Raw genomic sequence first — 117,582 nt, forward strand, 5'->3', positions numbered from 1 at the left:
AAGAGCCTAAGAGCTATCCTTGTTCCACTACACAGATTTACATTTGGAGTACTTATGCTAAATCCAAAGAAACTCTGGTGAGATCAATAATCACAAATCTAACCACTACCTACATAGAGTAAGGCACATTTGGCAGAGCCAAGATTAAGAATGTCTTTGTCATTCACTAGCTGTATTCTCTCCTTCCTCTAAACAGAGTGAAAATAGCTTCTATAACCTCCCTCTCCCACCATATCCTGAAACTAGATGAAGAGTAATAACCTGAGCTCCTTCTCCATCTTGCTCCTTCTCCTTTAGAATGATCTTTGTTTGATGTGCAGTGTCTTGAAGATATGAAAATGAGTTTTCCTGATCCAGGGCATCCCATAGCACCTTAATAATTCATTGTCCCAAGGGGCAGCTAGGTGGCGCAGTGGATAAAGCACCGGCCCTGGAGTCAGGAGTACCTGAGTTCAAATCCGGCCTCAGACACTTAACACTTACTAGCTGTGTGACCCTGGGCAAGTCACTTAACCCCAATTGCCTCACTAAAAAAAAAAAAAAAAAATTCATTGTCCCAACTACCACAAAGGGGAATGCAGAGGCAAACTGCTATGGCCTTGTCCCCCAACCAAGCCACTATCAGTTTGGGAAGGACAAAAAGAATATTCCCAGAAGAGAAGGATGGACAATTTGGATTTGACTAATAGATAGAATTAAATAGGATTGAACAAAAGAACTCTGTGCTTATATAAACTTGATCAAAATAGACTTTGATTCTTATTTTGCTTAATTTTAATTTTAATTTCTTACCATTTGGGGGAATAATTTTTTTTTTTTGCAGGGCAATGAGGGTTAAGTGACTTGACCAGGGTCACACAGCTAGTTAAGTGTCAAGTGTCAGAGGCTGGATTTGAACTCAGGTTGTCCTGAATCCAAGGCCAGTGCTTTATCCACTGCGCCACCTAGCTGCCCCAGGAATACAATTTTTAAGCTTACTGTGTCTAACTTGGAATAACATAAGATTCATTTGTGTTCCCTATCAAGAGTTCCCTATCAAGAGTTAAGGGAATACAAGTACCTTGGGGGCTAGAAAATTACTGGGTTCAGACAGCAAAGACAAAGGAGCCATCAGTCCAGAATATATGGGATATGGATCTATCAGATGGTAAAGATAAAAATCAATCAGCAAGTACTTATTAGTTTCATACTATCTTCCAGGAACCGTACTAGGTGTTGGGGATACAAGTAAAAGAATGAAATGATCCCTATTCATAATGAGCTTACGTTCTAATTCAGGAAGACAACAAATACACATAAAATATGTACAGAATAACTATAAGGATAATTAACATGCACAAATGTATAAACAAAGTAGTTAAATATAAGTTATTATGGGAAGGATGGCACTAGCAGTTGGGGGATCAAGAAAGACTTCATGCTGAAGATGGCACCTGAGTTATATCTTCAAGGGTGAGAGGTAGAGTTAAAGAAGGGATACATTCCAGTCATGTCTGGAAGCAAACTCACAAAATATACACGTGGGTCCACCAGACCTGCTTCCAGGACTAGGTTCCCATTGTCCAATCCCTGTTATATTTGTAATGGGAAAATACCCTACATAGGGGCAACTGTTTTACATGAGAACAAATAGATGTGGCTGGATAGCCAAATATGTTTCTGGTTAAGTCAGCAGATGGCACTTCAGGCCCTGAGCTACCAGCTTGAATAACTGCATAGGAGTGGACCATAACTAGTGGACTTTTGTCCCTCTCTGCTCTTTCTGAGGCCCTTTGCCTATGTGGACAGGATCTATTTGGTCTCTTTTCCCCAGATTTTCTCTTATAGTATCAGCCTATGCTTCTGTCTAAAGTTATGAATATTCCTTACAATAATTCAGAAGATCAAATGCCCCTAACTGCCATTTCTATAGGCTCTTAATTTCTTTCCATATCAGCTTGAGCCTAAAAAAATAATTCAGGGGCAGCTAGGTGGCACAGTGGATGAAGCACTGGCCTTAGATTCAGGATGACCTGAGTTCAAATCCAGCCTCAGACACTTGACACTTACTAGCTGTGTGACCCTGGGCAAGTCACTTAACCCTCATTGCCTCACCAAAAAAAAAAAAAGAAGAAGAAGAAGATAATTCACTCACATATAGTTCAAAGTGTATTTACTGAATTGAAATTGAAAGCAAAAGAGTTTGAATTCCAGAATGGTGGGGCTGCTCCCAAATCACTGTCTGAAGTCTTAGCTTCTCTAGCAATTCCTAGAAGGATTCATGGGTAGGGGTAAAAGGGGTGGGGTTAGCTGAGGTAGGGAGAGTCCTTAAAGGCAACATGGGATGAGAAAGATGTGAATTCTCTTGGCTAACCCCATTGGTTTCCTATAGTACACTACTCCTTTGGTGATTTTCTTCTCTACTTATATATCAACTTCTTTCTCATCATTTTCTCCCAGTTTCTGCCACCTATATCACATTTAGCTCTGACCCTCCCTTTCCCCAGATGTGTCAAAAGCAAAAATCCTTGTTAGAAAGGAAGGATGGGGGCGGCTAGGTGGCGCAGTGGATAAAGCACTGGCCCTGGAGTCAGGAGTACCTGAGTTCAAATCCGGCCTCAGACACTTAACACTTACTAGCTGTGTGACCCTGGGCAAGTCACTTAACCCCAATTGCCTCACTAAAAAAAAAAAAAGAAAGAAAGAAAGAAAGGAAGGATGTACCAATAGGTGAAGAGTATTGCATTGTCCCTTTAAAAGTTATTTTCATTGTCTACTTTTACTATGATTCTCTGAAGCTTCTCAGTCTCATACTTCTTTTCTCTTTGGTGCCTCAAGATACAGATAATGTGTGGCCACATATGTCCTGGTCAAAGTGAAGGAGGCCATCAACACAAATGTTACATAGATGCTTTTTTCCCACTCTTTTCTTTGGATAGGGAGGAAAGGAATGAAGATAAGGGTTAGATGCCTTTTAAAGTTTTAAGATACTTAATGCTTTTTAAACATTAATTGTCTTAAAAAGTTAGAAATATGGAAATGACCTCATAAACAAATGCTACTGTTCTTCCCTGAAAAGACATATACCAGCTATACATTTTGTTCATTCATTCTATTTTCATGTTTTTGAAAATGGTTATAAAGTGTCCTTACCAAGACATTTTCTTTTTTCCTTTGATTAGGTTTTTAAATGTTCTTATAAAAAATGAAGTATTAAAGTGTTAAATTGCTAGCATTTTATTTTTTCATTATATTTTTATTTTGTAATATAGTTCCTGTTATGGGGTTGGAAATTTGGAACTATTAAAGTTTAAACTGGCCAGCTAAAATAAAGGACATTGGTCTGGGGTAGCTCTCCTTGAGAAGCTAAACTGAAGGATGAACACACCTTGAGAAGCAAGTTAGATAAGGCCATTAGACATGGCTGCTACCTGAGTAGTGCCAGTGGGATGGAGATGGCTCCAGAGATCATAGCAGCTGCCCCTCACCTGACTTCTCCCAGCCTGCTCCCAATAAGGACTCAGATGATCACCCCCATCCTACCATCTATAAAAGCTATGGCCTTTCTCCTGTTTGGGGAGATAGGTATCTCAGAGAATGTCTCTGAACCATCTCCCCTTGAGAGAAGTACTCTTCTCTAGCACCTAAATAAAAGATTATTTTATTCTAATTGGATTTGGGTGAAAGAAGGTATAATTCTTTAAAAAGAAATGCCTAAGGACCCCCATCACCACCTATTTCCCCTGTGACAGTTCCCAATTACAGGTAGAACAAATTTTAACATTTATTTTCAACATTTTGAGTTCCAAGTTCTCTCCCTCCCTCTCACTCCTCCCCTTTCCTTGAGAAGGCAAGAAATTTGATATTGCTTATACATATGAAATCATGCACAACATATTTTCTTATTACCCATATTGCAAAATAAATTACAAACAAAAATGGAGAAAGTTTTTTTTTTAAAGTATGCTTCATTTGGAATTATGCCCAAAGGGCGAAAAAGCTGTGCATACCCTTTGACCCAGCAATACCACTTTTGGGTCTTTTTCCCAAAGAAATAATGGAAAGGGGAAAGGGACCCACATGTACAAAAATATTTATAGCTGTTCTTTATGTGGTGGCAAGGAATTGGAAGTTGAGGGGGTGCCCATCAATTGGGGAATGGCTGGACAAATTGTGGTATATGAATACAATGGAATACTATTGTGCTGTAAGAAATGATGAGCAGGAGGAGTTCAGAGAAACCTGGAGGGTCTTGCATGAGCTGATGATGAGTGAGATGAGCAGAACCAGAAGAACATTGTACACAGTATCATCAACATTGAGTGTTGATCTACTGTGATGGACTATATTCTTCTCACCAATGCAATGGCACAGAAGAGTTCCAGGGAACTCGTGATGGAAGAGGATCTCCAAATCCAGGAAAAAAAAAAAAAAAAGAACTGCGGAGTATAGATGCTGAATGAACCATACTATTTCTTCTGTTTTTGATGCTGTTGGTTTTTTTTCTATTTTGAGGTTTTTCATCATTGCTCTGATTTTTTCTCTTATAACATGACTAATGCAGAAATAGGATTAATGTTATTATGTGTATATATATATATATATATATATATATATATATATATATATATATATATATATAACCTATATCAGATTACCTGCTGTCTAGGGAAGGGGGGAGGGAGGGGAGGGAGGGAAAAAAAATCTGAAATTGTAAAGCTTGTATAAACAAAAGTTGAGAACTATCTTTACATGTAACAGAAAAAAATAAAATATTTTATTAATTAAAAAAATAAAAAATAAAAGTATGCTTCAATTTGCATACAGAGTTCATCAGTTTTCTCTCTGGAGGTGGATAGTATTTTTCATCATGGGTCCTTGGGAATTGTCTTGGATCAATGTCTTGATTAGAGTAGCTAAGTCTTTCACAGTTGGTTGCTGTTATTGTGTGTTCCTCTGGTTCTACTCACTTCACTTTCCATGAGTCCAAAAAAGTTTTTCCAGGTTTTTTTTTTAAACTATCCTATTCACCATTTCTTAGTACACAACAGTATTTAATCACAATTATATATTACTTGTTCAGCCATTCCCCAATGGATGATCATCCCCTGGATTTCCAATTCTTTACCACCATGAAAAGAATTGCAATAAATATTCCTTGAACAAATAAATCCTTTTCCATTTTCTTTTGTCTTTGATATTCAGATCGAGTAGTGGTATTACTGAATCAAAGTGTTTGCATAATTTTATAGTCTTTTGGGCATATTTCCAAATTGGTCTCCAGAATACTTGGACTAGTTCACAATTCCACAAATGGTACATCTGTGTCCAAATTTTTTGACATCCCCTCCAGCATTTGTCATTTTCTTTTTCTGTCATGTTAACGAATCCAATAGGTGTGAGGTAGTATCACAGAATTGATTTAATTTGCATTTTTCTAATCATTAGTGATTTAGAGAATTGTTTCATAAATGTGACTATTAATAGCTTTGATTTCTTACTCTGAAAACTGCCTGCTTGTATCATTTGACCACTTATCAACTGGGTAATGGTTCTTATTGTTATAAATTTGGCTAAATTACCTATATATTTCAGAAATGAGGTTTTTATTGGAGACACTTGCTGTAAAGTTTTTCCCTGGTTTCCTACTTTTCTTTTAATTTCGGCTGCATCTGTTTTGTTTGTGCAAAACCTTTTTAATTTCATGTAATCAAAATTTTCCATTTTACTTCCCATGATCCTTTGTATTTTTTATTTTATTATAACTATGTCTCATCCCTAGATCAGACAGGTAAAATTTTCCATGTTCCCTAATTTACTTATGATATCTACCTTTGTGTCTAAATTATTTATCTGTTTTGACCTTATCTTGGTATTTGATGTAAGATGTTGGTCTATGTATTAGAGTTTGAAATCTGGTATTGCTAGGCCTCCTTTTGTTCTTTCAGATGAATTTTGTTACTATTTTTTCTAGTTCTATATAATTCTTTGATAGCTTGAATAAGTAAATTAGCTTGGTTATAATTATCATTTTTGTTACATTAACTCGGCCTATGCATGAGCAATTAATGTTTCTCCAGTTGCTTAGATTTGTCTTTGGAGTTGGCTAGGTAGAGCAGTGGATTGAGCACTGGCCCTGAAGCTGAGAGAACCTGAGTTCAAATTTTACCTCAGACACTTACTAGCTGTGTGACCCTGGGCAAGTCACTTAACTCCAGTTGCCTTAAACATCCGGGGTCATCTCCAGTCATCCTGATAACATACCTTATCGCTGGGCCCAGATGGCTCCAGAGGAGAAAGTGAAGTTGGTGACATTGCACAGCCCTTCCTCACTTAAATCGAACTGAGTACAAATCATGACATCTGTCATGGTCTTCTTCAAGAAAGAAGGAACAACAACAAGATCTGTCTTTATTTGTATGGAAAGTGTTTTGTAATTGGGTTTATACAGTTCCTGGTTTTGTCTTGGCATGTAGACTCCCAAGTATTTATACTGTCTGTAGTTATTTCAAATGGAATTTCTCTTTCTATCTCTTGCTCCTAGGTTTTGTTGGTAGCATATATAAATGCTGATGATTTATGTAGGTTTATTTTATATCCTGAAACTTTGCTAAAGTTGCTAATTGTTTCAACTAGGTTTTTATTTCATCTAGTGTTTTTGAATGGGACTTGAGAAATGACAGTTTGAAGAAGGACTCTTTTAACTTTCAGCCAAAAGCTGAACTTTTTCTTATTAGTATTGTCAGACCAAATAGAACAGTTAGTACATGTTTTACAATCTACAATTATATATCAGAGACTAGAGGGTTTTTTTTTTTCCTTTTGAGGTTACTGGTACTTAAAATTTATTGAGTTCCATTCTCTTCTTGTGGGAGGAGATCAAGCAGTCATAAACTCCTTTGGGAGTTTGCATAGAGTTTGCATGGAAGCCAGAAATGTATGAGCATATCTGGAGAGAATATGTGGAAGCTAATATCCTCATTCCTTATTTATAATTTAAGACGCCAAATCTCTCTTTTCTATAAACTGCTTTTCAGCATATAGGTTTTTTGTTCAGATTCTATGTGGTCAGAATAATTCAAGTGTTTCTTCTGTTATGGAAAAAAAAAAGTGCCCCCAAGTATATCCATGCTTCTGCATGCTTTTATCTGTTCTGTGGTCATGATGTTCTCTACTCTGGGAGAAGTGTCTCTTATAGTGCTTTTCAGAGCTACCCCTTCTTTAACTTGTGTTCTCTCAGACCCCCTACTTCTTCCTCCAAGTCCTTGCTCCACTAACTAGCTTTATTTTCCTGTAGCTTCAAAATCTCCCACTCCTTCTCCTCTGTCCAAATATATATTGATACCTATGTTTATTGTTTTTGTTTTGTTTTTTGTTTTTTGCAGGCAGTGGAGATTAAGTAACTTTCCCAGGGTCACACAGCTAGTAAGTGTCAAGTGTCTGAGGCGGGATTTGAATCCAGGGCCGGTGCTTTAACCACTGCGCCATCTAGCTGCTCCTGATACCTATGTTTATTATATATGTATCTATGTGTGTATGTGTATGTATGTATGTATGTATGCATACATAGCTTTCTATCACTTTTCTTTATTGTAAAACTAGAAAGATACTGTAGACCCTATTAATATCTCTTGCCTCTTTACAGAACAAGTTTTTTTGACAATGTAGCTTATGCCTGATGCCTCCACTTCCTCCCTTACTCCTTTAGCCTCAAACCTTTGCCATCTGACTTCCACCTCCCTGCCCCCTACCACTGTACTGAAACAAGGCTCAAATGTCACAAAAGTCCATCCCCAGTCCTCAGTCTTCCTTTTTTGCATTTGACATTGGTTATTCCTTTCCTTGAAACTCTCCTACTGAATTCTTGACTAAAAAAGATGTGGAGAAAATCATAGGAGTTAGGAGTGTTTTTGAAGTGTTTTTGCATAAACTTTAATGCAGTTACAATTAAAAGGGAAAGAGTTAGATAGGAAAAATATTTGTAGCAAATTTATTTGATAAATATCTGATGTCCAAGATATATAAAGAACTGATATAAATATATGATGGTTGTTATAAGTATACATATGTATTCATAATAACAATTGTCATTCTCTAGTAAATAAATGGTGGAAATCTATGAAAAGAGTATCTCCAATGAAAAATACAATCAATAACAACATGAAAAAGTTCCAAGACATTGTAAGAGAAATGCAAATTCAGACAATTATGGAATATCATACCTATCAAATTGTCAAAAAATGACCCAAAAAAGAGAATATGGCAGTTGTTGGAAGACTTACAAAAATACAGGCACTCTAATGCACTGCTGTTCCAGCTGTGACTTGGCCCAAGCATTCTGGAAAGAAATTTGGAACTACACTCCAAAAGCCATTAAATTGTGCAAATACTTTGATCCAATGATAGCAATACTAGTTACATAGCCCAGAGATCAAAGACAGAGTGAAAGAATCTGTATGTACCAAAATATTTGTAGCAGAATCTTTTTTATTTTATCAAAGAACTGGAAACAACATGAGTATGCCCATCAACTAAGGAATGGCTGGACAAATTATTGTATAAGAATGTAATGGAATATTATTGTACTGTAAGAAACAATGGAAAGGACAGATTCAGAGAAAAGTGGAAAGATATTCATGAAATAAAAGAGCAGCACCAGGAAAAACAATTTATACAATAGCTTCAGTATTTTAAAGGAAAACAACTTTGAAAGACTTAAGAACTCTGATCATTTAATGACTAATCACAACTTAAGAAGGTTCATGATGAAGCATGTTTTCTACCTCTTGGCAGAAAAGTGATGGACTGAAAGTGCAGAAGGAGACTTAAGATTTTCAGACATGGCCAATATATGAATTTGTTTTGGTTGGCTACACTTTTTTGTTACAAGAGAGGGCTTTCTTTTGTTTTCTTGTTTTCTTTTTTCTTTTTTGGAAGGGAGAAAAGTTTAAGCAGAAGAATTGGTGATTATTGATAGCAATACCAAAAGAAAAGGAAGTAAAAAAAAATTTAAAGCATTAATTAAACATTTTAAAAACATACAGAGGGGACCAGAAGGAAGTTTAATAGGAGAAACAGACAAGTAGGGGAAAGTAGGTAGTGCTGTATTAAATTTAGTATATACAACATGTCTCAAAAATCTTAGTTCTGATGTTTAAATTAGCCTGACCCAGAATACTGGGGTGAAGGGACAGAGGCCAAATAATCATAGCTCATATTTACATAGCACTTTAAATTTTAAAAAGTACTTTGCTCATTGTAGCTTTGTGAGTTGTGTAGTATAATAGTTTGTTTTTGTTTGTTTTTGTTTTTTTGGTGAGGCAATTGGGGTTAAGTGACTTGCCCAGGGTCACACAGCTAGTAAGTGTTAAGTGTCTGAGGCCGGATTTGAACTCAGGTCCTCCTGAATCCAGGGCTGGTGCTCTATCTACTGAGCTACCTAGCTGCCCCTATAATAATTTTACAGATGATGAAAAAGACTTGGAAAGTTTAAGTGACATGCCTTTTGTTCAGTCGTGTCCAACTTTCCATAAGCCCATTTGGGGTTTTCTTCAAGAGATATTGGAGTGGTTTGCCATTTCCTTCTCTGGCTCATTTTACAGATGAACTGAGGCAAACAGGGTGAACTGACTTGCCCAGGATCACACAGGTACTAAGTGTCTTAAGGCAAGTCTTCCTGACTCCAGGCCCAGAACTCTATCCACACCACTGCCTAGCTGCCCCAGTGACATGCCTAGGGTCATATAAATGTTAAAGTCAGAATTCAAACTCAGATCCTGACTCCAATCTAGTGTTTTGTTTTGCTTTGCTTTTTTCTAATATATCAGGAACATCTTTCTATTTCCTTGGCGGAAAAAGGAGTTAAAAAAAAGAAAAAGCTTTACTTAGGTAAAACGTACAAGCTGGGTGGAGCTAGAAAGAGAATACAAACTTTTCATTTAGTCAAGAATAGACTGGACTCTGGTGCCCAATTAGAACTATATCAAATTTAGGCAATTCTAAGTAAGACATCTCCAAAGCTGGGCAAATCTAGACTTTGTGTCTACTCTATTTACTTAATAGTGTATCTATAAATACTTTGTCCCATTAAGAATCTTCATGATTCTATTAATACTTTTTTCTATTTATTGTTGCTGCTAGCTGGCAGGGTGGATAGAGCACTGGGCTTGGAGTCAGGAAGACCTGAGTCGTACTTCACTGTACTTCACTGGGATGAACCTCAGTGAAGGACTGTTGGGATCAAACCACACCTAGATAATGGACTTTTCTTTAAGCAACTTGAGGGAGGGTCATCGGTAGAGTTCATTTTAATGTGAACCACCTTCAAATCATGTCAATCAATGGAATTGAATGATGCTAATCAATTAGCTTTGATCAATGTATAATGACCCACCTCTATTGAAAGAGGATAAAAATCCTGGGAAGAAGCCAGGAGCTCTCTTGGCTCTTGGATCTCTGACTTGTAGGTCTTCTGAACTCTCTTGCATCTCCTTGAGACCATGTGCTGTCCCTCTGGGAGACAACATGGGTCTTTGGGGGCTTTTCTCCTGTTTGTACTGTCATGCTGAAGCCCTCTCCCTGCTTTCTCTATCATGCAGCCTGAGACCATGAGAAGTTAGGGAAGCTTGTGGTCAATCTCCTTTTTTCCTGTCCTCTTATTGCTCTCAAAACAAAAGTTGTAGAAGCATTACCCTTGAAGACAAGAAGTAAGGAATGTCTACATTTCTGAAGACTAATCACAGGAAGGAGTCCCAATCCATTGGGTGGTGGCAACAAAGGCAGGAAACAAGAGAGTCTAACACTCATCACTGCTGGTATAGCCAACTGCAAACCAAAACTGCCACGAAGATTCCTGAATGGGTCATAGGGAAGATAATATTTCTTCCCTCTAAAGTTTGTAGGGAAGAAGGGGAAAATGGGTTGCTGAACATGAGAGTCAAAAGAGGAAAAATAGTCACATAGAGAGCAAAATACTAGGTACAGGTTAAAACATGCCTTGGGGGGGGGCAGCTAGGTGGCACAGTGGATAAAGCACCGGTCCTGAATTCAGGAGGATCTGAGTTCAAATCCAGCCTTAGACACTTGACACTTACTAGCTGTGTGACCCTGCGCAAGTCACTTAACCCTCATAGCCCCACCAAAACCAAAAAAACCCAAAAAAAACATGACTTGGACATTCAGTTGTCACTCCAAATTGTAAATAGAGTGAAAAATAGAAAGAAGAAAGGAAGGAAGGAAGGAAGGAAGGAAGGAAGGAAGGAAGGAAGGAAGGAAGGAAGGAAGGAAGGAAGGAAGGAAAGAAGGAAGGGTCAGACTGCTTCAATTCCTGCTCTTAAAAATTATTTTTCCATTCATTTGAATAACTGATTATAAATAGAATTGGAAGAGAAACAACACAGATAAACAGAATTAGGGTCAGTAGAATGTCAGTTTAAGTCTTACCTTTGGTAAATAATAATCATGTGACTTTAAGCAAGTCCTATAACCTCTAAATCTCCCCAAGCAACCATCTAAAACTGGAAATTACAGATGAGTTGGCACTCTGCATTATCATGCTCAATGGAAGAAGTTTTCCACAATAATGAAACTGCAAGTAAAGACTATTTCCTATTCCTAAAAAATGAAATAAGTTAACAATGTTAAGATTTCCTTTTTCATGTCATGCATTTCAGTCTAGCAAATCTCTGCATTCAATTTTAATTTATGTATTATGAAGTATTGGATCATCACTATTTTCATTTAGTTTCTAAATGTTATCTTTTTGCACCCCTCTCATTTTTAAAAACATCTTTTTGGTTAACTTTAATATTCTTAAGCAATCACCTAACATCTGCAGGCCTTGCTTTCTTCATGTGTAAAATGAACTTATTGGACTAGAAGACCTGTAATGTCTCTTCTAGCTCTGAATTTGTGATCTGTTTGTTGGAAAAAAATCTGAACTGGAGTATGAGAGAGAATGATACTGTTTGCTTATTCTATACATATGGATTCATTTATGGTGCTGATTGTTGAGCTTTGGGAAAAAAAACATAATTGAAGGAAAGTAATATGAACATGGACTACAGTTTACAGAAATGTTTGTGGGTCTTGTTAAATTCATTAAAGTAATCGACAGTACATTTTCTTGAATGTAAACAATATTGGTTTTCCAATGTCAACTGTTGCTCTGACTTAGTCATCATACGCATTCAAAGGGAGTTAGTTAGCCCTTCTGATCCAGCACCATTGTGCAATGTTGTTCTGAACTAAGGATCATGCTACAATCTCCAACAGATGTTTTCTCATTATTTCTTTTCATTAAAGATTACATTTCAAAAGACTTTTAAGACAAGTTTGAATTTTGGTGGGGGGGGCAGCCCATTTTTATTTTAGCTTATTGCAGGCACTTGACATTTTGTAACTCTCTGATGTTAACCCAATGGCTATAAATAAATATACATACATACATATACATATATTACAGGGATACACACATATATGCACATGTATCCTTGCAATACTTAGATGATTTTGTAGGTAAAATTTATATAATTTTTAAATCTGTTTTATTAAAGGTGTTTTTTTTCTGTTCAATCCAAGTTTTGTAGCAACTAATATTAATTTTTCACCCCAAAATGAAGGAAAACATTTAGGATTTATGACCAGAAAAGGACAATTTAGATCACCATTCAAGTTTTCAAGCTGTGTTCTTAGAAGGAAAGAAAAGATCACTTCATGTTTAAAAGTAAACTTTATACCAACTACTCTAATAAATTTGTTCTCTTTATCCTGAGCAAGCTCAGTTCTTTAAACTACCTTGGTCTCTGGGAAAAATGGGCTCGGACTTAAGAGGGTTGCTATATACCATTTTTCACACAAAGCTCATGTTCAAATTTGGCATTGTAGTTAGAATCATCCTCTCTCAGCTACCATTGGGTTGGGTCCCAAAAGTCAAAGATCACTCTTTACTCCTCAGGATAGAGATGCTAAATTTGCTGCAAAATCCCTCAGGAGGTTGACTTTCAGATTCCCAGATATTCAGGCCTCTGGTAGCTCATACTCCTGACCTTTTGAACTTACTAGGTCATGCCCTCCAGCTGAATTCCCTCAATTTAAAATAGAAAAATAAATTGTGAGACAGACAGAGACCTATGTACCTGAGTCCCATGTCAACCTTGAAGGGGATAGGAACCAAGACTTCTCTTATTACATTGTCTCTCACTGGATGCCATCAATGGAGTCAAACTAAGAAAATATGTCTGACCAAGAAAAGAAGTCAAGACTAAGACTTTTTGAAGATGACTCTCCAAAAAATACAATACAATAAAATAAAAGGTTTCTCGTTTGGTATGCATCCAGGGCTATGAGGCACTCCATCTAGACAGGGAGTTAACAAAATACTGCAAAATGTCCTAAGTTAAGTCTATGTTTTAGATTTCTTTTGTCTAGTGCTGATTCAAGGTGCATGAACTTTGTGATTTGGGGTTAGAAAATTCCTTGGAATCCCTTTAAATTCCTCTTTCCTTTCATCTGTCACTTGCCCATCCTAGCTTCCTTTAAATCCCAAATAAAATCTCACTATGTACAAATTCATTCCTAGTCTTGCCTAATCATAGCGCTTTCCCTCTCTTGATTATTCTCATATGTATTTTGTTTACAAGTTATTTCCCTAATTAGATGATCAACTCCTAAAAATTAGGGATTGGTTTGCTTCTTGTTTTTGTTTTGTTTTTGCTTTTCTTTGTATCCCCAACAGTTAGCATAATTTCTGGCACATAGTAGTCATTTAATATATGGTTTTTCATTGACTGACTAACTCCATCCCCAAAACGTAGTTCAAGCACTCTACCTAGAAAACACTCATAATATCTGAGTGGAGCCTAGAATACAGAGGCTTTGCTATATCAAGCTACTCTTTGACAGTTTTGCAAATGAAGTTAAGTGAAGCTGGGTGCATATTCCTACCTGAAATATGTTTATCTACCAGAAACAAAGCCTCTATTTGGGTATAGTGCTTTGAGCAGCCCCAAACCTGGCCAATCTCCATATTATCTTGGTTGCCTTGTTTGGTCTTTCAAATACATTTTCATAAACATGTCAACTACAGCTTTCAGCTCTTCAAAATATGGCAAATGAGCTTCTTAAGAACAACACTAAAGATTTTGGAAAATAGAAAAAGCAGACAATGACATTTTTTTTCTTTTGGAGAGCCCTTAAAGGTAACACCCAATATCAGGTTTGGAAAATATAGTTACCATTCAGTTTTAAACCAAAACTATTAGATGGATGGATGGATGGATAGATATGTGAGATTTAAAATTGGATATTAGATCATAAATCTCCCCTACTTAACCTTTCCCTTAATTTATCTCCCAGACTAGTAAATGGAAGAAGCTTCTTGCTAACTGGAGTTCGACTCGGCCCAGCTCTCAGTTAACAGCACGCGCTTGACTCAGTCTCTCTCTCTCTCCCCAAAGGTGGCCTTGGGTTTTGGTGAGTTTTATACGGAATATAGACCAAGCTTAGACTTAAGACGATTTGCTTTGTATTTCTACTTTCCTATCCTTCTAATCAACATCACCTTGTGACTACCATACAATAAAAGCTCTAACTAGAAAACCAGAAGCTTCTTCCATTTACTAGTCTGGGAGATAAATTAAGGGAAAGGTTAAGTAGGGGAGATTTATGATCTAATATCCAATTTTAAATCTCACAGTTTACACTGTAATTTCACAGTTAAGGACTATATTTAATATATATCAACCCACTTGGGCTGATGTTACTTGCCTTATGGAAACTTTACTGTCCCATCTGGGTCGCCAAAGAGAGAGAGAGAGAGAGAGAGAGAGAGAGAGAGAGAGAGAGAGAGAGAGAGAGGAGAGAATGCATTATATATTATCATATGTAAGGAGGATGACAAGGGTTTTTTTGTTTTGCATATCTCTTTAAAAAAAAAAAAAGCACAAGGCCAAATTGAGTTTTTAATTTGAGTTTTCAAGTCTTCAGATGATTGCTGTCTTGTGCCTGGGGGAGAAAAACATGTCAAGGCATTTGTCATGCCTGGAATGTGATGAAGGTTGTCTTGCTAGTGAAAAACACAAATGTTCTGGCTAGGAACAATGTGTGCAAATAATTTTGTGAGGAAGTTAATATGGAAAGACACCTGAATGCTTTCCTTTGTAGGTAAAGATGATGCTACTAATCTTTCTATAGCAGATCATATGATTTTAATTACTTTTTAAAGGTGATGATGGATTTTTGTCATTTCACCAAAATGCCAAACCCACATCCACATTTGTAAGATGATCAGTTGAGGTTAAGGGTACAAGTGGTCATAAAATCAAGTTAAGCCAACTCTCTCCTCTGAGAATCAACTTGTGAGTTTAGCTTCATGAACACCAAGCTCTAACCAACCAAATTTATTGAATGTATCCTAGAAATTAATTTATTCCTAGTCTCATTTTACTTTCAAAATGTTGATTTCTGTTGTACTGGGGGTGATTTGTCAGGCAGACACCCCCTCCCGCCTAGTTATTCACATATTAAGTTTGATAAAGCATCTAATTCTTTGTGGATTATACCAAAGGCAGAAAAAAAATATTGTGGACGACACAATGATATTTGAAAAAGTATGATTCATGTAAAACCAGGAAGGAAGGATTTATTAAGTTCCTACTATGTGCTAAATACTGTGTTAAATTCTTTACAAGTGTGGTAAAAAGTTTTTAACCGTCGGTTAGCGATAAAGGGTGGTCCTTTAAAAACTGGCGTCTCTCCATTATTGCTAATCGACGGTTAAAAACTTTTTACCACATTACAATAAAAGCTCTAACTAGAGACCAGAGGTTTCTTCCATTTACTAGTCTGAGAGATAAATTAAGGGAAAGGTTAAAGAGGGAAGATTAATGCTCTCGTATCCAATTTTAAATCTCACACAAGGATTATCTCATGTAATCATCACAAGATTTCTAAGAAGTAGGTGAAATTAATATCCTCATTTTACATTTGGGGAAACTGAGACAGATAGCTGTTATGGTATTTTCTCAGGCACAATTTGAACTCAGACCTTCCTGACTCCAGACCAGGCAATGTTATCCACTGAGTCACCTTACTGCCCCTAGAGGGAAACTAAATTTTCTCTTAGCAGGAAAATAACGTTATACATTTAGGTTTAGAGCTGGAAGAGACCTCAAAAGCCAATTGAGTTGACCCTCCATATTTTGCAGATGAGGAAATTGAGGCACTGGGAATTTAAGAAACATACCTAAGGTCACAAAGGTAGTGTTAGAATCAGGACTTGAACCTAGGTCATCTGACTCCAAAACCAGTACTCTTTTGGGGGGGGGGGGCTGGGTGGGTGTTGCAGGGCAATGAGGGTTAAGTGACTTGCCCAGGATCACACAGCTAGTGTCAAGTGTCTGAGGTCATATTTGAACTCAGGTCCTCCTGAATCCAGGGCCAGTGCTTTCTCCACTGTGCCACCTAGCTGCCCCAACCAGTATTCTTTCAATTGTACCATTTGGCTTCCCAGATGATAAGAATATAGGGAATGCCCTCACGTTATTCTGTCAAAAATACAGAATTTTTTTGCGTTGGTTGGTTGGCTGGTTTTTCACTCTTGGGAAGTAATGTGGATAAAAGACACATTAATCAGACTATGTAAAACAGTTAGGCATCCCTTTGAGTAAAATAAAGTATGCATATCTTGCTAAGATGGCGCAGATGGGATACAAAGTTGAGTAGGAGGTTAGGTTGGATTGCATTCAGCAAATTGTGATGCTTTCAATGATCACAAAATATTGCTGCATAAGATCATCTCTTCTACATCAATATTCTTCCAGGGATTGTTGTGAATTTCAAAACATTATGATTTTAGGAGAATCAAAACTGTAATCCAAAGAGAAAAAAGCATGGTAAACTTAAGTAATTTACATTTAGTATAATGTTGGGGGTGTGGCATAAAATGTTATCAGATATACGTGACTAACGAACAATATGAATCCCTCACTTGACAAGAATGAATGAAATAGGTATACAATCTGGATGACATATTGGACCTTCATTTTTTTTTTAACAAGACAAAGGCATTTACATTTTGAGTAGGAGATTTGTGGAAATACAAGAACAAGAATCATAGAGGTTTAGGAGATATTGAGGGGTTGCCATATGCATTAGTGGAGAGAATATTTGAATACCAATTATATCATGGATCTACCCAAATACCATACATTTTTGACATCATACTATTATTTCCATTTTTCCTTAATTAATATTGCATTAAATATTTTTAGTTAATATTTCAACCCCAAATCAAGAGTTTTGTTCTTTCTGTTTAAAAAAAAATGTTTTTCTTTTACAGGAAATATGAACAACTAACTTGGGATTGCTTACACATCAAGAGTTCACAATTTTTCTGCTCAAAATCATCATTGAAAATTTATTAATTAAAAATTGATACTAAATATTGTATAATTTTTATGACCAAGTTTGGTACAAGAGAAGAGATATGAAAATATACCTACTTCCCTTCTTTGAGGAAGTGGGGGACATAACTGTGTAATGTTGTACATATTATTTGACTCAGTTGATGTGTTGGTTAATTTTTTTTTTTTTGGTGAGGCAGATGGGGTCAAGTGACTTGCCCAGGGTCACACAGCTAGTAAGTGTTAAGTGTCTGAGGCCGTATTTGAACTCAGGTCCTCCTGAATCCAGGGCCTGTGCTCTATCCACTGTGCCACCTAGCTGCCCCGATGTGTTGGTTAATTTTGATGAACTATTTTTTCTTCTTTAAATAAATCATTGTTACAAGATATGGCTCCCAATTTGGAACTATACCCAAAGGGCTATACAACTGTGCATACCCTTTGACCCAGAAATACCACTATTGGGTCTATATCCCAAAGACATCGTAAAAAAGGGAAAAGGACTCACATGTACAAAATTATTTATAACTGTTCTTTTTGTGGCAGCAAGGAATTGGAAATTGAGGGGATGCCCATCAGTTGGGGAATGGCTAAACAAGTTGTGGTATATGGATGTAATGGAAAACTATTGTGCTGTAAAAAACAATAAGTAGGTGGATTTTGGAAAAACCTGGAAAGACTTACATGAATTGATGCTGAGTGAAATGAGCAGAGCCAGGAGAAGGAAAAAAATGTTATACATTTAGGTATCAACAACATTGTGTGATGACCAACTATGATGGACATACCTCTTCTCAGCAATACAATGATCCATGATAATTCCAAAGGACTCATGATGGAAAATGCTCTCTATATCCAGAAAAAATAACTTTGGAATCTGGATTCAGATTGAACCATACTGTTTCTACTTTTTGTGTTTTGTTCTTTTTTGAGGTTTTTCCCTTTTGTTCTTATTCTTCTTTTACAACATGACTAATGCAGAAATATGTTTGCTGTGATTGTACTGAAAGAAAGATGGCTGCGCTGGCTCGGTCATGTGCACCGCATGCAAGACAGGCGCATTCCTAAAGACCTACTCTACAGCGAGTTAGCCCCAGGCCAAAGACCGGTTGGACACCCCCAGCTTCGCTATAGAGATGTATGCAAGCAAGACTTGAGGGCTCTGGGAATAGACATCTGCAGCTGGGAGGAGATGGCCGAGGATGGTGCCCGATGGAGTTCAGTACTCAGGAGCAGCATGCACGCAGCTGAGATGGGTCTCCAAGCTCGGGAGGAAGAAAAACGAATGAGATGCAGGAACTGATGGGCAACAGAGAGCGCAATTTTCCGATGTCCTCATTGCAGCAGGAGCTGTGGCTCCCGTATTGGACTGCACAGCCACACTGTGGCCTGTGGCTCTTCAAGGTGCTGATCCATGGTTGTCTTTGACTGGTGGAAGCCTACCTAACTTAGATCAGATTGCTTGCTGTCTTGGGTGGGGGGAGGAAAGAGAGGGAGGGAGAAAAATTTGGAACTAGAAATATTATAAAAACAAATGTTGAAAACTATCTCTACATGTAACTAGAAGATAATAAAATACTTTAACGATTAAAAAAAAGATCTGGCTCCCTGGGTAGGAGAGGGGAAAGGGATTAATTTGGTAATGAAGGTCATATAAAAATAGAATATTCAATAAGACATGGAACTAATTGCAGAAAAAGAGAAAATTAACTTATGTAAACCAATAGAGGAGTATTTTAGTCATTGTTCACTCTAATAATACATCTTTCCCTGGGCTAGCATAACGGCTAAGGTCTCTGGGTCTACTCCTTGCTTTAACTCTCTTTAATCTTCATTCTCTCACCACATCAGAGCAAAGAAGTTCAGAAGTACAAACAGAACATGTCTGGAAGTCAGGAGATTTTTGTTATTCCCTTGATGAATAACCTTGGGGAATATTATTTATTCTCTCTGAACCTCAGTTTCCTCATTGATAATAAAAAGCTTATATTTAATAGCCATTTATGGTTAGAAGGTACTTTTAGAAAATATATTATCTCATTTTATACCCACAACATCCCTTCTAGGTCACAGAGAATAAGCCTTCAAACCAAAACTCCATTTAAATCTTCTGAATGCAAGTCTTCACCTCTTTCCATTACCTAATACTGTCTTCACAAGATAGTAAAGAGACAGACATGGCAGCTCGTACTGAAATGTAGAGGAATAAGGACTGGTGGCATAGTGTATAGAGCACAGGGCCTGAAGTCAGAAAGACCCAAGTTCAAATCTAGCCTCAGACACTTACTAGCTGGTGTAACCCTAGAAAAGTCACTTAATTCTGTTTGCCTTGGATCCTCATCTGTAAAATGAACTGTAGAAGGAAAGGACAAAGCACTCCATTATCTTTGCCAAGAAAACCCTAAATGGGGTCACAAAGTTGGACATGACTGAAATAACTAAACAACAACAAAATCTCTATAAAATGAGATAGCATTTTCTTTCCTAGCTCTGAGGATCTATAGGTCTATGAAACTAGATATTTTATGAAGCCAAAATTCAAAATTATGATTTGGTTAGCACATTTTAACATATCTTGATAAGTAAGAAAAACCACAAATATCAATGTAACTTCCAAATTAAAGAAAGTTAAAGAGAGTTAAAGAAAGAAAATGATGAGCATAGATTGAAATGTTCCACTCTAGTTAGCCTTCTCCATTTTCCATTTATCTTGGAAAATTACAGCCTCCCCCCTCCAAAAAAAAAAAAAAAGCCCAAATCTTACTGGTACAGAAACTAGAAACAGACTCAAAGATTCAGGCTGGTTTCTTTACAGTTACTGACGTACTAAAATGAACAACTCAGTGAGAACAAGAAGTGCGTGTCTGACCTTTCTTTAAAAGATTACACTTCTTAGCTAGGACATATAAATCTAAAGCAACCCTGTCCATTGGTTCAATTTGAATAGTGATTTATTTCTCAATAATCTGACCTTTCACATCATATAGTGCCTTGCTCTGATCCTTCTTTTTTGTGGGGAACATTCTGTCTGCGCATTCTGTTCCTAGGGTTCCTAAAGTCTCTCAGGTTTCATGGGATTTGGAACAAAGCAGTCATAACAGGAGAGAGCAGAGCCCATTGGACTGTCTAAGTCCTACTGCTGCTAGGTACTTCTTACTCTCATCTCACCAATATGTATGCCCTTCCCTCAAACTCTTACCTAGGTCACGTCACTTTTCTGGATCAATCAACCTCGCCCTATTTGGTCTGGTTTTTCAAGAAAACCAGGTGTAAGTTTTTAAATAAAATCAATAATAAAAACTTATCCCTAAGTTTAAAGACCACGGTCACCATCATTACTTCCTACCAGTTTGCTTTTGTGAGATGCACTGTGACTGGAGAAAGGGTGGTGGGGAGAAGGAGGTAAAGGACTAAACATGGAATCAGGACGATCTGGGTTTGAATCCTTCCTATGATCCTTGTTACAGAGTATAGGACCACTGAACTAGAGTTGAATACAGCTTCATTTTACAGATAGGAAAACTCAGACCCAGGAAAGTTAAGTTACTTGTCCAATGTCACACAGGTCATGGGCCTCAGAGATGGGATTTGAACATGGATCCTTTGAATCCAGAAATAGTTCTCATTCCACTGTACCATACTGACCATTACAGCTAGGTGAAGCAATGGATGGAGTCCTGGGCCTGGAGTTAGGAAGACCTGAATTCAAATACAGACTCAGGCACTTACTAGCTGTATGACCGTGAGCAAATCACTTTGCCTCTGTTTTCCTCAGTTTCTTTCCCTTGTAAAATGGGAAGAATAACAGCACTTACCTCAGAGGATAGTTGTGAGCATCAGTGAAAATTTGTAAAGTGCTTAGTACATGCCTGGTACATGGAAGCCACTTGCTGTTTGTCCTTCATTTTTGAAGAGGACCAATGGTATTGCAGGTGATGTCAACTCATGGATGAACTGGATTTAAATGAGCCAGAGTTACACAAAGTCATCAGCCTCACTCTCTCTTCAAGAGTCATCAAAGTCCATCCAGTAGCAGGACAAAAGTCAAGATGACTGGTAATGGGCTGGGATGCAGTGATGACCTTGGCACCTTTGATGTCCGACCAAGCTCTACATGCTCCATGGTGCCTGAATCAGCTGTCTTCATGGCCATTGGAACAAAGTATTTTCATCTGTCCATTCTCCTTGGGAAGTCTTCACATGATTGGGGTAGACATCTTCCAACTCACTAATGGACTTAAGGCCCATTAGTTACCTTGGGATAGCCTGTTTGCTGGGACAGTTTTATTGGGATGTGACTGCTGTGCATGCTATAGCTTCTTGGAACTACATATTAGAGTTGAATGCCAGGTGGACACCAGAGGAGGATGAGAAGCCCTGAAAAGGGCTCAGCAAGTCCTCATTCCAGAGGTGTTAGTCCTCCTGGAATACCCTATACACCTTGGTATCCACATGGTAGCCACTATATGAATGCTTACTCCCCTTCTTCCTCATTCTCCTATGGACAAGTCATTTATCCTCTGTGAGCCTCAGTAGTAAAGGGCAGTTGTGAGGTTCAAATGAAATAATGTGTATGAAACACTCTGGAAACAGAAAAAAATGCCATATAAATAGCATTCATTAATTCAAAATATGCAGGTTTTTATCAATTACTGTATATACATGTCAGTTTTTAAAGTATACAGTAATTTTATCTATTATTGTATTTGTCTGTTATAGGATCTCAGTTAGAAAGGAATTCAAAAGTCATCTAGTTTAGTGTGCACCTAAAAAAGAATCCCCTCTACCACATACCTAACAAGGGATGTTTTTGAAGACCTTAGCAAAAGAGAATCTTCTACCTTCTGAGTTAGCACATTCCACTTGGGATGACTCCAATTCCTAATATCAAGCCTAAATTCATCTCATCACAACTTCTACTCATTAATCCTAATTTTGACTTCTGGAATCATTCAGGACAAGGTTATTCCCTTTTCCTCATGATAGTCATAACATATTTGAAGATGACTATCACATTTCTTCTTCTTTTCTCTAAAGATCACTCATTTCTTCAACCTTCAACCAATGAACTCCAACACCTTAATACCCCTTTATTTCCCTCCTCTGAATACCATCTTCTCAGTTTCTTTTTGTGTTGTCTTCCCTTAATGGATTGTAATCTCCTGGAGGGAAAGGACTGTGGGGTTTTTTATTATTATTATTTGAATCACCAGTATTTAGCACAATGATAGTATGAGGACTCATTGTTAGACAAAAACTGTTTAGAAAATTATATAATAGCATAGAAGAACTTGAAGACAATTCTCTAATCATGAGTTGAAAAAAGTAATCAATGTCTCAAATGATTTAAAAAAGAAATAGGCATACTTAGAATGAAATTGCAAAGAAAAAACTTTTGAATTTGACAGCACAAATCAAACTATTAAATGAACTATACAAAAAATATGTTAGTGATCTCAAAACTTTTTTGATCAAACACTCCATCAATAAAATATTTTCGAGCACATATTCCACACACACACATATATGTATACATTTAGAAATTATACATATGTACTATATTCTACAATATTGTATACATTAGAAAACATACAAAAATAGAATTTCAAAAGGATGAAATAAATCTTAAAACAATGTTTATATATCTAAAAAGGTTATTAATAGTATAAGAAATCTTTTTGCTTTCACTAAAATGCCAATTTTTTTATTGAAAATGATTTTAAATTGAAGTAAGTTGAAATGTAGTTGTGTACATGGAAGTGAGGGTGTAGCTTTGTGTGTGTGTGTGTGTGTGTGTGTGAAAATAAGCAATAAAAAATTTCTACCATGCTTTGAAATATCCAGTGGGCTATTGGTGTCATGATAATGAAGCTTAGGAAAAAAGACTAGCCAATGTAGTCATCTCCACGGATGATAACTGAACTCACTAAGCTTACGAGGTCAATCAATCAGTAAATATTTATTAATCACCTACTTAATAACGGGCAGCAAGGTGGCACAGTAGATTGAGTACTGGATTTGGAATCAGGAAGACTCATCTTGAGTTCAAATCTGGCCTCAGACACTAGTTGTGTGACTCTGGGCAAGTAACTTAACCATCTGTCTCACTTTTCTCGTCTGTAAAATGAGGTGAAGAAGGAAATGGCAAACTTCTTCAGTATCTTTGCCAAGAAAATCCCAAAATGTCATAACAAAGAGTCAGATGTGACAGAAACAACAACAAAGCACCTACTATGTGCCAGGCACTTTTCTAAGTGCTGAAGAGTCAAAAAGAAGCAAAAGACAGTCCCTGCACTCAAGGAATTTACAGTCTAATGGAGGAGACAACATGTAAAGAAATGTATACAGTCAGCTATATACAAGATAAATAGGAAATAATTAACAGAGAGAAGGCACTAGAATTAAGAGAGGTTGGGGAAGATTTTCTGTAGAAGGTGGGATCTTGGGGACAGCTAGGTGGTGCAGTGGATAAAGCACCGGTCCTGGATTCAGGAGGACCCAAGTTCAAATCCAACTTCAGACACGTGATAATTACTAGCTGTGTGACCCTGGACGAGTCACTTAACCCTCACTGCCCCATGCAAAAAAAAAAAAAAAAAAGGAGGTTGGATCTTAGTTGAGACTTAAAGGAAGCCAGGGAGGTCAGTAGTAGGAGAGGAATAGGGAGAGTATTCCAGGCATGGGGGACAGCCAAAAAGAATGCCCAGAGCCAAGAGATGCAATGTCTTATTCTTGAAGGCCAGTGGCAGGGTAAAGGTCAGGAATAACGTATAGGACAGGAAAGGAAGGAGGGGGCTAGGCTATGTTGTGCTTTGAATGCCAAGCAAAGCATTTTGTATTTGCTCCCAGAGGCAATAGGAAGCCACTGGAATTTATTAAGTAGAGCAGTGACATGATTGAACCTGTGTTTTAGGGGAAAAGTCACTTTAGTGACTGAATGGAGGATAGATTAGAGTGGACAGTGACTTGAGGCAGACCCACCCACAAGCAGGCCATTGAAAAAATCAAGGTATGAAGTGATAAGGGCCTGCATTAGATTGGTGGTAGTGTCAGAAGAGAGAAGAGAGCATTTTGAAGAGATTTTGAAAAGGTAAAATCAACAGGCCTTGGCAACAACATAGATGGAGGGTGGAGGAGGGTGAGAGATAGTTGAGGAATGCAGGATGACTCCTAGGCTGTGAGCCTGAGGGACTGGGAGGATGGTGTTCCTCTCTACAATGAGAGAAAAAGTAGGAGGAGGGGAGGATTTAGGCAGAAGGATGATAAGCTCTGTTTTGGACATATTAAGTTTAAGAAATCTATTAGAAGTCCAGTTCAAGATGTCAGAAAGGCAGTTAGACATGCGAGATTGGAGCTCGGCAGACAATGGGGCAGGAAAGCAGATCTGAGAATTGTCAGCATAGACATGGTAACTGAATCCATGGGAGCGAATGAGATCATTAAGTAGTACAGAGCAAGAAGAGGGCTCAGCGGGAGCAGCTAGGTGGTGCAGTGGATAGAGCACCGGCCCTGGATTCAGGAGGACCTGAGTTCAAATCCAGCCTCAGACACTTAACACTTACTAGCTGTGTGACCCTGGGCAAGTCACTTAACCCCAATTGCCTCCCTAAAAAAAAAGAAGAAGAGGGCCCAGCGCAGAGCCCCGAGTTAGCAGTGTCAAGTGCAACAGAGTCACAAAGCTCGAGGATGGACCCTGCTTTCTCCTTTTATTTTTGAATCTTCTTAATTAATTTCAACAAACATTTATTTAAACATCTCCCATGTGCCAGGCAGTCTGCAAGGCTCTGTGAATATGGGAACAAAGAATAGAACAACCCCTGGTCTTGAGAAGCATTCATTCTCCTGGGGCAGAGAGGAACAATATGTATTCAAATAAACAAATACAAAAATACAAACAAAATAAAAGTGTAAAATATACGGAAAATACAAATCGAAGGAGTTTACCATCATGGGTAAAAAGCAGGCCTCAGCATCAGAAGGCCTGGGGTCACCACTGCCTCTGACACAACCTGGCTGGGTCAATCTGGATATGGAACTGAAATGCTCATTGTTCTAGGCAATTCTTTAATCTTACACATTTGGGAGAAGGAGCTAATTTGCTCTGGTGGACAAAGTTCCACATTTAGAAATTCCTGAAGAAATTACAAGTATAGTCCAAAAAGGAAAAAAAAAAACGCATAGTAGTCTTATGGGGAAAAAAAAATTGGGGAAATTAGGAAAAATGTTCTCATAGGCGTTGACATTTGAGCTGAGCCTTGACTGGACCTAGAGATTCCAAGAGGTGTTCTTTGTAACCCCATTGGGGGTTTTCTTGGCAAAGATAATGGACTGGTTTGCTATTCCCTTCTCGAACTCATTTTACCAATCAAGAAACTGAGGCAAAGAGGGTTAAGTGACTTGCCCAGGGTCACACAGCTAGTAAGTGTCTGAGGTCAGATTTGAACTCAGTTCTTCCTGACTCCAGGTCCAGCACTCTATACATTGCACTACCTAGCTGCCCCTATTCCAAGAAGTAGCAGTAAGGCAGTATAGCAGTCTAGGGAGGAGGGGCAGGAGATGGGATGTGATGCATGGGGAAACTACAAGTAGGTCAGTTTGTCTGGAACACAGGGTGGGTGAGGGAGAGTAATGGAATCAGCCTAGAAAGATAGGTTGCTCTTTGATTATGAAGGGCTTTAAATGACAAACAGAAGAATGTATAAGTTTTGTTTTGTTTTGTTTTTTCCTGGAGGCCATGAAGAAGCACTGAAGCAAAGTGAGATGGTCAGACTAGTGCTTTAGGAATATCAATTTAGATAATATCTGGGGATAAAGTATAGGAAGAAAATGATGAAGGTAGACCAATTATGTTTCCCTCACAGTGGTTACACCATTGTTCTTCTTCTTCCTTTTTATGATGAGAGACTTCTTTCTGGAACTAGAAAAAGGTAATACCTTGGATTATTTTGGAGTCCATCTCATTAATGTTCTCTCTCCTCATAAAGAATGAGCCCTTTGTTCTAAAGAAAACAAAGAGAATTATGGGTCATGTTCCTGGCTAAGGAAAAGTTTGTTGCAACATGGGGGATTCTCAAATTACTAAGGAAAAAAAAATTGGGCAGGGACCAGAAAGTGGTTTGAACAAAGTAAAAAGACTACCTCTTATTTAGGATAAGCCAAATCTTAAGTGAAACAAAGATCAATAGAAAAAAATGCCATAATACATATACAATTATCTTAATAAATTTCCATAAATCTCTCACATTGATGAAATATTAGAATAAAGTTAACTTTCATGGAGATCAAGACATTTTAATTTGGCAATGTGAAAATAAATGAGTGGTGGTGATATTGTAAATTCCTTAAAATGATCCATCACTAATCATGGCACCTGGATCTAGCCAGGGAGAAGATGAATTATTCAGCTCTCTGTTGAATTGTATTTTGGTTCTTTAATTCAAGTGTCAATTTTGACAAAAAGTGTGTATTCTGACCTGACAATTCTTAATCTAGGGTCAATCAACTAGTCAAGTCACTTTAAAAATAGTAATTCATATCCTACTCTTCAGTTTGCCTACCCATTTACACTTTCTTTAATATATTTTTCCTTAAGATACATAAGTTGTTTGATGTCCTAACTTGTCTTTACATAGAAAAAGAAATCAGCATTAGTGAGCCTTACTTGTAATTTAAATACTCACTCTTTTAAATTTTTCAGAGATGAGTCATAGGGTTTGGACTGTAAACCCTTAAAAATTTGTACTTAGGGCTGGCCAAAGTGGGAATTACTACCTTAAAGACCCAGTTTAGTGCTAGAAGCTCTCCTTCTAAAACAAATCGAGGTTTTCTTCACATACAGAGTGCACAGGAAATTAGGTTGACTTTCCACCACTTACGTTTGACACAAAAAATGCCTTTCCTACACAAAACCAACAAGAAGCCAACTCTCACTAATTAACCGACCAACCTCTTAAGAGTCTGCCAGGAGCAATGCTGCCTGATTTTTCTTTTTTTAAAAGAAATCACAATGTGTCAATTATTTGTTCTAACGTGTGTGTTGGGTTGGTTTTTTGTTTGTTTGTTTGCTTTGTTTTTTGCTCCTTACCACTAAGATTGTATGAATAGAGCAGTACTGATATGCAGGTATTGCTTGTAGCTGCTATTATAATTGCAAAGTGTGAAAACAGGGTCATTTTTTCCCCCAAAGGTGCAACCAAAAAATTGAATTATGTGTTTTGCATTTGTAAGGGGATAAATGGATACAGTGTTTTATTCTGAGCAAGATTGAATTGCCATTGGCTATCACAAATATTTATTTCATTTTATCTTGCTTAGGCAAAGTGAAAATATATCTATTTATTTTAAGATGTTAGTCAAGGATGGTTAAAATAATCTTAGGCATATTTTGCCAATAACTTATCCCAATTGCTCTGCCTGTACATGTTTGTGCATGTGTTTCAAAATTCAATGCAGCAATGTTATTCCTGGTCTCAATACTTTATCCACCATTCTGAAGACTCTTTCAGTAAACATGGTCCCTAACCACCATTACCCTCCAAGCCTGAGTTCTGGCTACTGCCTCTAGATAGAGCTGTAACTAATGTGGGACAGATGGCTCTTTGCTCATGAGCTCCAACATTTAAGGGGAATCATGTTTTTTTCCCTTGTAGTCACTATAGGGAAAAAAAAAAAAACTACCTTCCCTGTGTCCCCATGCCTTTCCTCACAATTTTCTTCTGTTTGGCACAACTGCTTTCCCACCCTAGAATCCCCTCATGGTGGTACCTCTCTTGAGGCCCACTTTACTGTCTCATTTCCCCTAAGGTGGTAAGGGCTGGACACCCCACCACCACCCATTCCTGGGAGGGACACTACCATTATTCAGATTGTTCTTCACGCCTACTTCCTCAGCTGTTCTTGCCTCAGGTGAAAATATGTTCCAAGTCAGGGACAGCTAGGTGGCGCAGTGGATAAAGCACCTGCCCTGGATTCAGGAGGACCTGAATTCAAATCCAGCCTCCGACACTTGACACTTAGTAGCTGTGTGACCCTGGGCAAGTCACTTAACCCTTATTGCCCCACAAAAAAAAAAAAAGAAAAGAAAAAGAAAGAAAGAAAATACGGTCCCGGTGGTTGGGCCAGTTGTTGCAGCTGGTAGGACCCAGACTTTACATGCAAATGACCATTTTAGGGAGAGTCAGTCAAGACAAGCTAACACCTACATTTTGATTTATTGCATGCAGGAAATTGGGGCAGCTAAGTGGTACTAGCTGTGTGACCTTGGGCAAGTCATTTAACCCCATTTGCCTGAGTTTTCTCATATGAAAAATGAGCTGGAGAGGGAAATGGCAAATCACTCCAGTATCTTTGCCAAGAAAACCCCAAATGGGGTCATGAAGAACCAGAAACAACTGGAAAAAATGAACAACAAATGAAGGCAAATTAAAACTTTTTTCTATTAAGAGATATACAAAGGAAAGATGTTTTCAGCCAAACAAGCCTCAGGTTTCAATGGTTCAAGGCCATGGTTTCCCCTTAGGAAAGGCTTTTGATTCACAGAATTACAGGAACTCAGAATTGGAATGGATCTCAGAGTCCTCATAACCAAACCAATGCATATTTGAACACAATCCCCTCTACATAATTTCCCCAAAATATCACCCCAGCCTTTGTTTTAAAACCTGGGGCGGGGGCGGGGGGGGGGGGTTTGAGGGGCAACCCATTTCCTCCAAAGGCACTTCCATCTACTTTTGTATCACTCCAGTGGTGGGGAAGTTTTTCCTGGCTTCAAGTTTACATTTGCCTCTTTGTAACTTTCACACATAGTTCTTACTTCTGCCCTCAAGACCTCAAGAATAAATCCTATCTTTCTTTAAGATAACAGCCTTTAAATACTTGAAGACTGCTATCATGTCCCACTAAGCCTTCTACTCTCCATGCTAACCCTAAACTCAAAGCATAAATATTTGTCTTAAGTGGAAAATTGAATTTTGATTTGCATCTCCAAGTAAAGAATATATCTTAGTTTGGGCCATATAGCTAAGACACCACCATGGATTTTATCAAAGATAGTATAATTACAAAGTATGGGAAGAACACATTAAGAACAACAACAACAATAAACCTCAAAACTACAGACATGGAAAACACCCTATATGATGAAAAGAACACCACTAAGAGGAAAGAGTGATATACACAAAACAATTATGGAACACAAGACTGTATGTAATTAGTCAAAGTTGGAAGGGCAGAGAATCAAGGCATCTATGTTTTAGGATTTCCCACTTTGTGTATTCAAATCCAGCTTCTAACATTTAATAGCTGTATAAATAGGAGAAAGCCATTTAACTTCCCTGAATTTTCTAATCCATAAAATGAGGATAATATGGCCTGCTTTATAGGGTTGTTGTAAGGTTCAAATGCATGTGAAGTGCTCTGCAAACTTTAAAAAGTTCTCTGTTGGTGACTGTGATCATATGGGTGATTATAGGATTCAGAAATAGAAAAAAGCTTAGAGATCGCCAGCCCAGCCTCTTTATTTCACCAATGAGAAAACGGAGACTCAGAGATTGAAGGTCACCTGGATATTTGCACCGTAGCGATTGGTACAAGAGTACTCAGAGAACTCTGAAACCAAGTACTCAAGGTTTAATAAAGTTGGAGTGGAGGGCAGCTAGGTGGCACAGTGGATAAAGCACTAGCCCTGGATTCAGGAGGACCTGAGTTCAAAGCTGGCCTCAGACACTTGACACGTACTAGCTGTGTGACCCTGGGCAAGTCACCTAATCCTCATTGCCCCACAAAAAAAGAAAAAAGGAAAACATTTCTAAAATGGTAGCTTTTGTTTCAAGGAAAACCTACAGTCATCCAAAAGGAACCCAGCTTGCTCTTCTGTTTGGTTGATTCAGATCATTGTCCACTTGTAGCATAATGATAATTTCTATAGGCTGCACATTGAACTGTGTACCAGTCTAAATAGTTGATATTTGTCATCCACTTGGTTTTTCCCACTTAGATGACTCCCTTAAGGGATTATGCCTTTCATTTAGGAGACTTTTCATGATCTAGGACTATGATCCTCTGATTCCAAAGTAATACTTCCTTCTACATCATGTGATAGTTGTTCTTCCAAGGGATCCTATCCAGGAATAGAACAAATACTTCTAGACCCTTTAGGTATAAAGTGCTGGGGGCATCTTTTCTTATAGTTTAGTTCCAGGAGAAACAGCAAAAGTAGGAGGGGAAAAGGTATAACCTCAATGCAGCAGTAAAGGGAACTATCAAGAAGGGCACCCATATGCAGAGAGTATTTTGTTAATATTTTCTTAAAATTAAAATATTTACTTTAAATATAATTAAAATAAAATGGTTTATAATTTTACATGACATTTTAATTTTGATACTTTTTTATTTATATTACTAAGTTTAAAAAATAATCTGCAAAAGCAATGATGTTATGCTCTTTTTAGCTTCTAATGGTCAAAACTCTAATGATCACAAGTCTGCATGAAAGGAAATAATGTAAAATAATGCTAGAAAGGGTGGTTGGGTCCAGGTTTGAAGTGCAAGAGGGAGCTACTGTAGTTTATTGATTTGGGGAAGGATATATTAAAACTTTTGCATTGGGAAAAATTATTTTGGTGGATGTTCAGAGGCTTGATTAAAGTGGAGAGATTTGAAACAAGGAGACCAATTAGAAGAACATTGCAATAGTTCAAGTGAGAGATGATGAGAATATGAACTAGGGTGGCAGCTGTGTGGGTGGAAATAAAGGGATATATGTTGAAGGAAATTTGGTGGTGCCCTCAAAAGTAATACTGAAGTTCAGACAAGTTTTGAGGGAATAATATTGAGATTTTTTTTTTAGATATGTTGAGTTTGAGGTGCCTATGTAATATCTAATTTATAATGTCTAGTAGGCAGCTGGTGGTAGAGAGGATTAAACTCATTGGAGTTAATGAGGTTACCAAGTGAGATAGCATAGAGATAACCAAAAAGGAATCAAAGTAGAACCCTACAGCTCAGCCATAATTAGGCAGTGCCCTAGGGCTTGCTCTCTATCTCTATCTCTCTGTCTCTCTATATAGATACATATAGATATAGATATATAGATATATACACACATACACACACACACATATAAATCAAAGAAATAAAGGAAGAACAGTCAAATGGCTGAAAGGAGAACCCAGAGAAAGAACATAGAAAGATATGGAAGAAGACAGTGGTCATCAGGATGAATTGTGACCAACATCGTGAACAATGAGAACTGAGGAAAAGGCCTTTGGATTTGGCAATCAAGACATCACTGGTAACTTTGAAGTGAGCACTTTCAGTTGATTGATGAACTCAGAGGTCAGATTACAGAAGGTTGAGAAGGGAGAGGAGGGGAAACAAAACAAAGTATGCAGTTTTTGTTCTAGGACTTTGAGAAAGGAAGGAAACAGAGAGAACACTAGTTTGAGAGGATGGTGAGATTTTTTTTTTTTTTAAGAATGAGAAAGGAAGATTGGTATGTCTGTAGGCATGAGGGAACAAAGAAATGGGAGGGGGGGAATGATTGTGGGAGCATACTGTCGGAGTATATGGGTGTTTATATCAATTAAATGGGGAAAGACAATCATCCATGTTTTCAAATAGAAAAAAGCTATATATAAAACCTCTTCATTCAGAACTCCTCTGATTTAGAAGTTTATCTAGGCTAGGTCTTTGATCTCCTGAGAAGTATTTTCTAAGCAAATTATTGTAAAAAAAATGGGGCAGTTAGGTGGTGCTGTGAATAGAGCACTGGCCCTGGATTCAGGAGGACCCGAGTTCAAATCTGGCTGCAGACATTTAACACTTACTAGCCGTGTGACCCTGGGCAAGTCACTTAATCCCAATTGCCTCACCAAAAAAAAAAAAAAAAAAGAGAGAGAGATAAAAATATTTACCCTAAGAAAAAATTTTTTAAAATAATTTGACAGTATTCATTCAATTCTTGGGAGTATGTGTATATGCGTATAATGTCTAGGTTACTGTGCTAAGTACTGAGAATACAAAGTTTAAAAGAAAAAGCTTCTGACTTCAAAGAGCTTAGAGTAGGAATATACATATATGTATTCATACACATGATAAACCCATATATACATATATGTATAAGTATTCCTAGTCTAAGAAAATAATTTCAACCTGTGTAGAAAGTAGCAGTCTATTCCAAGCGTGGGAGGGAATTTGTACAAATATATAGGACTGAAAGAGAGCTAGAGGAGACTGGAAATGACAAAGAGTCCAAAGTTTGGGTTATACAGAGTGTGGGAAAAGGAGTTTTCTAAAATAAGGCTGAAAGGGAGATTTGTATACAATTCATTTCTGGGGACAAATTAGTCTTATTTATTAAAGCATATGTAGTGGAACCTCTTTTGACAACACTTGGTGATAGGGACATTTTATTTGTTGGAAAACTACTGCAATTTTAAAGTTCTATATTTCAAATTATTTACCCAGTTGTGAACTGCTTTACCCTTAATTCAAAATACTGAAAGAGTTTTAATATGTGCTTAAAAAAAGAGAAAGATTTCTATGTTGGATGTTGGAGGGGATGTGGGAAAACTAATCCACTGTTGGAGTTGTGAACTCATCCAACCATTCTATAGAGCAATTTGGAACTGTGGCCAAAAGGCATACCCTTTGACCTAGCAATACTACTGCTAGGTTTATATCACAAAGACATCAGAGAGAGAGAGAGAGAGAGAGAGAGAGAGAGAGATCTATTTATACAAAAATATTTATAGCAATTCCTTTCATGGTGGCTAAGAATTGGAAATCAAAGAAATGCCCATCAATTGGGGAATGAATGGTTAAACAAACTGTGGTTTATGATTGTGATGGAATATCATTGTACTATAAGAAATGACAAGCAGGACAATTTCAGAAAGGCCTAGAAAGACTTACATGAACTAATGTATAGTGAAGTGAGAAGAACCAGGAGAATACTGTGCACAGTGACAGCAATACTGTTCAATGAAGAACTGTGAATGACTTAACTATTCTCAGCAATACAATGATCCAAGACAATCCCAAAGGACTAATGATGAAGCATGCTATCCACCTCCAAAGAAAGAACTGATATTGATTGAACACAGGCTGAAGTATGCTATTTTTCACTTTCATTTTTTTCCTTTTGTTTTCTTTTACAAAATTATTAATATGGTAATGTTTTACATAAATGCAAATGTATAACCTATATCTGATGGCTTGCCACCTTAGGGAGGAGGAAGGGGAGGGAGGGATAGAATTTGGAATTCAAAACTTAAAATTTTTAAAATTTATAATGTAAAAATATTTCCAGGTAAACGGAGCCTGTAAGGAGAATGTCTATAAAATAGGAGTGTTATACTGCATCCCTTTTGTTTGTTTATTTATTTATTTGTTTGTTTATTTATTTATTTATTTTAATGAGGCAATTGGGGTTAAGTGACTTGCCCAGGGTCACACAGCTAGTGAGTGTTAAGTGTCTGAGGCCAGATTTGAACTCAGGTACTCCTGACTCCAGGGCCAGTGCTCTATCCACTGCGCCATCTAGCTGCCCCTATCCCTTTTATTTTTAAAGAGGAAAAGAGTCAAGAAACTGAATCCAAGACAATTTAAATTATCTTTATTTTTGGCTGCATAGTTACACTAAATTAGTTAATTTTATTCGTTTCCAATTAAAGTCTCATAGCTTGTCATGTAAATAGTGCATTCACTATTAAACTGCTGTACAAGAACATTATAAAATACAGAATCAAAGTTGAAAGAATCCACTTTACAATATTTCAAATAATTGCACTACAACAACATTGATTAAAAAGCCTAGTGGGTTCATTGGCAAAACAATTAATCCCCATTCTAATAAAGGATGGTACAAAATGGCACAAACAAGAAAGAACAAAACAATTAAACCATGTCGAACTAACCAGTGTTATTTAATGATGGCAATTTGGATCCATGAACATAGTCACTTCCCAGCCAGAAAGGAGGGAAGATAAGTAAGAACCCACCAAAAAAACTTGGGTGGTTGTTTTCGGTAGAGTCAGTCATACAGCAAGTTTGAGCTTTCTGCAATCCAAAAATTATCAGATATAGCATCTTCATAATTTTTCCTCCAAATACACAGTAAACATTTACAAAGATTATACTTCCCAAATAGAGTTAAGAGCTAGATACAGCCTATGTCATCACCACTGCCCTTCACAGTAGAGGTATTTACCAGGCACGCTACAGCAAATGCTTAATAAATACACATCAGAGGTATGAGACAAATTAAGAAGGTGTCCATATGTTGTTTTTCAGGGTTAATACAAGTATCAAAAGAACGAATCATCCAAGAAAGAGAATGTTGGCATCTTATGTCTTGAACTAAGCAGCACAGAGAGAGATCTGTCAACTAAGTTTTTACATTGTGTGACAATATTTCCTCCACTAGCCCAAACTGCAATCAAAATCAGATATTTTTTCTCAGGCCAACAGAAAGTTAGGTACAAGTATGTTCAGCAATAGAGATGCACAAATGACACAAGAGTTTTTAATAACAAAAACTAAGTTAACAGTCAACAACTTAAATAATGGGACAATAGTCAATTTGAAAATGGACAATAATTCAGTAACTGCTCAATTGAAGAATGTGACAACTGCAGAAAAATTTAGAAAACATTTCATTAGAAAATATCGTATTAAACCAAAGGAAACTTCCCCTCAAATAAAAATGACAAGGTTATGGAAACCATCATTTACTCAACAGCTATACAATGATAAAAACTACAATTATAGGAATTTCCCTACATAATTTAGATGATGTAGTGCAATAGTGCCTTCCTTTTAATTTGTTTTCAAAGATCCCCAAATGATGACTCCAAGAATCACCAATCCAATGACAACAATAAAAAGGATGATGCACAGAGTTTTTCGAGACTTGCGCTGCAGATAGAAAAAAAACACACACACACAGGATGAAAACAGTCATTGTGTGCTTTAGCTCTGTAAGCCTAGCATATAGTACTTATATTGCAACCAACAGAAAAATAAAACTCAGATGTCGATTCTATCTTATTTGGAGAAAAGAAAAGTATTGTTATTTATATCTTAAAATAACATTCTAAACAACTCTCTTCAATTTCTGTTTTGCTATTATTTTACTTACCCCCCAAAAAATATGCTTAAATTAAAACTGTAATCAAGTTTCTATTTCTTAACAGTAACAATTCTTCAAATTTAAGGAACTTCTAGGTAGAGACTGAGTGGGTTTAAATTAAAAAAATAATAATTTAGGAAACACTTGAATAGAGTCCATAAACTTCACAGTTGTGTTGAAATTACTTGTTTCTTAAATTTAGGTGTTAGTTAAAAAGCATAGGAGTAGGCATTTGCTTAATATGATAAATATTAGAATCTAGACTAACCTTATCTATAATGGAGAAACACAAGACACCCTACCCAAAACATCAAGTACACAAAGGAACAAGGGCATCATCAGCATTCTATTTGCTCTTGTCATAGAAATATGAGCTATACAGCAATACAAGGGTCCAAGATAATTCATTCCAAAGGATTCATGATGGAAAATGCTCTCCACATCCAGAAGAAAGAACTGTGGAATCTAGATGCAAATTGAACCATACTGTTTCTACTTTTTCTGTTGTTGTTTTTTTGTTATTGTTGAGGTTTTTCCCTTTTGTTCTGATTCTTCTTTCACAGCATAACTAATGCATAAATGTGATTGTACATATATAACCTATATCAGATTGCTTGCTGTCTTGGGGAGGGGGGAGGGAGGGAGAGAGAAAAATTCGAAACTAGAAATCTTATAAAAACAAATGTTGAAAACTATTTCTACATATATTAGAAAAGAATAAAATACTTTTATGATAAAAATATGAGCTATAGTGATGAAATAAAAGGAATAAACATGGACAAAAGAGGAACAAAATTATTGTCATCTGAAGACAATATAATGGTGTACTTAGAGAATCCTAGACATTGAATCTAAAAAAATTAACTGAAACAGTAGCTTCAGTAAAATAGCAGGATAGAAGAATCCCACAAAAATCAGTAGTATTTTTTGTATATTACTAATGAAATGCAGCAGGGAAACACTAAAAATAATTCATTCATAATAACAACCAAATCTACAAAACACCTAGGATATCAACCTAGCAAGACAGATTTAGGACTTAAATGAATAGAATTACAAAAATTATAGAAGTAAAGAAAGACTTACTAGGAAAGATATTAACTGCATGGCTGAACCATGTCAATATAATAAAAGATAATGAGGTTACCTAAATTACAGGTTTATTGCCATGCTGATAAGGAATTACTTTATAATGAATCATGAGAACCCAGGAGTCTGAATTTTGGCCCAAGAGCAACGAGCTGTATTGTCAAAATTTATCATTTTTTTCTAATGCAAATATAATATGTTTGTCAATATCTCTCCTATCGGTACTATAGAAGCCAAGTTAAAAGTTGTAACCCACAAATAAAGGTGTAAAACAAACATTCCTAACTGATACATCAGACAGCAAAAGACATTTTGGGGCTGCCCCTTCCCATGTCCATGGTTAGGAATTATGTTCCATTTCTTCGATCTGGACTCAGAAACAGATTTTCACATTTCTTCCATGTCTTGAAATATCACAACAACATGCAGGAGTCATTTTTCTTATTTTTAAAAGGAATAGAAAGATTCGTTAATTTATTCCATGGGGAACATGAATGCCACAAAGGCTAAAAATAAGCCTTTAAACTAGGAGGACTTTAAGAATCCCAGAGATACAATTACTTCCCATTCTCCCTGCCCCTAAAAAAAAACAAAACAAACAAAAACAAACCCCCAAAAAACCCCAAAACCCTAGATGTTTTAAATTCAGTGAAATCTCCAAAATTCTGGTGTCTTTTATAAAATTCTATCATTTGGTAAGCTCAGAAAAAATGATGAGCCTATGTGAATAAACAGTAGTATTTTAAGAGATAAGGATCCTAAATCCTAACCTCATTTAATCTGTTTCTCTTTTTCAGATACTAAACTTAAACTAAGCTTCATGATTATGTGAACAGGTTTCTATTCTTCAGTAGGGAAAGTCCTTGGATACTATTGTAATAAGGATTTATAGCAACTTCCAAGTCATGTGAGAATAGCTCTCACAGTGGAGTAGTTTTAAAATCAGGGATCTAATGCAAAAAAAAATAAAAAATGAAAAGCCTTCTCCCTTCCAGATTCAGTCTACCATAGTCACCTGTTTTAAATTCTAAAATGGTTTTTATATTCCTGAATTGCTTTTTTTTTTTCTTTTTGGTGAGGCAATGAGGGTTAAGTGACTTGCCCAGGGTCACACAGCTAGTGTCAAGTGTCTGAGGCTGGATTTGAACTCAGGTCCTCCTGAATCCAGAGCCAGTGCTTTATCCACTGCACCACCCAGCTGCCCCTCTGAATTGCTTTTAACCAGCTAGAAAATTGCTTTTACTTGAGGGAACTAAGAAAATGTTTGTCCATTTGCTTGTTGTTTTTTTTTTTTTATTTTAATTTGTGGGGTTTTTTTTGGGGGGGGGAGGGCAGTGAGGCAATAAGGGTTAAGTGACTTGCCCAGGGTCACACAACTAGTAAGTGTCAAGTGTCTGAGGTAAAATTTGAACTCGGGTCCTCCTGAGTCCAGGGCTGGTGCTTTATCCACTGTGCCACCTAGCTGCCCATTTGCTTGTTTTTAAATAAAAGGACTGTCAGTTTGCACTCTAGGGCCCTGAGTGAGGTAAATGAAAAAAAAAAAACAAAAAACTTCCAATCAACAAGTATGGCAAGGTCTCCAGCTACTTTATAGGATTCTCTGAGACCTAATTCTTCAGGTTACAATACAGTTCTTTGCATATGTGTGGACCAGAACTCAATCCCTTCACAGGAACTCTTAAATCAACATAATGGTGGTTTTATTTTTTTTCTTGAGGGGTGTGTGGTGTGTGTGTGTGTGTGTGTGTGTGTGTGTGTGTGTGTGTGTGTATGTGTGCACACATGTACATGCTAAAAAATGAACTAGAAAATGTCTAACATTCACCGACCAAACTAATAATACTTGGTTGGGTTCCACAGAGCTTACCTACCTGTCTGCCAGTGTACTTTCTGAATAACCTAGAGGAATCATTCTAAGATAGAGAGCAGCAATTACTTTAGTCCCCCAGGCTATTACACAATGCTGTGGTTATCACTATTTGGCCCAAGAAAATAGACAAAAAAGAGGAAAAAATAGAAAGGAGAAAGTGGAGTAAAAGGGAAGGGGAGAAAAGAGAAATGTTCATCGACAGGGAGTAGTAGAGTTCCACTTGTATTTGCTACAGTTAAATGAGCTAACCTAGCCTTGAGTTATAAAGACAATTCAGCTTTGTATTCCAACCGCTCTCTCCTACTGTTAATAGCTATGCCTACAGTTAGCAGTCATGCTGATGGCATGTAAAGAAATAAGTTATGAAACTGACCAGTCCTCTTTCCAAGCTCTTTTCTATTTTATTAAGCTGTAATTCTCCAAATTCCTCCCTTTTTTAAAGTTCTTATTTTAAGTTGCTTAAAAAAATAAAAAGAAACCAAAAATATAACTGGAAAGATTAATATTGGATATTATGATAGAGACATATGAATTTGCATCATTACCTGATAATTCGCAGCCCTTGATAGCTGCTGGTTTGCCTGCTGGATATGTACCTCCGTATTTTCTACATTGGCTTCTATGCTGTCTTTAGAAAAACACAGACATGTGTACATTAATTATGCTCTGCAGGTGTATTTTCCAATTCTGAATTGGCCCCAAGCATTTCTCTTCACTCAACTAAAGTCACTGAGGTCTTTGATTTTCAAAACTAGCAGTTTTACTCAAAGTTGACCTAAGTTTGAGGTGATCTGAGTTTCAAAATTTTAGCCATTATTGTTTATCATTAAAATGACTCAAGGTCAATAATGAATTAAATGAATAAAGAATAAAAAATATGATCATTTAAATTTGTAATGGAATTCTAGTTCTCATTCTATCAATCTCCAAGAACTCCCACAAAATAGAATACTAAATGTGGTAATTAATATCAGGGCTCATCACCACCTGGAACCGAACAATTTATTCCCATCTCTGTCCCATCATTGAGGTCTTTATTGAATAGAAACGAAATAACATTTCATCCTTCCCAAGAATGATACTTCATTTAGGAAAAAGAAAGTATGGACACCAAATGTAAATGTTAAATTGTACCAAACAGCACAATCTGTACCATTCCCTCGTTTTAATGATAAGAATAACAACAACAAAGACGATGATAATGATGATAGCTAGCATCTATATAGCACTTTAAAATTTGTAAAGTGCTATACATATGTTATATGATTTTAAGGACTAAATGTCTGCCATTCAGATATGGTCTGTTTCAGGTAGCAAATTCCTGGATTAGAAAGATTATGTTCTATTTCTCTCTCTCTCCCTCTCCCCCCACACATATGCACATGCACATATATATATAATTATTAAAGATAAAAGGAACAGGAAATTGTGTCATTTACCAGATATTCAGCCTCAGATTAACCCTATAAATTCTTGGGATTTTTTTCAGTGTCCTGTTGAAGTAGTAAAAGGGGGCTACAGTGATCAGATTTACATGTGGTGAATAATAGATTCAAAACCACAACCTCTGACTCCAAACCCAGTGTTCTTTCCTCTGCATTATGTTACCTTTAATATATATATTTTTGTATTTCAGATACGATGGAAATAAGTCTGTTACAGGACTTTTACAAAAGTAACTCAATTTAAAAATCATTTGAAGGCAACAAATGCCATTTATTTACTTTTAAAAGGCAAATGTAATTTAAAAGAAAAAGAAAAAATGCTTGTAAATAAAATAATTCTCTTTTCTCAAAAGCAATGCAGGATTAATCCACCAAATCCCAGATTTCCAAGGAGACTGAGTCAAGATAACCAAAACAAAGTTAATTGTTAGGTCAATTCAAAGTGAGGTTGGGATAGGAAGGAAGGGGCCTGAAGAAGTTTTGACTCAGAACAGCAGCAGCAGCAGCAGCCTCTGCTGCCTTTCACTACCGCCAGCAATTACTGGTGCCTCCAACAAATACAAGCCCAAACAAAGTCTATCCCAATACATGCAAAGTGCTGGAACTAAACAGCACAGTCAACATAAAATCCTGTGAGATACAGAAATGGGGTTAATGGATTCCCCCAAGGGAGCAAAAGGAAAGAAAAAAAGTAAAACCAGGGAGAAACCATTTGTGAAATCAACCTTATGTTGATACATCTAAATTATATGTGCTTACCTATCACATCTCCTTGTTCATGAATCATCATTCCTAAATCTTTAAATATTTCATTAATATCCATAATATCAGCCTGATGGGGAAAGGATATAGTAGTTAGTTAGTAGCAGAAACTAAGACCTCACACCACCCCATTCCTACTATCTTGAACTCCCCCCAAAATACACACATTTGTACATCAGTATATGCTCTAAATCTTTAATACTATATATAATTCCATGGGAAAAGTTACTACTGTATTGAAGCACTCATCAGCAGAGTCTAGTTTTCCTGAAGTATGGTTTATAGTGGCTTTTTAATCATCTTGAACATACCATCCTGCTTCCTACAATGGAAATTCTTAGGACTGTTTCATACACATTGCTTCCTCCTCTACCATTAATAAGTTTTCTACTTATTTATAAACTCTATTATTTGCAACTGCTGCTCTATGCAAAGAAAAAGAAATTCTTCCCTACCGTGTTACTTACCTTATGCTCTAAGTCCTACACGACACAATCTATTCCTCTCCTCCATTCTCCATTCTCCCTTTCCATTATACTTACTGGAACTTCTATTTTATGATAAACTATTTAATACCATAAACTTTGTCCATGAGTTTCATTTCCATTTCTTTGCTTTAGCTAAAGTCTGGCTTTTCACCACTCCCATTGGCCCACTTCCTTTCTGTCACCTGCACAATGGCAGAAATAGAAAGGTCACACTATTCCTTTATCTCTTGAATACCCCTTTTTAGAACTTGTTTTTACCACTGTCATCCAATGACTCTGCCCTCTCTGGAATCCATGCTTACTTATATTAATTCTCTTCAAAACCTCACCATCAAATGACCTCTATGACACGCCCCATATCTCCCACCACCATGCTTACTGACTTCAGCAATAATGGTGATGGCTCTGATTATAAGCCTCTCTCAACAAGGGCACATATCCAGGACATAAGAAAGAACATGACAATTTTTCTGAAACGGAAAAACCAGTACCCAACTTGATGACTCACATGGGGATAATATTGCCAGAAGAAATTTAAAAAGCACTATTAAGGGATTATAAAGTTATGAGGAAGAAACCAAGACTGTAAGGACACACAGGTGGTGTTTTCTTCACCACTGCCAAATGAATATAGAGGCTTCAAAAAAGACTAGCACTTTATGAAGGGAACAGCCACTTAGGAATATGTTGTTTGAGAACAAGATTTGGATTTCTTGACCTGGGAGTGGGATACACCTGGGTTAAAAACAAATTAGTTGGGGGCAGCTAGGTGGCACAGTGGATAAAGCACCAGCCCTGGATTCAGAAGGACCTGAGTTCAAATCTGACCTCAGGCACTTGACTCTTACCAGCTGTGTGACCTTGGCCAAGTCACTTAACCCTCATTGCCCTGCATAAACAAACTAACAAATAAATGATAGCAAATTAGTTGCAGAGTAAGAATGGGGAAAACATGGTCAGATAATAGGTCATGACTTTTGTTTGTTTGGAGGGCACTATAAGTTCAATATAAATCAATATTGTAAAAAACAAAGTCCATCTTTGTTTCCAATCACAAAAGCATAGTATCTAGAATAGCAGCTCTCAACCTTTTTGGCCTTGGGATACCTTTATGCTTTTAAAATTATCGAGGACTTCAAAGAGCTTTCATTAATGTAGGTTATATCTATCCATGTTAGCTATATTAATGCTAATGCCTTCCTTCAGAGATTATAGTCAATTTGTTCTGTATATATACATCAAGATCCTGATTAGGGAGAATAATTAGTCACCTAAAATGTCACATTATTTGAATTCACACCGCATATTCCCACTGGGCTTAAACCAATTGCCTTTATCTAATTATAACTTTGATTAATGTGTATTCAAATGTACACAACCAGTTCAGAGGATTCATTGTTTGCATTAATAAGCACCTACAAATACCTTGTTTGTACATAGTTGTTTGCATGTTTTCTCTTCCATTAGACAATGAGCCTTCTGAAAGCAGGAATTATATTTTGCTTTTCTTGGTATCCCCACTGCTTAGCACATGGTAGGGCTTAATAAATGCTTTATTTCATTGTTGTTGTTGGAAAAGCAAAAGCAAACAATCTATGATATGGTCTATGAAGGAACTCCTTCTAAGAGCACAAATTGTTACTCATCTATAAATTAGATAAATCCTAGACACATAGATACTGACTCACCCAGAGTCACAAAATTAGTAAGTATCAAAAGTAGGATTTGAATCCAAGTTTTGCTGATTCCGAGCTGGGTGCTTCTCTTATGAATTAAGAAAAAGGCATTATCATCTGGATTATTTTAAATCAAGTGATTTTAATGTACCTTTAAAACATAAAAGTTTATTATAGAATCATAATAGTAATAATGACCCTAATAGTTCAGATTTATACAGAGATCATTTAAGCCCCCTCTGTATTTAACAAATGAAAAAATAAAGGTCCAAAAGTTAAATAGTTTGCTCAAATTCACATATAGGGAGTGAGTAGCAGAGAAGAGATTTGAGACCATGTCCTTTGATTCAAAGTCCAGAGCACTTTCCACTATCCTATTCTCTATGTGATACCTTCCAAAAGTATGTTAGTTACTTATTATTAATAAAATTAAGACACAAAATGTCTTTTGATCTCATCAATTATCATAGAGCCATGAAATGTCCCATAGGAAAATTCATTCCTTTTAAACCTTTTAAAGGTTTCCAAACAACAGTATTCATTTTAATCCAGTAGAGGGCATCTAAGTACATACATTCCCTTCCTTAAAGGTCCAACTCAAAGACAAGATACTTCATGAAGCTCCTCCTACGTTCTCTCCCTATTAGATTTTCCCCTTCTCCATCTCCAAATTTCTCATAGCACTCTTAGGAACCCTCTTTTGTCTCTAGAATGTCCTACTCTGTTATCATATTTATATAAATATCTTATTCTTCACCCTGCCCCCCAACTCCTCACCATTTGATAATAAGCTTTTTTGAGAATCAGAGTGACATAAATTTTCATTTATGCCTCCCCAGTGCTTAGATTTAATGTTTTTCATATACTAGGTGCTTAGAAAATATTTGGAAAAAAATAAGTGGGTCACTAGTAGAAGAAAAATAGATTCCTCCAGACCCTGCATTTTTTCCATAAATGTCTTATGGCCTTGCATCTTTTGTCTAAGTACATCTTGCTTTTCTAAGCAAAATACTACATTTCTTTTCTTTTCTTTTTTTTTTTAAGCAGTTAGAATAAGATAGTAGTTTATTTAGAGGAAGGGGAAGGGAAACCATGAAAGAAATCCTTGGACTTCTCATGGGGAGAAAGGTATTGGCAGAGTGTGGCTCTGAGATACCAATTTCCAAAATACTACATTTCTTAAAAAAATATATATATATATATTTTTTTAATGTCTATGCTTTAAAGAAGACTTGCTTATATTTTTCCCTTACATCATTTTGTGTCCTTTCCTCTCTTTAACTCACAACTCATCTTTAAGGCACCAAAACAGCCCTGGAAAGACCTTACTGCAAGTAGAATTGGCTGTTATAGCTGAACAGAACACCATAGCTTACTTCGAGCTGCCTAATGGAAGATTCTCTCTCTTGAATAAGGTGCAGATCATCTTCTGTAATGTCTTCATCCTGCAGCTGAGCTTGGGATTGGGTTTGACTAGAAAAAGAGGGAGGGAAAACACAGGTTAGATTTAGAAGGAAAAAAAACTAATTAGATTCATATTTTATGTATGTAGATTTACTAGTTTAGAATAGTTTATGTGAAAGTTTTCTTAAAATACCAATGTAAACATGAAATATGCCAAATTAATCTGTCTCTCCACTGATGACATATTATGTTATCTCAATCCATATTGATCATAGTCTCATTTTTATGATTCTAAGAAGTATATCTGAAAGCTGATTATTTCCTCATGATTTAATCCACTGTACATTTGGCATACTTTTCATTTAAAGAAATAAGATCAGTTACCAGTTGTCAACCATAATTTATGCCTTATGAACTTCCACTAAACTAAAATGCTTTTCATCCAAGTGTTTTAAAGATGATAATTGTTCTGAAAAATTTTCTTTAAGGAATGAACATTCAACACTTGTCTTCAATTTATTATCATCTCTGTGAGACACTATATTCAAAGTTTTAATTTTGGCTCAGAGGGTTTCATTTCACTACAACACTTACAAATTTGAACATATCTTTTAATTACCATAATGGTAGGGCTCTCACCTACCTTTCCCAAGACACAAGATTTCTATCTTTAGAGCTATCTTCAGGAAAACCACCCTGTGTGATTTAATGAAAAGATGAAATGTGAAGAAGGAAAAGAGGACAGAAGAGAAAAAAAGGAAGAGAAGAAAAAATTAGTTCTACTAAAATTATGAAAGTTATTGTAAACAGAAACTTAGTATATGCTGTCATAAACCAACATTTTAAAAAAATTCAACCTATTAAAAGAAACACAAAAAACCCTAAGGGGTCACTTAGCAATGTATTCAAAACATATGCTATGTAGCATAAATGACACATACTAATTTACTAAATGTAGCATATTTCCTTGAAATCATTATCATTGATATTATCACTTCTATTCCTTTTCTAAGACAAATTTAAATCAGATTAACTCTGAAATGTTTGTGATTTGAATTCCGAATCTACCAAAAGCATTCTTCACAGTTATATTAATTTTATTTGTATCTACACAACATCTTTAATCAATTTACTTGAAAACTCTTCATAATAATCACACAACCCAGAAAACTGAATGTCAGCATCATTTCATACAGAAAACTTCACTGTGAAATTCAAGTTTAGGGTTGAACCATGTCCAAGCCAGAGGTGGTCTATGAACATAGGCTATAATAATTGCAGAATGCATTCTATTCCATTGATTCTATAATTAGGCAGCAAAGAGAAAAAAAAATACTTTCAGAATATGCTTAGTCCACATGCATCTTCAAATCTGGAAACTGCCAAAGAATGGATTCACCAAAATATTCACTTTGTATGTTGTAGGTGTTCAATACACATCTTCTGAACAAGTGAATTTTTTGTCAAACACAAAATGATCAAGGACTGATATACACAGTATGCAATCCTTAGAAAGCATCATGATATTTTTATTCTAACCATGAATTTTCAAATACTTACAGAGACCCTGGAACTGGCTCTTACTCTGGCAACAAAATCTTTCTCTTTTTCAGCAGCTTGTCTTTGGACTTTCTGAAAGTTTGTTAGTGAAGCTGTGAATTCAGCAACTAGGCGATCTTTCTGTATTTTCCTTTGACGCTGCAAAAGAAAAATAGGTTGACTATAATTAAGCTATCCAATCTACAAGATGTGCTAACATTTTGTTATGTTTTGTTTTCTACTATTTCCAAACTCATATTTAGTCACTTAATGAAATAAATTTCCATTGGCAAAATACAAAGACATTCTCAAGACCACGAGGTCATTGTTTAGCTCTGAAATGCCCTTAGCACATTACTTTGCATGTGATAAAAATTTAGTAACTGTTGAATGAAAAAAATGGATGAATGGTTTTTGTCAGCATCCCCATGTGCTATGCATTTCCAGGTTGCTACATTTCTCACCCCATGCCTACTATGCAGCTAAGTGTTATAGCAGATAGAGTGCTGGGCCTGGAATCAAGAAGACTTAAGTCCAAATCTGGCCTCAGACATTTACTAGCTGTGTGACCCCACACAAGTCATTTAACCTCTGTTTGCCTCTGTTTCCTCAAACCATAAAATGGGGATAATAACAGGAAGTTTGTTGTGAGGATCCAATGAGATAATATTTATATAAATGTTTAGCATAGTGTCTGACACATAATAGGCACTCTATTATAAATGCTTATTCCCTTTCCTAGGCAGCACAGTGGATAGAGTGCTGGACTTGGAATCAGGAAGATCTGAGTTCAAATCTTGCCTCAGACACTGTTTGTCCCTGGGCTAGTCACTTAACCTTGAGTTTCATCATCTGGAAAATGAGAATAATAATAGCACCTACCTCACAGATTTATTGTGAGGATCAAATGGAGTGACTTATAAAACTCTTTGCAAACTTACATTTTCCACGTAAAAGCTAGTTGTTAATTTCATGGTTTTAGCACCTTTTTCTTAAAAACAAACACCCAATAAACTTATCTTGGTGATACCTGCCACCTTTACATTATACAAACAAAGCAATATAGGAGGGGAAAAAAAGAATACCCTAATCTGTAAGGTTTGAATTACAAAGTGTTTGGAGAACCAGGAAAGGAAGCATCATGTATATGGTTAATTATGGATCAGAGCTACTGATCAGAAAGATGTTTTTCTCTGTAAACTAATATTTAAAAAAACTGGTGGTCAATGTACTTTTAAAATATATCACAACACATTTTAATAATCGATTTTATTGCAAATATATTACCAACATGTCTAAAAGCTCAATACCTGTTCACTTGGGGTGGTGGGCAAAGATCCAAACTCTTTTATGTACTTATCTGTTTCTTTGGCAAGTTGGTTTGTATACTGTTGCTTCTGTTGCCTAGTGAGAAAACAAAATTATTATAGCCAAAGAGTCCAGGAATACATTTAAGTCAACAACTCTGCTGCCCTAACCAATTCCAATGAATGGTTTGGTTTTATACAGAAAAACTGTTTAAAGATGGCACCAAAAGATTGCAGAAAAAAACATGCTACGAGGTCTATTATATGATAAATACTGAGCAGCCATTCTGCTTAAGGGTTTTAATCCCTGCAAGATGGATATAAAAACTAGTCAGTAACCTGAGAACTATAGAATATGAGAGGTGGCAGGGGCCTCTGAGTTCACCTAGATCAGCTCTGCCATTTTACAGATAAAGAAACTAAGGGCCAGATAGGACAAGTGACTTACCTGAGTACAAGCATCTTTTTAGTAAGAAAACCTGGACTAAAGCTATGCCTCATGACTCATAGTCCTGTTCTCTTTTTCCTACGTGTTTTTTTGTTTTGTTTTTGGTTTTTTGCGGGGCAATGAGGGTTAAGTGACTTGCCCAGGGTCACACAGCTAGTGTCAAGTGTCTGAATCTGGATTTGAACTCAGGTCCTCCTGGATTCAAGGCCAGTGCTTTATCTACTACACCACCTAGCTGCCCTCCTACATGAATTTTTTTGTTTTGTTTTGTTTTGTTTTGGGGGTTTTTTTTGGTGAGGCAATCAGAGTTAAATGACTTGCCCAGGGTCACACAGCTAGTGTCAAGGATCTGAGGCTGGATTTGAACTCAAGTCCTCCTGAATCCAGGGAAAGTGCTCTATTCACTGCACCACCTGGCTGCCCCCTCCTATATGATTTTGAGAAGAATTATCTAAGGTTTCATTTTATTTGTGTAATGGTTGCAAATAATTAAGACTGCATTAATATTATCTGTATAGAGACACTGGTAAAAACAATATATAACTTTGAAGGAGAGGACAATTTGGGGGAAAAAACACATGAGCTGGAGATCATAGTATTAAAAATGCACATTGGGGCAGCCAGGTAGCGCAGTCGATAAAGCACCGGCTCTGGATTCAGGAGGACCTGAGTTCAAATCCAGCCTCCAACACTTGACACTTAGTAGCTGTGTGACCCTGGGCAAGTCACTTAACCCTCATTGCCCCGCAAATAAAATAAAAATAAATGAACATTTAGGTAACTTTTTGGACTGTACCCGGTAGTTCTTCTTGTAGCTAGAAAGCCATTCCTAAACCTTGGAAATCACAGTTCAATTTGCCAGAATGAAAACATTAAGGAGGTTTACTGAACTTCTAAAGACTAAATTATTTTGAATTGGACTTTAGTTTTAATGGAAACCATTATGGAACTCAATGTTAAAACTTTCTATGCATTCTAACAACTAAATTACTTGAGTTAGAGCGACTCACATGGAAATCATGACACTAGAAAATTCAAAGCTATGGTACTCATAGGTACCCAGTAGCTGTACAATATATTTACAGCCTGAGCAGCTGTCCATGGTGCCAGGGAGGCATTCCAGTTGACTATAATTGGGTAGTTGGTAGTAATAATGATGAAAGCTGACATATGTATGGATTTTAAAGTTTGCTAAAAAAATTATTTGTATTATTTCAATGAGCCAGGGCAAGGCAGTCCTATGGATATTATCCCCATTAAACAGATAAAGAAATGGAGCTTCTTAGAGTATAAATGACTTGTTCTTGGTCCCACAGAGAGTGTCAAAGACATAAAGAGACAGGTTATAGAAATCCTAACTGATAAATGTTAATACCCAGAAACTAGGTCTAAGAATGAAAAACACAGGGATACTCTGACCTTGGCAAGTTGAGGTAACATGTGCAGAAAAGGCCAAATTTGTCCCCAGATTCACCTTATGGTGTGTAAACCCTCAAAACACACCTCCTAGGAAAAAAGGTACTTGCCTCGGAGGGGGTTGGCTTAAATCCCCAGGAACTCCAAATTAGGAGAGGCCCTCCCCTGTACCTCCTTGAGGTGGAGATTATGATAATGAGGAGATGATCAATTATTTTTTTGATTAAAAATATAACCATTTTGATCCCCCTATTCAACAGACACCTCCATGGTACTCTACCTGTGTTTACTCACAGTATTGCAATAAAACTTGGGAAACTGAGTCATTGAGTCTTATAATTCTTTGGGATGCCTCACAGTGAATATGATCAATTAAACTCACCTCCCACATCAGGTTGGTGTGCCTCACTCAGGAAGTCAACTTGAGCAGTTTTGCCACTATTTGGACAGAATAGTATTCTAATAAATAGACAAGATTGGACTATATGGCCCAGATGGAGTCAGCCTGATGAGTGTTGTATTTCTCCGCACTTTCTTAATTACTTTTTTTTTTTTTTTGGGCAGGGCAATGGGGTTTAAGTGAATTGCCCAGGGTCACACAGCTAGTAAGTGTCAAGTGTCTGAGGCCGGATTTGAACTCAGGTCCTCCTGAATCCAGGGCCGGTGCTTTATCCACTGCTACACCTAGCTGCCTCCTCTTAATTACTTTTTAAAGAGGACTGTCAATTGAAAGCTCTATTTGTCATTTGTAAAGGCTATATCAGGTTGGAGAATAGATTAGAAGATCTGCCTAGCTGGAGAGTGGTAGGGATCAGCAGAGAAGCTGTTTTCTGTAGCATAGCTAAATGGACCATAGAATCAAAGCCTGCAGTGCAGAGCTGTGAACTGTGCTGAGTACATGACTTTTCTTCCCTCATATGTTTCCCTGCCAGAGGCTTACAAGTGTCTACCCAGCCTACCCCATTGTAGCTAGCTAAGTATAATGGCAGGAGAATGTGAACCAATATTACCCATGATATTCTTTCCTTTGCCATATCACTAAAAAGATTTTATGTTGGAGAGGGAGGGAGAAAAATTTGAAATTGGAAAGCGTATATAAACAAATGTTGAAAACTATCTCCACATGTAACTGGAATAATAAAATAATTTTATTTAAAAAAAAAGATTTTATGTTTAAGATCTAATCATCTTATTATTGCATCTGATAAATAGAAATGCCTCAGTAAAGATTTGAGTTAAACTGATGAGTAGAGGGATTGTATTCCCCTTTAACAAGATAACCCCTAGGGCCTTGGGAGAATTCAAAGGGTGTTTCTGCGGGAAATCAGACCTGCTAATGAGAGTGGGTTGAAGGGACTGAGCCAGCCCAGAGCAGATATCCACACACCCTTAAGAGAGGGGTGAGGCAGTACAGAGTGTGTATAGACACCTCATATATTTTAGCCCATTTTTTGGGCTGCCCTATCATATAATTGAGTTTTATTGAGGTTGTAGTCTACTAAAACTATTTAGATTTTTTTTCACTAGAACTACAATCTTACCATACCTTTCCTATCTCATACCCATGTATGAGAGATTATATTGAGATTTTGAACTACTGTAAAATTTGACCTTTGTCTTCATTAAATCGCATCTTATTAGAATTGACCTTAGGTTGTAACCTGTATAGGTCTGTTTTAGATCCTGTTTCTGTCAACTGTGATAGCTATGGCTTTGTCTTCTCTGAAAATCAGATTAACATGCCATCTATATCACTGAATGAATAGCTCAGAGCCAAGAAGAGATTGTGGTCATATTCTACTAGGGCTTAAGGAGATTTTCCAATGAGATGTTTTTTAAGTCATAAATGACTACTTTCTGAATCTCAACATTCAACTAATTCCAAATCTACTGAAATGTATAATTGTCTCCCTACATCTCTCCATTTCTGCTACAAATATGTCATAAGATATTATCAGATGCTTTACTGAAATCTAGGTATAGCATTTCCCGGATCTTCCAATTTAATATTTTCATCAAGGGAATAGAGTTGGTCTAGCCTAGCTTGTTCTTGAAAAAGACCTAATATCTTCTCTATAGATTCATTAGCCATTCCTTTAATAATATACTCTACAATTTTGTGAGGAACTGAGCCAATAAACAATTAATTAAGCACCCATTGTGTGCTGGGTATTATAATAGACACTGGGTATACAATGAATGAAACAATGCCTACTCCCAGGAAACTTAAAATAAAGAGAATAAAAATAGCCAGTCAACTACTAAGTATTAAATACCTACAGTTCCAGGAAACATGCTAAGTGCTGAGGATACAGAAAAAAAAAAGTAAAAGGCAGTCCCTATTCTCAAAGAGCTCACAGTTTAATAAAAATGTTATATGCAAGATAAACTGGGGATTATCAACATAGGGAAGACACTAGTATTAAGGAGCATCAGGAAATGATATAAAAAATAGCAATTATGGGAAAAAGGAGAGGTTTTATGTATTGCTGAGGTTATATCTTGATAGAAGAGAGAGATTCTATGAGACAAAGGTGAAGAGGAAGTGCATTTCAGGCATGAGAGACAGTGAGTGAGTGAAAGTCAAAAGATGGGAGATGAAGTGCTGTAAATAAGGAATAGAGAAAAGGCTAATCTGGCCAAATTGCAGAATTGCAGAGGTTGGGCAAGGAAATAATTACAAAGAAACTATAAAGATAGATTGGGGCCAAGTTGCGTAAGGCTTTAAAAAGCTGAACCAAAGAGTCTGTATTTTATCCTTAAATAAACAGGGAAACACTGGACTTTATTGAGTAGGGAAATGAGATGGCTAAAACTGCACAAAGGAGAGATCACTTTGGCAGTACTTGTCAAAGGTGGACTAGAGTATGTAGAGATGAGAGAGGGGCCAATTAGGAGATCACTGCGGTAATTTAAATGAGAGGTGAAGAAGGCCTAAATGAAGGTGAGAGTTGTGTGAATAAAATGGAGCTAGAAATGACAAGATTTAGCTACTGACTGAATAGAAAGGGTGAGGGAGAGGAGGGGGTTAAGCAAAATGGCAAAGCTAAGAACCTGGAAGAATGGATAGAAAAGGGAATTTAGAAGGGTGGTTCTGACTAGGTAATTTGAGCTCATCAAGGGGAATCTAAGTCTGTCTGTCTATCTGTCTGTCTCTTTCTCTGTGTCTCTCTGTCTTGATTTACCAGCCCTTTTTATTCTGTCATTTCCTAGTTAGAGTAAAAAGAAACAAAGTATGAGTCAAGCAGTTCTTTCTTCTCTTAGTCACTTGTTATTGACACATCCACTCTCAGCAGTGGTCCTCTTTCACTCTCTTGTCTTCCCCTAAATAGTATTTTAAAAATGCCTTTTCGTCCTTAGGTTTCCTTACTGGCTATAACCCATTCTTGGCTTTACTAAACCTGCTACTATTATCACAGGAACAATTCACACTTTTGTGATCAACTTCCATTAACAGCTATGGCTTCCATCTTCTGTGTATGTACTTAAAATTACCTAAAATGATTGAAGATTTCTCAATCCATCCTGACAAATCTCTTTACACTCCATTTTCATTTTTTCCACCTTTTTGTGTCTTAAGAATCTCATTCTTGAGAGTTTCTCATTCTTCCTAGACTAACATCCCTGGCAGAATTCAGCACAAGGATCTTCCCTTTTCTCTATTGGAACATTTTGAAATCCAATTTCCCATAATCTAGGAGGTATATAACTATACTATATTAAAATTATATCTGTATATATTATCTTTCTTTAACAAAATTCTAAAATAGAATTGTCTTTTTGCACACATATTATCATTAACATTACCCCCAACAAACACTTTCTCCTTGTTGAGAATCAAATCCCGAATAGAACTACTACTAGTAGGTAATCTTCCATCTTTTGAGGGATAAAAGAATTATTAAGTAAAGTTAAGTAATTATTAGCTATTCTGTTGTTGGTAATGAGAGTTCCAGTGAATGTACAGGTAACTGAAGTCCATCATCACTATCTATCATGCCTCTCTGTTGGGTTTGTGACCTGTTTCCCAAACTCACCAATTTTTTTTTTTTGTCAAGATATATTTGTGTATTGAAAAACAAGTTCATGGAATTTATTAAATTTTTTGGAATTTTACTTCTATGATTTTCTGGAAATCACTAATGCAATTCTCTTATAGTTTTCTCCTTTCTCCTCCTTTTATCAGTCTAGAATCTTTTTGATTAAATTTCAAGGTTCCAGGGCAAAAATTCTTCAGACAAGTTTTCCATTCATTGTCACATGTATAACTAAAAACAAGACAGGTGGTTGATAAGTTGCTACATGAAAATGTTAATCAACTTGCTGAAGTTTTGTTGGCATTTCCTAATCATGCTAAGAAAGCCCAACAGGAAAAAGAGATGGAAGATTGCTTAAACAACTTCTAAGAGGAATACCATCAAATATTTCTTGTCATTTGCATACATTTACTTGTATGTTACTCCAGCCCCTTACACCTAGATGGTGGATTTTTTTTTTTTATCTAGCCCCAAATGCTGCTTTAGACAGTAAAAGTGAATGTATTTTTAATAAATTGGAATATATTTTTGTTTGGTTTTGGGTTTTGGTTTTTTTGTGGGGCAATGGGGGTTAAATGACTTGCCCAGGGTCACACAGCTAGTAAGTGTCAAGTGTCTGAGGCTGGATTTGAACTCAGGCCCCCCTGAATCCAAGGCCTGTGCTTTATCCACTGCGCCACCTAGCTGCCCCATGGAATATATTTTCAATGTAAGTAATCCTAAGAGAATAGCTGGCTTAATATTAGTGTTTTCAATAGAATTAATTGTATGTATTTTTCTGATTTGAGGCAGAACATATGGATTACATACTCCTACATGTACGCAAACATACATAATTGTTATCTTCTCTATTCAAATGTAAACTCTTTATGGGTTGGAATTATTTCATTCATTGCATTTTTATCCCTAGTGCCTGACATAGTCCTAGACACTATTCATATTAAAATTCCTGATATAGATGAAAAATTATAAGAAAACCTCTCTCCAGTGACAGTAGGTTAGGTAATAATAGGACTTGTAGTTAGAAGACTTTGGTTTATAATCTTGGCTCTGCTCCTTATTCTCTTTGTTACCCTAGACAAGGCATTTGATTTTCCCTCATCTATAAAATAAAGGAATTGGCCTGGATGATCTCTATATGTCCCTTCCATCTTTAAACCTACACACAATAGGTTCATAGATGAGTAGGATGGAGGGGATAAAGTCTAATCGTCATTTAAATTATTACTTCATTTTTCAATTTTTAAAAGTTACAAAGTTATAAAATCCTATGATTTATTAAAAATTCTATGGAGATCAATTCTAAACATTTAAGACTTTAATTCCGTATTAACTTCATTGAAATAGCTTCAACCATAAAATTCATCACTCCCATTAAATTTTCTTCTGTTTTCAATTGTTGTTCAGTTGTTTTAGTCATGCCTGCCTCTTTGGGAACCCATTTAGGGTTTTCTTGGCCAAGATACTAGAATGGTTTGCTATTTCCTTTTCCAGCTCAGGAAATTGAGGCACACAGGATTAAGTGACTTGCCCTTGGTTACACAGCTGATGAGTGTCCAAGGTTGGATTTGAACTCGGGTCTTCCTGACTCCAGGGCCAGTGCTCTATCCATTGCACCAACTAGCTATCCCTTGTTTTCATGAGCTTTCCCCTAAGACTTCAGATTCAAACTCTCCTTATATTCTTTCTTTTTTTATTGCCTCCAGTTGATTGAACTTCTACCTGAAAATACCTTTGTGTCTACTGTGAATACATTTTGTATTTTTTCAACCTATATGCTGTTTTCTCTCAACAAAGTCTAAGTTCCTTTTGGATGGGAATTATTTTGTTTTCTGTATTGTGATCCCAGCACCTAATACAGTCCCTGGCACAGTCACCTCTTACTAAATATTAAGATGATAGGAATGAAAGAGGAGACAGTCAAATTGTCAAATCATACTTGGCCCTGCTGTTTATCCTTTCCTTTTTCTCTTATACATTTTACTTTTTTGTCTATATGTTGGCTATGAAATGCCAGTTTTATTTACATTGTTATTCCTCTGAAAAATAATTTCTAATATTATCTGAATTCTGTGAAATATCTTATTGAAATTAGAGAACATTAGATTGGGAGGGAACTTAGAGATTTAGTATCTTATTTTACAAATGAAAAAACTGAGGCCCAGAGTAGGGAAGTGACTTATCCATGGGAATTATCAAGAGAGAAAAGGAACAAGAAGTATCTTGACTCTTGGACTTGGACTCCACTAGTCAATCAATAAGTATTTGTTAAGTGCCCACTGGGAATAAAATTACAATGAAGGACACAATCTATACTCATAAGGACCTTATATTTGTTATGTTTATAAGTTAAGGTAAACTGAGGCAATGCAGTTCTGAGCATGTTCATTTTATTGGTGAGACTAGTATAGTAGTCAACAACAAAATGGGTCTTGGGCTCTGAAGCAAGCTAAGACCACAAGCTGGGGCTCATAGTTTTCAAACGTACAAGAGATCAAAGAACAGGAAGCACCACGGATGGAAAACAACAGGATTGGTTACATAGATGATGGAAAACAATATGATCGCATGGAAGTTTGGAATGCAGAACTCGAAACAACACCTCCTTCCATCTTGTTGTTATGGAAAGTTCATCAGTCATGTCCGCCTGCATAGTTAGTGTCATGGCAATAACAGACCAGGCTTTCTTGAAGGACAGCCAGTGCTGCAAAGATAATAGACCAGACTCCCTGGCATCTACCTGTACCCTCCAAAGAGAGCAGATTTCTTCTCATTGTATGAGGGCAGTGAGTGGTACAGAGATAATGTTTTTCTTTCAATTAAAGTAATTTATAGGGAAACAACTTTTAGAGAGCAAAACTAAATTTCTAGACTCATGAACTTCTGAATTTAACTCAGAGACCAAGAAACACAGAACTAATTACAGAATGGAATCAAATATAAAATCAGTATTTTATTTTCTCACATTAATATAGAAGACAATAAGTATATATGTGAATGTATACAGAATAAATCCCCCATTATCTATCTCAAATAGTGTTCTATATATAATTCACTCCCTTGAAAACATAATAATATTAAACCAGACTCTCTTGAGATTATTCACACTGAATGTTTCCAACTAATTAAAAATTTGGTGATTTCTAGTATCAAAAGCAACATTTTGGGGTATAGTAAACCCGCCATGTAGTTGTAAAGTGATATAGGAGACCGCTCTCAACCAATTAACCTGAAGAACCTCCCATTTTGGGGAGGAGGACAGGAAGTAGGAAGGGGGGGGCGGGCCTGGCAGACTGGAGCTTGCGTTACATCGGCCTAGTGGCAAGACTTCATGTGGGCTGTTAGGAAAGCTAGGACTTCCATTCTATAGGGAATCTGTTCTCAATCTTTCTCTCTCTTCACTATCTTATATCTTTTAATAAATCCTTAAAAGCCTAAACTCTTGCTGAATCTATCAGTGATTTCAGCGAGTTTCTCCAAAAAACTGGGGGGGGGGGAATGCAGATTAGGACCCATATTTAGATTTTTTAAACAACACACACAATAATAAAATGTAAGAAGGGGCAAGTAACATTTGAAGGTGAAATTAATGAGATGGTCACCAGCTGCCCCCTACCCCTCTTTAGACATGAAGAGGGTAGAAGGGAACCATTTACTCCCATTATCCCCTGAATGCCATCATTTGACCTTCAAATTCTTTCCCAGAATCTAATTGCTCCCCCATCCAATCTGTAGCAGCCTACAAAGAGAGAGCCCCTTAGCCCTTTCAGGCATAATGGGCTTCTCTGGAACCTACCAGAAGTCTTCTAGATGGTTCTTCAAAGTAGTTCCAGAACTAGATGAGACCTTGCCCTGGAGGTGACCCAAGATGCCTGTGGTTCTACTATAAGAGCCTGAAACCACCTGTTTCAAAAGCAAAGGCCCACTAAGGTCCATGGGTATCACAATCATTTGTTAGACAGACTCTTTATCCTAAAACATTTCCCAAATATAAACTTTGTAACTAATTTTGAAATGATATAATTTTTAAAAGAGCCATAACGGATTTTAATGGAAAAGCTTGCATTGTATTAACTAATCACTAAATACTGCAAATAACAGATGATACTGCAAATAATACAAAAATCAATTTCTTTGGTTATTGGAGTAAAGAAAAAAACACTTACAGTTGTTGCCTCAATTCAGGTGAGTCTTGAAGTGTTCCAAGTTGATTCAAAGACCTTTGTATTTCTGCAGCTATTAGAAAGAATGAGGGAGAAAAAACCAAATCAATGTTATTTTATGTAGAAAATTGCTTTATTGTAGCAAAAAAAGCTTTTTAGGTAATAGCTTTCAAAGTATTATATAATAGTTATCAAACAAATGACGCAAGTCATATGAAATATCCAGTCAAATAAATGTAGAAAGTCCAGGTTGTACTGTGAATTCTCTTTAGGTGTGGTCTCTATTTTCACAAATATTCCACCTGCTAGTTAAGAAATGTTACTTCAGATTCACCTGAATCAAAACTATTTTTATTAGTATTTTGATACCTGCAAATTTAGCTATGAACTAAAGCTCAGAAGGCAGGTTTTATATCTGAATCATTAAGCAGAGCTAATTTTCCATTAATCCTAGAGTTATAAACAACTTTGGAATTCAGAGTCCTCTACCATAGTCTATACTCACTCTATCTCTCTCTGTATACATACATACATACATAGCTTTCTATAGTCTCCCATTCAAACCCCCACCTAATCCCTCAGCCTACCACCTTGATTCCATTTTCTTCCACCTCTTGGGATGTAGCAATAATACATATATCCTCATTCTCTCTCTCTCTCATTCTCTCTCTCTCTCTCTCACACACACACACACACACACACACACACACACACTTCATTCTCAATTTCCAGTATTTCCTTTTTATCTGCTCTTTCCTGGGACAGGGGAGAGAACTTTCCTCAGACTTGCTACCACATCATTTGGCTATCCCTGCCCCATCCTCCTTCTATCTATTTGATGTCTCCAGAACCATATGATTCATTTAATATTTTGACTTCCATCTCCACCCCAACCCCACTTTACTGAACCTATTTTCTCATAGCTCACCAATGATTTCTTTATGAGTCAATCAATGGTCTTTTTTCATAGTGACCTCTCCCTACATCATTAACACTGCTGAACATCTCTTCTTCCTCAATGATCTTTTCCTTAGTTTCTGTGACTACAAAATACCGGCTCTCATTCTACTATTGCCAATTATTCCTTTTTTTTTTTTTCCCTTGTTCATTGGCTCTTATTCCTGATTCCTTAAATTGGGTATTCAAGGCTGTATTCTGGACCTTTCCCTTTTTTTCTCCCTATACTTTCTTTTGCAATTTTATTTATTCACTGCTTCAACCACTAGCAGCATCTCAAATTTGACATCTGCACAATGGAACTTATGATGTGGATCTAATTTTTAAGAAGTTTTAGGGTTTTTTCCCCCTTTCTTCAAGCTTAAATCTGTCTTTCTGGAGACAGAATGAATCCTCTCACATCAGAATGAATTCCATCCCTGTAATACACGATAGCCCTTCAGCTACTAAAGAAGAGGTCTCGTCCTGACTCTCCCACTTACCTGATATGTGACTGGGACCTTACCTCTCTAAGCCTTGATTTCTATACTCACAAACTAAGGCAATGAGGTAGAATAGAAAGAACAGTGGATCAGAGGTTGTAACCCAACTCTTCCACTTAGCTATTTCACCTTGGGCAAGTCACCATTCCCCTTCCTGATTCATACTCTCTCCATCTGATTTTGCCCCAAGTGAAACATATTCCTAGTTACCACTACTCCACTGCCCTAATTCTTCATTCAGTTATCAGTAGATCCACTGAGATTCCAATACTTCACAAATAGTAACCAAATAACAAGAAAAGCAGGTTTCATTCTTCCCAGCCTGCCTCAGCTCTCTCACAGCTGAATTCCATTACCCTATTTTTGTTTTCTTCAGTCATTTCAGTTATGTCTGACTCTTTGTCACCCAATTTAGGGTTTTCTTGGTTGAAGATACTGGAGTGATTTGCCATTCCCTTTACAACTCATTTTACAGATACGGAAATTGAGGCAAACGGGGTGAAATGACTTGCCCAGGGTCACACAGCTAGTATGTGTCTGAGGCTGGATTTGAACTAAGGTCTTCTTGACTCTAGGCCCAGTGCTTGATCTACTGTACCACCTAGCAGCCCCTGCCATATTTTACTAATTATTTTTTTAATCCAGCCAGCAGGTGGCAGAAGCTATACAAACAGGCTCCAAAACTGTCAGAGATCTTTCATGTATTTTACTGGCTGGATGGCTCGTCCCTTAAACCTCTTTTTTTCATAAAATGGGGATAATAGTAGTTGCGCTGTCTCATATAGGGCTGTTGGAGAATCAGTTTTTTGTTTGGTTTGGTTTGGGTTTGGGTTTTTGTTGGTTTTTTTTTGCAGGGCAAAGGGGGTTAAGTGACTTGCCCAGGGTCACACAGCTAGTAAGTGTCAAGTGTCTGAGGACGAATTTGAACTCAGGTCTTCCTGAATCCAGGGCCGATGCTTTATCCACTGTGCCACCTAGCTGCCCCGAGAATTGTGTAAGAAACTGTGAGCTATAAATATGTTCTATCACTTCTACTTAGGCATGGACAAGACAGAGAGATGAAATTCACTTCTGTCAGTTTTGCTATTTTTAGTGTCGCTGTTCATCTGTGTTATGAGAAAAGACTGTAATAGGTAAAAAATTCTCAGGTCATTGTGGATTCAATTTCTTTGTTACACCTCTGTTCTACCAGAAATCTAAAGTTGGCAGAACAGAATTTATGAAGGCTCAGGCACAATTCTTGTAAACTTTCTCCATCTTTTTCACTTTTTTTTCTTAGAACTTAAAATAGACATTTCTGAGCAATGAAATAGAACTTCTGGTAATGGGAAATTGGATTATGTTTACAGTTGAGGCAAATAGTGCAATGCTTCCATAATTAATACCACGATTATAAAATATGAAAATAAACCAATCTTACCTAGAGTAGTAGATGCTTTTTTGCACCCTCTGTCTTACTATGATAGAGAATTTTAAGTTAAAAATAGCACACACACTATGCTCAGGTACAGCTCCAACAAAGAGAGTCAGCTTTCCAGTAAAGGGCAAGCCTTCCAGTTTTATATGTGCATAATTAAAATGTCAAAAGGAAAGAAGCTGCTGTATTGTTGTTTGTCTTTTTGTCCTTTGTTCTCAAAGAGCACCATGATGTCATGACTTGCACTGAAATGGATTTAAGTGAGGGAGGGCTGTGCAAGGTCACCAACTTTGCTCTTTCCTCCAGTCATCTGGGTCCAGTGGCAAGTTATAGATCAGGATGACTGGACATGACCTCCCGAATGTTTAAAGCAATTGGGATTAAGTGACTTGCCTAAGGCACAGTTAGTGTCTGAGGTGAGAGTTGAACTCAGGTCCTCTTGAATCCAGGGACAGTGATCTATCCACTGTGACATCTAGCTACCCAAAGAAGCTGTTAAAACCATTTTCGAAGTGGTGAGGGTCCACTCATTTCTAAGAAAAAAAAATCCTATATCCCCCTTTCCTTTGAAATAAGCGATTTATTCATAGGGCTAAATACTTTCTAACAATCATTATCTATTCATTTATTTATAGGATAGAAGGAATGGTGATACTCTAACTCCCAAGGCAATGTGGGAAATTATTCTACAAATTGTATTTTGTTTCTGGAAAAAGGAGATGATGCTATGAGTTCTGCTTCCTAGCAAAGATTGAAAACTATGACTACTGGCAGAAAACACACACACAGAGCTCACAGTAACTATTTCTATTTTGCTAGATTCAAAAGAATTCCAAACTACCTTTAATAGTTGGTTTTTCTTTCCCTTAATGAACACAGGGAATAATTTTCTATTTTTGACCCATTTTACCATTATGGATCTTTTGTTATGACCCTAATATTTTTCTGTCTTCTGAAAGATTGAAATTCTTATGCAAAAAGGTACCTTGTCGCACATATAATTCAGAGGTACCCTAATACCATACAAATACTATTCCATACTATTCCAAGATCCTAGATGAAAGTTGGCTGAACTAGTCTTTCATCCCAACATTATTCTTTTTCTTCTTGGAACACTGACCTATAACATGATCATTGTCCACAGACAAGATAAAGACTATATATAATTCCTTTCCAGAAAGAAAAGTGTCAGAAACAATAAAGGCTAACACTTACATAAGTACTTCAAAGTTTGCAAAGCATGCTAAAGATTCACTTTAAAAGGATGTGGGGCAGCTAGGTGGCACAATGAATAGAGCACCGGCCCTGGATTCAGGAGAACCTGAGTTCAAATCCAACCTCAGACACTTAACACTTACTAGCTGTGTGACCCTGGGCAAGTCACTTAACCCCAACTGGCTCACAAAAAAAAAAAAAGAAAGAAAGAAAAAGAAAAGGATGTGATGTTTCCTTTGACACCCCTATCTTAATTTGCTCTTTCTGTTCAACCAGAGAAGAAACAAGATTGATGATGATGATAACAGTAATAATAATAAACAACTGATCAAATCAATTCATGAAGCATTTTATTAAATGGCTACCGTGTGTCATGACAGGCAGCTAGGTAGCACAGTGAATAGAATGTTGGGCCTGGAGTCAGGAAGATTCAACTTCATGAGTTCAAATCTGGCCTCACACACTTACTAGCCATGTTATCCTGAATAAATTATTTAACCCTCTCTGCCTCAGTTTCTTCATCTGTCAATGAGCTGGAGAAGGAAATGGCAAACCATTCTAGCATCTTTGCCAAGAAACCCCCAAATGGGATCACCAGGAGTCTGACATGACTGAAAAACAAGTGAACAGCCACAACATGTGTAATGCACCATTCTAGGTGTTGGCGATATAAAGATAGAAATGCAATAGTCCTTTCCCTCAAGGGGCTTCTCTTACACTGGGGAAATAAACTGCAAATAATTATCAGGCACCTCTTATGTGAAAGGTTCTATGTTGAAGGATTTCGAAATGCAAGACTCATACTCAGGATTGGAAAAATGCCTACATCTATACTTTAAAGGGTCTGTGATTATGCTACCATGGTAGTCCTAGGTACTCCCAACACGAATACTAACGAATACATTTAAAACTTTGCTTATATTTACTCAAAAACCCTCTTTTTCTGGACCTTAAAGAACAGGTAAGACCTTGGCCATAAGAAGTAAAGAAGACAAGTATTTCAAGCAGAGGGAATTACAGGAATAAAAGCAAAGAAACCAAGAGTATTTGGGGAAATGGGGAGCAGTCCAACTTGCCGCAGCTTGGCCTACTCAAAAAGAAACAGTGGAAGGTAAGTCTAGAGTGGCAGGTTATAGCCAGAGCATTGTCTTGAATAATAGGCTAAGGAGTTTGGATTTTATTTGAAGTGAGTTTATCAAGCAGGAAAATGATATTATCAACAAGAGTATTATTGGAAAATTAACTTGACAGTGTGGCATCACATAGGATAGAAAACAGAAAAGGGGGTGATAGAAAGGGCAATCTAAGTGGTACATTGGATAGAGTGCTGGGCCTGGAATCAGGAGGACCCAGGTTTAAATCCTGCCTCAGACACTTACTAGCTATGTGACCCTCTGCAAGTCTCTATCTCAGTTTCCTCATCAGCAAAATGGGGATAATAATAGCAACTGCCTCCCAAGGCTGTGGGGATCAAATGAGATAATTGTAGAGGACTTAGCACAGTGCCTAGCATGTAGTAAGCACTATATAAATGTTAACTGTTGCTATTATACGATAGGATGTGTTCAGGATATCCATTCAGGTGCTATAGGAATGAGTTACTAAGAGATACATGGGAAGGTGGCAGTGGAACAAAAAAAGACAGATTGAAATAAATGAAGGAAGGATCAAAAGGACATGGCAACCATTAAAGGTAGAAAAAGAAAGAGATGAACCAAAATCCCGTAACATTCCCTTCCAAATAACTTTAAAGTAATACCTCAAATTGAATTTTGGAGTGGCAGAGCTGGGGTAAGACATTTTTCCAGTCTAAGACAAATTAGGAGGCTGGCAGGAGAAGTCTATGAGACAGAAGGGGGGCGGGCGGGCTGGCTGAGTGTAAGAGGTGGTGGCAGTACCATAAGTGGGCCTTAGAGGCAGCAGCAGAGTGCTTTGGAACTCTCTGCTGAGACAACAATAAGGGGATAGGTATCGGACAACTGGTCGGAAAAGGATTTCAAGGGACCCTTTGCAGGCACTAGGTATAGCTGTTGCTGATTGGCAAGTCTATGGTCCATATGCTGGGTCACAGTTCCAGGGTGGAGAGGAAAACGGGTGGTCCATCACAAGGGAGAAAAAGCCTTGGTTACAGTTCCAAAGAAGAAAGGAGCACTAGCACTTGTGACTGCAGGAAAGCAGGAGACCTGATCATAGTTCCAGGGCCAAGAGGATATCTATATTTGTGACTACAGGGGAGCTGGGGCCCTACCTGGGCACCAGAGTGTAGACTAGGAGAGCAGTAACCACATCTGTCCTTAGGTCACAAAAAAGTTGCAGACTCCCACAACTACCTCTGAAAATGTAACAGGAAAATTCCTAAAGCATGGAACAATGTCTCCCTACCCCAAGGTGAGCAGAGACCAGCTTTAATAAAGAGTTTAAAGTCAAGAAATAGGCTGCAAAGGTGCAGCTAGGTGGCGCAGTGGATAATGCACCGGCCCGGGAGTCAGGAGTACCTGAGTTCAAATCCGGCCTCAGACACTTGATACTTACTAGCTGTGTGACCCTGAGCAAGTCACTTAACCCCCATTGCCCCCCCCCAAAAAACACAAAACAACAACAAAAAAGAAATAGGCTGCAAAAAATGAGCAAACAACAACAACAGAAGAACTTGACCATAAAAAGCTACTACAGTGGCAGGGAAGACACAAGCTCAGAATACGACAATGTGAAAATAGCTACAAACAAAACCAGAAAAATGGTTATTGACACAAACCTAACAAGAATTCCTGGAAGAGTTAAAGAAAGAGCTAGGAGTAGTACAGAAAAAAATTGGAAAAGAAATGAGAATGATACAAAAAAAATTATGAAAAGAGAATTAACAGCTTGGTAAAGAGGCATAATAAATACTGAAGAAAATAACACCTTAAAAAAATAGAACTGTCCTACTGGTAAAAGAGACACAAAAATTCACTGAAGAAAAGAGTTCCTTAAAAAGCAGAATAGGTCAAATGGAAAAAGAGGTTTAAAAAAATTAAAAAAGCTCACTGAAGAAAAGAATTCCTTAAATATCAGAAATGGGCAACTGGAAGCTTATGACTCCACAAAAATGAAAAAAAAAAGAGAAAATGTAAAATATCACATTTGAAAAACAACTTACTTGGAAAATAGATTCAGGAAAGAAATTTAAGAATTATTGGACTACTTGATTTTGTTTTTTGTTTTTTTGATGGGGCAATGAGGGTTAAGTGACTTTCCCAAGGTCACACAGCTACTTAAGTGTCAAGTGTCTGAGGCTGGATTTGAACTCAGGTCCTCCTGAATCCAAAGCCAGTGCTGTATCCACTGTACCACCTAGGTGCCCCCTACTGGACTACTTGAAAGTATTATTAATTTTTTTAAAGAGCCTAGACATTACCTTTCAATAAATTACAAAGAAAAAACTGCCCTGAAATCTTAGATCTAGAGCATAAAATAGATATTGAAATATTCTACTGATCACTTCCTGAAAGAGACCCCAAATGAAAACTCTTAGGAATATTATATAGAAATTCCAGGGCTTCCAGGTCAAAGAGAAAAATACTATAAGCAGCTAGAAAGAAATCTTTCAAATATCGTGGAGCCAGAGTCAGTATCACACAAAATCTGGCAGCTTCCATGTTGTTGTTTTTGTTTTCTTTTGTTTTGTTTTTTAGTGAGGCAATTGGGGTTAAGTGACTTGCCCAGGGTCACACAGCTAGTAAGTGTTAAGAGCTTCCATGTTAAAGGAGTGGAGATCTTATGATATTCTGGAAGGCAAAGGAGCCAAGATTTAAACCAAGAGTGACCAAGCCAGCAAAACTGAGTGGAATCCTTGGGGGGGGAGGGGGGGGAGAAGAGACGGAATGGAAACAATGACATAGAGGACTTTCAAACATTCCTGATAAAAAGACCAAAGCAGAATAAAAAATTTGACATTCAAACACAAGATCCAAGGGAAGCACAAAAAAGTAAACATGAAAGAGAAATCATAAGAGCCTCATAGTTAAAATTGTTTTCATTGCTATATGGGGAGATGATATATGTAATTGCTAAGAACTTAATCATCATTAGGGCAGGTAGAAACAGTCTAAACAGACAGAGGGCACTGGTGTGAGTTGATTATGTTGAGATGATCTCAAAAAAAATGAAGTGGTGAGAAAGAAGGATAAAATGGGAGAAGGGGAAAGGGAAAAGTAAAACAGGGAAAATTATCACACACACACACACAGACACACACACATACACACAGACACACACACACACAAAGATGTACAAAGAAGAGCTTTTACAGTGGAGGGAAAATGGGAACAGTGGCAAGCAATGTCTGGACCTCACTCATCAGAATTAATTCAAAGAGGGAAGAATGTGTAAATTTTTAAAAATCTATTTATTCATATGGCAATAAAAAAATCTTGACCTTACAGCTTTCACCATTGAATTCCTTTAATTAGCAAGCTCTTCAATGGATTTATTTAATACTTCTCTAAAAAATTTAGTACGACAAATCTAATTTTTATAAGCCATTATTTTGTAGCAGTCTTACCATTTCTTCTTTTCCATTAACAGGAATTTTAAGAATTTGCTTTATAAATGGAATCACTGAAAGGATATTTTTATAATCACAAAGCAATTCCAGCATTTGCTACATTTTTTTAAAGCCAACATTGTCTACAAGATGGGAGTGCTTAACCTGGGGTTCACAGATCCCTAAAAATGTATACATGTAAAGATTTTCAAGAGTTGGTAAATTTAAATCAGAAAAACATACATATTTATTTCAATATAACTGTATTCCTTTGTTAACCTATGTATTTTATTTTAGATATTTAAGAACATTATTCTGAGAACGGGTCCACAGGCTTTTTGTTTTGTCCTTCATTCTCGAAGAGGACCATGACATCAGGAAGTGACGTCACGACTTGCAATGAATTGGATTTAAATGAGGCAGAGCTGTGCAGAATCACCAGTCTTACTCTCTCCTCTGGAGCCATCTGGGTCCAGTGGCAAGATATACATCAGAATGACTGGAGATGGCCCTGCATGTTTGAGGCAATTGGGATTAAGTGATTTGCCCAGGGTCTAGGGCTGAATTTGAACTCACGTCTTTCTGACGCCAGAGCCTGTGACTCTGTCCACTGCACCACCTAGGTCTCCAGGTTCATTCAGACTTGACAAGGATGGCTTTGACTCAAAAAGTTAAGAATCCTTGGTTTATGGTATAAATTTCAGTCTGATTAACTCAAATACGTATCTCCAAAACTCCATAAAAATATCCTTTTTGCCACCCTCTAATATTTTTTAGTACTTTCTAAAACATACTGTTGAATGAGAGCTCGATGTTTTTGAGACAGATTAATATTCTTGTGCATGTGTTTGCTGCCACCTTGTGGTGTAACTAAGAGAAACATCATGCAGTCTGACAAAAGGATAGTTTGCTACTGTTAACAATAACTCTAATAAAAGCCCATAATACTTATTCCTAAAGTACATAAAATCCCTGTACATATTCTCCTCCTCCCTACCAAGGTCTTGCTATACTATCACCAAGTCCACCAAAATGGCATTAAGTTGTAGGGAAAGAAGATACCTCTTTCCTATAACAGTCCCCCACTTGCACCTGAATACCAACCAAGCCAACCCCGGTATTAAATACCAGGACTTTGTCTTCATAAGATTCCAAAGAAGTCTACCACAAGATAAGAATAAAGTTTCTCCAAAAAACCAGAAGGAGGCTACACTAATTATCTTATCTCCCATATCTTAGAGTTATTGTAAGATCCAATGAGAAGACACAAGTAAAGGCCCTTGGTAAACCCTCAAGTATTATAGCAATGCCCCTGGTCCAGAGAGAAGAGGATTAGCCAACCTTTGATAAGATAGATCTCTAGCAGCTTTCAGCCACAGGTAGAATAATCAAAAGAACCAGAGTCAATCTTGGTTCTCACTATGAAATATGTATTTTGGACAAATCACCTGAATTCTACTTATCACAACCTACCTTCTGTTACCTTTTCTCATGGTGTTGGGAAGATCAAAGTAGATACATCTCCAGAAACTACTTTGAAAAATACATACAATGAATAATTACACTACATATGAATAATAACACCTAGCATTTTATAGGACACCTACTATATTGTGCTAAGTGCTTTACAGATGTTACCTCATTTGATTCTTCACAAGAACCCTGAGAGGTAGGTTACTGTTATTATTTCTATTTTACACTTCAGGAAACTAAGGCAAACAGGGGCTAAGTGACCTGCCTAAGGATACATAGTTAATATCTCAGCTCAGTTAAGGGCACAGTGACAGAATGTCAGGCCTAGAGTTGGGAACATGTGAGTTGAAATCCAGCCTCAGATACTTACTAGCTGTGTGACCCTGGGCAAGTCATTTAACCCTGCTTGCCCCAGTTTCTTCATCTGCAAACTGAGCTGGTGAAGGAAAGGGCAAACCACTTTACCTTTGCCAAGAAATCCCCACACGGGGTCATGAAGAGTTGGACACAACTGAACTCAACAACAACAAGCTAAAATTTGTACTCAGGTCTTCCTTACTTCAGACTCAGAGGTTTATCTGCTGTAGTTATTTTTAAATGCAAGTCATTCTTTTTTTTTTGGGGGGGGGGGTGAAGCAATGAGGGTTACACAGGGTCACACAGTTAGTGAGTATTAAGTGTCTGAGGCCGGATTTGAACTCAGGTCCTCCTGAATCCAGGGCTGATACTTTATCCACTGTGCCACCTAGCTGCCCTGCAAGTCATTCTTTTTGTTTTGTTTTGTTTTGTTTTTAGTGAGGCAACTGGGGTTAAGTGACTTGCCCAAGGTCACATAGTGTTAAGTGTCTGAGGCTGGATTTGAACTCAGGTACGCCTGACTCCAGGGCCAGTGTTCCATCCACTTCGCCACCTAGCTGCCCCTCCTGCAAGTCATTCTTTTTTTTTTTTTTTTTTTTTGCCGGGCAATGGGGGTTAAGTGACTTGCCCAGGGTCACATAGCTAGTAAGTGTCAAGTGTCTGAGGCCGGATTTGAACTCAGGTACTCCTGAATCCAGTGCTTTATCCACTGCGCCACCTACCCACCCCCTGCAAGTCATTCTTAATAGTAACTTTACTAACACTAAAGTTCATAAGCATGTTCTGAGGGTTTTATCTAAGGAAAGGGGGGAGGGAATAAGCATTTATATTGTGTTTACTATGCACTAGGCACTGTCCTATGGGCTTTAATATTATCTTATTTGATCCTCACAACAAATCTGTGATGTCGCATGATGCTATTATTACACCCATTTTATAGTAAAGAAGCTGAGGAAGACAGAAACTAAATGACCTGTCTGGAGTCACACAGCTACTAAGTGTCTTGAGCCTGAATATGAACTTAAGTCTTCCTGACCCCCAAGCCCAGTGCTCTATCCCCTGATTCACCTACCTGCCTCTAGATAGTTGACTGGAAGTAAAAATGAGGCTGTTAGTATTTTTAATGGGGATTAATATACACTAGGGTTACAACTTAAATAAAATCAACATGGAAAGGCAACCAAATTCTGGTCATATCCATCTTTTTTTGTTAGCAATGAACTATATTTTTCCTGAAAAATAAAGGGGTTTGTTGGAGTTACTCTCTCTTCTGCCTCATAGAATTTCTAGCTTCCTTCAAAACATAGCTCTGGTGCCAACTCCAACAAAAGGCCTATACTTCCTCCTATTCCCTTACTGGTATTCGCTCCCATTTGAAATTACTTTGTACTGTTTTTGTACTTATTTTCTTTTTTTTGGTGAGGCGATTAGGGTTAAGTGGCTTGCCCAGGGTCACACAGCTAGTAAGTGTTAAGTGTCTGAGGCCGGATTTGAACTCAGGTACTCCTGACTCCAGGGCCAGTGCTCTATCCACTGCCACCTACCTGCCCCTTGTACTTACTTTCTTGTGGATAGGTAGTATACCCTGATCCCCAAACCCTTTGAATGCAAATAAATATCTTGAAGAAAGGAGGTACTTATATTGTATCTCTCAACACCTAGAATAGTTAACTTAGATGTAGTAGTAAGTGCTTAAAAATATTTGAATTGAATTTGTGAAGACCCATCTAGTCTATCAAAACATAATGTATCAAGTTTAAAAAAAAAAATTAAATGAAGTTATTATTTTAAAATTTTACAAATATTCTGGAGATAATAAAATTCAATTAAAAACTAACTCAGTTTTCAATTTAAAAGAAATTCATTCTATTTTGGAAAAAAACCTTAACAAGTATAAAAACTTTTCAAGAACATAGGAGCAATTGTTAAAGAATCTGAAAGCTTACAGTTGAAACAATTGCAATTCCTTCAATACTATCTCTATCCCATGATCAGTCTTATGACACTATCAGGGAGCAACAACTTAGCATCTTTATATCTCAAAGAACTGGCCTGACTTGTTTAGTGATAAAAAGAAGCAAGCTTGAATAAGGAAGAGAGTAGAGACTTGGAAAACCCCAGCATTCCAATTCACTAAATTACAAGCTCCCATTTGACATGTTAGGCTTCAAAAGGAAACATCTAGCTCTTTATAGCGATACAATACTCCTACCTGAGCCTTGCTTTTTAAAAATTTTCACTCAAGCAATCTAAATTTTGTTACAGAAGAAGGCCTCCAGTTTAAAGTTACTTGATTTCTTCTAGAAATTCAGAGTGGGAAAAGAAGTTATCAAAATTGAATTTTAAAAAATTTCAAAGTTATTATGTGTTAAGACAAGAGGCAGTATGACACTGGATAGAGTTGGCTTCTTAATCTTAACAGTCAAGAATACCCTGGATTCAAATCTTGCCCAGACCCATACAAGGCAAACTGATAACTTTCTAAGAATATAAATTGCAGATTTGCAGATCTGCACTGGTCGAGTTTCTTAAACCAGCAAATTGCAAATCCAGGTAAAATCAATAATTAATAAGAATAATGTGATGTGACAGGACTGAGTTCATTAGGAAGCCTATGTCAGAACATAAAATTATAGATAACTGAGGTTTTTGTAGAAAAAGTCACTGAAAGCCACACAATTTATATGTTTACATATGATGATTATACTTAGTATGAACATTCCAATTCTAATGTTACTTCAGGCCAACTTTTGAAGTTTATTGCTTAGAGGGGAGGAATAATCAGGAAGGGCCCAAGATTGATTGTTAGTAACAGGACAGTTAGGTTACTTAAATAGGCAAATTAAAGGACAGGTAGGGAAGGATGACACAGCTGGGAGATCCTTCTGCTTCCTGTCCCTGATCTCCTTGACTGGAACCTTTTCTCACCCAATCCATTAAAAGTGGCCATATGTAGACTCAATCTTGGGGTGGATTTGCTGCCAGAGGAAGGGGTTTTGATCTTGCCAACCAGGATTCAATTACCATCTTTACTCTGTGCCAACAACAAGAAAATTTCTATCTCTAGTTCTAATCTCTTAATTTAATTTTCAAAATTTCTCCACTTAGAGTGACTGAAAATATAGCACATACATTGTATAGTATTGTACATATATAGTACATGAATAATATTGATGGGGGGGCATAGAGATCATCTCATTTTAAAATATAGGTACATGGCCTCCTTGTCAATGACATGGTGTATTCAGCAAGAGTTGTTGATTTTTTAAAATGTACTTGTTGGGGCAGCTAGGTGGTGCAGTGGATAAAGCACCTGCCCTGGATTCAGGAGAACCTGAGTTCAAACTGGGCCTCAGACACTTGACACTTACTAGCTGTGTGACCCTGGGCAAGTCCCTTAACCCTCACTGCTCCGCAAAAAAAAAAAAAAGTTCTTGTTAAAGAGTTTTGCAAATCTAATTTTTAAAAAAGGAAAAGGACAAAAGGAAGAAAAATAGCAGATATGTTTAGTACTTCAACAATGAATAAATATGCCATAAATAAACAACAAAACCCACGGACAGACGTCAATACATAAATTTGCAAAATACAAGGTGAACTAGTAAATAATGTAAGGAAGAAAATTTGGCTCCATGTGTCACTGACATTTGGAGCAATGAGGACCTATGATGGGAATATGATTTAATATAATAGCAGGAGGAGAGGACACTATAAGATAGAAATGTATATCAATAAAGTTTACTCATATAAGTAATCTAGGTAACCAGAATGGGGAATGAATGATTTAGTGGGGAGAATTTAGGTAAAGATTAAGGGTGATAGTTTTTTTTAGTCACATCTGACTCTTTATGACTCCATTTGAGGTTTTCTTGGCAAAGACACAGAAGCGATTTGCCAATTTCCTACTCCAGGGAATTAAGACAAACTCCAATGGATTAAGTGACTTGCCCAGGGTCACTTGGGCATTCCTGACTTCTATCCACTGAACCACCTAACTGCTACCTCCTAGGCAAATAGGTTAAATGACTTTTCCAAGGTCACACAGTTAGTATGTGTCTGAGGCCAAATTTGAACTCATGACTTTCTGACTCCAGGCCCAGTGGTCTATCCACTGAGCCATCTAGCTGTTTCAAGGGTGATAGTACATAATACTATTGTCATCAGTGTAAGGGAGGAGGGAACTTCATTCTCTCTCTTGCTTCTCCTCCCTCCCTTTCTTTGACTGGCTCTGCTGCTATGTCTCTCTGTTATCTGTGTCTTTTTTCTTCCTCCCTCCCTCATACTTTCTCTCCCTCTCAACAGAAGGACTCATATGACACTGGTGTCACATTTGGACATAAGCCTGGAAAGATCAGTGCTATGTAAGACTTTAGCTAAATTTTGAGTTCAATTACCATCTACCACCTACTCCAAGATGAAAGGGATGATATGATACCTCAGAGGTATCAAGGAAAAGATATCTACATTCTCCCTTTATCTTTAAAGTAAAGATGCCTTTATAAAAACTTCCCAGTGTTAAGTGGTTAAAAAGAACAGGGGTACTAGTCCTTTGTCCCTAACAAATGGAGGGAACACAGCCAGTGGAGACTCAAGCCTATGGCAAAGACCCCAGCATCTACTTTGCAGGGTACCCTAGGATCCTAAAGAGAAGATGTAGCAGTGTGGCTCTGGAGGACAGATATATGAGACTACAGAGGTGAAAAAAATAGTGGTACCACTGACAGGAGCTTGCTATTTTTAGGGTTTAGTATCAAAAGCTATAGAACTGGAGGGCACAGTGGATAAAGCACCGGCCCTGGATTCAGGAGTACCTGAGTTCAAATCCGGCCTCAGACACTTGACACTTACTAGCTGTGTGACCCTGGGCAAGTCACTTAACCCCCTTGCCCTGCCCCCCCCCCAAAAGCTATAGAACTAAAGTAGTAAGACAAAACAATAAATAAAAGATTAGGTGTGATTTGTTTGTTTGTTTGTTTGTTTGTTTGAAGAGCCTGGGAACTTTGGGGAGAGCAGAAAGAAAGGCTGTCAGATCACTGAGGGGTTACCACCAAAAGCTCTAAATAAATCAATGCTCCTATAGAACAGGTAGCCGTGAAGTAGTGACAGCAGGCATAAACAATAGGAGAACTGCTTCAGTGAAAGAAAAGAATGAGAAGAGTTCCTATGAAGAGTTTCAGGCTCCTAGGAAGGTTTAAAATAGGAGACACCTAAAGGCTGAGCCATGGACTGAAGATGCTAGTGATGGAAGGAATAAACACTAATACCTAAATTGTGGATACGTTAATTTCTCTAAGATAGCTATGCAGTCTCCCACATCGCAATAATGTCTCTTGGCTCTGTGTGGATTTCAATGCAATTTATTTCTATCAGTGAGCATTATTTTTCTAAATCACCATTTTTATGCCAACTATTGAAGCACAAGGTTACAATAGTCTGCTATAGGAAATCTAAACTCCCCAGCGTGGCCACCTACCCATTATACACATCCCTTTTGCCTAACTACTATTCTTCAGTACTGTCTGCTCCCACCAAGTATCAACACATTTAATGCCTTTTTACTTTCTCCATCCAGCCTCAGAGGCTTACCATATGCCTTCCACAGCGTACAAAATCTATGAGCTGGAATGGACCTAAGAGTTCATGTGGTCCAACCTGTACCTGAACAAGAATGACATCTGCCACATCCCAATTACCTCCCAAGGCAACAGATACCATTTTGGAATAGTTACAAATGGAAGTTTTTCCTGGCATTAAGCCTAAATCAATTGCTGTAACAACTCCTACCCATCAGTCTCAATCTTGCTTACTGAAACCAAGAATAACAAATGTAGCTACTCCTCTACAAAACAGTCCTTCAGGTATTTGAAGAAAGGTATCATCATTCTCATGGGGCTGTAAAAATAATGCTAGCTTGGGACTCAAAGCACCTGGGTTCAAATCCCACCTCTAAAATTTGTTAGTTATGTGACCTTGGACAAATCATTTAACTTTTGGGGATCTCAGTTTCCTCATCTGTAAAACTGAGAGGCATGGACTAGATAGCCTGAGGTCCCCTCCAACTCTAAATTAATGATGCAAAGACCCTGTGATACTGCTATGTGATATGTAATTTACACACTGTATGAAAGATTCTTAAGTTGTTTAAAACCTAAACATGTGTTTATGTATTCACAGGACATTTACACATGGGGTTACAGCTTAGATTTAATAATTTAATCAAAATTCAAATAATTTTTAAAAGTTTCTCTACCTAATGACTGATAAACTCTCATAAATATATTTTTTAATTCTATGATTTACCTGATCAGGCTAATCACAGGACAAAGGAAGTTTTCTTTTAATTCATTAGGACAAAACTTCCTAACACTAACCCTCGTATTTTTGAACAATAGTAGGAATTATATAATAACTAACATTTATATAGGGCTTTAAGATTTGCAAAGAACTTTACACAGTATCTCAGTTGATCCTAATAATAACATCCTTATGAGGTAAGAACTATTATTATTCCCAATTTCCAGATAAGAAAACTGAAGCTGAGAGCTTAAATAATTGGGCCAGACTCATACAGGTAATAAGTACCTAAGGCAGGATTCAAACTCAGGTTTTCCTAACTCCCAGTCCAATACTCTATCCACTCTATCGCTTCATTGTCTCTGAACAATGTGAAGAGTGGCTATATGAGAAAACTTCTATGCAAATGAAATCTTTTCCCCTCTAAAATAATAAACGCAGAAACTAAGTGTATATCAAAAGTGCTTATTGCAAGCATCATTTTTCCTCGGCATAAAAATAAACTTCCTTTCTTCTATATTATTTTCAAATTTCTTTGATACCCTATTTATTCCAAGGCATATTTCATATTAATACTCTTAAGAAGATAAGTATCTGTAAGTCCTGTAAATTTATTTCAAGATAAAAAAAAAAAAGGTCCAGAGCCAAAATAGCTCTGGAAATAATAACCTAGAATTATCTTTTCTTTTTTTTTTTTTTGGGTGGGACAATTGGGGTTAAGTGACTTGCCCAGGGTCACGCAGCTAGTAAGTGTTAAGTGTCTGAGGCTGGATTTGAACTCAGGTCCTCTTGACTCTAGGGCCGGTGCTCTATCCACTGTGCCACCTAGCTGCCCCTTAGAATCTTCAGAGAAACTAAGTGCATAGCTTGCCAGAGTTGAAGGCTAGGAGAAGAAAATAGATCTGATGAGGTAGAGGTAATTTTGTTTTTTGTTTTTTCTTTGCTGGGGTGGGATGTTATAATTTTTTTAAGTCTAAAATTAAATCAGTATGTAAAACTAGATTGAGGTACAATTAGACTTACTTCTCCCATCATTTTTTAAGAGGAAAAAGGTGCTGTCATTCTGGAAATGTGTAATCAGATTGCCTTGCAAATCCAACATAGAAAGTATATACCCGGCGTTTTAAATAAATAACATCTCATTACTGCAGTGAAATTAAAATTGTGTTAAAAACTAGCACATAATGTTAAGCCATATGCAACTTCTGAAGAAACTAAAGTATATGGCACATTTGTAGAAAATTACTGTTAAATACTCCATTTAAGTCATCTGAAGAAATATCCAAATTGCTAAAAATTCAGATGCCGTTTTTTTCTTTAAATTTTTCACAGAATTAAGATAAGAGCCATTGTTTTTGAGGTATTTTCCACTGATTAAAAGACTCTGAACTAACTAAACAAATAACGGGGAAGCAGGATAATTGGAAGTCAAATTCTATTGGTACTCTCTCAGTATAAAATGAGCTCTCTCTGCCATCATGAAATCTATAAGCTGAATTTCATTACCAATTTGCTGTGGCATTTGAGATACAAAGAACAAATCAGATCAATAAAAACCATGTATTCCATGTTATTGTGTTTCTTTCCCTGTTAAATTTAAATCAATGAAACCCTGAATCATACTCTCTTCAACTGAAATAGAACATCACCAATCCATTCATCCTTATCCTGCAGCATTATTCTTGTTCATGTCATTCTACTAATCTTGGTTCTTGGTGGATCAGTTCCTTAACTATTGGACAAAAAATGCACACTGCAAGTAGCAACCTGTAAAATAATGGCTGTAGATGATCTAAGAACTCATTAGTTCTTAGAATACTGTCCCCCACACTTTTTCAATGCTGCCATCACCACTGCTTGAAGAGTGATAAGGAACCCAAAAAGACTCAAGACCATTTTTGTGGTTGCCTGTTTTATTCCTTCAACAAGTGTTTAACAAGCACCGGTTCTATTCCAAATATTATGCCAGGTGTGAAGGATACAAAGAGAGAAATGAAACTGTCCCTGATCTCAAGGAGCTTACATTCTTTTGGAAGAAACAACATATACACAGAAAAACAAATATAGTTTGGTTTTAAATTTGATACAGAAGGGGCAGCTAGGTGGTACAGTGGATAGAGCACCAGCCCTGGAGTCGGGAGGACCTGAGTTCAAATCCGGCCTCAGACACTTAACACTTACTAGCTGTGTGACCCTGAGCAAGTCACTTAACCCCAATTGCCTCACCAAAAAATAAATAAATAAATAAATAAATTTGATACAGAAGAGTGTATTTTATTCTAGAAGCAAAAGAAAAGTAGTGGAAATTCTTAAACAAGGGAATAATGTGGTCAGATCTGTGCTTTAGGAATGTAAGGTTGGGGATATGATTTTGGCAGTTGTATGAAGGATGACTTGAAGAAGAGAGAGAATAGGGACAAGGAAACCAATTGGGAGATGCCTGCTACAGTCCAGGGACCACGTAAAGAGTACAGGGAAGTATATGAATGAATTTAGGTCATGGTGAACGTGAAAAGAGTTCAAGAGCTGCAAAGCAGTGAGAATATTTAGCCCATAGTTTATCTGTCAAAGTAAAAAAAAAATTAGTGAAAGAATTAAACACAGTTCCTCTAAATAATACATGTGCCAATATAGTTAACAGAAGAACGCCATCATCATTACTCATGTAATTATAAGATATGATTGGACTCAAACATATGCCTACTTATACTTGACCACTTCTCAAGAATAGGTCTATTTTATCTCCTGATAGAGAGGGGATGGACTCAGGATAAAAACTGAGATGATATTTTTGGACTTTGTTAATGAAGGAATTAGTTTTGTTACAAGGTTTAGTCTTTCTTCCCTCCCTCCCCTCCAAGGCTTCATCATCATCAAGATTAAATGATTTTTAACAACTGTTAAAATAACAAAGTTCCTCAGAGGACCCAGGTTTAAATCCTGCCTCTGACTATGTGTGTGATGTTGGAGAAATCAATTTATTTCCCTTGGCCTCAGTTTTCTCATCTATAAAATAAGGGGACATGACTAAATGAGCTTCAAGGTTCTGTCACCCTTGTGAGAGATAAAGCTTATAAAGCTAGGTTGAGACTATAATATAAGGGGTAAATTGAGGAGAGGGAGTGGTTTATATTCCCTAGGTTAAGAAATTCATTTTCATGCCCATCACTGATTTAAATTAGCACCTGTTATTAGTCATGAAGAAAATCCTACCCATTGAATCAATGAAGCTGTTTAATTACTGCTCCTTCCCCACGGAGATTTAAAAACCCAACTAGTATTTTCAGAAATAACAACCAAAGTAAGTTCTTTAGAGGAAAGTAGTATACTTTTTCAAAGCCCTTTACCTAACCAACTCTCTTCCTCTCTTGACTTCTCACCTGCCCAAAGATAAACAACTCCACCTCTATGTACATAAGCAGTTCCACCAACTGCTTTTTTGAGGAGGAGGAGGGAATGGGTTTGGTTTCTTTTATTTATCTACTTTAATATTATGAGAATGTGGTGACCTGAGCTTCTTTTTGTGCAAATACAAAATGAAAGACATATTCCTTCTTCAAATGGGAGTTTTTCATTTATATTGATTTTTGAAAGAAAGAACAATCAGTTTTGAAGCAGCCTAATTAGTTTGTAAGCTTGCTCTGTTGTAGTCTTATGGAGACAGCAACTACATGTTAATCCCTCGATGTGCTAATCTTATATCTCAGGTTTATAAGGATGATATACATATTTTAGTATTGGATAAGCAATATCTAGAAATACTGACTAGAATTTTAATGCTAAGTGGGTCTATTCACCATCCTAATGTTGGAAGAACATTCCAGTTTGTTAGAGGTCTACAATCCACAAGAAAAAGAAATGTGAAAGGTAAAATATATGCTCAACACCATTTAGAAACCTAGAGACTTATTTCTAACCAACCAAAAGTTGTTTTTAAAACACTAAAAATAGTTGAAGCAATATCATGAGTACAAAGCAGAAGTGAAAAAGGAGGATTGGGGACATGTCTCATCACTGGAACTGAAGCATGTTTTTTGCTTTTTTGTTTTGTTTTGCTTTGCTTTAAGCATTATACTCTATAGCAATACCTCTATTAAGTTTCACAAGAGATGATCTCCCATACTCTATATATTGCAATACTCATGCATACAATCTGTATTATTTATTTTGTTCAGTTCACAAGAATTCCAGTAGATAGTCAATTTGTCTTCCTCTCTTTCAGCATTTGCCTCAATTCAGGAGAAGAAAGGAACAAAGGAATGAAGGAATAAAGAAAGGAAGGGAGAGAAATAATTATTAAATAACAAATTATTGGGGAGATCCCTGACCTTTCCCAGAAATTTACACCACCTAGACTAACCTATTTAGGTGTTGTTGCCCCACCCAACTAGAAAACCTTACAAATAATTTAATCTAAAGTGAAATCTGGCCCATTATGTTCCTCTCAGACAGGTTTGGGCAGAGTGGTCATCTTTTGTCTAGATTGCCCTAGGCTAGGGGTAATTTGAAAGTAAATAACATAATCCAAGTCACATCCCCTGGCCCCTCAAAAGAATAAGTCTACTCTGATTATAATATTCATTCTTCTCATTAATTGTTAACCAATCAGAGTTGATTGCCACCCTTGGGATTACCCACTCTTCCAAGGACATATAAGTGTCAAGTGGGTGTCATGAGGGGTTGTTCACATTTGAGAGTATCACTGACCCCTTTTATTAATTATATGCTAGCATGATTAATAAAATGATTAATTACCCAGAAACTATGTCTCTCAAACTTTTTACATGTCACAGAAGGAAGGAAGGAGGAAAGGAGGGAGGGAAAAAAGAAGAGAGAGAGAAATGCAAATGAGTTTATTATCTGCCCTGTGTTTTGTACACAACAGGTATTATACATGCTATGTCTTTAGGGTTCAATGTCCAAAACACCCAAATATCCAATATTCTTGGATAGAAACTCTACTGACATATCTCCATATAGTCTGACGATCCTATCTAGTTCTATGTAAACCAGAGTGGACAGAAACTTGAGAAAAACTATACCAGTTGTCACCTGCCTACTAAAAACAATTTGAACAGTTAATTGATCTAACTATAATACTTAAAATGACTAGTTGGAGTTGAGTAAAGCTCCATGAGACTTAAAAGATTAAGAAGTTTTCCAAGTTTTCTTCTCATAGGGAAGAATTGGGCTGGTTTGGCTCAAGGTAAAACTTAATAACAATTAGCTGGAATGATTCCCCTCGGGAGGGGATGGGTTCCCCTCTACCAGATGTCTACAAACAGAGGCTGGAGGACCATTTGAGGATATTGTGGAAAGGCTGTTTGATCAGCTTTAGAGATCCCTTTCCACTCAAGTTCTTTGATTCACATCTCCTACCCAAAGTTCATTATAAGGATAAATAGCATCCAAATGCCACTTTTTTCTTCAACTTTCTTTTATAAGACTGTTAATTCACAAGGGCTCAGAAGATACAGATTTAGCATGTGATGGAGGCACTTTAAAAGACCTGAGGTATTTATTATTCAAGCACAGAAAATGCTATTGGGAACTTTCCCCCCAGAAAGGGAAGTGAAAGTTCACACTTCTGTCTTTCATTTCCACAAGGTTTTTGCTGTGAATTTATGCCACATGTTAGACTACTTATTCTACTCTAGCAAACAGCACAGTGCTTGGTACATAGTAATCCCTTATTAAGTGATAACTGAATGATTTATCTAAGCCTCCTTCACAAACTCAGTTCTGGTCCACACTGTAATTGAGAGGCAGTGAGTAAGAGAGAAAACTCTCTGGTGGCTCAGGGTCAGATCTCAAAGGATATCTGGGCTTGGGTGGCTTAAAGACAATTCTGAAACTACTCATCTTCACTAGTTCAGAAATTTGATTTTTCCACTTCACTAGTCAGTGAACAGGTTGGGGTAAAGGTGGGGGGCGGGGCAGGGCATGCCCTTGCTGAATGATGCTAACCAAACTCATAAAAGATAGATTACCCAGAATGCCAATTTACAATGGGAGGTGATATTAACAATAATCAGTATTCATTTAATGCTTTGAGGTTGCTGTGACATTACACGTTATTTCATTTGATTCCCCCAAAAAACTCTGTAAGGTAGGTACTCTTATTCTCATCCCAATTTTACAAATGAGGAAACTGAATCTGAAAGAGTATATCTGCTATACCAATCACTAGGACAGGTCCACTCAGGAAACCAAATTACAGAATATTGTTTGGGAAATACAGAATTAGATCCAAGTGTGAGATCTCTCTCTCTCTCTCTCTCTCTCTCTCTCTCTCTCTCTCTCTCTCTCTCTCTCTCTCTCTCTCTCTCAGCGGGGCAATGAGGGTTAAGTGACCTGCCCAGCGTCACACAGCTAGTAAGTGTCAAGTGTCTGAGATCAAATTTGAACTCAGGTCCTCCTGAATCCAGGGCTGGTACTTTATCCATTGTGCCACCTAGCTGCCCCCAGAAAGGGATATTTTCATGGAGATATGTAACCTGCTGAATTGCTGTCCTCTAACTTTAGGTATGGGCAGCTAGGTGGGATAGTGGATAGAATGCCAGGTCTGCAATCAATGGAATCAAATCTAGTTGCAGACACTTACTAGCTGTGTGACCCTGGGCAAGTCACTTAACCCTTATTGCCCCGCAAAAAAAAAAAAAAGAAGAAGAAGAAGAAGTAGAATTTAGAGTGTTCTTCCCTCTGAATGACAGGATTTAGAGCTGGCAGAGACCTTCAGAATCACTGGGTCACAATCCCTCGCTTGCTTATGAGAAAGTTAAAGCCCCCAAAAGATCATGTTACTTATCCAAGTTAACGTAAGAAGTCAGTAGACGCAGAAATAGGTAATAGTAAATACTTCAGTGAGAAGCTATATGGTACACGTACCTACAAAGTAATTCAGTGGAAGGAAATTCACCCATCTCTGATTTCCTTTTCCACTGTGGATAATGCTAGAGACACAGGAATAGTCCTTATAATCTGATATAAGGTTTATTCTAGACTTCTTGCACTTCATCATGGTATGATCTTAGCCAAGACTAAGGTTATAATTAATAAGATTACATCTTATCTTTTGCCTGTTTGTTTTTTGAGACTGAATCTCTTTATGAGATGATAGGCATGCAGGTTTTGACCTGTTAGGTTACTTACTGTGGTAGGTTCCCATGTCCTGAGGCTAGCCTGCTGGCCTCCACTCCCAGGGGCTCACCATAATGGTGCTTGATTTAGTATTGACAACAGAGGAGCTCTAGCCCACTGTAGCTCTGAATTTCTGGGCTCCTGACCCACCAGCTTCAACTTCCCGGGGAAAAGAAATTGAAAAAATTATGGGCTTTATACCATCATGCCTGGCAGGTCACATCTTATCCTAACATGAGATTTGGAATTCACCATAATCTTATCACTAGGAATATATTCACAAACCAATCCGTTAAGGTGGGGTTATTTCTATAGCATTTCATCCATTTTATGTTGATTCTAATTAGCTTCAATTTCAGGAGTCTAATATTTTTCTTTCTTCAAATTCTAGATCTTTATCATATTTGAACTCATAAGCCTCTTAGAAAGTGATTACAGCAATAAGTACTATGGTAAATACCTTCCTAGAAATATTTACCACCCAATTAATTCACTTTCTTATGAATCATTATTTAATGAGAAAACCCCAAATACGCTCCTTTCTAGGACCTGCCCCATACACAGCTCCAATTCCAACTACTTCATATACTCAAATGCTTCCTTTAATAATCACATCTCATATCATACTTCCTAGGAGAACACATTTTCTCTCTGAACATCTGTTGTCTGGGAATTCTTGAAGTAGTTTCTTCCTCCCAATATAGCCATTTTTCCACCAATAAAGAAATTCCACCCTTTGGAATGCCAGTTGGCTTCCCTTTTTTGCACATGATTTGAAATTCTCCACAAAATTCCAATATGTTACAGATAAATAATAAAAACAATCTCTTGTTCCTAACATAAAAAACAAACAAAAACCAGAATCTACCAAAGCAACCATTTCTATTGCTAATGATACAATGAAAGTATAAAGATGCTTCTCTACTGGACTAGACTGAAAGTTGGAAAGATGGGGTGAAATTAGGAACAGCATATATATTCAGGTCCACAGACATTTATCAAATGCTTTCTCTACATAATGCACTGGGTTGAGTTGTAAGAATAACAAAATCAGAAAAAGCATTCCCACACTCAACAAGCTTATACGCTACTGGGGAAATATAACATTTGCACAAACAAGTATCGTACAAGGAAAACTGAAGAAGCAAAGAGCACAAATAACTGAGGAGATCAATAAAAGCTTCAGAGACATTACAGTTAGACTTGGAAGAAAGATAAGGATTCTGGTATGAAAAGGGGCATTGCAGACATAATGTGCAAATGCACAGAAGTGGAAAATGAGAATATCAAATTCAGGGAACAATAGTCCCCTTCATTTAGAAGAAAGTTTGGGAAGGGCATATGATGAAAAAAAGAAAGGTAATAGGGAAGAAGATATTAGAGCGCCTCATAGGACAAGAAGGTGCATTTAATTCCATTTGCAATACCATTGAAGGTTTTGTGACAGGAGAATAACATGGACAAACATGTATTTACAAAGATTACTTTAGCAACTTTATGGAGGATAGATTGGAGAAAGAGAAACTAAAACAATGGAGACCAGTCAGGATACTATTAAAACAGTCCAACTGAGAGGAGATTAAGGTCCTTCTGGAATATAGACACAGTGAGAAAGGAAACTGATTAGGACCAAGTCTTTCCTACTTATCCTAAGTCGTCTATATATCTGTGCAGTCACCAAAAGTACTGACTGCTCTATAAAATACACCCATTATCTCTCATCTGAATCACTGGAGCACGGCTATAGCTAATATTATGGACCAAGTTGAAGGTCATGATATTTAGAAATCATTCTTTGGCCATATGAAACGTGTATGTGAAATAGATCATCAAGAAGTATATAACTCTTTCTACCTACTCGAGTAGCCTTTAATGAGTATTCTAGAGAACTCAATAATGCTATTTCAATCTCTAAGGAATTAAGATATTACTTAAATCCCCAAACTTTACCAGCAGGAGCTAGTTTGTTTGTTGGTTTTAAAAAAATTCTTTTTAATTGATTGATTGCAGGGCAATGAGGGCCAAGTGACTTGCCCAGGGTCACACAGTCAGCAAGTGTCAAGTGTCTGAGGCTGGACCTGAACTCAGGTCCTCCTGAATCCAGGGCAGGTGTTTTATCCACTGTGCCACCTAGCTGCCCCAGTTCTCCATTTTCTATATACATCTAGCTTCTTAAAAACTGTCTACACACACAATGCCTCCATTCCATACTACTCCCTTAATCACTTAATCTGTTATTAATGACCTAATTGTTTCCAAATCCAAGGACTTCTTCTTAGTATTGATTCATATAGACTTCTCTATCATTTGATATTTTTGAACATCCCATCCATGTGGATATCTGAATATTTCCTCTTCACTTGGCATCAGAAGATACCACAATATCCAGTTCTCTTATCTTTTAAACTATTACTTGTTGGGGCAGCTAGGTGGCTCAGCGGATAGAGCACCGGCCCTGGAGTCAGGAGTACCTGAGTTCAAATCCAGCCTCAGACACTTAACACTTACTAGATGTGTGACCCTGGGCAAATCACTTAACCCCAATTGCCTCACTAAAAAAAACAAAAACAACAACAACAAAAACCGTTACTTGTCTTTCTTGTTTACTCTTTTCCCTTTTTTCTAACCCTACCAGATGCATGTTCTTTGCCATGGTGGGATTCCTTTGATGAATTGGTTGGACTAGCTTGCCTCTGAGGTCCCTTCTAACTCAAGTCCTAGCTAAAACCCAACCTTTTCCAAGCCTTTCCTAATCCCCATAATGCTCATGCCTTAGAATGCTTAACATAGTTCCTGGCATATAGTAAGCACTTATTAAATGCTTATTACCCACCTGCCTTCCCTCTGTGATGATCTCCAACTTATCCTGTATCCTCTTTTTTTTATACAGTTTTCTTTTTTCAAATAATCTCTTCTGTTAGATTGTGATCTCGCTGAAAGCAAGGATTGTTGGGTTTGGTTTTGTTTGTTTGTTTGTTTGTTTGTTTGTCTGTTTGCTTGTCTGTTTTTGACCTGACTTTATATTCCCAGCTCTTAGCACAGTGCCTGGCACATAGAAAGTGCAAAATAAATACTTGTTGACTTGACTTCTGTGATTCACTGAACTAGATAATTTTGGAAGTCTTTCTCAAATCTAACATTCAGTGACTCCACTCCCTCTGTTTCTCTTGTGTCCCCTGTCCCCCTTGGCAAATTCCTTTAAACCAACATCTTTACTTATCATTTCCTAACAAATAACTCCTAAGCGATTGCACTAGCCTTGACCTCTCTATTGGAGCACCAAACTCAAATCTCCACTTGCTGATAGGACATCCTGTCTACTGGATATTTCACTACAAGTTCCAACTTCAAGGAAAAACAGAACATCTTTCTTTCTCCACCTCACTATCGCCCCCCAGACATGCTTCCCCTTCTTAAACCTACTTACTTTATTAAGTGTTTCACTGGCAATTCACCCAATTACCTACTAACTCCTTGCTTGAAAACTCTCTTAACTGTCAAATCTTATTTGCTACCAAGGCCTATTGATTTTCCTCATGCAATATCCCTTATATCAGTTTCATCAACTCCATTTCATTCTCACCACCCTCATATAGTTCCTCTTTATAGCTGGACAGGAATATTACAATACAGTTATCCCTTTCACAGTATGGGGGCTAGAGACAAGGTGCCCCAGGGACCTGGAAAATCTGTATAAAATGTTTTGGCCCTCCCTTCACACCAGAGAAGTTTGGATTTCTTTTCTTTTCTTTTCTTTTTTTAATAAGATGTTTACAGTACATTATTGTAAAATTTGGGTATAGGGGGCAGCTAGGTGGCACGGTAGATAAAGCACCGACCCTGGATTCAGGAGGACTTGAGTTGAAATCTGGCCTCAGACCCTTGATATTTACTAGCTGTGTGACCCTGGGCAAGTCACTTAACCCCAACTGCCTCATGAAAAAAAGAGAGAGAGAAAGAGAGAGACATAACTATATAAATATACCTACTTCCTTCTAATACTCTTACATATCTACGAGTCATGAGTTCATCAAAATGTTCCTTCAAACTCATCATATATCATGCTCACACAATTCTTTGTATAACACGTTTCAAATGCATACCTATACCCTCTCATTGCATTTGACCCTATTTATCCTGTTCAGACTTTTCACAACTGACATCTATGCAATTGTGCCCCTTCCTCAGATTTTATTTTTTAAGCCTGAATTATAAATATTTTGGTATTTTCTCACATGCTACACAACACCAGTCTCTTAATCACTTGTTCTCCTCCTCTGAATATCTTTCTATGAGGTTATGAATTGAAAGCAAAATAGACATTTTTAAAATGCATATTGAAATATTACTGCTGATCCATAAATAATGACCTGAGCAGATTTTAAAGAATCCTGGGTGTCAGGAACTGATTCAAAGTAAAGCAAGTAGAACAATTTATACAAGGAAAGCATCACTGTGAGGGAGAACAACTCTGAAGTCTTATTATCAATGCAATAACCATGTTTCCAGAAGACATGGGATGAAACATGTTACCTACCTCTTGACATAGAAGCGGTGGACGAAAAGTACAGAAAAAGACATACATTTTTTGCTCATGCTATTGCATAAGTCAGTTTTGCTTGACTAAAATAATTTTTTACAAGGGTTTTTCTTTCTTTCTCTTGGTTTTGAATTGGATCAAGGAAGTAGGAAGAAGGGGTTTAAGAGGTCAAGGGGAGTTATCAATAGTGATGCAAAAAAAAAAAAAAGCCATCAAAATAATTTTTTAACACACAGAACAGAAGGAAATGTGGAAGGAAGTGCAGATAAGCAGGATTATTTTAAAAGTAATGTGTAGGATTTATTATATTGTAAATGGAATGAAATATAGATTTATGGCTTCATAGAGAATCCTCTTTTTGTGTTCTGTTATGTATATGAAAATGCCCCCCCCACCACCTTTTTTTGGTGTTTAAATTAATAATAAATGTTTTAAACTCATTCCAAAAAAAAAAACTCAAATTCTTACTTACAGCATTGTGTGATCTTTTGGATATTAGAAGAGATGCGTTGAGCCAACTGGGCTGGATCGCCACCAATTCCTGGAGTATAAGACATAGCTGATCTGTTTGTTGACTGCTCTCATCAGATGGGACGAGAGAGATGAGAAGTTTTCTCTAAATGATAACCTAGAATGAAAGTCAAACAGAGCTGCATGACTACATATAAGAGTAATTCATTTAACATCTTAAAAGCATCAAACTCAAATCAGCTTATAGGGTAAGGATACAGAAATGGTGAATATACATGAACTATACAATCATGCCCAAGTTTAAAAAAAAAAGTCAAAGAAGAATGAAGGAAACTAGCCTGTAAAGAAAATAATTAAATTAAATATACACTTGATATTAAGCAAAAGACTTCAAACTTTTGCCCCCACTGAGTTGTGTTTAAAGATGAATGTCTCTTTAATATATAAAGGTAGTGATTCCTTCTATTTGCAAGGGAAGAGTATCTAAGACAAAGGGTTGCTAGATAATATCAGAAACTCATACAACACCAACCTGGGTGGGCTAAACAAATGTGGTCACCAACGGACATGCAAAAAAACCATCAAATCTGAGATGTTCCTCATCTACTACACTATTCACTCAGTACATCCAGATTCTGTGACTGGATAGAGTGCTTAATGCAATGCTTTCTCAGTCACTCTAGTATTGTATTCCATATTCCCTTGTAATCTACCTTGGTATGCCTAAATTTACTGAACCTACATTAAAACAAGAAGTCTTTAGATAAGGGTATGGACTACAGTGATGACAAAAACAGGACAAGTTGAGACATATCTCCAGAGAATAAATGAGATGAGTCAAAGATAAATTTAAAGTTACAAGATTGGGTATCAGGAGACTAGCTTTGCCATTAATAGGAACAGACAGGTTGCTAAAGGGGAAGTCTAGTTTTAGAAGAAGATAATGAATAATTTCTGGCTACCTGAGTCTGATGTTATAGCAAGTTGCTCATGGAGATGCCCTGGGAGCAGCTGGTAAAATGGGATTAGAGTGAAATGTCTAGAAGCTGTAGTTTTTTGTTTTTGTTTTTGTTTTTTTTGGTGAGGCAATTGGGATTAAGTGACTTGCCAAGGGTCACACAGCTAGTAAGTGTTAAGTGTCTGAGGCCGGATTTGAACTCAGGTACTCCTGACTTCAGGGCTGGTGTTCTATCCACTACGCCACCTAGCTGCCCCTAGAAGCTGTAGTTTTGCAAGTTTCAAGTTTCAGGAAGGATTTAAAAGATCAATACCAATGGCATATAACAAAAATTTATGGGGTTTTGCCCCCGATACTGTTTCTATGAAGAATTCTTTTAAGTTATTAAAAAAAAATACAAAAGACATTGGAAAGACTGGTGTTAAAATGATGATAAAAATGTTATAAGATGAAAAAAATGATAAATTTAATTTCATATTGGATGATTCAGCTAGAAAGTCAAAGGTTGACTTCTTAAATAATGAGAAGTATAGAACGGAAAGAATGAAAAATAAAGACTAGAATAATAACTATAGGTGTCATTTGGACATAGGTGGTTAACTGAAATCATATTGGGTGAATGTAAATAAATATGTAGAAGAATTTGAAAATGGGGCTGAGGTTCTCATCTTAGGAAGCACTTCCAGATGAACTTTGGCAAGAAAAGAAGCCCATAGGGACACATAAATAGGAAAATCATTAGTAGATATAATGTCCCCAAAATCAAGTCTAAAAGGAATGTCAGGAAGGGCGGATTGTCTTGTTTTACAAAGAACAGAGATGCTGGAAATTCTGACTAGAAAAGAGAACAAATAAATTTGTGTAAAAAGAGGTTGTTGAAGCTAACATTTTCCATGAAGTCATGATGGAAGTTCATTTTTTTTTTTAAGCGATCAAATTTTAAAAGAAAGAAGCAACAGAGACAAGATTGTTAAAATGTTCAAAGAGCTTAGATATGTATGAATCAAATAAACAAGGTGAGAGCATGTTCCATCCAACCTGGTCCAAAGCTATTTGCCAAGGAAGTCTCTAGCCAGTATGCTATTAGCTCCTGGGGGCATAATTGTAGTTCTCTAAGAACAAATGTACCAGCCATCTAATAAATAGCGAAATCTAAGGCAGAATATAAGCAAATAAAAACTGATAATTTGCAAAGCATCTGAGTGGGTCAAATGTACTCACTCCACTACATCTCCAAGGCAAGTCTAATTCTGCTTCAATCCCATGGGACTAGGCTAGAGTCAGTTCATGACAAAGTTCTGCAACGTGTAGAATTTTTGTTGTAATGTGTATGTACCAAGGTGGCTAAGTCATCATGGAGGCTATATCTCTGCCTCACCAATGAATTGGTGTGAGAACTATCTTTGAGATTTAGGATGATGACTATTCAGCAGGCTTAATGTTTATTGAATAATGATTCAAAAGTTATCAAGTATCCCTGGCCTATTCCAAGTTGAACCAGAACCACAGAAGCAGCTGGGTGGGGCAGTGGATAGAGCACTAGGCCTGGAGTCAGGAAGACCTGAGTTCAAATCCAGCCTCAGCCACTTCTTAGCTGTGTGACTCTGGAAAAGTCATTTAACCTGTCTGCCTCAGTGACCTCAACTGTAAAATGAGGATAATGATAATACCAAACTCAAGGGGTTGTTGTAAGGATAAAATGAAACAATTTTCTAAAGCACTTAGCACAATGTCTAGCACATAGTAGGCCCTTAATAACTCATTCCTTTTCCCTGCCTTCCTCACTAATGTTCAGTCAGAAGAATTCTGCTGTTTCATTTCTTATTAAAATGGTGACAAGTCATTTCTCCTGCAGTCTTGACAAAAGCTCATTTCTTCTCCCAAGTTTTTCCCTTATCCTTGGTCCATCCATCATCAATATCTTCTCACAACTTCTCTCCCACTTCTAACATCCATACTACTAATGCCACAGATTTGCCAATATTCTAGGCTTATAAACTTGGAATTATATTTCTCTCTTTCCTATAAATTCATTTATAGAATCTCCTACATACCACAGCATTTCTCTTAATTTCCAAGCTGACAAGACAAATCCAGGCATTAGTCACATAACTAAACTCCATTAAACTTCATAGTTAGCCTTCTGACTTTCCTCACCCCCCTCCCTTCAACCAACAGATCTTTACTTTGTTCACATATGTGCACAAGGTTGCTGACTTCAAAGATTCCACCTTTCAGTTGGTGAGATAAGACACGAACCAAAAAGAGAACAAAAAGAGTACATAACTGAATGTTAATGATGTGGTGAAGAGCATAAAATGTTGGATGTTTCTGGGGGAGTGCCACAACAGGTAGCTTCATGGAGGACATGAGATTCTAGCTGGGGCTTGAAAAATAGGCCTTCATAAGTAGGAATCAGAAAGGCAGAGAGGAGAAGTGGGCAGAAATTGAAAAGAGCATGAGCTAGATATAGTTCATTCTTCAGACAGTGGGATTTCTTTGACTTAAATACAAAAGTCTCTGTTGAACATAGAAAATAAGGTTCATTTTACAGAGAGAACTTTACTCAAGCTCCTTTGGATCACAGGTTGATAATGCTGTGATGATTCCCCAACACAGTTAACATACAATTTAAACTCTTGACCCCAAGATTTGTACCAAATTCCTTTGTCTCTGCCATACCCTATCCTTAAAAAAAATTTTTTTTAAGTTATTTGAAACTAATAGAAAACAATGGGCTAAATAAAACTAATGGGATTCAGAACAAATTCATTGCTAGGAGTGATATAGAATGTAAGAACAGATAGCTTAAAGGATAGCAGGCAAGTCATTTAAACTAAGTTCATAAACTTGCTTCTCTGCTTAAAATTAGGAACAAAAACTTACATTACCATATGACACAGTCTGTTATTGAATGCCTGCATAAGTTCACAGTCCATAAAATGCAGTGGTTGGTCAGAGCAATTTTTTTTTTAATCTAAAGCTACTTTCTGAGTTGTTTTTTTAAAGCTAAATGAGCCATAAGCAGGAAGAATAAATCAAGTTTAAAAAAATTTTAAAGGTGTGTGTGTGTGCATGTGTGTTGTGATCTACAGGAATTAAAAGTATGTGAGAAACAGTTCTAACAAAAAGAACAATTAAATAAAACGTGCTCTTTTCTTGATAAATATGTGTATATATATATATATATACATATGAAAATTTATAACACATTATACTATGTCATGTTAATTATTAAAGCTGTGCAGTATTCCAAGTTGAAGCCCTAATTGACTGAGATCACGAATAAGCAATTATAGTGGCTGATATTTATATAGCACTTTATGATTTCCAAAGCACTTTACATGCATTAGCTCATTTGATCCTCACAACATCTCTATGAGATGGGTGGCAAAGGTATTATGACTCCCATTTTATGGATGAGAAAACTCAAGTACAAGCTAACAATCATAGTGCTAATAAGTTGCTGAGTCAGGATTTGAACGAAAATCTGATTCAAAGGGCGAGGAGGGAGCAAAGGGGGAGAGACAGAGAAAAGGAGAGACAGGAGAGGGAAAGAGGGAAAGGAGAGAGGAGAAAAAGAGGAGAGGGAAAGGAAATAGGGAAGAAGGGGAGAGAGAAATATCAAGACAGAATTCCATAAAACCAATGGGGCTATCATCTTCAATTAAGAAATAGGATTGGTTATGCCTAGTGGCTTTTAGAATAGCAGGATGTACAAGGATTGTTAACTATTATAAACTACTCATAAAAAAGAATTAACATTTATGTAGTTACTTCATTCTATTTCACTCCCAAATGCAGTTTTTGGGGTGGGGCAATGAGGGTTAAGTGACTTGCCCAGGGTCATACAGCTAGTAAATTTCAAGTGTCTGAGGCTGGATTTGAACTCAGGTCCTCCAGAATCTAGGGCCGGTACTTTATCCACTGTACCACCTAGCTGCCCCCTCAAATGCATTTTTAAAAATTTAAAATTTTTCCACTTTTTCTTTGTGGAAAATTTAGGTGGATGTGGGAAAGGGAAGAGGAAGTTAGAGACCCATAAGATAAGACCATATTAGAAAGGAGTGGAGATAAAAACAAACAAAAAAAAGGAGTCTCCCCCCTCCCCGCCCCCCAAATATGCTAGACCACACTATGCCCTAAAATGGTTAAACCTTCAGCCAGTATGGACATTCAAGGACTCTAACCTCTTAGGATCTATTTTTTCTAAGCTTAAAAAATAATAAATTACCCATTTTTATATTCAATAGCACAATCAGTAATCCCCTACCCCACCCTCAAGTGTCTTTCCTGAGGAAATTAGGCAGAATTCCAAAGTAACACAGTATCACAAAAAAGAGCACTTATCAGATAAAGCCTGTTACTTGGAGGAGGGTAAAGTTACCAAATTAGCTGACAAAAGAAACAGAGTAGATGCAATCAATTGAGGCTTTAGTATTATGTTGTATCAAAGCTTGAGAACAAGTTTCCCCTCAGACTGTTTAACTAGGTTGTATTTTTAATTTGACTAGAGGTCAAGGTCATGGGTGGTTGCCTGGGTAAGAAACAGGATGGGAAACTGAGCAGTTTAGTTTGTTGAGGACCTATTTCATTAAGCTGAGGTTCATGACAAACTGCATAGAATGGAGCAAAATACAAGAAGGTGCCATTTGCTACTCATCCACCATCAGTTTCACCCCCACTTCCTCCTTTTCTGTCACTGCTAGTTTTTTCCTGAGTTACATAGTGAATGGGGACTGTCCATACAATTAAGCTGTTGGATATTATCTATCCCTAGTTACTGTTCTCTGAAGTGTTCTCTGTGTCTTTAGAATACAAGCAAAATGCTGATCATCTCATATTAAGTGAATGATGAGTGGAAGGAAAAGAGGTGAGAACCATAAATAAGAAAAATGAACAAAAGTTCTGTAGAGAGCAAGCACCTGCTCAAAGAAAAATAATTAAGTGATGATAAAAATCTAAAAGAGCATCATCAAGTTCTAGCAACTTGAATATCAGGAATTCAAAAAGTTGGAATAATTTCAGGATGGGAAAATATAAATAAGTGACAAGAAATGATTAAATATATTATATAGAGGGATTAGTGAAAGTGTTTCTTTAAAAGCTAGCCTAAGAGGCAGCTAGATGGCACAGTGGATAGAGCACCAGCCCTGGAGTCAGGAGTACCTGAGTTCAAATCTGGCCTCAGACACTTAACACTTACTAGCTGTGTGACCCTGGGCAAGTCACTTGACCCCAATTGCCTCACTAAAAAAAAAAAAAAAAGAGCTAGCCTAAGCAAAGACTGTGATCGGTGCATACAAGTCAGTATTTTGCTAGTTTACTTAGATATTATGATGAAATACATAGCCTTCCATGGCTGGTAGAAGAGTTAATTCAAAAAGAAACTATGTGTTCAATAGAAGGAAATAAAGGGAGAAAACCCTCTATACTGTCTCTGCCCCAAGAAACTTAGGCTCATTAATTTCAGAAAGAAAACCTTTAGATTTAAAATTTTCTTATTTTTCTGAGATAACTTTTGGAAACATTTTATTTAGAAACTGCATCACTTATCTTATGACAAATTCATCAGTTTAGGAAACAGAATTTCCAGCCTCAGAGATCCCACATTAGGGACCTTAGAAGCCATCTAATTATACCCCTTCATTTTAGAGATGAACAAATTGAGGCCTGGAGAGGTTAAGTGAATTGATTAACCTGGGGTTAAAAACTAGAGTCTTGAACCTAGGTCTTCTAACTCTAAATCCTGCATTTTTTCCAAACAAACTTGAGAATATAAAGATGCCAAAGAAAAGGCTAAAAAGCTGACAGAGGTTTCATGTTCCAAATAACAACCTTTGCTTTTTATTTTTTTTTTAACTTAAGCCAATTCTAAAGAGCATTTTAAAGGATAAATTAAAACTAGATTTTTCATACAAAAGCTATTTTACTAAATAGTACCCTCAATTATTGTGTGTATGTGTGTATGTGTATATGTATGTATATATATATATATATATATATATATATATATATACTATATACACACATACATATATATAAAGTTTGGATAAAAGAATATTTATGCTGGGGTACAAAATTTACATGGGCATTTCAATTCAAAAGCATTTAAGTGTCTACTAGGTGAGGTTCCACCATTAGACTCCCAACCTGATATACTCACCCTGATATCAAGATGGCCCTAGGTTCGTAAAGGCCATGCCAGTGTAACATCTTATAAGGTTTTTTTACAGGCCTGGGTACAGACCATATGTCTACTGGATGAGGAAAAAAGCCTATTTAAAATCTCCAGAGTTGTCACCAGCATTACTGAGTCAGAACGGTGGTTTGACTACAGAAACTCATGCAGATTACTAAGGCATAAAAGAATTGTGACCAGTGACAGGGGAGACAATACTCATACCAATAAAATTATTGATTTTTTAAGTACTGAAGCATAGGCAGTGATTAGATGCTCAGTTACAGACATAAATAAATGTACTTAAAGGAGTTTAGACAGTGACAACAATTTAATTTCACTGATTCTTTACACTCTGGCACTATGGGACCTATTCATTTTCTAAGTATCCCAGCACTCAATACAGTACCTGACACACAGTTAACATATAATAAATGTTTATTGATTGATCGGATGGCCAAAACCACCACAAAGGTAGGATTTATGTGCCCCTTCCCCAGTGAGGGCACTGAATTAATAACTATAGAAGGACAACTATGGCAGCTATGTGGCAAAGTGGATAAAACACTGGGTTTGAAATCAGGAAGATTCTTCTTGAGTTCAAATCCATCCTCAGACACTTACTAGCTGTGTGACCCTGGGCAAATCACTTAGCCCTGTTTGCCTCAGTTCCTCACCTGTAAAATGAGCTGGAGAAGGAAATGGCAAACCCTTCTAGTATCTCTGCCAAGAAGACAACAAAATGGGGTCAAAGGAGTCAGACACATCTGAAATGACTCAACAACAACATAGAATGACCAAAATTTAAGAATACTTTGAAGGACCGAACTGTCATTTGATGCATTTGGTTCTATTTCTTTTGTTATTTGAAAAAGCTAAAAAAACAAACAAAAAAAAAAACCACTGATAAAGATAAGAGAAAAAGGGATGAAGTATAATGTAGAAACACCTAAGCCTTATAAAGTTTCAAGTGTCTTAAAAAATGCATCAATAGTACCTGGTCATTCTAATGTTTATTGTTGCTGTTACTGTGACAGCCTGGTGTAGTGGATAGGCCTGGGTCCAAGTCTCACCTCTGATATACACAACCAGAACAATTCATTGGGCAGAACTCTCTAAAACTATAAATTTCAGAGAAGGTGCTGATATGCATAGATAGAAGCAGTTTCCACATGTGGAAATCCCCTATATCAATGAAATGACAGATCCAGGATCTATTCCTTACTGTTATTATTCAGTAACAAAAGGTAGTTAACGAACTTGTTCCCCAGTATGGAAGCTATCATAGCCTATTTGGAGATTCTCTCTCTAGAACTTTAAAAAAACAAACAAACAACCCCCCCCCCCCCCATTTACTTCATTTCTGAGATCTTCTAGCATCCAAGTCCTATTCAATTCCAGCTTACATTACCACAGGGATTTTTCATGTTCACCACAACCTCCACCCCAACAAGCAGCAAATTTTGGAATCAATTATAATTCCATATTTAGGTTCATACTTACTTCAATCACATCTGTATTGAAAATCAAAGGAATGGCCATTAATTGGGGAATAGCTAAACAAGCTTTGGCATATGATGGTGATGGGATGTTATTGTACCATAAGAAATGGCAAGTAGGATGATATCAGAAAGGCCTGGAAAGACTTGCATGAACTGATGTATAGTGAAGAGAGCAGAACCAAGAGAACATTGGGCACAGGGACAGCAATACTGTTTGATGTAGAACTGTGAAAGACTTAACTTTTCTCAACAATACAATGATCCAAGACAATCCCAAAGTACTATGGATTAAAACTTCTATCTACCTCTAAAGAAAGAACTTATATTGATGGAACACAGACTGAAGCATGCTATTTTTCATTTTCATTTTTTTCTTTTATTCAAGTTTTCTTATACAAAATGACTATTATGGTAATGTTTTACATAATTGTACAGGTATAACCTATATCTGATTGTTTACAGCCTCAGGGAGGGAGGAGGGAAGGAGGGATAAAAATTGGAACCCAAAACTATAAATAAGAAAATAAAAGCTTATCAAAGGCAAAAAACAAAAAATTACATTAAAAAAACCAAAAACTATTCGCATCTGTATTACTTGTGTGCACCAAAATTTGGACCCAATTTTGGCATCAATTAAAATTCCATATTTAGGTTCATACTTTAACTACTTGCATCTGTATTACTTGTGTGCACCAAAATTTGGAACTTAGAGAAAACTAAAGTCTAGGGTTTATAGGGTTTGTGTCATGAGGAGTAAAAGTGACCAGAGGGGAGAAAAAAACAAAGATGGGAAAGGGTGTTAGTGAGTTAATATGGTTTCTTATTAACTGATGTGGAAACTAAGAATCCAGAGCACAATCCTTGAGTCACAAGTTTGAGACAACCTGCTACTGAGGCTCCATATCACAAGACATGTCAGGACCATTATCAATCTGCACAGGTGTGACTTGGGCTAGACCAGAAGGGTTATCTATTATCAGAACATTACCAAACTGAGAAGTATTTCACAAACTTGCAAAATGATTTGCCTGAGTCTGCATATAGGCAGGAAATTGTTCTGAAAGACACTAGCTGGAATATGTTGGGGGAAGTGCAAAGTCAATTTCAATATTTAGAACACTATATTTCAATTTTAAATAACTTGAAAGGTTTTTTTTAAAAATGTGGTCTGACCTGGGCAATGGATTTTTTTCTATTTAAAAGAAATGGAAGGGGCAGCTAGGTGGCACAGTGGATTCAAGAGTACCTGAGTTCATATCCGGTCTCAGTCACTTGACACTTACTAGCTGTGTGACCCTGGGCAAGTCACTTAACCCCCAAAGCCCCGTAAAACAAACAAACAAAAATTTTTAAAAATAAAAAATTAATTAAATCTAAAAGAAATGCAAGACAAAAGTGACTAGGAAGAATCTGGAAGAACTGTTTTCTTTGTTTTCAAAAGCTCTTGATAACTATTTTTTAAGCAACTGAAAATTAAACATTTCAACCAAAGTCCACAAATGAACTTAACCCAATGTGTGACTTCCTGACAAACGATGGTTCATTTATTTCAGTACAGCATTCTATTTTTTCAGTTCTTGAATGTTCAGAAAGGATACTCTGAAACTTGTTTATTAAACACGAGTTGAAAAGAGGAAGAGGTCAGTTCCATTGCTTGGGGCAGGAATATGAATTTCTGGTTCATCTCATCAACTGACTCTCCCAGGGTTCGTGGTTTCAATGTTTCCCAGTAGAACTTTTAATCACTGGAAAGTACACCATGAGCTATTTCCCTACCTCCTGATTTCACGTGTGCAAATTGTCTTTGTGCATGGTGCTTATGCCCGGATGAGCTAAGAAAGAAAAGACCTGGGAGAGCTGAGAAAGGGATAGACGTGTTGGAGTACATTCGTATTTCCCCGGCGCCCGCAGGGGCACCGACTTTACTCTCCAGGGTCCTCCTCGGAGCAACAGGTTCAGGTGTTAGGGCTTTGGGAATACAGAGGCAACAGGAAGGAGCAACACAAGGAGAGGTCTGGGAACACAACAGGGGCTAGCGCCGGCTCACCCAGGGAGGAAGAAGGCAAGTGGGCAGTGCCGGGGCCAGCTGAGCTCGCCAGGAATGCGGAACTAGCGCCCCCCACCCCTCTCTACACAGCCCGCCTTCCGTCAGGTCAGCAAAGAACGCCCCTCGGCCCCAGTACAGCTAGAAATTGCCCAGGCCTCCTCCGCCCCAGCAACCGGGAAGGGGGAAGGGAAGCGGAGAGAAGCGGCTGCGACTCCCGGAGGTGCAGCCAGCCCTTCCCGTGGCTGCGGCAAAACCCAGGGCGGCGGCCAACAGACACCACATGACACAGACAGGAGGGACGCTGCAGAGACTCCTGCAGACAGCGGGCAAGGCCGCAAAGGCATCGGCACCGCTCCACGGGCGCGCTGAACGGCCGAGGGGCCCCAGACGTCCTCTTACCAAGACCTCCACCTTTGCCTCCTCCTCCTCCTCCTCCACCGGCCGCCACCCGTAAGCGTCCCGGAAGGCACCCGGCTGAATGTCTCAGCTGATGGGCGGTGGTTCGCAGCCGCCGCCTCCCCGCTGCGCTCGCCCTGCTGCAGAGCCCAGGAAAAGAGGCGGGGCACCGACCTCTCTCATTGGCCCCGAGTGCTGAGTGACACCCGCCCTTTCCCTCCCACCCTTCCTTTTTTTTTTTTTTTTTCCGCCCTTCTTCCCGGTGCGAAGCCACTTATGCTACCAGAGAGCAGGGGACGTATCTTAGCCCATCCGTCAGTACGAAAGGAATGAGGTTACCTGTCCGTCTCCTTTACCGTGAAGAAAGCCGCCGCCGCCGCCGCCGCCCTGGGCGGATACAAAAGACCCTAACCTGTTTGTCTTAATCTTTGCTATGATTAAATTGTATTTCGTTTACTTAAAAAACATAATAATCCCCTTTCCACGGACCTTTGGCAGTTACGTCAATAAACACATATCCAGAATTTCCATTCACTGCTCCCCATTAGTTAGGAGGGACCAACAGAGTCCGAGGGTGGAGTCGCAGACCCCGCCCGTTCTGCTCATTCTTCGCCTACAAATGGGAAGAGAGAGAACGATTATTGTTTCTTGACTGTGTGGATGGAGACAAAGATTTCACTGTTTTGCCTTGAAACCGTAGGGGCACACACCAGCCCAGAAGCCTAACTGGGTGGTTAAGTGAAGAGTAATATCTGGGGTGTGACTGTTGTTAAATAGTCAATAAGCATTTATTTATTAAGTTCTTACTATATGCCAGACGCGGTGCTTAACGCTGTGGACACAGGACACAAAGGCCAGAAAGGACATAGAGGCGCAAAAAACCTAGCCCTGATCTCAAGGAGCTCCCTCTAATGGGGATGGGGGGATGGGGGGGAGGGGTTTGGGGAGACACTATGTAAATAACTAGGGAAATAGAAGGTATGTAAATATGTGTATATAGTATATACCGTTTATTTACATTGCTACATATATTTACATATGCAACACATGTAACTTGTATATATTACATGCATGTGTATTTGTGTTGTGTCTATTTACATATGTTTGTACATGTGTGTATGCATATGTCTGTTCATACACACTTTATCTATCATCTATATTGTGTGTGTGTGTGCGTATGTAATCTGAAAGGGTAATATGCATTAGCAATTGGAAGTAACAGGCAAAGCCCTCTTGGAGAAAGCAGAATTTAAACTTAGTTTTGAAGAGGAAGGGGACTGGGGAAGGGAAGGGAACTGAGAGGTAGGAGTGAGGGGGCAGAGCATTCCAGGCATGGGGGAGAACCAGCAAAAGGCACCAAAATAGGAAATAGATTAGGCTACTTGAAAGTAGTGGTCAAGTGTAGTTGGGCCAAAGTGAATCCAGGGAAGTAAAATGTCAGATGACTAAAAAGGTATAAAGCTGTCAGATTGCAAAGGGCTTTAAATGCCCTGAGAAATCTTTGTAATCCTAATTCAAAATTTTTGTTGTGTTTGAGAAATGCTGTCTGAAATAGAAAATTAATAGGTGCTTTGCTTGAAGTAAATAAAATGTATGTGGTTGATGAGTAGGTCAGTTTGGAAAGATTATAGGGGTGAGGTCATTGTTTGGGACTTCTTATGAAGGCTCATTGTGCCTGTTAGAAAAATATTTTGATTGCATCTCCCCTTGGAAGGTAAGACACCTCATTGACACTTCATTGTGGTCATTGATTGACAAAGGGAGCAACAAGAAATATAATTTCCTGTTTAATACCATAAGCATAATTAATGAGCATAAGCAAAATTAATAAATTAGAATAAACAAATCCATCATGAAGACTAAGCTTATCTGTTATAGAAAATGAAGTAGATGAGGTGGTAATATACATACATACACAAATAGATACATATAGTATTATGCATGAAGATGAAGGAGAGGGAGAGAAAACAAATCATTTTGTATCATCAATGAATATATCTATGGATTGAGTCTCTGACTTAAAGACAAAAGTAGGTACAAGGAAAATGGAAAAAGAAGATAGAGAATATTGTACAGTAATAAGAAATCAAAGGGCACAGGATCTTTTAATAAGGCTACTTAGAAGGTTCATGCTCCTGTGCTAGGAACTCTTTCTTAAAAGGGCTGGAGGTATTATTTTTTGATGAACACCTTTTAATGGCCACTGAGGTACCCTCCTACTTTCAACTTCTGTAATTCTGTGAAACTGACTAGATCTTAACAGAAAGGAAGTAACTGGTTATTGTCACAGATTCATTTCAGAAATAGCTATCTGCTTTAGAATAGCTATTCTCAAACTATAGTCTGAGGATTTCTGGAGATCCTAGAGAGACCCTTTCAAGCACTGTGCAAGGTCAAACCTTCACGATAATACTAATATGCTATTTGCTTTGTTCATTCTCCTTTCAGAAGTGTACAGTGGAGTTTTCCAATGATACATGAAATCAAGATTTGGCTGCAATAATATAGACTATCTCATCTATAGAATTGTGCTTTTGCCTTACAATTGGACAAATGTGTGAACTTGGCTAAACTTGATAATTTCTGTGTATTCATCTGGTAACAGGAAATCACTGAAGAACTTTTTGTAAATTCTTGGTAACAAATACAAATGGTATGGAACTATATAGAGTTGAAAAACTTTTTTGAATCTCATGGCTTATCCTGAAGCAGCCGTATTGACATTTGTGCTGATGGTACAAAAGTGGTTCTGGGTAAAACTCCTACTGCCATAGCACAAATCAAGGGATGAACTCAAAATTATACTTCTAGTCATTGTATTCAGCATTCCTATTTACTTGCAGTGAAAAACAAAAAGCTTAATTTAAGAATGTCCTTGATGAAATAAGAGAAAATATTGATTTTATTAAATCTCAACACTTGAGTAATATCTTTTTAATATTCTATGTGATAAAATGGGGAGTATACATTCTGCTGCATACAGAAGGGTAATGGTTTTCTCCAGGAAAACTGCTTGCACAATCATGTGAATTGCCAGATAATCATTTTTACTTGAAAGAATGACTGAATAACCATAGTGTTAGCATTAGCATGGTTGGTAGCATTTTTTTTTTTCAAAAATGAATGTAGTGAGCTGCTTACCTCAAGGAAAACAATTGATAGAATTTGTTGCTAAATATAAAACTTAAAATTTCAAGAAAAAAAATTGGGGGAAATATACATCCATGATACCATGAGTCTGACAACTTTTTAATACTTAGAGATTTTTCTGATGACATCAGGGAATGATATTAACAATTGTGATTTTTAAATATTGTATAATGGAATGTGTCATCATTTGGAAGGCATATGTAATTCTGTGAGCTAATATTTTCCAAATGAACAAAGCATAGTATGATAAAATTATGCATAAATTAGTGGAACAATGACTTTTAACATAACAGTATAAAAACTTTATTGATAATTTCTTAGATTCACAACTAACTTCTCTCAGCTACTACTAACTTTGTAACTACAACTTGCCAAGTTTTGTGGTAGCATCAAAGAAGAATTTTCACAATTATCAAATGTTTTTCTCTTTTCCAAACACATCTGTGTGAAGCTGAATTTTCTACAAACACTCCAACCAAAATAACATCTAACAATAAAATGAATGCAGAAAGAGATATGATAATCCATTTGTTTTCTTTTTTCTTTTCTTTTTCTTTTCTTTTTTTGGTGGGGCAATGAGGGTTAAGTGACCTGTCCAGAGTCACACAGCGAGTAAGTATCAAGTGTCTGAGGCTAGATTTGAACTCAGGTCCTCCTGAATCCAGGTCTGGTGCTTTATCCACTGTGCCACCTAGCTGCCTCCAATCCATTTGTTTTCTATTAAACCAGACAATAAAGAGATGTGCATAATATAAAAATGGATAGGGGATGAAGCCAAGATGGAGGAGTAAGGCAGGAATTTGTCTGAACTCTCCCACATTCACTGCCAAACAACTATGAAATAATGCCTCAAAACAGAACCAACAAAAGGACAGGGTGAAATGGTTTTCCAGCCCAAGCCAACTTAGAAGGTTGGCAGGAAAGACCTATCTTACTGGGGGTAAAAGGAGAATACAGTCCAGCACAGGCAAGCCAGGAGCAGGCCACACCTCAGCAAGTCAGTAGCAAGACCCTAAACCCTGGGACTGGACATCAGTGATGACATGTGCAAGAAACATAGGAAAGTGTCCCCTTTGCCCCAAGAGCAGAGTCCAACTTTAACAGCAAAAGTTAACAGTTAAAAGTCTTGAAACAGGTTGGAAAATGAGTTTTAAAAAACAAACAAATAAAAAAAAACCCTTACCATAGAAAGTTACCATGGTGACAGGGAAGAGCAAAATACACACCCAAATGAGAACAACAATATCAAAACAATTACATGTGAAGCTTCAAAGAAAAATATGAATTGGTTTCAAGCCAAAAAGAAAAAAAAAAGAACTGCTGAAAGTGCTCAAAAAAGATTTTTAAAATCAAATAAGACAGGTAGAAGAAAAATTGGGGAGAAAAAATGAGAGTAATACAAAAGAATCATGAAAAAATAACCAACAGGTAAAAGAAGCACAAAAAATGGGGAAAATATAAAATTAATTGAAGAAAACAAGTCCATTAAAAATTAGAATTGGCCAAATGAAAAAGGCCAATGGAAAAAATACAAAAGCTCAATGAAGAAAATAATTCCTTAAAAATTAGGATTGGGCAAGTGGAAGCTAATGACTCTATGAGACAACAAGAAAAAATAAAGCAAAATCAAAACAATGAAGAAAATGGGAAATATCTCTTTGGGAAAAACAACTGACATGGAAAATAGATCAGGAAAGATAATTTAAGAATTATTGGACTACCCAAAAGCCATTATTTTTTTTTTAAAAAGAGCCTGGATATCATATCAAGGAAAACTGCCTTGATATCCTAGAACCAGAGGGTAAAATAGAAATTGAAAGGATCCACTTATGGCCTCCAGAAAGAGATCCTGAAATGAAATTCTGAAATTCCAGAGCTCCTAGGTCAAGAAGAAAATACTGCAAGCATGCACAAAGAAACAATTCAAATATCATTGAACTACAGTCAGGATTACACAGGATTTAGTAGCTTCTACATTAAAAGATTGGAAGTCTTGAAATATGATATTCTGGAGGGCAAAGCAAATACGATTACAGCCAAGAATCACCTAACCAGTGAAACTGAATGGGAAAATGGATATGTAATGAAGTAAAGGATTTTCAAGCATTCTTTATGAAAAGACCAGAGCTTAACAGAAATTTTGATTTTCAAATACAAGACTCAATAGAAACATAAAAGAGAAACAAGAAAGAGAAATCATAAGGGATTCAATAATGTTAAACTGTTTATATTCCTACATAGGAAGATAATACTTATAACCTTAAGAATTTATCACTATTAGGGCAGTAAGAAGGAGTATACATAGAGAGAGGGCACAGGTATAAGATGACTATGATATTCTAAAAAACACAATCAAGGGGAGAGAAAGAGGATTGGACTGGGAGAAGAGAGAAGGAAGAGGCAGAATAGGATAGATTATCTCACATGAAGAGGTGTGAACAATCTATTACAGTGAAGGAAAAGATGGGGGGGTGGCAAGCAATGCTTGAACATTACTCTCATCAGAATTGGCTCAAAGAGGGAAAAACATACAAAGTCAATTGTTATAAAAAATCTATTTTATGCTATAGGGGAGGGGGCTAATAGAGGAGAAAGTGACTGATAGAAGGGTGGGTGGATTGCTGGAGGTAGTGTTCAGAAGTCAAACACTTGTGAGGAGAGACAAGATGAGAGAAGAGGAAGAGAGAAAGAAAGAGGGGTGAGAGAGAGACAGAGAAAGAAAAAGAGACAGAGAGACAGAGACAGAGAGATAGAAAGTCTGAGAAACAAAGAAAAATAGAGACAGAGACAGAGAGTTCATTTATGACTGCTAATATGGTTCTAGGTAGTGCAGTGTAAAGAACCAGTGGAATCAAGAAGACTTGAGTTCAAATATTACCTCAGACCCTAGCTGTGGGATCCTGGGTAAATCACTTAACCCCAATTGCCACATAAGTCTTTTCAGGCTTTTCTGAAGCTCTCCTGCTTGTCATTTCTTTCTTTTTCTTTTCTGCTTGTCATTTCTTATGTGGAAATTTATTTTGATTTGGGGACCCTACCTTTAGGCTGAGATTATAAAGCCTTAGGCCCGGGGCAGCTAGGTGGCACAGTGGATAGAACACCGGCCCTGGAGTCAGGAGTACCTGAGTTCAGGTCTGGCCTCGGACACATAACACTTACTAGCTGTGTGACCCTGGGCAAGTCACTTAACCCCAGTTGCCTCACTAAAAAAAAAAAAAAAATTAAAAAAAAAATTAGAAAGCCTTAGGCTCTCAGGGTCTCTTCTGTGTGGGAGGTGCAGGTGCCCCTCCCCCTCTGCTTCAGCTGAGCCAAAAAGCCCCGTGGGCTGTACAAGACACCAGGTCAGACAGCTGGGGGGAGGGAGAGCTATCCAAGAGATCCTGGGCTTGTCCAGGCCGGGCTCTAGCGTAGCCTGTGCTGAGGCACGGGATGCTCGAGCGTTCCCCCAGCCCCAGCCCCAGCTATGGCTGGTGGATTAGCTTGGTCTGTGGGGGCACAAAAGCCCCGAGATTTGAGTGGAGATAAGAAAGATATATATAGACCTGGGGGTTAGACTCAGAGGGGGGCTACAAGGATGCAAGAGAAGGCTAAAGGACTAGGAGCAGAGAAGAGAGGCCGAAGGACAAGATAGAGAGACTGGGCAGACAAGATTAAAAGTTTCAGGCGCAGCAGGTAGGAAAGAGACGTACCGCAGTGGAGTCAGGTTGTACATTTTATTTCCCTGTATTCTTAATTTTAAATAGTAGCTCATAAGTAAACTCTGCTTTGATTATTTAGTTAAGAGGCTTCTTAATATTTTGCTTATCAATTTGGGAGTGGAGCAGTGTGGTGGAACTTTATAAATGGCCCATACTAAATTAATAGCAGTCAGCTAGCTGAATAGTCAAGAGTCCCAGATTTAGTCCTCCAGTCAGATTAGCCCCCAAATTAACCCTAGTCAATAAAATATTTCCACTATATATATATATATATATATATGAAATTATGTGATCTCTCTTCCCCTCTTTTGATCTTTATAGTGAGGGTAACAGAAAAAAATCATATTTCTAAATATTAAAATGTCAAAAAATATTTCTTTATGTGAAAATATGCTTTACATGGCTATATATTTATATACTGGGTATTTCTTGTTTTCTTAATGGATGTGGGAAGGGGAGAAGGGAGAGAAATGTGAAAGCAAAAATTTAATAAAAAAAACCAGTTCTTTACAACCTCTTAATTGAGGTCAACTAATACCTCAAATTTAAAAAAAAAAAAAAGCTTAATTACACAAGTATTCCAAGCATGTCTATTTCTAACAACAACAACAGCAATTTCTACTGAATTTGTATATGCTATAGATGAAATTATAGACCGGTGTAAAAATCAGTGGAAACAACTTTACATGACACACTTTCTGCCTTTGTACAAGCAAAGGAGAACAATGTCCATGGAGAATATAAAGAGTATTAAAAAAACTCACCAAAAATCCCAGTCCTCTGAAGGTGCAGTTAGCAAATCTTTATCATATTCCTTCTCTGTTACCAAGTACTGAGCAAAGCTATTATAGATAAGCTAAAATGAGGGAGAAAAATACAGCATAATAAATGTAAATAATAATAAATTTTAAATTGTTTGGACCTGGAAGGGGCTACTGTACTTCCAGTCAGAATAACGAAGGGAGATTAGGTCTCAAAATCAAAACAAAACAAAACCAAAAGTAGCTAAATGTTCATACCCAAAGAGTAGTCAACAAGTATTCTTCATATAATAATAAATAACAAATAACAAAGAGGTTTTGCAGAGTTTCCTTGGGAATCTGTGTTTAACCCTGTCATTAACATGACTCAATATGTTATTAACAATGACTGAAATAAAAACACAAATAAAAATTTTTCTCAGCAATGCAGATGGCACAAAGTTGGGAAAATCAGCTGAAGTATAGGGTGACAAATAATATTATCAGACTAGATTATTGAGCCAAATATAAGAAAACAGAAAAATGATAGGACTCAATTGGAAGTCTCCCAGTTGGGTTCCAAAACCCCAAAACAGTATGGGAATCACATTTTAGGAAAAGCACTGGGCATATCCAGAGACTGGCAAGGTTTAAGATTATGCTAACTAAAGGAACTAAGAGTGTTTAGCCTAAAGAAGATGCATGGTACACAACACACAGTACATGATACACAGTACATGGTACATGGTATATGACACACAGTACACGGCACACAACACACGGTACATGGTACTTGATACACAGTACAAAGTACACGATACACAATACATGATACATGGTACATGACACACGGTACACAATACATGGTACACATACACAGTTCATGGTACATGGTACATGGCACATGGCTCATGGTACATAGTACATGGTACATGATGCATGGTACATGATACATGGTACATGTACACAGTACATGATACATGGTACACAATAGGTAGGACTCAATTGGAAGTTGGGAGACCCAAAAACAAGATGGAAATCACATTTTAGGAAAAGCACTGTGCATATTCAGAGAATGGAAAATGGAATAGTGGAAGGTTTTAAGCTTATGCCAATTAAAGGAACTAAGAGCGTTTCGCCTAAAGAAAATGCACGGTACATGGTACATTGTATATGGTACACAATACATGATACACAGTACATGGTACATGATACATGGTACACAGTACATGGTAAAGGAAACAAAGTACACAGTACATGGTACATGGTAAAGGATACACAGTACACAGTAAAGGATACATGGTACATAATACACAGTACATTGTGCATTGTACATGGTACAATATGGTTTCTGTTGTTGTTTGCTATTTCTTTCTCCAGGTCATTTTACAAATGAGGAAACTGGGTTCAATGAGTTGCCCAGGGTCAAACAGATAGTAAATATCTGAGGCTCGATTTGAACTCAGGAAGGTAAGTCTTCCTGATGCTAGTGACACCTCCCCAGTACATGGCACATGATACATAGTACAAGGTACACAATACATGGTACATGGTAAATGATACATGGTACATGGTACACGGTACACAGTACATGGCAAAGAGTACACAGTACATGGTAAAGGATACACAGTAAAGGATACAGTCCTTACACAAGCTGATTGGTTAGCGTCATCCAAATCCATTGGTTTACTGGACTTGAGGGTGGTCTTGTGTTGATGTCATAGTTCACAGACTCTGAGAACACTCCCTCTTGGGAGTCAGCCAGGTGTGGCTTTAATTGAATTAACTTTAAGTAGGTTAATCAGCAAAGCCAATCACTCTCACTCAGTCTCACTTAATTCAATCAGTTCTAAATTAATCTCAGGTGGGGCCTTTGGGTATCTGCAGTCATTTTATATAAAAAAGACTCAAATAAAAAAAAGAAAATGCAAGGTAGCATGCTTTAGTCTGTGTTCATTCAATATCATTTCTTTCTCTGGAGGTGGATGGTATTCTTTATCACTAATCCTTTGGGATTGTCTTGGATCATTGTATTGCTGAGAGTAGTTAAGTCATTCACAATTGCTCATAGAACACTAATGCTGTCACTGTGCACAATGTTCTGGTTTTGTTCTCTTCACTATGCATCAATTCATATAAGTCTTTCCAGGTTTTTTCTGAAATCATCCTGTTCATCATTTTCCATAGCACAATTACACATTCCCCAACTGATGGGCACCACAAAGAGTTGCCATAGATATTTTTGTACATTTTGTTTCCTTTTTTCTTTTTCCCAGTTTTTCTCCATCCTATTCCCTTCCCCATGCTGTTTACTCTATTATCTATCTTCTTTTACCCTATCTCTCCTCAAAAAGGATTTGCTTCTGACTGCCCCATCCCCCAATCTGCCCTCCCCGTCTTTCACTGCCCCCCTCCCCATCTCCTTCCCCTAGTACTTTATTGAAGGGATAGATAGATTACTCCACCAAATTAAGTGTGTGTGTTAATCCCTTCTTGATCCCACTTTGATGAGATTAAGGTCTGTAAACCAATTCTGATGAATGTAAGGCTCCTTCACTGCCTGGCTTAGATATATTACACCACCCAACTGAGTGTGCATGTTAATCTCTCCTTGAGCCAACTCTGATAAGATTAATATTGTACTAGAAATGCTAGCTATAACAATGAGAAGGAAAATAATTTGAAGGAATTAGAATAGGCAGTGGGGAAACAAAATTATTATTCTTTGCAAATGATGTGATGGTATACTTAGAGAATCCTATAGAATAAACTAAAACAAAAAATATTTCAAAGAATTAACAATTTAGCAAAGTAGCAGTATATAAAATAAATCCATGTAATTCATCAGCATTTCTGTATTTTACCAACAGAGTTCAGCAACAAGTGTTAGAGAAATTCCATTTGAAATAACTGCAGACAATATAAAATACTTGGGAGTTTACCTGCCAAGATAAACCAAGGAACTATATGAGCACAGTTACAAAACACTTTTCACACAAAGAAAGACAGATATAAACAATTGGGAAAATATCAGTTGTTCATGGGTAGGCCATTGGAATATAATAAAAATTATAATTCTACCTAAATTAATTTACATATCCAGTGTCATATCAATCAAATTACCAAAAAATTATCTTATATAGCTAGAAAAATAATTCAAATGGAAGAACAAAAGGTCAAGAATATCAAGGGAATTAATGAAAAATAACGCAAAGGAAGGTGGCCTGGCAGTACCAGATCTCAAACTGTATTATAAAATGACAATTTATGAAAACAACGTGGTACTGGCTAATAGAGAGAGTAGTGGATCTGTGGAATAGATTAGTAAATGGGCATGTTTGATAAACCCAAAGGCACAAGCTTTTGGGAAAACTGGAAAAGAGTTTGGCAGAAACTAGGTATAGACCAGCATTTACACCAACATAAAGTCAAAATGGGAATGTGATATAGACATAAAGGTTGATACCACACACAGATTAGGGGAGAATGGAATAGTTTATCTGTCAGATCTATTGATAAGGGAAGACTTTTTGACCAAACAAGAGATAGAGAGTGCTATAAAGTATAAAATTAATTACTTTGATCACAACAAATTTTAAAGTATTTGCACAAACAAAACCAATGCAACCAAGGTTAGAAGGAAAGCAGAAACCTGGGGAAAACTTTTCACAGCAAGTTCCTCTGCTTAAGGTCTCATTTCTCAAATATATAGAGAACTGAGTCAACACAGTGACTTGTATTCATATAAATATAAGTCATTCCCCAATTGATAAATAGTCAAAGGATATGGACAGGCAGTTTTCAGATGAAGAAATCAAAGCTACCTATAGTCATATAAAAATGCAATCAATTGCAAAGAGTAGAATTTTTTCAGGAGTTTGAAAGACCAACAAGAAGTTTTGTCAAGAGAGACTCTCAGGTCTATTCATACGTCAGCCATGGAAGCAAGGCGAGTGAACCACCGAAATCACTCAAATTCCAAGTTAGGAGCTCAAGGAAAGTTTGTTGAGAAATGGAAAAATGGACAAAATTACTCTTCCTAGAACGACCAAGGACCATGGTACCTGGGATCAAAGCAGCACATTGCAAGGATTCCAACAGCAAAACACAGAGCTCCAATAGGAAAACATAATTAAAGAGGCAGAGCTATCTTAATCAAACAATATAGACTACCTGGTCACTTGCAGTAACATGAGTACATTTAATATAAGAATGGAGGTTTATTTTATCAGAAATTTAGTGAATTGATTCAGTCATGAGGATCTGATCAGAGAATAGATATAGCTCCAAATAATAAAGACCTCATCTACTGAGACTTGTAGATATAATGTATGATGTAGAGTGTCTTGAAGCACTGGATAATAGATTTCAAGTGATAACTTAATTCTAGTCACTTTGTAAAAACACTTGCAAAAGATATCTTTATACACATATAGAGACTAGGTTTCTCTGAATGGATTGAGTTATAAATACTTACATTCGTGCTATATCAATCAATGTGGGCTCTAAGTTTCCTAAGTGGGTTTTAGGGAGTAGCTGGATGGTAGACACTTGGCTTTTGTGTGTCCAGGACCTGGCAAACATCTCTAGATGAGAAGGAACAAATATTTATTAATTGTCTGCTCTATGCTAGGCACTGTGCTAAGTGCTTTACAAATATAATCTCATTTGACAATTATGCACTAATGTATCAATGATTGGGACCAATTTGAAGCTGTTTAAGCTACTGGAAAATATAAGAAGCAGGCAAGTGGGATTAAATACTTGGATAACTTATCAAGTTAACCCTTTTATTAATCAAATAATTTCAATATGAGTATTATATTTTGTTATCACCTTGTAGCTTTTGAAACACATTATATACGTATGCAGGTATTTGTATATAATGATTCTGATAATATCATGTGAGGGAAACATGGATTGTTATTTCTAGTTTATAAAGATGGAGAAACTGAGGCTTCCTGAGGTTAAGTCATTCCTGGTAAACTTCTAAGAGCACAAGACTAGTAAGTGAAAGGACAAAGAGTAATACCCAGCTCTTTTGGCACCTACTACAGAGCTTTTTCTACTACATTTTGCTGTCACCCTGAAGGCAGCTGATGGTTAGTTGGTAGAGTCCTAGACCTGGAGTTAGGAATTCCTGAGTTCAGACACTTACTAGCTGTGTGATCATGGGCAAGTCATTTAATCTCTGGCTACTTAAATTTACTCAACTATAAAATGGGGATAACAATAGCATCAACCTTACAGGGTCATTGTGAGGATCACATAATATAATATTTATAAAAAGTGCTTGGCACCAGGAAACAATTTTTACAGTCAGTGTTTCTGATAAAGACCTCATTTCTAAAATATATAGAAACTAAATCAAATTTATAAGAATGCAAGCCATTCTCCAATTGAGAAATGGTCAAAGGTTATGAACAGGCAGTTTTCTGATGAAGAAGTCAAAGCAATCTATTGCCATATGAAAAAATGTTCTAAATCACTATTGATTAGAGAAATGCACATCAAAACAACTCTGAGGTATCACCTCACACCCATCAGATTGGCTAACATGACAAAAAAGGAAAATAATAAATGTTAGAGAAGCTGTGGAAAATTGGAACACTAATGCATTGTTGGTGGAACTGTGAACTGATCCAACCATTCTGGAGAGCATACCCTTTGATTCAGCAATGCCAATGTTAAGTCTTTATCCCAAAGAGATCAAAAAGGACCCACATGTAAAAAATATTTATAGCTTCTCTTTTTGTGGTGACAAGGAACTGGAATTTGAAGGGATGCCCATCAATTGGGGAATGGTTGAACAAGTTGTGGTAAATGAATGTAATGGAATACTATTGTGCTGTAAGAAAAGATGAGCAAGCAGATTTCAGAGAAACATGGAAGGACTTATATGACCTGATACTGAGTGAGATGAGCAGAACCAGGAGAATATTGTACACAGTATCAACAACATTGTGTGTTGATCACCTGTGATAGAGTTGACTCTTCTCAGAGATACAATGATCCAAGATTGTTCTGTGTCATTTAAAATCTAAATTGTGGGTTCTAATCTGCCCCTCCCCAGTCTTGGGGGGGAAGCTGGCTAAAATCACTGATAAATTCAGCAAGAGTTTAGGCTTTTAAAGATTTATTAAAATATATATTATAAGTTAGTGAAGAAAGAGAGAGAGATTGAGAACAGATTCCTTATAGCATGGAAATCCTCAGATCTAATTCGGTATAGCCAGAGAGAAAGAAATCAATTTCCTTTCTTAGCTGCCCACTTGAAATCTCTCACCACCACCAAGCCCATGTTTTAATGATGAAGAGGGCCCCCCCACCCTGTTCTCCACTTGTCTCCACTCTCCTTCCCCAGACAAAAAGAGGCCAATCCTCAACGGCTTCTTCCAGAAGCCATCTGTGAAGCAGGAAGTAGGGCTGTCCACACACACAGCTACAAAATAATTGGCTGGTAGCTTTGATTGACATGACTACAGGCGATTCTATAGACGTAACTTCCAGATGCCAAGTCACATGCTTTCTCCTCAGGGCAGAGCTCTGATTTTTACAGTTCCAAAGGACTCGAGATGGAAAATGCTCTCCAAATCCAGAAAAAAGAACTGTGGAAACTGAATGCAGATTGAACCATACTGTTTCTACTTTTTTTCTTTTCGTTTTTTGAGGTTTTCCCCTTTTGTTCTGATTCTTCTTTCACAGCATGACTAATGCAGAAATATGTTTAATGTGATTGTACATATATAACCTATATCAGATTGCTTGCTGTCTTGGGGAGGAAGGAGGGAAGGGAGGAAGGGAGAAAAATTTGGAACTAGAAATATTATAAAAACAAATGTTGAAAACTATCTCTACATGTAACTAAAAATAATAAAATATGTTTATGATTTAAAAAAAAGAAAAAGGAACCAACAGCAACAACAACAAATATACTTCCATCTGTATTCAGATACCATCAGTTCTTTCTCTGTAGATGGATTCATGCTATAGATCTTTAAATTTTTTCTTGGAATGGATAAATAAATGGATTTTAGAAAGCACTTAGCACTGTGCCCAGCACATAGTTGTTGTTGCTTGCTCTTTGTCCTTCCTTCTTGAATAGGACCATGATATGGGGAAGTAATGTCATGATTGGGAGTGAATTTGATTCAAGTGAGGCAGGGCTGTAGCCTTACTCTCTCCTCTGGTTCCACATTGTAGGTATTATGTACATGCTTATTCCCTTCTCCTTCCTTTCCCCCCTCCCATCTCTAAAGTAACTGAGTTTCTTTGGGAGGTAAAATGAAAATATTACCATATGGGTTTTATGCCTTAATATTGTTATACGAGTGTTTTACTGAAAACAGACCATATCTTTCATTAGCTCCCCCGTTTAATTCCACAGCATTGTGGAAGAGTAGGGGCTTTGGAGTCACCAGATTAAGGTTCTTTCCCCCAGATATGCCATTAACTCATTGTGTGACTTCTAACAAACCATTTAGATTTTGGGGGGTCTGTGTCTTCATCTAGAAAATAGGGAGTACTGGACTAGATTACAAGGTTTATTCACTGATCTAAATTTATGATTCCTTCCTTCCTTCCTTTCTTTCTTCTTTCCTTCCTTCCTTCCTTCCTTCCTTCCTTCCTTCCTTCCTTCCTTCCTTCCTTCCTTCTTTCCTTCCTTCCTTCCTTCCTTCCTTCCTTCCTTCCTTCCTTCCTTCCTTCCTTCCTTCCTTCCTTCCTTCCTTCCTTCCTTCCTTCCTTCCTTCCTTCCTTCCTTCCTTCCTTCTTTCCTTCCTTCCCCTTTTCCCTTTTGCCAGTATGCTGTGTTTCATAGAGAACACTAAGGGGCACTAGAGTATAAGGAAGTACATGAGGAGAATGAAATTAGTCAACAGAATTCTTATTTATCATTATTAGAATGAGAGTGTGAAGCATATATTAAGCCCTACTCCTTTAGTTTAAAAAAATAGAATATGCACAATTATCTTGCCCTTTTTGGAAGAACTTTGGGTGTTCCTTGTATTCTATTCTACATTATAACTATTTTTATAGATTTGCATATTTGTGTGCGTGTCATATCCTCGAGTAAAATATCTTTGTGTCTCCCCTAGTACCTAAGCATAGTTCTTTGCAAATAATTGGAACTTAATGAATAGTTATGGATTGAATGAATAAATGAATGAATGAAAATTCTATTCACTGCTTTTGGGAAATGAGCTTCAATGTAATTTCATCACAATCCACATTTTTTATACAGTAACACTAGATGACATTTATTTAAGATTTTGTAGACAACATGGAAAGTACTATATAAAGTTCCCCACCCAGACTCACGTGACCTCCACTTTTACTTCTCAGTCACACACAAGGATGGTGATACCCTTATTCATCTATATATATTCTAACTGCATGATCCAGAACTTAGAAATTTCTTCTTCCATCTCTCTCTGTCTCTCTGTTTGTCTCTCTCTTTTTCTCTCTTTCTTTCTCTCCTTCCCTCTGTCTCTCTATCTCTGTCTCTCTATCTCTCTTTTTCTCCCTTTCTCTCCTTCTACATATATTCTTTCTTTATACCGTACCTGTCATATCCTTCTATTCCTTCTTCACTACTGCTAAAGTTTTCCTTCTTTACAGTGACCTAATAATACTTTTCTTTTCTCCACTCTCTGTCTCTGTCCAGCCTCCTGCTCTGACCTCACTTTTCTCCTTTCATAGCCTAGACTCTCTCGGTAACCATTTTAAATGTGTACCTATAGATCTTTTACCTTTGAAAGTAGCTAGGTCATGCACTGGATAGAATGTCAGGCCTGGAGTCAGAAATACCTAAGTTCAAATTTTGCCTCAGACAAATCACTTATCTGCCTTGGTTTTCTGAACTGTGAAATAAATATAATAATAGTACCTACCTCCCATGGTTGTTTTGAAAATAAAATGAGATATTTGTAAAATGCTTAGCATGGTATCTGGTATATAGGACTGATACAAATGATTATTCCCATTCCCCTATAAGTGTGTAAGCCTCAGTGTCCTCATTAGTAAGGGGAGGGAGATAAGAGAAGGGAAATATATTAATTAAAAAAACAAGCCCTCAATGAATGTTGCAGTGCTTTTTATTGATGGTTAAGTCTTGAGTTAAACTTCCCTCTTTATTTGAGGAGGCCCTTTTTGATTACTTACAGATAAATCAGTTTTGCATTTGGGACTTGACTTTAAATAAAAGAATTTCTCAATGTTGGTTACGTTTATTTTCATCAAATAAATTGTCTTAGATTTGCTAGCCTCCTTCCTTCTTTCACATACTGAAAACCCCAAATTTCATCATATTGTGGTCTCTTTAGCCCAGACTTCCTCCTTCTTGGATTCTAGAATAATTCCTTCCTCTTTGTGAATACTTAAATCAAGAACAACATTAATTCTGATTGACTCCTTTCTTCTTGGCTATTCTCTTCAAGAACATAGTGAGCTCTCAGTAAATATTTCTTTAATGATTGTTAAAAGAAAGTTGGAGGGGCAGCTAAGTGGCGCAGTGGATAGAGCACCGGCCCTGGATTCAGGAGGACCTGAGTTCAAATCCAGCCTCAGACACTTAGCACTTATTAGCTGTGTGACCCTGGGCAAGTCACTTAACCCCAATTGCCTCACCAAAAAAAAAAAGAAAGTTGACAGCACACAAGACTGACCCTAGACCAAATTGTGAAGTAGGCAAGGATTCTCTTTAGCATACCTTCTCTTATAAACATACTGCTCTCATGCTTTCACATGAACTCTTAGAGCTCCTTACACCTGCTGCCTTTCTGGACTGAACACCACATGATGCTTATAGGTTTTTCCTTACCTCTTCCATTTTAGCAAAACCTAGTCATCCTATATCCCATTCCTTCAGTCTCATTCTCTACCAGCTGATAGTGGGCTAATCAAATAATCATATTATGCTAATTCTCTCTCTCTCTCTCTCTCTCTCTCTCTCTCTCTCTCTCTCTCTCTCTCTCACACACACACACACACACACACACACACTCTTTCTCATATATATATGTGTACATATACACACATATCTTAACTTTCACACACACAGAATCTTAACTTTCACAACACAACATATAACACTTTAAGTTTTGCACAGTATGGCACATATACTTGATCCTCACATTTCTGAAGTAGGTGCTATTGTTATCCAGATTTGATAGATGAGAAAACTGAGACTGAGGAAAGTAAAATGACTTGCCCAAGATCAAATAGTAAGTGACTGAGGCAGGCTCTAAAATAAAATTTTCTTGGTTTGTAAGGCAGGCATTCTGTTAACTATGCCACCTAACTAAACCATTAAATAACTCGGTGCCTTTATAGTTAAAATATGTACTCTTTGAGAAAGTCAGTAACATTAAAAAAAAAAGAGATGAGAATTTCAGGCAGCATAACAGGGCAAAGTTGAAATGTGTTTGGGCCAGCTTGGTGTTTGACAGTTCTTCAGATCACACCAGTATGTACTGGCTTTGGTAATGTTTGTTTGTTTTTGTGGGGCTATGGGGGTTAAGTGACTTGCCCAGGGTCACACAGCTAGTAACTGTCAAGTGTCTGAGGCTGGATTTGAACTCAGGTCCTCCTGAATCCAGGGCCAGTGCTTTATCCACCGTATCCCATGTTTGTTCTTATGAAGCATCTTTTTTTTTTTTTTTTTACCAGGAGGTACCTAGAGAAGTAAAACTCTATAGAGGCTTCCATATATTTCATCTTGACCTTTTTAAGGGAGCCCTTTGTTCTTCTGACTAGTTCTGAAAGAAGTGAGATAAGGAGGACTGTATATAATACTTTAAGTTACTTTAGGTTAACTGAAGTTTAAACACCTGCAGGTGGTTTCATTTAGCAGTTGTACGTATATATCTTACTCTTCTTTATTAAGTTTGGCTATGTGGTGAACAAAATATTGTTTCTTTATTATAATAGTCAATAACCACAGATTCTAGATGTCAAACAGCAATAGCAATATCAAAACAATACCTTTTGAATTAGCTTCTCTTTTTGCATTGTTCTCAATAGGAGAGGAAAAAAAAAGGAAGAAATGCATGGGAGAAAAGAAGAAATAATATCAATATATTTGAAGTAATCTGAGCATGAGATAACAAAACATCCACAAATATTTTGTTGGGTTCAGAATAAGCTTCCTTTTTGAAACTGGATCTGGATTTAATACCTAGTGACAAATCTCCTACAGGTCCTACTTGATCAGGTAGGTTCCTGCTTAGCAACTTATAGTCTAAAGGGGCCCCTGGGAGGCAAATTCTTGTCTTGTGGTCAAATAGCCTGTAAGTATGAGAGATTTACTATAATATTTCCTGCTTCAGAGGCCACCTCCCTATCTACTATATCACACTGGCTCTCAAGAATCTTGAAGTTAAAAAAAAATTATGACAAAGTGAAAACAGGATCTTAGCCTACAAGTTTTCTAGTGTAAAATAATTCTAGTGATCAAAACAGGAGAAATGGATAGACTGTGAAGATAGCTGCGAGTAATGAAAAGGGATCTAGATTTAGAGTCAGAGGACCCGTATTTGAAATGCAGTTCTGTTGTTTAGTGATCTTGTGACCTTGGGGGAAATCACTTACATCCATGGGCCTCAATTGTCTCACCTTTAAAATAAGGGAGTAGGGGTGCAGGTGGTGAAAGAGCCAAAATGGCAGAGAAGAGGCAGCAACCCAGCTGAACTCTCCCAACATTGTCCTACAAATAACTTTAAAATAACTCCTCAAATCAAATTTTGGAGCAGCAGAACCAACAAAATGTCAGTGTGAGATATTTTTTCAGCCCAAGTCAACTTAGGAGGTTGGCAGGAGAGGTCAGTAACACTGGGGTGCTCACAGCACATGCATTAGTAGTACCAGCAGTGAAATTTAGAGACAGATGTGACTGTGGCAGCAGCAACAGCTTTGGGAACTCTCAGACTAGAGACCGTAAGGAGTCAGACAACTGGTCAGAAAGAATATATAAAGGACCCTTTGTTGACACTGGGTGAAGTTGGCACTGATTGTCAACTCTCTTGCCCATACAAAGGCCTAGGTTGCAGTTCCAGGGCAGAGAGTAGTGCTTCTGGTCAGCCAAAAGGGATCAGGGGCCCTGGTCTCAGTTCCAAGGTAGAAAGGAGCACTAGTACTTATGGCTGCAGGAAATCAGTGGGGCTGGATACAATTCCAGAGACAAGAATAGCACTAACACTTGCTGCTATGGGAGAGTAGGGGCCCTTCCTGGGTAAAGACCAAAGTGCAGACCAGGAGAAGAGTGACCATACCTCTCCCTGAAAATACCAGGTTAGAAGCACCAAAAATCAGATCCCCAGAACTAACTCTCAGAACAGTAGCACAGAAAAGTCTGAAGCTTGGAACGGAACTTTTCCAAAGTCAGGTGAACAAAACCTACCTTTAACATTAGGTTCAAAGTCAAGAAGTAGGCAGGAAATAAGCAAACATCCAGAAAGGAACTTGATGGTCAATGGCAGGAAAGTCCAAGACATAAACTCAAAAGACAAAAATGTGAAAACAAGTTAACTAGACACAATTTCTGGAAATTCCTGGAAAAGTTAAAGAAAGAAATAAGATTAGTATAGGAAAAATTAGGAAAAGAAATGAGATTGCAAGAAAATTATGAAAAGATAATTAATAGCTTGGTAGAAGAGGCACAAAAAAAATCACTAAAGAAAATAATTCCTTAAAAAGTAGAATTTGCCAGATGGAAAAAGAGGTACAAAATCTTACTGAAGAAAACAATTTCTTAAAAATTAGAGTTAGGCAACTGGAAGCTAATGACTCCATGAGACATCATAAAACAAAGTCAAAAGAATGAAAAAATAGAAGTAAATGTGAAATATTTCATCAGAAAATCAACTGGCTTATAAATAGATTAAGGA

General features: G+C 37.2%; 1 protein-coding gene across 2 annotated transcripts; it reads right to left on the reverse strand.

Moving 5' to 3' along the window:
* Positions 1 to 33,974: 33,974 nt before the first annotated feature.
* On the reverse strand, positions 33,975 to 97,644 carry STX7 (syntaxin 7). 2 transcript variants are annotated; one of them, XM_043962430.1, is made up of 10 exons: positions 97,450 to 97,644; positions 86,028 to 86,183; positions 57,159 to 57,228; positions 47,095 to 47,188; positions 45,806 to 45,943; positions 44,889 to 44,941; positions 44,218 to 44,314; positions 40,675 to 40,747; positions 39,016 to 39,098; positions 33,975 to 35,297 (listed from the first exon to the last, which is right to left on the reverse strand). In XM_043962430.1, the coding sequence occupies exons 2-10, from the start codon at positions 86,110 to 86,112 to the stop codon at positions 35,199 to 35,201; spliced, it is 792 nt and encodes a 263-aa protein (XP_043818365.1). In that variant the 5' UTR covers positions 86,113 to 86,183; positions 97,450 to 97,644; the 3' UTR covers positions 33,975 to 35,198. The 2 variants fall into 2 exon arrangements, with proteins under 2 accessions (XP_043818365.1, XP_043818364.1); XM_043962429.1 differs by lacking the exon at positions 97,450 to 97,644 and adding an exon at positions 97,114 to 97,266.
* Positions 97,645 to 117,582: the final 19,938 nt, after the last annotated feature.

Source organism: Dromiciops gliroides, chromosome 4, assembly GCF_019393635.1.
Source record: "Dromiciops gliroides isolate mDroGli1 chromosome 4, mDroGli1.pri, whole genome shotgun sequence".
Classification (NCBI taxonomy): domain Eukaryota; kingdom Metazoa; phylum Chordata; class Mammalia; order Microbiotheria; family Microbiotheriidae; genus Dromiciops; species Dromiciops gliroides.

Bases quoted from the DNA above. Each gene is read 5' to 3' on its own strand.
- STX7 (XM_043962430.1), bottom strand. From the start codon at position 86,112: ATGTCTTATACTCCAGGAATTGGTGGCGATCCAGCCCAGTTGGCTCAA. The intron at 44,942-45,805 runs GTAAGTATTTGA...TAAATCACACAG, and splicing joins GAGCCAGTTCCAGGGTCTCT to GGTGGTTTTCCTGAAGATAG. The intron at 40,748-44,217 runs GTAAGCTATGGT...TTTCCCCATCAG, and splicing joins CTTCCATTAGGCAGCTCGAA to GCTGATATTATGGATATTAA.